Source organism: Eulemur rufifrons, chromosome 20 (assembly GCF_041146395.1).
Source record: "Eulemur rufifrons isolate Redbay chromosome 20, OSU_ERuf_1, whole genome shotgun sequence".
NCBI lineage: Eukaryota > Metazoa > Chordata > Mammalia > Primates > Lemuridae > Eulemur > Eulemur rufifrons.
Genome location: NC_091002.1, coordinates 18,405,670 through 18,549,848, shown reverse-complemented (window position 1 = coordinate 18,549,848; position 144,179 = coordinate 18,405,670).

Sequence of the window (144,179 nt, the reverse complement as noted above, 5' to 3'; positions counted from 1 at the left end):
CTCAGCCAAGCACGTCATTGACTCCCAGAGTCCTGGAACCCGAGATGTGCATGTGGGCTTGGAGGTCACCCAGTCCAGCCCCCTTATTTTACAGATGAGGAGGTTACATTCCAGAGAGGGGAGAGGGCTGGCCCAAGGTCACACGGTGGGTCAAGGGGCAAAATCAGGGTTGGAACTGGGTCTCTTGGTTCAGGACTCTTTCCAACATTGGGTACCCCGGCAGGCATATTCTATCGTTGGATGCTTTTTTGAGATCCAATAAAAGAACAGAGGGCCCATTGAAACACCGAGTACACAACATGCAACCCTGCACAGATCTGTTAAGTCATCACTCTGCGGAGGCAGGAGTCCTACCCGGGAGAGAGGCACACACCCGTCACCCTTCACCCCTGCAGCCTCAACTTACCATGAGTTCTAGCCCTCGCTCCCTCTCCCAGTTGCAGGCTGACCTTACTCTTAAGACTTCGTGCTAAGATGTGCTGATTTTCTGAATCCCTCTCTCTATTCCTATCAAAGTTTCTCTTCCAGACTGTTCTGCCTCAGGCCATGCTGGTAAATGTTTCTCAGTCTTCCCTCATCCTCAAAACCCTTACCTAGGGGGTTTGACCTCAGTTCTTTAACGGGAGCAGGATGGGAACAAAATTAAAGCTTTCAAAACACAACAATTTCGACTAAAACGTCACATCCTCAGAAATGCCTTCCCTGACCCCATCCATCGCCACGAAAGACCCTATCAGTTTCAAGCATCCTTTGCCAAGTAGCTCTTACAGTTGGTTTGTAAGGAGACCTGGGTGTGATTTCTGGATCAGCACGTGTCTCCCCGCTAGAGGGCGCTCTGAGAGGCCAGGGCGTGACTGCTCCTGTTTGCTACTGTTGCCAGCCCCCGGCGGGGCGCTGCCACAGGGCAGGTGCTCGGTAGTACCTACTCAATGACAGACGAATGCAGATGAGATTTATCCTCACCCACCCCTAAAAGAGTGAGCTTTTTGGTGTAATATGAGGAATTCCGGGGCCCTTGGGGCTGGGAGGGAGGTCCAAAGAGGATGTTCCTCTGTGCAAAGGGATGAGTCGATCTTTAGGGTGGGCTTGGACTGAGACGCTAAGCAAAGAAATAACACCCCATCCCCACTGCCCCCCAGCCCTGAGAATGTCTCCTGTTGCCCACATCTAAAAAAGTGCCCCTCGTGATACAGGGGGTTGGGGTGAGTGAGAGTGACCCAGGATGGAGGTGGCTACTCCAAGATGTCCCCTCGCGCCTGGCTTCCCAAAGTTGCTTCAGCTTTTGGGCTCACCTGCTTAGAACCTGGCAGCCCATCAAGGTGGAGAAGGTAGAAGGCAGAAGAGTAGCCTGGGTCCTGTGGGTTGGCCAGGGACAAGCGCAGGCACCATGGGGAGCAGGCAGAGAGGCTGCTAGATGCCCCAAGAGGCCTCTCGAGAGCCTGTCTTTGGGTCCAGAGGGAGCAGCCATGAGCCTGGGGACCTAGCACCACGGCTGTGTTGAGATGCCAGCGGTAGCAGATTAGCACAAACTGCCCAGAGTAGCCAAAGCAGCACGTGCAGCCACTGCTCTTCAGAAACAGCTGACCTGGGTCCCTGAGGACCCAATTTCCATCACATTCTGGTCATGAGAGGAATGGGTGGCTCATGCCTCCAAGACGCAGCAGTCCTCAGCAATAAGGACCTCTGGACAAATTTTGCTGGGGACCTGGGCACAATGTCATTTGAGGATGATGCTACAAGGTCTTTCCTTCTTTTGGACAGCACGATCCAAAAGAAGTAGATTGCAAGCTCTGTGTGTCATTTTAAATTTTCTAGTAACCACATTTTTAAGAAAAAAGTAAAAAGAAACAAGTGAAATTAGTTTTAGTAACATTTTATTTAACCCACTATATCCAAAATATTATCATGTCAACAATGTAATGAATATAAAAATATTGAGATATTTTAGATTCCTTTTTTGAAATGCAGTGAGTATGTTACACTTACAGTAAATAAATGTAAAATATTTGGAATAGCCACATCTGGCTAGTGACTACTGTATTGGACAGCACAGCTCTAGAAGGTCCAGTCAGCCTTCAGCTTGTCATTTCCACCTGGCAAATGAGCATATCTCAAAGTTCTCAGGTGTCTGAAGTCACCAAAGGTGACACACAGAGCCATAAGGGCAGAAATAAGGGGTTTCATAAGCCAGAGATTGCTCACTCAGCCCCACAATTCCCTGTCTACAAGACAGGCTTGTGCAGGGTTCCAGTGGAACTTCTGTGGCTGAGGAGACCCCGGAGGGCTGGCTCGGTGGCTGCCCCCTGCAAATGCTCTGCTGTGAGCCTGGGGAATGGAGCTGTTTGAAACGGTTCCAGGTTTTCAGCTGCCTGGTCCCCGCGCCCCATCTGCCAAGCACCAGGAGCGAGGCAGATGCTGGAAACACATCTGTCAACCTGCCCTGATGGTTTCTGGCATTTCCCCCAGCTTCTCGGAGCCTCTGCCCCCCACCCTGGAAGAATCCAGCACTCCCTGGGTTTTCCAGTTCCTGGTCCCCGCTGGCAGGCACCCTGGGGCGCCCCTGGAGGTGGCTGCCCCTGAAGGCAATGTCTCGTTCTCAGAGACTGACCTCTCCATCTGCTCTGCTGCCACCCAGCCCTCTGACAAAGTCCCCTGCTGAGATGGGAAGTGGGGCGCAGACCCCAGCAGTCCCCACGGACACAGTGAACAGTTCTTGGAGGGTCTGCATGGACTGAATTCAACCAAGTCACAGCATGGAGCAGGGCCAGTGCCTGCATGGCAAGCCACCAAATCCACTTCTCTTCCATTCTGCCTCTCTTCTACCGTGTGACTTGCTTTGAGGATGAGATGAGAATATGTAAATAAAGTTCCCAACGATCAGCACTGGGTAGCACGAGGAGGCGAGGAGGCAGAGAGCTAACAGGGAAAAGAGAAGATTCCTTAGCAGAGGTGAGGGCGGGGCTTGGCTCCTCCATCATGGGGGTTCCTAAGTGATTTCAACATTATGAAGTTTAAGGTGGAAAAGTCGGTCCATCTGGTTGTGCATGTACGGGTGGATTTTATGTGCCCAAAAAAAAAGTCAGAGGTTAGGAAAGTTTAGAGTGTCTGCTTCTCCTCGGCCATGCCAGCCCTAGGTTGGAGCCTGGACCCATAGGTGCTCAGTAAATGTGGTTAATCAAACAGGTGGAGGAAGGGAGGGGGGAAGGGAGGGAGGGAAGGGAAAAGTCAATAAAACTTAATGAAGGGATGAGGGGGGGCAGGTGAGCAACAAGGAGACAGAGCAGGAGGAAGAGGTGGAAGGAAGAGGTGGGCCAGGGCTGGAGCTCCCTGCTGCCCCCAGTCCTGGGGCCACACATCTGGCCCAGCCTCTTGCTCCCAAAGGCGCCTCTGTGGCACCGTGGGCTGGGCACCCTGGCTCGAGCTGCAAAGCCTTTTGCCAGCTCCCAGTTTTTCCTTTTAAACCGTCAAGGAGTCTAAACGTCAGCTAAACGAGGACCCCATATGAGGAAATATTCATTCTGATATTGATGTTTTCCTTATAAAAGCACATTGTTTTATGTCCGGGTGGAAGAACTCATTGTAAACTGTTAAATACGATGCAAATGCTAATTTCTCTGCATTGCCCTGTAAAGGAACTCCCTGGAAAGTGCGTCTCATGGAAGGCCATAAAAGAAAATGGTACAAATAAATTAGGGAGCCGTGCGGGTGGTAGCATACGGTGTCTGCCTTGCCAACGTGCAGCCGTGTGTCCCCTCTCCAAACTCTGGCCCCAACAGGAGGGGATTTGCATAACTGCAGTGACAGATGCCACCACTTCCCAGCGGCCACCCGGCCTTGACAACTTTCAGGAAACAGTCTGCCAGGGTTTGCTTCAAATGAAAACAATTTTATTAAATTGCCAAGCGTTTCTCCCTTTTGCAATTCTTAATAAAATTATGGTTTTTAGTGGTTCGGATTTCAATCCTGAAAAGGAGGGGTACAAATGATAGGATGGAGGTCTGCCTTAAAAACCTGGGTTTTGGGCTGCTCACCCGGGCTTGCGACAACAACCTTCTCTAAAAACCTCGAATGCATTTTGGCCGCATTCGAAAGAGTGAACGTGGCAGGTGTCTAGCGAACCCAAGCCTCCTTCTCTGGCAGTAACCTTGCCTGTCCTGGTACTCCGTTAACCAAACCCAGCTCTGGATTTTAACCACAGCCCAGAATTTGTCACACACAAAAGAATTAGAATCCAGGGTCACGCAGCTATTTGGGGAATGAATATTAGTATATTCTTTGCAAATGCATGATGTATGAACTGTATATATTTCTTTGATAAATTGTTTTTAAATATTTCCTCCTTTTTATTAATTGGAGAGGAGCCTCATGTATCAATGCCATTTTTTCCTGTTTTTCACATAAATTATTTTCTTGCAATGTTCGTTTGTATTATTATTGCCGATATTAAGGCAAAGACTTTTTTTGCCTTGTAAACAAGATTTTGCTTACAGCTAAATGAAAAGAAGTGAAGTTAATCACATTGAAATAATAGGTTTAAAAAGGTAATTCAGTGGTATTGGAATGAAGTTTAATCTTCGGCAATAGAAGCCGTGCTGAGAGAAATGGCAGAAAAGCTTGTTCTGTAATTAAATGGTATTTATCATTGGCAGCTCAGCTCTACTAGGTGAGAGCCTTCAGGACTCCACAGAGAAGGGAAAGGCTACTAGGGTAGACAAAAAAGGCCCAGAGCAGAGCCTGGGAATTCCAAGAGTGGGCTGGGAGGAAGAGTTGAGTGCAGTGACACCTCCTAGGACCGGGCTGTCCAACACTCCACGTGTATCTCAGCCCACAGCACTGAATCTGGCAAAAATGCCCAGACACCCACCACATCCCTCCACAAGGCACCCAATTCATGGCCTCCCCGGTCAGCATTAAACCATGAGCTTAGAATTTAGGCAGACCTGGGATCAAATCCTACAGCTGGTATTTTCACTCTCTTCGTCTGTATGATGGAAATAATGCACTAACCTCCTGGGTTTGTTGTGACCACTAGAGACACAGAATGTAATGTGCCATGTGCCATGCCTGGCACTGTTGCAATAATCAGTACTAATTGTAACCACACTAGTGAGCATTCAGACCTCAGGCAAAGCTGGGGCAGGTTAGGAAGGATCTCCAGCCTAAAGAAGAGAAAGCTGAGCTTCTCCAACAGATGGTTCTCAGGCAGCCTCCTGCAAATGTGGTCAAACTCACCAACCCTGGTGTAAGCCAAGGGCAGCGGCCTGCAGCAGAGAAGGCTGAGGGGTGATTTCAAGATGGTTCTCAAACGGCTCTCTGCAAACGTGGTCAACCCAAGAACAAAGCCAGTCATGAGTTGAGCCCCATCCCAGATTTCTCTTTCCAGAACTCTGAATTCCTCCTGGAGCTGGAGGACATGAAGCCCAGATGGCTTGGCGGGGCGAAAAGACCACACTGTCTATGCATGCCTATGATCTGAGTTCACATCCTGGGTCTGCCATGGTGTGATTTTACACATGAGCATCCGAAAATGGGAGAAAGTGGTAGTATAATACCTGGTGGAGAGGAGGATAAAGTTAGATAATTCAGGGTGAGTCCTTAATCTTGCAGAGGCTGAGCCTTTTCTCTCATCCTACAACTCCTTACTAGCTGGTGCCTCTATCTGAGAGGCTTTTGGCCCTTTGATTCAAACTCAAGCTCATCAATGAGATCCTCAGGCCGCTGCACTTTGGGGAAACAAAAAGACCCAGTGGGGGATTGTCTGGCTTTGGGAAGGACGCTCCTGTTTTGAACCCGGGCCTATCAGGGTATTTGCTGACAGGAAAATCAAGTATCCCCGAGGTCCTCTTCAGTGAATCCCATTTCAGTGGTGCCTGTTTGGCATTTGCAGGACTCTGGGGCTCACATGCTGTTAGACGATGCCTTAAAATCAACCTAGTCCTCAACTGGCCCATGGGCAGAAACATACCAGGGCATCCTTCAACGTCGGGGCAGCTGAGCCTGGCACCACTCCAGCTTCCCTCTCTGAGAAGCTCAAATTCAAGTCCCTTATTAGCTCTCCCATCTTTATTAGTGTTCCGGAGCAAAGTGTCTGCAGCTCAAGTTATTGAATTTTCACTAAAACCTCAATACATGCACGACCCTTTTGTACTTTCATGTTCAAAAAGGTACAGACTTCCAACTGCCATCTCCTGCCTCTGTCCGTATCTTTCCTCATTACCGGCTGCCGTCCAAAACCAATATGAATTAAATGAATACCCCACTGAGAGCCGCGCTCTGGAGAATTGTCTCATTGCCATACAGATGTGGGCTATCTCTAAACAGCACCAGCATCTTGTATTTTATTTTATATTTGAAAAAAAAAATTAAAATCCAAATAGTATCCAGGAAGGAAGTGTTTGCACGGGTGAATGTTTGATTTCATTTTTCTCCCAGCATGTCCTCCTCTTTCATCCCATAATGGCCCTTCTCGGCTAATCTATCTTGAAAACCTGCAGGTAGAGATGTTTATTGATACAAGATCGACGTGCAACATGGTTTACAGAGACCATTGAAAATGCATAAATAGTAAATTTCACTTGATGTCTACTTATTAATGCAATTCCACTGTGAACATTTCTACAGAAAGAGGTTTGGCCAGATGGGAGATAAGTCTTTTACGTTATGGATATACATGAAAGAAAACATTTGGTTTCCGTTCTAAATGACTGATACAGGCTGTCCCAATGATTGCATTTTTCAGAGCAAATCACCAAATTCAACATCAATTACTTTGTCTTTTTAGCAGTTTAAGGAAAAAAAGTTTGGCTTTTTTTTTTTTTTAAATCTCTGAAATCTCGTAGAAACATTTCAGCCCTCTGCTTCCTGAGTACAACACATTATTTTTATAATTTTACAAGAGCCACTTGCACCATGGTTCACACAGAATCATCCCGTGTCCTGAAACCACAAATGTGACTTCCCAGCAGCTGGTAAGTTTGAATCCCTAACGTATTACCCACAGACATTTGTTCCTTTAGACCCACCCAGGATCTGATGTTGCAGGACGGATAAGCAGAGTGGAGGAACTCACATTTCCTTTATGCAGACTGTAGAGAAATACAGCGTGGCGGACGTGCACTCTACAAGGCCTTTATGGTCCATCTGTGGAACTAGAATAGGAAATCAATGGCTGAGTCCAGACTGGGGCGCTGAATTCTTCCAAGTAATCATTTTTTCCTTCCTCTAGTCCCCGGCCCCTCCTCTGCTAAAGACTTAACATCGCCTTGCTCGTTTAGAGCATAATTGAGACTCCACTTTTATTTCATCATCCTTCCCCTTTCATTGATCATTGCTAATTTTCTGGCTCGATGCCATCCGGGGAATGGGTTTCCTAACCCCAGCAGAGGTGCAGTTGGAGTCGTTGGGATAAAAAATGGGTTTGTGCTTTGTCTCACGAACCCAGTCAGCCGGCCTGAGGAGCTGACCAGAGACTCAGGGATACCTTCTACCTACAACCCTGCCCCTCTTTGCCAGCCCACCAAGATCTAAGAAAATATCTGCCTTGCCCCCAGAAGCCTGTCTGGCATCTCCCAGCATGTGACCTAAGCATCTTTCCCCCATGCAGATAAAAATGCCAGCACAATAAGGAAACTGATTCCTTCCCCCACAGGTACAAAAATAGTGGGTGGCCAAATGCAGCTGTGCCTCCAAGTAGCCAGATGTGAGAACACACATCTGTCTGCAGTTTCTCTGTTCAAACTGAATCACTGATTCTTCACTCATGCCTGAGAACACGTGCCAAGGAGAGATTTAGAACCAGAGTTCCACCTCCCCTCCTGCAGACATACCAGCCTGGGGCCAGGGAAAATATATAAGGTTCATATGTCCGAGCCTTGAATGTAGGGAAATGGAAGCCCTGAAAGAAGAAGGTATCCTGACAGAATGGATCAGAGGGGAACAGTACCCAACACGATATCACAACATAATGTCATACCATCCCAGGAGGGGAAAAAAGTTGTAACTGTGAGAAATGCGATAGAACTGACAAAATTAAATGAAATCAGCTTCATAGATTGTGAACCACAAGTCACACTTTTATTTTCTCTATAACAGGATAAAAATTGCAACATTTTCATCAAGATATGAAACAGAAACAATGCTAGCATAGGAAAAGATCTATCCATGTGATAGTCAAGCTATCTGCATGCTCCCACCCACCATTTCTTTCATACTATACCCATGGTAGTGGAAACCTGCTACCAAAATTTAAGAATCCAAATCTAGCAAAGAATTTGAAGATTTGGATGCAGTGGTGTGCTGCAGTCCGCTTGTACCAGCTCAAAAGAAGCAATTGTTACATTTTCAGGAAATTTACAAGCTGCCTCATATCATGTTGGTAACTTAAAATTGGCCATCATAGAAACATTTACACCATGGAAATGGGCAAATGCTATAAATCAAGACTTTTATTTTTTTTCTCAGAGAGCAGATTGTTAACCATTTAACACCATTGGTGGGAGGGCTCTTCTTCTCGGATCAGTCAGCATGATGACTAGGTTTAGATTTAGCTCAATCAAGTTCTCTCTTAATGCCCTCAAACTGCTTAAGCTTCTGATTTTCTAACTGGCATCAGCATGTATCTTGCATTCCTAGAAGTGCCTAAGGATAGATGGGGAAAAGGGAAAAGGGGGAGAATGAGCTTTCCAGATCCACACCCCTGACTTAATAGATCATCTTGGCTTTGAGCTGTTAGGCTAGCTCTACATTGCAGGTTCCCTTTTGTCAAAGGGTTCTGCTTTCTAAAACCTTAGCTGAACACAGGGACTGCTTCTGTGGCCATGCGCCTGTTTCATTCTTCAGAGAGGGGTGACTTACACAAGGTCACGCAATGAGTCCAAGGCTGTGGGAGAAGGACCCTGGATCCTGAACCCAGTCTGCTGTGTCCTATTGTGTGGCCTTAGACAGGTCCATTTCTCCTTCTCTCTGGTGAAGAGGTAAACTTGATGGTCTATCTCTCTAAGGGCACTACTGGCTCTGAAATTCTGACATTGAACTCTCTGAGTCCTTAGTCTACATGGATTCTCAAGGGAATGTGGAGAATTTAAGAAACTGAAAGACAAGAAATGGGCAAATGCCACCCAATTTTCCAACAGAAAACATAGAACCATAATCCTGATCCTGGACTCCTGATAAGTCTGAAGATCTGCTTATTGTCTGGATGATGGATAAGCCCTGGGGAAGGAGCGCCAGGAGGAATCTACTTGGGTTCTGTAGGAACAATCAGACCAGACCGTAAGTTGGGGCCTCTAAGTCACACCGACCTGGATTCACATCCCAGCTCTCCCCGTACATGCTAAGTGACAATGGGAAATTAACGCAACCTTTCTGATCTTTTGTGTCCTCATCTATAAAATAGATCCTAATAACATCCACTACTTAAGACTTGTATAAGGATCAAACGAGATAAACCATGTAAAGCACTCAGCATCATACCAGCCCAGAGTAAGCACTCAATAGATAGAAGCTCTTCTATATTAATATTATTATTTTCTCAGGTGATGGGGCCAAATCGAGAGACCAGGGGAATGAAACAGACTTGGAATTTGCAATTTCAGCTTTGACCTGAGTTGAATCCACACTTGGGCCTGAGCTGGGCCTGGACTTCTTCAGGCAGACTGCTGAGTGGACTAAGCTCATAAGGCAAATTTTCGGGTAGACCAGCCAGGAGGGGATTTTGCACAAGTAAGTTTGGGTTGGAATCAGTCAAGTCTTTCTAGTTTGCAGTGAAAGGAGCAAAACATACACGCAAGAAGCCACATAGACTATTCACATCCCAGGTCTGGGCCAGGAATGCATGCCCAGCCTCTGGGACGGGGCTTCAGGAAGAGGCTGGTAAGGCTGAGCTCATAAGAGACTTGCTGGGACCTAGTGCACCAGCAGCCCACATGACAAAGTGTGAGGGCAAGAGAGGAAGGCTGACCGCCTCACTTCTGCACTAGACCAAAAGTAGGAGCTGGGTTAATCAATGGTAATGCCAAAGAATGGTACCAACATCTGGGATATTGCATGGGACATGGGCATTTGCATTTTTTACAGGGGGCACCAGCAGAGGTGAAAGCAGTTAGGTGCTCTACCATGGTTCATGGGCAGCAGGTGTCACCAAGAAAGGAGGAGCAGGAGAGAAAGAACTTAGCAAACTCCCTTATGTAGAGAATGAGACTTATTCCTAAACACATAAGGGCCTCCGCCAAAAAATTGGGAGGACTTTTCAGAGGCTCATAAATAGGGCCAGAGCCAGTAAAAAATTAGTGATTTTTGTTAAAGTGGTCCCAGGTTTAACCTCTACCTGGGGTGACATACATTTTGTATCTGGAATGAAGCAGGCATCCGTTCGACAGATCCTTGCGGACAGGTGGGAAAATATGAGTTTGTTGCCAGTGCTCTGGGTGGGTCCACGACTGGCTGAATGTACCTTAAAAGAAGGGGCTTCCCTCGGTGCAAAATTAGAATCACCTGGAGAAGTTTAATAACTGCCCTGATGCCACCCTGTGCCCACCCTTGATGATTGTTATCGAATAAATCTGGGATAAAGCCTGAGCACTGAGTGTGTTGCATGACCATCTCAGGTGACTCCCGTGAGCAGCCAGGGGTGAAAACCAATGCCTAAAGGAAAGTTCCCTGCAGAGGCCACAGGCTTCTGTCCTCGATTTTTTCTTGCTCAGTGTCAGGTCAGTGGCTTTGATGAGACTCTCAAAGTTGGAGATTTATATGTTAGGTGAGCTGAAGTCGAAGACATCCCCAGCACACTGGCTAATGGTATCCAGAACCAGCCAGATCTCAACACTCTGCCTTCCAAAGTCGTGGGTTTCCCATCACTGAATGTGTTCAACCAGAGAGCGGATGAGCTGTCCCTGTGCCGTCCCTCCTTACAAAGCCCTTATCACATCTCATCTGCACCTTAACGTGTGTACGCATGTACAGATTAGGCTCAAGGAAGGCACATGGCCCTCCTGAAGTCACCCAGACAGGCAGCACCCAAAATGCCAGCCCTCCCGGAAGTGGAAGGTCTTCAACCGCCCCCCCGACTCTCAGGGTGAGTCACAGGGTGCTCTAGAGCTGATACCTCGGGTGGAAAACAGGGCCACAGGACCCTGAATGTTGCTGCCAACTCCGAACACTTGTGCTGCTGCTGAGGCCGAGGCCGCCCCAGCGACCCGCCCTCCCCAGGCCTGGCTCCCGCCGAGGCACACCCACTTCCTGGGGCCTCCTCTCAGGAAGGAAATCCCAGTCATCATAAAAGGAAAATAAGGAAATAAAATCTTAATAGGATTTCATAGATGATATAAAATCTCTACAACTCTGGGTGACAGACACTAAAAAAGATCATTTAGAGGGAAAAAGCTTTCTAAGACTTCCTGTGGAATTGGTTGTCTGAACAAGCTCGGACGTTGCTCGTATATAATGCTGTCAACGGGAGTCCGTGCCAGAGGGCCCGGGCTGCATGGGGTGTGGGATCCAGGGAGAGGACCCGGGAGTCGTGAGATGGCACCAAGGCATAGAGTCCTGTCTGCCTTACGACCTCCTCCCCGTCCTTCAGATCTCAGCTCAGCCACCGCCTCTTCTGGAGGCTTCCCTGACCCCCCACAGGCTCTCCACGGCTTCCCCGGTGCTCCTAGGGCACACTTCCGTGACACAGCAGGATTTCTCAGAACGTGTCCACGGCACACCAGCACTCCTGACAACCGTGTGTGTCTTGTTGGAAACAGACTCCTGCACCCCACCCTTAGACCTGCCATTTTGGAATCTCTGGAGTGGAGCCAGCGCCTGCCTCTCTGACAACCTCTGCGAGGATAGGTGACGGCGGTTCCCCTGAGACCTGATGGCGAGAAGGAGCCCATCACGTGAAGATCTGGGAGCAGTGTGTTCTAGACAGAGAATGATGACAGATGCAAAGGTCCCGGGGTGGAAAAAGAGTTTGGAAAGGGTGTGGGACAGCCAAGAAGACAACGTGGCTGGAGAGAAATGGGTGAGGAGAAAGTGGTAGGAGTCGAGATTGTCGATGTATCAGAGACCAGATCCTGAGGGGGGAAGGTGGCGTTTAGACCTTGTTCTAAGTGTAATAGAAAGCCACAAAAGGCCTTTGTTGAAGACTGAATTAGTGGTCCCAATTCTTTATTCCACTAGAATGCATTATATATCCACACCTTTGCCACATGCTCACGATGGTGACGTGTACTCCTGTCTCCTTGATTTTTGACTTGGCTGCATGGCTTGCTTTGAGCAATGGGATGGTAGCGGATGTGTTGGGAGCTGAAGCTCGGAATGTTCTTGCACAGGTGGGCTTGCCCTCTAGTGCTCCTGTTTTTTCACCGTGAGAAGAACGTGTCCTGAGCAGCCACTGTTCCAAGGAGGATGAGAGAAGCACATGGAGTAGAACTGTAGGCTGAAGCCAAATCCCACCGAGACCGCCCCCCCAACCTCAGCCAACCTGTAGGCATGTGAGCAGGAAATAAATGCCAGTCGTTGTATAGCACTGAGTTTTAGGGTGACTGGTTATACAGAATTATTGTGAAAATAGCTGTCTGGTGAAGGCTTTAAGCAGGGATGTGATCTGATTGCTCTTTTGTGAAGACCACTCTGGCAGCTGCGAGGAGACTGGATGGTGAAAGACAGACGTGGAAACAGGCAAATGAGCTCATAGCCCCCTGCAGTTGTCTGGGCAGGATCCCACAGAGGGTTAGACCATACTGGCCGTGGAGGAGAGGGACAGAAGTGAGGGATTCTAGATGTATGTGGGACATAAGGGCTGACGGAAATTGCTGATAAACTGAATTTGAGGCTGTGAGGCTAGGACCACCACGTTGCCCAATTTCAGGAGGAAGCACACACAGGAAGTGGTGCAAGTTGGCACCACTGGATTCAGTGAGGAGGGAAATGGAGAAACCGAAGAGAAATAGATGTCTCTAGATTTTTGGCTTATGTGACTGAGTGGATGGTGGTGCCATTTGCCAAGAGAGACCCGATTGACATGTATAGGTGGAGGAAGCGAGAGGACCACATTTGAAGTGTCCATTAGACTCCCAAATGGAAATGTCAAGTGGGCAGGTGGATATGTGTGTTCAGAGCTCAGTGGAGCGATCGGGGCTGAAGTTATAAATGAATGAACCAACATTTGGCGGTACGTGGCACACTTTGCTCAGCCTATTCCCTCTGCCACAGCTTCACGGGCCACTTAGCTCGTATTTCTCCTTTAAGGCCCAGCTCAGATGTCACCTCCAGGCAGGGGAGTTAGTGGTTCTCACTTCTGTGTTCCAAGTTTATTGTAAATATTTCACGTGTTCCAAAATAGCCTGCCTCTCCCACTAGACGGCAAACTCTGAGCATCTGTGCATTCCCAGCACCTCACTGACTGCTTGGCACATGGAAGACGCTCAGTAACATCAGCCTCCTTCCTTCGAGTCACTGGGCTAGCGGTGGGTACATTGTCATTCCATTTTAAAGTTGATCAAACTGAGGCCCCGAGGGGTTAAGGTCCCGACCAAAGTTTCTACAAGTGGAAGCACCTGGATCTGTCTGATTTCACTGCCAGGGCTTTTTCCACGTTGCCTCTGCCCCATTCCTGCCTCCTCATCCCCTCCCTCCTCCCGCTCCCTTGCCGCCCTCCTCCTCCCTGGCAGGGCTCCCACGCTGCCCGCGCCTCCACACAGGATGTGCTTCCTGAAGTTCCTGGTCCAGATGGCCTGCGGAAGCTGCTCCTCATAAATCACCAGGCCTCGCAGAGCTGTGCTCAGCCACTTTCTCCTCTCCATCTCCCCAGGTCCCGGTGCGTGGGCCCCATCTGCCCAGTCAGCAGAACTGGCTTCTCCAGCCTGGGGAGCATGTCTGTGGTCCCCCTCCCCACCAGGGCCAGGAGCCACGAAGCAGATTCGGGGAGCAGATCAGGGGACTCACAAGCATCTATGTTAGGGACTTGAAGGTGACTCCATCGGACGGGCAGGGGACAGGAAGGGCAGTGCTGAAAGCTTTGCCCCAGGTAGAGATGCAGCTGCAAAGAGCTAGCCAATGCCCCTGGCAGCCAGGCCCCGTCACTGCTGCATCCCCAAACCCTCTGCTCCCTAAGACGCCATGCCACAGGGCACACGCATGCTTGCCACCACAGAGTCCCAAATGCATTTCCCAATACAGACCAGCAGCTTCAGTGACAAACCCACTCAACGCCCAACACACCTTGGACAAGTCACTTCCCTTCCCTGAACTTTAATTTTCTTATCTGTAAATTGCAGATAATAGTGCCTGCCTCACAGCATTGCTAAGGAGTCAATAGACGGTGTTTCAAAAAGACACACGACAAATCCTCAGTACATGGTAGGAATATAAATGCAAGACACCCCTGGGTATTGCACCATTCAAAACGGAGACAGAAGTGGGGACAACAGGGACCCGAGCCATTCCTTTCCATTCCACTACCACCATCTCCTTCATGTCCCAGAGCAAAGATTGATTTGACGTGTCACTCCCCTCCCTAGAAACCCTTCAGGGGTCCTGCCGTCACCTTTGACAATACTTCTCTACATTTCCTAATCTGTAACTTTAAAAGCTACAATTTGGGACAGCATATGTGGAGGGTGTTGCAAGTTGGTGGCTGCCCACCAAAGATGCACACTCCCAGTCCATAGTACAAGGTTGCACAGGCAGGACATTTTCCATGTGGTTCTAGATGGAACTACATGACTACTTCCCACCACTGGAACACGGATGAAAGTGATGTGCTGCTCCCTTTCAGGCAGAGGTGTGTAAGAAGCCGGTACCCTCGCTCCACCTTCTCTTTCTCTGTCTGCTACCTGGAAGAGGGAACTCTAAGATCCAAGGAGCCACAAAAGGGAACATGCTTTAATCAATCCCTGAATGACTCTGTGGAACAGAGCCACAGCACTGTCAATCAAGAACTCACACTCGACTTGGCTTGAAGGAAAATTGTTTTAAGACAATAATATTTTAAGAGTTTATCTGTTACAGCAGCTAGTTTTACCCTAACACAAAGTGGTTAAAAGACTCAAAATATGTGGAAACAACCCAAGTGCCCATAAATGCATGAGTGGATTAATAAAATGTGGTATATGTATACCGTGGACTACTACTCAGCCATAAAAATTGGAGAACTAATACCTCTTGTATTATCCTGGATGGAGCCAGAGCCCATTCTTCTAAGCGAAGTATCACAGGAATGGAAAAACAAGCACCACATGTACTCACCATTGCATTGGTTCTAATCGATCAACACTTACGTGCACATACAGAAGTAACATTTATCGGGGATCAGGCAGGTGTGAGGGGGAAGAGGGGATGGGTAAATTCACAGCTAATGGGTGAGGTACACCCTGTCTGGGGGATGGGCAAGCTTGTAGCTGTGACTGGGGTAGTACAAAGGCAATTTATGTGGCCAATGCATCTGTACCCCCATAACATTCTGAAATAAAATAAATAAATATATCAAGTACAAAAGAAATTTACATTTAGTCAATGATAATGTAAAATTCCCAAGCAAAAACAATATAACTAATTTAAAAAAATGATTTAAAAAACTCAAAATAGCATGAAACAATTCAATAATAATAACAGTACAATCATGACTGCAGTGTAACAATACCTCACGGAATCTATAAAGGCACACACCTGTATCTGACTATTTAATGGAGACCTTTCCATACCACATGTCAGTTTGAGTAAACTTAGCATTCTGGCCTTGCTCCCTTAAGTGCTTATGAAGTGACACTCTTGACTATTCCACTAAATGTTTCCCTTTGCATCTTGTCACATGACCCATCCACCCACTGGTAGCATCAGCCCTGTTTCCATCTTAGGCAACCTAATCCCCATTCTCAGTCCCTGGGTTCCAACAGGGCAGCCAATCAAAGTTCCACATCTACTGGTGGCAATGCCTGGCCTAGAAGTGGGCACATGACCTACACCCAGTGAGCCATCAACTGTGCAGTAAATAGCAAGGCTTTGTTCCGGGAAGCTGGAGGAAACACAATGATTCTTTTCTGCTAGATTCAACCCTAGAAAGATGACAACTGTCTTGCAACCACAAGGCAAGAGCCTAAGGAAGAATGTTGCCAACATGGCAGAAGACAAGACCGAGAGAGAGAGAGAGAGAGAGAGAGAATAAGTCCTGACTACATCAAACCGTGGTCTCTTGTTTTGTCTAAATTACATTCCCTTGTTTCCTAACTCCAACTCGGCATGGATTTTCTGACCCTTGCAACCAAAACAATCCCAAGCGGAACCTTCCTAAGGATGGGAAGCTGCCCGGCGGGAAAACCTCTGTCATACAGGATGCAATTTAGACTCAGAGTCCTGCACACCCTGCTCCCTTTCCAGCCCCTGCATGCTCTCCCCTGCACTCCCCTGCCCCCACTCCCCCTTCCTGGCCTCCACACTGACTGAATTCCCAGAGGGCAGTGAGCCTTCACCTGCCCTCGTCTCCCTGTTCCTATGTCTTCACCTGCCGTCTTTGCCCAACTCCCCATAACCATCTTTGCAGCCTCCCTCAAACCTCCCCTCCTCTGTGCACTCTTCTCTGAACAATGGTTTGTTTCTAATTAATCAAATTCTTTTTCTCTCCTTTTTGCTCAAATCTATGTTAGTTCTTTTCCAAAATAGATCTGGCCTTAAAAAAAAAAAAGTGCTCCGAGAGGCATTGGCCCGGTTTCAGCATGAGATCTCGCTGAAACCGCTTCAGGAAGGGTGACACCACCACAGACTTCCTGGGAAGAGGAGATTTAAACCCACCTCAGAAGACCGGGGCAGAGAAGAAAATGAGCATCACAGACTGGTTCCCAAGGTCTGGGCCTGAGAAACGCTGGGGAGAGCCAATTGCTGAAAAAATAATAATAATGATACCCACAGAGAGGAAGCCTGCTCCTCAGGAGGAAACTGACTCAGCCTCAGATACTCCTGTTCTCATCCTCACACCCTCCACCCAACTGCTCACCTCCATGCTTCTCCCAGAGCAAGCAGGCCCACCCCCACCTCCGCACCTGTATGGGTTATTTATTGCTGTGTAACAAATAACTCCAATTTGTAGCTGCTTAAAACAATAAACTTCTTAAAAAAATATTTCACAGAGTTCCTGTGGGTCAGGAATCTGGGAGCATCTCAGCTAGATAATTCTGGCCCAAAGTCTCTCATGAGATTGTGTCGATGTGGCTGCAGTCATCCGAAGGCTGGAAGTTCTGTTTCCAAGCTGGTCACTCACACATCCCACAGGTTAGTGCTGGCTGTTGGCAGGAGGCCCAGTTCTCCCCACGTGGCCCTGTCCACGGGACTGCGTGAGTGTCCCCAGCACGCGTGATCAGAGAGAAAGCAAGGCTGAAGCCATAATCTCTTTATGACCTAGCCGTGGAAGTCACGCTCCCACAAGAGCCTAAGGGTGGCTCGAAGGGTGTGAATTCCGGGGCCACTGGGACCCTCTGTGAGGCTGGCGACTGGGACTTTGCACTTACCGTTTCCTCTACCGCTCCTTCCCCACATCTTCCCGCGCCCTGCTCTTTTTCCTCCTCCAAATCTTTGTGCAAATGACACTTTTTCAAAAAGACCAGCCTTTTAAAAACTACAACCCTTCCCCTTGCCCCAGAGCATTAGCTAATCTCCTTCCTGATTTCCTTTCCTTCAGAGCATGTATCATCAAACATATGTGTGTATATACATTTATTATATACTCTGGGGGTTTTGTAGTTTTAATTTTAGATTTACAGAAAGGCAGCAAAGACAGTACAGAGAGTTCCCATATACACACCACCCAGTTTCCCCAGTGTTTGTTCTGGTTGGTTTTGTTACTGTCATTGTTACCGTTGTTGTTGCTGCTGTCATTGTGATGTTGTTGTTTTCCGTCTTCCCCCGTGAGCACGGTAGCTCCAGGAGGGCAGAGACTTCTGTCTATTTTGTTTGCTGATGTCCCTCCAGTGCCCCAAACATGGCCTCACTCACAGTGAACACTCAATACCTAGTGGCTGGATGAATGAAGAACTATTTAGCAGCTCAGAGAAAAGCCAGCACTGGCCTTTTGACCTTGATGTTCAGAACAGAACCGCAGAGGGTATTTAACGCAGGATGATCCATGAGATTTAGGTACAGTATTTAAAACTCAGCTGGGAAAAGTTTAGGTGAGAAAGTGAAATCCTAACTTGTTATAAAATGATGAAGTGAAATAAATAAGCCTCATTTATTCATTCATTCCCCCACCCCCACCCCCACCCCCTTGCTCTTTTTGGTATGGTTTGCTTTATTGTCAATAAAGCGAATTAGCCTCATGCTTGTGTCAATAAATCTATCTCTATTCGTCCATAACACTGACGCGGTATTCCCCTGGAAGAGGCCTGATTGCACTAAGCAGGGATGCTCGAGAAGAGGGGATAACTTCTGAAATGCTCATGAGAATCTGTCCCTGGTTCCCTACTGAGCCGTTCCTTGGAGGGCTTCCAATGTGGAAGATTCCTCCTCTCTTGTCCACTGGGAAAATTATCCCAACACAGCAATCACAGGATGCACGCCTCGCTCCCTTCTCTGGGGTCACCTCCCCCGGTGCCTGGCCTTGGTGAGCTCTCACGTGGGACTGATGTTCCCCTCTGGGCTCTGAGCCCCTCTAGGCCCTGCAAGCCCCATTCCCACATCAGATCCCTAGCAGCTCCCAACCCATCCAATGGGCCAGGGGTAGAGGAGTGAGTATTTATAAAGCACCTGCAACAAGCCCAGCACCGTGCTAGGTACTCTATAGAGACTTAACTCCACTGCGACTCAGTACCACACTTAGAAACAAGGGGATGGGAGTGGTCTCGGTGAGGCTTCCAGAGTTTGAAAATAATAGTTCCTACCTTGAGGACTGCTGTAAAGATCAAGCGAGGTGGTGCAAAGGGTTAGAAAACACTCTATCATGTTGTTTTAAAACATTTTACAGGTGGGAAAGGTGGAGCCTGGAAAGGTAAAGGAACATGACTGAAGTCCCAAAGCTGACGATGGAATTTAGGTCCAGGTCTGCCTAGTTCTAAGCCTTTGAAATAGCCACAATATTGGTATCACTCAATGAATGGTGTGTAGACATTTTCATCAGAATCACCCGGGCAGCTGGTCTAGGAAGCGGAATCCCAGACTCCAGGGCTGGGCCTCTGGGGGAGGTGAGGCTGATCGTTCATCAGCTCCCTTGTGGCCCAGGGTGCACAAGACCAGCTTGCCCCTCCTGCGTCCGACAGAACCTCGGGGTTTGTGCTTTTGCCCCTCCGTTAGATCCAATGCAAGTCATGGGCAGCATTCTCCGGGGCTTTCTGGAGCCTGGCGAAGGCTGTTCTCACCCTGGACCCACACACAGCCTGAAAAAGGTCAGTAAAGCTGAGTTTCTTTGCATTGGGACATCACCAAGGGCAGAAAATGGGTTTGGGGTCTCAAGGAAAACAGCCTCAGCTGGTGGAAGAGGATGAATCATAAAGAGAAAACTCCACCTAATTATCAGTGCAGGGCCAGCGTGCTGCTCAGAAGCGTCTAACTGTGCGCCCTGTGACGCCATGGGCCTCCGTGATGCAGAAACTATTTTCTCAAGGTGCTCTAGGACTTGAAAGAGACTTCTCTGAAGCTTCTGTCAACAGGATGCCAGGCAGAGCTGCGAGTGGGACACATGTCCATAAAACAGATGGGCCTTGGGACACACCTGGCGGAACATCTGGGGAACCTCCGCAGGGGCCCCTGGGATGGCAGGCCAGGAGGGGGCTGCCCACCTTCCCCGCACCGGTGGGCCACAGAGCCCCACCGGGACCTCGGCTCCCCTGCGAACCAAGGACCACCCTGGGCATTTCACGTACAAGGCCTCACCTGACCCACATCAATTCCGACGGACACCACAATGCCCGTTTGGCAGGTTGGGACTTTAAAGCTCAGAGAGATGAGGTCACCTGTTTAAAGTCACACAGTGGAGGTGGTGAAACTGGGATTCAAGTTCAGTCTTAAATGGCATCTTTTCTACACAAGCGAGGAAGGGAGAAGCTATTCTGGAACCCTCCGACATGCCCATCCCACAGGCTGGAAAGCTGCGACGTAGCCCAGTAGGCAGCTGCCAGCTTTGTCTCTGGACTCCAGGTTTGAACAGAGATGGGTTTGGGGCTCCCGGCATTGGCAGAAGCTGGGGTCCCATGCCCCATAAGGCACAATGGGACTGGAGAAAACTCACTCCTGACCCTTAAAACCTCGACCCTTTCAAGCGAGATCCCTACTGTGTTCGCTTTCTATGGCTGCTGTGACCAATTACCCCAAACTTAGTGGTTTAAAGCAACACGAGTTTATTATCTCACAATTCTGGAGGTCAGAGATCCAAAATGAGTCTCCTGTGGCTGAACGCAAGGTGTCAGCAGGGCTGATCCTTTTCGGAGGCTCTAGGGAAGAATTCACCTCCTCCCTTTTCCGGCTTCTCGAGGCTGACCACAGTCTGTAGCTCAAGATCCTCTTCCAGCATCAAAGCCAGAAACGGCAAGTTGTGTCCCTCTCACATCGAATCGCTCCAACCCTGACTTTCCCTCTTGTGAGGATTACATTGGACCCACCGGGCAACCCTGGACAGCCTCCTTATTTTAAGGTCAGTTGATTAGCAAACTTAATTCCATCTGCCACCTTAATTCCCCTCTGCCGTGTGGCCTACCACATTCTCAGGTTTGAGAGATCAGGGTGTAGACACCCGAGGAGAAAGGGCAGGGCTGTTCTGCCTACCACACCCACAAACCCCCATTCCCTCCCCGTTATGCTGGGGGGTGGGGAGCAGGGAATAGCCCAGCCAAAGTTCACAGCCCCACCTTCGGGGCCACTAGAAGAACCTCTGTCACCCCGTGCTTGACCCTGTGCCCCTGAAGGCTCACCGTTCAGGCTCAGCTCTGGGCTTCTGATTCACCCCAGAGTCCCCCTGTTGGGCCAGCCTCCCAAGCATCCTGACGCAGCCCTCTCAGCACTGGACTCAACAAGGTCCTTTAATAGGTTAATAAACTGAGTGGGAAGTACAGAGTTTCTATCCGCCCCCTGCCCCCTAACAAGCCCAATCTCCCCTACTTGACATCCTGCAACAGAGTGATGCATTTGTCACAATTGATGCACCTGCATTGACACATCGTCATCACCCAGAGTCCACAGCTTACATTAGGGCCCACTCTTGCAGTCACATATTCTTCGCGTTTTGACAAATGTGTAATGACATGGATCCACCATTGTAGTCTAGTACAGACTAGTTTCCCTGCCTATTCATTCCTTCCCCGCCACCCCCAACCCCTGGCAACCACTGATCTTTTTACTGTCCTCATAGTTTTTCCTATTCCAGGATATCACATGGTTGGAACCATACCGTACGTAGCATTTTCACATTGCCTTCTTTCACTTAGTAATATGCATTTAAGATTCCTCCATGTCTCTTCATGGCTCCATAGCTCATTTGTTTTAGGGCTGTATAATATTCCTTTGTCTGGCTGTGCCGCCTTTTATTTATCCATTCACCTGCTGAAGGACATGTGGGTTGCTTCCAAGTTTGGGTAATTATGAATAAAGCTGCTTTTCAGATTTTTAAAAAAACCTTTATAGCTGTTGTCATTGTAGGTCTTGCTGTTGTTAATGAAAGTTAACCATATAAATTTAAAAATTAAAAAAGTTCTTAATCTCTCCTACTCCAAGGATTGTTTTATCTTATATTTTTTATGAAAATGAGATCATACTTATAAACATTATTATCTCATTGTTTATTTTCCACTTAGCCTGTTGTGGAATATTTCATCTCCCTCCAAGACATGGTCTAACTCCCTCGTGGGGTTCCAGGATGGATGCACAACTTATTCAACCAGATCCTTTCTGATGGACATGCAGATTGTTCCAGATGACTTACACTTGCAGGTTCTCAAGGGGAGGAAAGTTCCCACACTCTCAACCCAGCCACCTGGGGCCCACGCAGCCCAGACTACTCCCCCCCCCAACCTTCTTCCCTTCTCACATGAAAAGTTGGGAAACGTTAAGGGAAGAAGAGGGGGTCTCCAGGAGCCGAGAGGTCGGCAGTGTCGATGCTGCTGGTGTCAAGTAAGATGCAGATTTGACACCACCAGTCAGATTTGGTGGCCCAGAGGTACTCCTCAATGCCATCACCTGACTTCAGGGGTGATCCCAGCCTCCTGAGGCAGCAACAGGAAAACCCAAGAGTCGTCTGAATCTCTACCTACCTGGCATCTATGCTTGTCCCGATGCCTCACGCCCATTCTCGGTTCCCCTGAAACAGACTCGCAAGCAGCTTCCGTTCATCCCATTTCACAGACAAGGAAACAGGCTCAGAGACCTCACCTGAAGTCATGTGGCTGAAAAGTCACAGAGCCAGGGCTCAAACCCAGTTGCTCAGGGCCCAAAGCTGGGTCAATTGCCCCCACTGGAAGGGTGGCCCAGCCAGCCCACCCCGTGGGCTACGTGACCCGACTGTTGTTTGAGAATCAGTGATTCCTGCCCCACCAGGGTTCTCAAAACCACAGCGGTTTCTGCACTGGTTGTTTTGCTGCCTTTTTCTTTTGATTAAAAAATAATACAGGTCCATAATTTAAAAACTATTTAAACTAGAGAGAAAAGAAGAAATCCCCAGACACACCTTCCAGAGGTAACATGCATGGCCAGTCTTGAGGGCCGTTATGCATATGTCCTGTGTGTTCCGTGTATGTGTCTGTGTATGCAGACACATACACTAACTGCTCGTCCCCCCCCTTTTATAGCTATCCTGTATGCAGCTGATGCTGTCAGGAACATATTTTTGTCTTCCTCAGTTCCCCAGGGACGCATTACCATCCCCACCTTACAGATGAGGAAACTGAGGCTCAGAGAGGCTGAGCCACTGCCCAGGCTCACACAGCTAGTGAAGGCAAGACTGGAATTCAGAGCCCATGGTTTTCACAGCACCCTCCTGCCTGCAAAGAGGGGTGGCTGAGAAAAACTGCTCCACATCCTGGAAACCAAAGGCCCGGGAGGCAGGGGTCAGGGCATCAGAAGCACCTGCTGAGCGCCAGGCGATGTGTCCCTTGGCACCTCAGGGCTCTGGTGGTAATGGTCCCAAGGAAGGTCACCCTAAGCAAGAGTCACCCCTGGAGCCTCCCCCTTGACCTGGAAGGGTGACTTGAATGGCGGTGACAGAGCCAGCGAGAGGGGAGGGAAATCGGTGTCAGCTCCAAGTAGGAATCTGCAGAGCTTCCTGGGAGGGGGCCAGGGATAAGACCCACGTGGTGCCCCCCCCCCGTCATTTCTTCCTTTCAAGCTCTCACCAAAGCACTCGTGGCAGATCTATGTGGGTCACAGGACCGAAATAAACATCATTTGAATAATCCCAGGCTGACAGCCTTGGAGGATGGACAGGAAAATTAGCCCCTGAGAATGGCAGATCTGAGCATGTCACCAGTCGCACCAGAGAGTGTGTTAGCCAGGCCCCTGGCTCAAAGCCCCGGAGAAGGAGACAGCAAGACACAGAGCCAGAGCAGTAGAGGCCCAGGCGACGTGACATGCCAGTAGCTTCACTTCTGCTATTGAAGAAGGCAGGATTCAAATCCAACCTCTCCCCTCCCTCCTCCTCTGAGGAGCCATCTGGAGTTGGGTGGCCATCTCAGAGGGAGCCGGATGCCTCATCTGGGGTCTCCATGGCAACCAGCGACTCCCACCTCCAGTGGCAGGATGGTCTCCCCGAGCCAGCCACACGCTGGCTGACCCCGCGCTCGCGCTCGGCTGGCACCAGAGTCGAGGTTACTTTCCAGGTAACAGGACACAGCCAGCGGCAGCCAGCGCAGAAACCACTGGTGGTTTTGAGAGCTGTGGTCACTGGGAATCAGCTGAGTCTCAAACAACAGGCGGGTCATTCAGCCTGCAGGGCGGGCTGGCCAGACCACCCAGGGTGGTGCCACAGAAAGGACGGACTCTGGACCGGACGTCTAGGTTGGAGCTCCAGCTCTGCCACGCGCTGGCCGGAGCTGTCATCCTGTCTATTACTACGCCCTGAGCACTGCCATCTCCAGGCCCCGCGCTTGGTGCCTCACATGTGACACTTCATCTTAACCCCTTGGATGAATAAGTCCTATTATTTTTTTCCCATTGTACAGATGAGGAAACTGAGGCTCAGAGAGATGAAGCAAATATCCTAAGGACACACAGCCAGTGAGAACAAAACCTTTGACTTAAACTTAGGTCTTTCTGTCTCGAAATCTCATGCCATATATACATAGATAAAACCACTAGATCGTGTTGCCGTCGGATAAACAACCCAGCGCCAGATAGCTGGAAACCCAAATCCAACGTCCAGCTCCGCCTATTACAGTGGCTGCCTGAGCAGATGATCATATGTCCCTGGGCCTCAGTTTCCTGGTGTATAAAATGGGTGAGAGGAATCCCTGCCTCGTGGGCTGCCACGAAGGTCAGATGAGATGTACCTAAATGGAAAAATCACTATAGGAACAGACCCCAAAAGCTGTCAGTCCAGGCCAGTGGGCCTCTGCCCTTCCTGGCTCCTCTCCTGTGTCCCATGCTGGCCGGCCTCAAGGTTGTGCTGGCCGAGCGCACCAGGCGCGGGCATCGTCCCCCGCTGCTGAGCACTGCGGCTCGCGCCAAGCATTCCCTCTCCTTTCGTGCATGTTTTTCATGACCCGCTGCCAACAGCTCTTTGCTGGGCGGCTGCCACCATTTACCCAGCACAAGAAAACTGCCTTTCTTCCCCCATTTAGGGTCTGGTTTTAATTTCTACAGTATTCTCTTTAATAACAATGCCTAATTAAAACATCTGTTAAAAAGTCTGTAACATTAACTTTACAGGGAGAATTTAATAGAATTATATTGGAATTGCAGGCATTTAACGGGCTTCCTAATTAGGCTTTTCTTTAAAAAAAAAAAAAAAAAAAGGAATAAGAAAGAAAGAAACATTCCACAAATTAAAATCCAGCTCTTTTTTTATGATAACAAAGGCTGACGGTCCAGTGGCTGGAGAGGGCAGGTGGGAACTGGCAGAGAGCGGGGAGCCAGGCCAGCCCGGGCCAGCCCAGGCTAGCAAGGTCTCTAGGATGGAGAAGGAAATGGAAGGGAAGCTACACTGAGTGGCAGGCATCGTACCAGACGCTCTCTCTCCTTTGTAATCTCAATTGTATTCTGACAACAGTCATAGAAAGTATTATTCGCCCCACTTGATGGATGAAGAAACGGAGGCAGAGAGGGAAGTAATTTGCTCAAAATCACACAGGCATGTAGCCAGAAAGTGGCAGAGCCTTAAAAGTATGCACTTTCCCCATTGCTCCCCACGGCCTTCCAGCTTTGCATTGGAAGAGTTTTCTAGAGCCCTGTGCAGGGCCCCTGTCTCTGATGTGGTCACTCCTCAGTGGTGAGCATCACGGCTGCTTTCTGTGACTGCCCGTGTCCTGCCCGGGGTTTCTTTCTGCAGAGGCCTTGTCAGCTCATGCCCCTGCCTGCTCCTCCCTGGCCCTGGCTGTCACACTGCATGCTGGGGCATGTGGTGGGTGGGGTGGGAGCACAGCCCAGTGCCAGCTGGGGAGCACCCCCACTCAAGGGAAGAGTCAAGAGAAAAATGTCCAAAGCAATCGTTCTCAAGGTCCGGTCCCCGGACCAGCAGTGCCAGCGTAACCTGGGAGCCTGTTAGAAATGCAAGTTCTCAGGCCCTCACCCAGACCTGCTGAATGAGCATCTCTGAGGGTGGGGCCCTGCAATCTCTGCTTTAATACGCCTTCCAGGCCACTAATGCCATTAGAGTTTCACAGCCACCAATCTGAAGACACAGGGGAGCGCTTTTGTCCTCTGACATGTACCCTTATCCGTCCAAGCTAGACCCCAGGGATTTGGCACTTTACCTGCCCTGGGGGGCAGCCTTGCCCCCTGCCATTGACCCTAGCTTGGTCCCCGCATAAGTGTCATAGGGGTAAACCCCAAGGAGAGCCTCTGACCCGAGGCTGGCCTGCTAGTTACAGGAAACAGGTGACATTACCATCTCCAAGCAATAGGAAAGACCAAACCCAATGACTTTCCTGCCACTTCCTAAAAAGAGCCTCCCGTTCCTTCCCAACCAAATTCGACCTCAGAAGCGGTCCCCAGAGGGAGGTGTGGGAAGTGGAGACCAGCCTAGGCCACTCAAGAGGGGGCCGAGTTCCCCCAGGAAGAATTTAAGCAGAAACTCCCAAGTTCAAGGAAAGGAGGGCAAATGGCATTTCCTTGTTGAGCCTCAATTTCCTCATCTGTAAATGTTCAAGACACAGAATCGGTGCCCAGAGTCATCTGGCTCTAAATCTACAAAGGAATCAGAACCTAGGAAGGTAGAGATGGTTTTCTGTCCTTGTTCCTCCCTGTAGGGCCCAGAGCACCTGCTGGCAGGATGGAGCAACAGTCCTCACGGATATCCCCAAGGGGATATGGCCTCTTCTGCTAAAACAAAACCCAAACTTTGCAGTTGGGGTTTGGGCACAGGGCCTCTGGGTGAGGGATGGCTCCTAGACACCCCATCCCTGACTCTGTCCCTGAGTCTCTCCCTCTCCTTGAGTATTTTGCTTGGGTTCCTGCTTCCACTTCCAGGCAGGCTTCCAGGCTCTGCTGCACCTCTCCTTTGTCACTGCAGCCTCGGAGTAGCCAGACCCCTTCCCACAGCTCCTGGGACATACTTAGGAAACCTTAGAAGGCTTCCCTAAACACCAAGGAGGAACACCACGAGAGACTAAGAAAGCAAGAAGAGGAATGCTGGAGTCAAACTGCTCTACTCCTTACTAGCTGTGTGACCTTGAGTCATTTAATTAACCTCTCTGAGCCTCAGTTTCCTCATCCATCAAATGGGAACAATAACAAGATGACTAATTCTGGCATTGCTATGAGATTTAAAGAAGTTAATATTTGCAATGGGCTTAGAAGAGTAGCCAGTGTACAGTAAACACTGCAGAAGTATTTGTTCAATAAATAATAAATGAAGGCACGAATTCAGTCCAGCTCACAACTCTGAAACATCAGAGCTTCCAGGGATTTGAAAGTGCTACCCCAGCCTTATCTCCATCCCTGGCCCTCATAGCGGGCACTGCACGGCTGACCCTGGCTCGAGGCACCTCTCCTCTCCCATCCATGCTCAGCCGGTCACACACACGGGCCACGGGAGGGGAGCAGGCAGCTCTGACCTGGGCCCCCTGTGACTGCTCCAGGAGGACTGGAATTCACAGTTCAGTGCTTAGGCAGATTCAATTGGACAATCTCCTGTGTGATGGCTTCCTCTGTTCAATTACTACTAAAATTCACCAAACGGAACTGAGAGGTTTCAACGCCAGTAATTGTGGTGCAAAATGCTCTGTAATTGGTCTCACAAATGAAAGTGGGGACAACGCTCTTGAAAATGAAGCTGCCTTGCCCTGAACAGTTCAAGAGTGATGGCTCAGACGTGCTCCCCAGAAATCAGCTGGCCCCACCCTCCCACGCCTGAGTTCCCGGCCCTTCGGACTCCCCCGATGGGGGCCTTGGGCTTCTCTCTGCCCGTCTGTGCTGAGAGTACACAGGCAGGCTCCTGCAGACCCCGTGCACCCCGGTCACCCTCGGAACCTCGGACTGCAGACACCGGGAAGCCTAGCAGGCCTCCTTGGGGCCTTTTTATTCCCCCTGCTTGGATGCAGATAACGTCACACTTCCAGGCCTTTGCTCTTGGCAGTTCCTCTGCCCGGACTCCGTTCCCCCACTTCCCACCCACATTCACTTCTCCATTAACCTGCAGCGTAGCCCTCATCGCCTTCCCCAGACAGAGAGAGCGATGTCTGCCTTCTGCTGTAGTCCTCTCTGTATAGCCCAGGCCCTGCAACTCATCCTACTGCTAGTAACAATGATAGTGGCTACTCTAGTAAGGAGGGAGAGAATTTTAGTTCCAAAGCCGGCAGCAGAATTCCAACAATTCTCCCGTCCATGCACACATCTCCTGTGCCTCCCGTCAAGAAGGGGAGTCTATTTTCCCTCCCCTTGACTCTGGGCTGCTCTTGGGATTTGTTTCAGTCAAAGAATGTGGTGGAAGTGACAACGTTCCCGTTCCAGGTTAGCCTTTAAGGTCCAGCAACTTTGGCCTTTGTTGTCTGGGAGGCCGGAAGCTGTGCTGTAAAGAAACTCGGGCTGGATGCTGGGGTGATGAGAGATCTCACGGAGAGGGCTTGGAGGATGAGGCCGTCTCACGTTCCAGCCCCAGCTAAGCTCCCTGCTGAATCTAGACTGTACCACCTGGAGAAGGAGAATTGCCCAACAGAGCCTGGTCAACAACCCACAGAATCATGAGAAATAATATATCGTGTTTGCTTTAAGCCACTCAGTTTGGGGTGATTTGTTACGCAGCAAAAGCTAACTGCTACATTTTATTGAAGAGAAAACTTTTTTTTGTTTAGCAAAATATTCTGATGAATGTTTTAGGTTATCTGAGATGAAAGGGAGGAGGAACGTAGCTGAGATGTGCTTGGTGTTCACGTTACCTGAGACGTTAGTAAGACATGGAGTTTCACAGACCTACTCCCCGAGAGTCCGATTCTGCAAGGTGGGGTCTGGGAATCTGCATATTTGGCAAACAGTGCTGATGACTGTCATGGGCACAGGAGTCTGAGAACCACTGGCTGGCAGAGAAAGGAACTGCTGCATGAGAAGAATTTTCAGATGTTGGGAGAAGGGGAAAGAGGTGGCTGGAGGGAGAGAAGGAAGGATGGGAAGAGAGAGCAGTTGGGAAGTCCCTGCACTGGGAAAGGCCTTGAGCTCTAAGAGCAGAGTGCTGCCAACTGGCCTGGGCTGACCCCGCCACATGACCTGCCACACTGTACCTGGATCTCAATCCAAAGTCTTCCCAAACTTTGGGAGGGGGGATGAGTAAGTTCTTTATCTTGATTGTGATGACAGTTTCATGAGTGAATACATGTCAAAACTTTTCAAAGTACACATCTTAAATATGTGCCATTTATTGTATGTTCATTATACCTCAATAAAGCTTTTAAAAAAAAATATAGTGTTCCAAACACAACTATCCATGAAAGGGGCTTTGATAAGGTGGCCTAACTAGGAAACTTCAGGGAGTGAAAGGTGAGATAACACAATGGGACAACATGCATAAGCCAGATTATGCCTGGCATATCTAGATTGGTCACCCTGTGCTTTGGGGACATCAAGGATTGGCCAGGACAAAAGGAAGGGGAGTAAGAGTAAGAAATCAGAGAAAGCAGGAAACAGGAGCCAGAGGTGACTAAGAGAAGAAAGGGTTGTAAGAAAATTTGTTACCAGGCACTCACTGGGAGTGCCCATCCTCACTCAGCCAGACCTCACAAAAGCCCACTTTGCAGGTGGGCAAACAAAGGTTCAGGGAAGTCACTTGCCAAAGGTCATCCAGTTAGTAAAAAGCAGACATTGGATTTTGAGCCCAGGAAGTCTGGCTCTAGGGCCTATGAACGTCACTTCCCTTGGGACTTCTGCTGCCTGTGAGTGGGAGGCTCAGCCTCTCTGACTTAAATGCCAGCAGAAATCCCAGGACCAGAACGCTGCGGTGATAGTGCGCAGCCACAGTCCCTCACTTTCACACTGACGGGTGCTTCCTGGGCTCGCAGTATCTGCTCTTGGGACACAGCACCTTATGTAATCATCATGATTGCCCCAGGGGATACATTTTTATTATTCTCCCCATTTTACAGATTAGGAAACTGAGACTCAGAAAGGGTTCATCAGTTTGTCTAAAAGCACCAAGCTGGTAAGCAGTGGAGCCAGGCTGACACTAGAACTAGAACCACCTACCCAGGCCAGTAGTTTAAGGTCATTTGGATCACCCAGGGACCTTGCTTACATGCAGATTCTTGTTTAGCAGGTCTGCAGTGAGCCCTGACATTCTGCAAGCTCCCAGACTTGTCAGAAACCTTTAGTACTTTTGCTGTTGTTGTTGTTGTTGTTGTTGTTGTGTTATACTGACTGAGACCTCCTCAAAGACAGGGTGTGTCTTACCTGTGTAGCACGTCCCCTGTGTGGCATGTGTTGGGGGAGGCCTAGGACCCTGGAGGTTCTCCAGAACAATTTGAGGGGAGAAGGGGGGCGGGAGAAAGGAAGGAGAAGAGTGAGATAAGAAATGGGGGGCAGCCCCTTCTCGTGCACCTACCTGGCACCATAGCTTACACCCTCACAGCACTCAAAGAAGACATTTCCAGTATCTTTACCACCACTGTTGTAGCTGAAGGCAGGAGCCTCCAAGAGGGAAGGTGACTGGCCAGGACACACAGCCAGGGCACCAACCCAACACCGAGTCCCGCTCACCCTGTCCCATGGAGGAAGCTCGGGCACACCGCTTCTCACCCTCCATCCTGGAGTCCTGGGCCAAGCCGGGAGCCCGGGAAAGGACGCCCCAGGAAACGTGTGGTTTCCGTCCGGCTGCACCCTCGTGGACCGCAGCTCTCCCTTCACTTGGTTCTCAGGTCCTGACTTCTCTGCACGTGGGCCGACCCAGGTGGTCTGCGGCTGGGGAGGCTGAGCCAGCAGAGAGGCCCATGCGAGGTGGGGGCTGTGTCCCCAGGGGCTGAGAACACACACACACACACACACACACACACACACAAGCTTTCCCATAGGAACATAGGAATCATGCCCAGCCACGGCCCAACTCACCCGCCAGGATCGCCCCCACGCCGACTTTCTCAGGAAACCTGGATGGGCTGAGGACTCGGGAACTGGTGGGGGAGGCGATTAGAGGCCCCGAGGGGGGAGAGAGGAACCACAGCGGGCGTTTTGTGGACACAGTGTGAGGCTTTTGCTGATCCCAGCAGACCATGCACTGCCTGTCCGTCCAGAGAACCCAGGGTGGGGAACTGCAGGCTCTGACGGCTGGGAAGAGAAGGCTAATGACCAAAGTCAGAGGGACAGAGACATGAGAGACTTCATAAAGGGAGAGACATTGAGGCCAAGTGAGACTCCATGGGAAAGAGAGATCAGAATGCAGAGTTATAGGCACGAGGGGGAGGGCAGGTGGGGGCAGAGGGACCCAATAGACTGGGCGTTCCAGTCCTGGCCACCCCCCACCCCGCTCAGCAAGTGCAGAAGTTTCGGCCTCCACACCCCGGGGTAATTAATACCGCCTGATGGCTCAAGCCAAACTGGCAGGAGGCTGGCGGATGAGCTATGTCAATTAAGTGATAGTATTGATAGAGCCTGTGACACGGTCCTGGCCCCTCCGGGCACCCAGTGCAGGCGAGCTGTGGCTCTCCTGCCCAGACAGGAGCAGGCCAGAGGTAGCCAGGAAGCAGCCAGCCCGGAAGGGAGGGGAACAGGCCTGGCCCTGCAACTGGAAAGGCGCCCTTCCCCCTCCCTCCAGGACCCACGCGCAGCCCCTTCCTTCTCCGAGACCGCTGTCTTGTCCACACAGCCCAGGCCTGGGAATCTGAGGGTCAGTCTCTGGCCAGAGGCGTAGCTGGGGGCACTTCCTCTGGAAATGAGCCCCCCTGGGACAGAGGGCACACGGTGGAGGCGGTGCCCGGTGGGGCCCAGAGGCTCTTCCTCTGCCACTTCGAACAGCTCGTCATCAGAAGTGTTCTGCACGCCTCCCCAGACATCAGCTCACATCTGCTCTTCATTGTCAAGCAGGCAGAAGAATTCTCGACTGAGCCCCAGTTCTTCCCATTTGGCTCTGCAATACCCCAGGTATCCCAGCGTGGCACCCGTGCTGAGGGCTTTGTGCCAGTTCTGAAAGGCGGTGACCCATCTGAGGGTGCTGGCACAGGTCAGAGCCTCAGCACTCACCACTGACCCACAGGAGAATTCGGGGAAAGCAGGCCCCCGGGGGTGTGGTCCTGCCCACATGCCCTCCGGCCGGGGCCCGCCTGGTATTGCCTCCCTATCCTGTGCGACAAGACATGGCACTCACTTCACAGGGAGCTGCCCACCGGGTCAGAGCTAGGTGAAGACTGAAGATCCAGGGAGGAGGTGTGGAAAGGTTAGGTGCACTTCACCATGAACGAGGACAGCTGGGTCTATACACCCTCCTCATACCACCACCGACATCACCACCGCCCACCACCACCATCAGCATCATTTCCTAAACATCACTGTGTGCCAGGAACTGTGTTAGGCACTTCATAGGAATTAGCTCAAGCTTTTTTATCCTCACAAATACCCTGTGAATTAGGGACTGTTATTATCCCTATTGTACAGATGGGAAACTAAGGCACAGAGAGGCTAAGTCACTTGCCCACGGTCACACAGCAGGCTAGTGGCGGAGCCAGGATTTGAATGCAGACGGTCTGACTGCAGAGCTCGCCTGTTCTACCTCATGACCATAATTACGCTCCCTCACATGTTCATCATCCTTTACAGTTTACATCCCTGACTCTGGGGGGTAGATGTGGGGTAACTCTGTCTTCACGGACAAACAAACTGAGTTGCAGGGGGGCAGTGGGCATTAGAGCCGGGAGCCTGCAGATCCCAGCGCCAGAGCTCAGGCCCTGGATCTCACTGCCCCATATCCCAGGGTGAGACGCAGTCTTGTGTTGAGTCCAGGAAGATCCCTAGTCTTTGAGGACACAGCAGCCACAGAGCCCAGCCCTGGCCTGATCTCTTAAGACTTAAGACACGGGTGCCAAGCCCCCACCACCCAGGCCTTCGATTTTTCCCCTGCCTGATGGCACCCAGCATACCGCATCCCTGGTCTCCCGGAGCGGGTTTCTGCCGGGTTCAGCACTCAGCGGATTAGAGGCAGGGCTGGGAGAACACTGCTCCCTGCACACAGTGCCTGAGGGTCTGCCACACTGGTGGGAGGGGCTGCAGGGGCAGGGCCAAGCCCACTGAGCTCCCACCTGAGGAGCAACATAGCAAAGGCCCCAAATATTACTGAAAGAGGGAGTACGGTGACCTCAGTGTGGCCTAGATCCAGGGTGCAGCACCTGGGAGGACAGTGGACACGGGAACAGGGCAGGGCAGGACTGGAGGTTGCAGTGAGGAGAGCAAGAGCCCGCTGTGGGATGAGACCGTGGCACGGCCTTCTGACTGTGGGGTGGCTTTGGGCTGAGTCCCCCCTGCCCCTCGCTGCCCACTGCTAATCACAGCAGGGACATTTGGGGAGTGTACGGACAAGGACAGGAGAAGGTGGAAACCAGGATCCCCTACGCTGACAACTGGACCCATTGCAGCTCCTCGCCAAGGTACCCTTATTTCAAAAGCGTTTATCTGTCAAAACCCTAAATATTGTAAGTATCAATTCAGTCACTTCCAGTTTCCAGTAGTCATCACCATCCAGAGTTTTCTGGCCAGCAGGGTGACCCCACCAAACCGGTATCATTTCTGCCTGGGGCAAGGCTCTGTGTTTTAGGTCACTTGGGTGGCCCGATGGCAGCTTGTTGAAACACTAAATATAGCTTGAGAACACTTCTTGGCCAGCCCGTGGCTGGATCTGCCCCGTTCAGGGCTATTTCCTCCAGGGAACCTGGCACACCGAAGGTCTCGATAAATAAACATTTGTAGAATGAATGAATGAATGATCCCCACGAGGAGGAAACTCCAGATTCTCTACTCCTGCCAATATGAGCTGTTTCCTACATCTAAGGGAATCCCCACCCTCACCCAGGAGTTCTCAGCAGAATCTCTCACCGGTTTGCAGTGTCATTAACTCTGCCATGGCCACAGAAAGGCACACGGGTGCACACACACACACACACACACACACACAGCATGGCAGGGTGAGCTTATGCAGGACACACACACACACCAGGAATGGCTCTGGGAGAGTAAGGGCTGCAAGAGCAATAGCTGCGTAGCCGTAGCCGTTGCTCCCAATTAAAATCAGAGTGTAAAAGGGAGGAGAATTTATCTGCAAAACCACAAGGCCACAGAGAGGTCACTGAAAAAGCCTCTAAGCTTGTTTACAAAAATATGCAATTATGCATTAACTGTTCTGAGATAATTGCACTTAGCACTTGTTCTTAATCTCCTGGCTGTTAACCATTTAGGGTGAGAAAGGATGCTGGCGGGGAGGAAAGAGAGGACAAAGTCACTGATTAGGTTCTTGCCTCTGAGCCCATTGCAGATGGTAGGATTGAGCCTCAGTCTCCTCCTCTGAAAAATGGGGCTAGGAATGCCCACTGCTCAGAAGGTAATGACAACACCTAAGCCAACACTTCTAGCTCAGTGCCAGGCATGGGGAAGCCCATAAGGGTTGGTAGTTCAGGTTCTAATCAGAATCATGAACACCTCTCCATGAACTGTCTGTCTCTAGATGCCTGGTGAAGGGACAGCTTGGCAGCAAGGCTCATACGACAAAGTATTCTTTGGGCAAACTGTGTGCTCATCTACCGACCTAAAGCCCCCAATGTCCCAAAAAAAAGAGGCTCCCAAAAGGTGCCAGGAGGAGGTGTCCCTGAGACAGAGCCCCTCCAAAATGACAGCTCTGGCAAACCCTGGGTCTGGCAGTGCATTAGATCTTTAAAAAGAAAAATAAATAAACTTCCTCCCTGAGATGAAGTTCTTTTATTTTTCTCCATTCCCATTTCCTGGCTCCTTTCCTGGTTCTGCCTGTTTGGAGGGTTCTTAGGAATTCCCAGCACATGGGCCAGGAAGAAACAAAACTTTTTTGAGTTTCTACTGTTTTCTGAGAATCATAATATATCATCTAAGATCATAGTTTCTAAGCCTCTGTTTTCTCCTCACCTCTAAAAAGAGAAGAATGAAAGTAACTTTCTCGTAGGGTAATTATGAGGGTTAAATGAAATCATGCACATAAAACCCTTAACACAGCACCTGACACTTAGTAATCACTCGGTAAATGTTTGCTGTAATTATTATTCACAATTCTCACAACAAAAATAATATATAAGTAAGGTCTCAGAGAGGTTAAGCAAGTTGCTCAAGGTCACACAGCTGGTAAGCAGCAAAGCTGGCATTGGAACCCAGGCAACCAGGGTGCCTCCACCCTGTGCTGCTTCTACCTGGTAAGTGTCAGCTTCTCGTTACACTCGGAGACCTGAGCCCAGGCAAGAGGACTTGGGATGGTGGCGTGGGGTTTTTCCATGGAGGATGACCAAGAGCATACAGATACTCACATCAGACACAGGAGGATCTTAGGGACCATGTTTTTCTGAGCTGAGACTTTCTGAAACCAAACGGTAAGTCTAGACTCAGACCCCCGTTTCCTTTCTCCTAAGCAAGTGCCTGCCTTCAAACCGCACTAACGAGGTCATTGTTGCCCCACCACGGTGTGGCAGAGCTCAGGTCACGAACTGCCATGCACTAGCTAAGTGACCTTGAGGGGCTTACTTAGCCTCTCTGTGCCTCAGTTTCCCCACCTGTCAAGTGGGGGTAAAAAGTGATTTACTAAGTTATTGTGAGAAATAATATATGTAAAAGTGCCAGCAACATCCTAGGAGCTCCATAAAGCTTAGTTCAATTTGGTTTAGGTTTAGGGGAATCAGTTATGTTTCATTTCCTTACCAGGCAGTAGAAAGCCACTCCAACGTGGCTGATCTGGGGCTTAAAATTGGTATCTTCCCTTTGCAGAGGGTTCACAGGCATTCAAGAGAGTGACTCGAGGCTGCGGCTGAGCCCTTCTCAGCCTGCCCTCTCCTCTTCTCCCTCTTCTCTTCCTCCTTCCCAGCCTGCCACCCCATTTTTCTCACCAGCAAAGACCTTTTCTCTCCAGGCCCACGGCACGAACCCCGCACTTCCGAAGGAAGCAAGCGCTGAATAGATTTAGCAGGTTCTGATAAATGTCACGTTTATTTTGGTGCCAATAGAGTCACTGCATTTTAATTAAGACCCCCCACCCCCACTCTGTCCCAGATGTTGGTGCTGGTGGGAACACCACACATTCCGCTGCACCTCGAAAATGAGGTTCCAACAAGCGGGCGCCGGAAGGTGACGTGGGGTTCGGCCCTTCCAGCTCCCTCCCTGGCAGGGAGACCCTGTTTCTGGGTGGCTAGTTCTGCCAGTCAGGGTTCTGTATGCCTCTTGTCTAACCTCAGTGTCCTCATCTGAAGCAAGTGGATCATACCCTGTCCGCCCTGTGAGACAGTGCATGCTGATGCTCCCCGGAGATGCTGAGTGCCTGTTCGTGGATTCTAATTGATTCCAAAGGTCCAGGCCCCGGGGAGCAGGCCGGGAGAGGCTGGCTGGGACAGCTGAGCCGGCTGCACGGCAGAAGCTGATGTGGGTGGCTGAGCAAGCAATTTTCCCATGCCAGAGAGTGAGAGCCACAGATTGGGCCCCTTGTCCCAAAGGCCCCACCCAGGAGGGGAACCCTGGCCTGGGAGGGAGGGGGGTGCAGAGAGGCCAGAGGCATAGACCTGCCTTTCATCCCAGCCTGAAGGGATTCGGGACATGACAAAGGACACACAGACCTGGCTGCCATCATCTCCCCGCCACCCTACCCCACCCTAACTGCAGCCAACTTCAAACGCCTCTGGGCTGGAGAACTAATGAGGTGATGGATTGGTGCAGCCTTTGAGAATCACTCCCACACACACTGTAAAATAAAATCCACCCTTTCTTTGCATTTTGCTGAGCCTAGGTGTTCTCCGGGTTCCTATTGTCTATGGGTTTTTTGCTCCAGAAGCTTTTTTTGTCGTAATTCGTGAACGAAAGCCTGCAGGAAAACACTGTGTAGTTAGAGAGGAGAGAGGAAGTGTGAGAGGGGCAGGAGACGTCGGAGGGAGGTGTTGGGGAAAATGCCTCCCGTTTCCATGGGAACCCGGGTGGCAGTGTTTGGGTCCCCCAGAAGCAGAACCTGAGAAAAGGATCGAGGGCAAGTAGTGTGTTTAGGATGTGGTCCTGGAAGCACCAGTAGGGGACTGGGAAAGTGAGACTGGGAGGACAAGAAAGCCAGTCAAGGATGCTCGGTCGACAAAGTGACCACTGTACCACCGTGGGCAAGTGGGACTCCATCCTGCTGGGAACTCCGAAGCCCGTGTCAGCGTGCACCACCAAGTTATTCCACCCGAGGGGAGAGGGAACTGGGGTGTTTATACACCCGCTCCCATCCGTCACTGGCTGAGGGTCCTTCCTAGAGCACTAACTCCACAGCACTCCTGATCCCCCATCTCTCCATCCTCAGGTGGAGAGTCTCACGTACCAGAACTGAAAGCACCAAGGGCAGGGTGTCAACAGCATCTTCTACACCAGGCAATCTGTAAAATGGCCCCGGGAGGTGGCCAGCACATGCGTCATGATATCTATCTTAGAAGTAAGGTCACTGAGGCTCAGAGGGGCAAAGAGCGTGGTCCCCTACCATATAGCTAGGGAGCTGCCAAAAACGTAAATCATCTCTCTTCCAAGCTCCAACTCAAACCGACCTTCTCCCTGAAACTGTGTACTGCTCATCCCATCCTAGTAGAACTACTGTTCCCAAGATATCTCGTCTAGACTGTAGTTAGGACGTTTGTCATGCTGCATCGTGATGATCCTTTCACCTGTCGGTCTCCTCGGACCAACTGAGAGCTGTTTGTAAAGTGCCAGCACATCTTGGGGACTTAGCAAATGCTCATCTCCTCTCCTTTGTGCTCCCCGCAACCTCCTGTCACCAAAAGCCAGCACAGTGCATGGGACATGTAAGTGCTCCACTGAGTTATACTGAAAGACAGAGTAACTCTATGTTCATTCAGAAATGAAATTGTCCTCCGTGTGTCCACACCACAGAGGAAGAAAGACTTAGTCTAGGTCTCGATGCAGGAGGAGGAGAGAGGTAGCAAGTCGATGTAGAAATGGCATTCCAGGCAGGGGAACTGGTTGTGCAAAGGCATGAAAGTAGATTTTGAGGGAGCCCCAAGGAACTGTGTGTGTGCAAGTGGGGGGTAGTGAAAGGTGAAGCTGGAGAGGTGAGCAGGAACCAGACCGTGAAGGTCTCCAGGCCAAGGAATGGCATTGCCATCATGCACAAAGGAAAGGACTTTTCCAAAACTTAATACACCCAGATGAGCCCTCGGGACTTTGGGTGGGAGAGGATGCTTCTGGCCAGAACAAAGTCACCAAAACTCAGAAGAGGAGACACAGTGCTGGAATACTGAGCAGAGAAAAGCCCAAGGCTGCAAGTTTCTGTGATCCCTGACAAGTGTGGGGCTCTCAGGTGACAAACCTCCCAGTGCACCACATTCTAGCAGGGGAGGGGAAGAATTAGAACCATCTCGTGGTCACTCAATGCTCAAAAAAGGATCGATGACACAGAACCTCTTCAAAGGGGGACTCAACACTCAGCAGCAGCCTGGGGAAAGCTTTAAGTCACTGAAAGTGATGGCAAAGGGCTCAAATCAGCGTTGTCCCCAAACTCTATAAATGGCAACATTGAACCAGAAGCGTGGACAGAAAACCATTTTTTAATAAAAATTTATTATATTTACTTTATTTTTCTGATAAATAAGTGATACATATCCATTGTAGAAGACATGAAATATACAGAAAAACACGTCAAAGAAAATAAAAACCGCAGATAATTCCACTAGTAGATTTTCTTCTATTCTTGTTTAATCATCATACGTATCATAGAACTTTTCCCTAAAATTGAGATTATGACATAACCACAGTTTTTGTTAGCTTCTTTTGTCATTTAACAATGTATCATAAGCATTTTCTCCATGTCATTAATTATTCATCTATACTAATAATTACATGTTTAATAGTTGCACTATTTCTGTCATATGGGTGCCATACTTGATTGCTCAAGCCCCTCTTGCTGAACACTTAGATTATTTCCAGTTTTTCACTAGTATCCATAACAGTGCAGTGAACACGCTTCTACACGCAACTTTTCCTTAGGACAAATTTCTGAAAACAAGCTTACTGAATCAAAGGGCATGAATATTTTTCAGGCTTATAAAATGTGCCTCTAAATGGCCTCTCAGAAGATCCCACCCTCATGGACTATCTTGCCCGGTGCCATTCAGCATGGCAACCATTGGCCATATGTGACTACTTATATTTAAATGAATTAAAATTAAATCCAATTAGAAACTCAGTTCCTTAGTCTCATGAGCCAAATTTCGAGTACTCAAGAGCCATATGTGCTAATGGTGACTATATTGAACAGTGCAGATTTAGAACCTTTCCATCATTGCAAAAGCTCTATTGGAGAAAGCTGCTTTAGACTGTACAGAGGACAAAAGGACAACCCACAAAATAAATCAGCAAATTGTACAGTATGTCAGAGGAAGACACATGCCATAGGAAAAGATAGAGTAAGGGAGTGGGGGGGTACCAGGGTGGGGAGAGTTTGCCATTTGGATAAGATAGCCAGGCAAGTTGTCTCTGATAGTGACATTTTGATAGTGACCCACAAGAGGAGAGGAAGCAAACCATGTAGATTATCTGAAGGAAGAGAGTTCCAGGCAAAGGGAACAGCAAGTGCAAAGGCCCTGAGGTAAGAGTGTGCCTGGCATGTTCAAGGAAGAGCAAGGAGATAAACGTGGCTGGAGTAGCGAGAGGGTTAGAAAAAGATAGGAGACGCAACCAGGCAGGTGACACTACGAGATCACGCAGGGCCTCATAAAGCCATTGCAAGGACTTTGGCGTTTACACTGAGTGAGATGCAGAACAATTGCAGAATTTTGAGTGGAAGAATGCTATGATCTGATTGACAGCTTACAAAGTACTTCGCTAAATTGAGGAGAGATGGTGGGAGGCAGGGGGACAAGGACAGAAGCTAGGAGACCAGCGAGGAGAGGGACGTGACAATCTAGGTGAGAGATGGTGGTGGCAGGAGCCCCGCTGGTGGTCATGGCAAAAAGCGATCAGATTCTGGCTACAGTTTGAAGGTGGAGCCCACAGGATTTGCAGTTATGGCTGCAAACAATTCTACACCCTACAAACAAAACGCACAGGGATACAGTGTATCACTGGTGAGCCTGGAGGGGCCGCCTCTCTACGGAAGCCACCTTCAAGCCAAGAGCGGAGATGTGAGTAGGAGCAAATTTGGTAAAGGTTTATACATTCCTTGCAGCATCATCTACAGCCTCCTGACAGCGAGAGGAGCCGAGGAAAGGAAATGGGGGTGGAAGAGGCTGTTTTTCTCTCAGGAAAGGAGGAAACTTCTCTACAAAGAGCTGGAAATAGCCCAAAGAGTCATGTTTTGTTAGGTATGTATCTGCAAACCAAACAGCTTCACCGTTACGGGCCTGTTTGTCATAGATCAGTTAGTGGGTAGATTGCTTCGGCTGAAAATGGAGATTTAGACAATGCCAGAGCGGGTAATGGTGCCCGAACGCTGTCAGGCGCTAATCAGGACTCGGCAATGACTCTGCTGTGCAGATTGAAGTGCGAGCATTTGGAGTTATTACTCAAGGCTTGTCTCTGCAATTAGATGATTGCATAACCTTAATATGATCAATCTTGCCGGATGTGAATTGTGCAGCTGTAACCACAAAATAAGGTGGCATTTCTGTTTTCTTGTTGAACACAAACATTATATATGCGCAAGTCATAATTTTATAACAGTCGCTTTTGGCAAGAAAGAGCTTTGTCAGTCAGAAGATGCAGTTGAGAAAAAAAAAAATATATATATATATATATATATATATGCGCAATGCAAGTGCTTAAAGAGACGGTCATAATGTCAGGCTTCGCCTTGGGAAACATTGCTTTGCGGGTTGTGCTGCTTCTCTTTTTTTCCTTTGTACACATCAATTTTGAGGCCAGGAAGTTGGGAAACTTGGAGCCTGTATTGAGCCCTCCCGGGACAACACAGCTTTGCACTCCCACATGCACCACGTTGAGAGTCAGAGGGAATCAGCTAGATATTCATCAGCAATTGCACAGCACACCCCGTTCATCAAGCCTCATTGTTCGGTGGGGACGTGAGCTACGACTCAGGCTCTTCAGATTCGAGATCCTTGCAGAAATCTTAGCCCGCCCCCCAAGGCCCGGCTTGAGGGACTACAGGGACACAGCCCTCAAATGCCCTCTGCACCTCGCAGGCTCAGGGTGTTTAGAAGGGGGTGAGACAACAAGGGGACCAATGCCGATGATGCCAAGATGTCTTCTCCTTCTTTGGCTCAATTTTCAAGGGGCACAGAACTCTGAGAAAGGAAAAAAAAAAAAAATCCTGGAGGTTAAGGGTTGTTTTGTTTTAGGTCAGAGCATATTCTCGTGAAAGGAAGGAGAGGCAGAAAAACAGAGGAGGGGTGGGAGGAAGAGAGCAAGGAGATACAGTTAAGAATAGCGCAGTGTGATGGGATGCTAGGAGGTGAAACCTGTGGACCGAATGAGTGAATGTCTAAGATTATGTCAGAGCGTGTGTGTGTGTGTGTGTGTGTGTGTACCACCAACAGCATCTGACCAGGGCTGTAATTTCATGTCTGCAACTAACGACAAAGCCAAATGTAGCAGGCTGGGTTCCCCAGGAGGCAGAGAGTGAGACGGAGATTTGGATGCAGGAGGTTTACCAGGGAGTGCTCTTGGGGTCCGTGCCTGTGGGGAAGAGAAGGCAGCAGGAGTGGGCAGAGGGAGAGCCAGGCTGCAACACGGTCACCACAACACAGTCTCAGCTGGCCAGAGTGGAGCCCTGAAGCTGGGACAACCCTGAACTTGGGGAAAGGAGACCAGGCCATCTATACCCCTGTATTGACCAGTCACTGGATGTGGGCTGCACCAGGAAGGGAGTGTGACCTTGAATGATGGACTCTCTTCAGCCAGGGGGATTTCTGGAGAGGGCTGACAGCCAAGAGCCAGCAGCTGACAATGTCCCCGGCAGCTGGGAGACTCAGGCCTTGGGCCCTGAATAAGGGGTCTAGGCAGTGAGACAGAGCATCGCCACTACCAAGTAAAGAATTTGAGGGCAGAGAGCACTCAAATTGGGTGGAAGCCATCTGAAGCGGGGAAGAATCAGGTGTGGGCTGAGAGGCTGGAGCTCCTGAAGGGTGAGTCAATGAGCTGCTGGTTTCCAAGCCGGAGGCAGACTCAGCTTGGGTCCCTCAATCCCAGACCCCTGTCCTCCCCCAACCAACCACCTGTCTCAGACCTTTGCCCAGTGGCCAAGCTGAGTGAAAACAAAAGTCTAGGAGGCAGGGTCTGAACAGGAGGGTACCCACAAACCAGCATCACCCTCTGACAGCTCACATTTGCACATCACCCGGTGTGCAGATCTCTGTGCTAAACACCGTAAGTGGCGATCACTATCGATCTTCAAGACAGGCTCACACTGGTCCATCAGAGAAGACTTACAAAGGTCCACTGGAGTCACAGGCATGGTCGGGGTCCCCAATAACCAGTGGGTCCCCAACCTCCACCTCCAGCAGCCCATGCTTCTCACCTGGGCTCCAGATCCACAAGTTCATTGCCCTGGTGGATGCTTCAGCTTGGACATCCATAGGACTTTCAAACTCACATGTCCTAAATTTCCCTCCTCATCTTCCACCCTCAAAGCTGGACATTCCATCTGTTCCATGTCTCAGTAAATGGCACCAGCATCACCCCAATTTACAGGACAGAACATGTCATCCTCCACTCCTGGCTCACACCCCCACATCCAACGAGTCCTTCTTAAGTCTAGAATCCATTCAGCTCTCTCCATGCCCATTAAGCCCCCCTTATCTCCCTGCCCCCCTTCATCCCTCCCTTCACCCTCCTGCCTGTGCACATACAGGAGCATTTACACTCTATCTTGATGCTGTCCAATGTGGTGCCCACAAGCCACATGTCGCTATTGGGCACTTTGAAATGTGCATTGACCAAATTAATCCATGCAGTAAGTGTAATACATACTGTGGAATTTGAACACTCAGAATGAATGGAAAGAATGTAAAATAGCTCACTGATAATTCTTTATCGGTTCCATGTTTAAATGATAACATTTTGGCTAATTCATATTCACATTTGGTCAATTAATTTTACCCTACTTGTTTTTGGATTTTTAATGTGGCCACCAGAAAATTTAAAATGATACGTGTGGCTGCGTTCTGTTGCTATTGGACACTGTGCTCCCGCCCACGGAGAGGGGAAGGACACCCTCCCATTCCGCCGATGCCTAGGGGCTTTCTCCATTCAGAGGCCAGGGAACTTGCCCTGCCTAAGAATTTCAACTGACCTAAAGTAAAGAAATTATATTTCGGAGCTTTAGGCTCCGTCCACGTGCAGTTGATAGGGAGCCACCAGTAGGGCCTGCATTTTCCGGGTCCTGGTGAGCCCTGGGCAGACTGAAAGCAGAAGGAACCAAGAAGGGCGGCAGAGTTCTGCAGAGAAACGCCCAGGACTGTCTCACGTGTGAGCCAGGGAGGCCGTGCAGCGCGTGCTGCCCTGAGGAAAGAAGTGGGGCAGCTCTGCCCCTGAGAATCATTATTTGTTCAGGTAGGGGAGTGTTATGTGGGTGTGGGTGGGAGAGGGGGTTGCCTGAATATGGGGAGTAGCCGATATTGAGCTCTAGAGAATTTTAAAGAGAATGGCCTTTTATCTTACAAAAAAGGAGGGAGAGGCCTTAAGAAAGGCAGCAAAGCTCAGAAACCCCTGCAAAGCTCCTTTCTTGATGGTACAGTCTTCTTTCTGGAACTCTCTGGAAAGGCACATTTTACAGAGTTTTAATCTCCTCCATTGTAATTTCTGTCGGATACCATCGATACTTGTATAAAGCTACCGCACTCCGATGGCCTTGTGTGGCGGGCTGGAAAGGGAGGGAGGTGTGGAGGCAGAGAAGGGCCGGAAGGTGTGGAGCAGCCCCACACTGATGCGGACAGACCTCCCAGACACAGGGGTCCAGGCGCAGCCGGGAGCAGCCAGGGGAGCACTGGGCAGGGAGCTGCAAACGGATGGAAGGCTCAGGAACAGCTGCCAGATGAATCTGACTTTCCCAGTTTCACCTGGAGGATGGTCCCGGAAGGCAGACCGGGTCGTACCGCATCCTGCTGCCTCTTTTGCCTGCACGGCCCTTCCCTTCCTGGCTACCACCTCTCTCACTTGTCTTCAGGACTGAGCTCCAACATCACCTCCTCCGGGAAGCCTTCCCAGATGCCCTAGTCTGGGTGAGGTGTCTTTCCTCCATGTTCCCATATTCCTGACTCTGTCCTGTCGACTCGCTTCCTCAGAAGTGGGCACCTCGAGGGCAGGAAGCAGATGGGATTTACCTTTGTCATCCCAGTGCCCAGCTCAGGTGCTAACACATAGTAGGTGCTCAGCAAACATCTGCTGAATAAATGAATGGTACCAGACAGATTCTGGGTACAAGAGGGACATCCTGGTCTTCAAGTCCCACCTGAGGTTCAACTCACTCCACCTCCAAGAAACTTCTGGTTTCTCGCTTGACCATCTCCAACTTTCAAGAAATAACTCCAGACCTCCTCAAAGCTCTAGGACAGGAGGAGGTGATGGGCGCATGTTCGGAGACCCCCTGATGAGAGAGTTTTTCCTAATGCTCCCATCATTTAAACAAACCGGGATCCTGATTGATAGGAGAGCCGTTTTTACAAAGACTGGGAAAAATGGCTTTTAATATCAGTTTTTAAGAAAGAAAGTATGGCCCCTATAAACTGTTAAACTTCACTTTATTGACCATAAATCTGTATTTTGCTCAATGCAAAAGTTTTTCATCTTGTACAGAAAAATGCTGAAACAGCGACAACTGCCGAAAACAAGAAGTTTTCTCTTACGAACAATTTATATGAAAAAGTTATTGGATTTCTGGTTAGGGAGGCCAGGCCAGGCATCTGGCGGCTCCCCCTCCCACCCCCAGGGCCAGGCCAGCGGGTGCCAGACGCGACCCATTGCTGATCAATGTCAAGAGAAAATTAACCAATTGTAAGTCTATTAAGTTGTGGGCCCCAGGGATTTCAGAGCCTGGAGCCAAGATGTGTTTCTCCCTGAGGACCTTAAACTGAGGCTTTCTTTGCTGAAAGTGCAGCCAGCCATTCTTCCAAAGAAAGGGAAGAAAGAGCTGCCTTTGGAGAGTATCTACGAGCTACTAGGTAATTGCACAATTATTGTCTCATTTAATTGCACGAGGTAGGCTATGTCAGCCCCATTTTACAAATGAGCAAATGAGAAATTAGAGAGGTTAAGAATTTATCCAGAGCCCCACAGCTTGGAGGCTCCCTAAGCCTCAGTTTCCCCATACATAAAATAAAGCTGGAAGTGCTTAGCCCAGGGCTGACACAGAGTAGCTACCCAGGAAATGTTTGCTTCCTTCCTAGAGTCAGGGAAGGGCAAAGTAGGGTTTTGAAGCCAAGTCTGGGTGACTTTAAGACCCATTCTTTTTCCCCTGCAGAAATTGCCTCCCATATCAGTCTCTCTGAAACCAGTTGCCTTAGGAACATGGGATAATTATACCTCCTGTGTATACCTGGGCCAAAGGAGCAATATTCTACACAGAGAAAGTCAACTCACCATAAACAACGTACATTTCTGACAAGGACACAGCAGGTTCATTCCAAGTACCTCCTCCTACAGCTTCAAGTGCCAGGAATGTCACCATTAGGTTATACACTCTTGAATTAAGGCATTAACTCATGTCAAAGTGAAAATATTCTTGGTTTGAGTTAACATATTTTTTAAAAATCATAATATCAGAGCTAGAAAGAATCCCCAGAAGTATCTAGTCCATGAAGAGCACACAGGGCATATCAGTGAGCCCAGTCCTACTGATTGGTTGCGCCTGCTGGAGGGCTGTGTTAAGAAAGATTCTGAGGTTAAAATCTAGGCTCGGTGGGAAAAAGTGTAGTATTCTATTGGTAAGGTCTGCTTTAGGCAGGAAAGCAACTTGGGAAGGTGCCCTCCTTTCTAACCATCTTTTGCCAGTAGTTGAATTAAAATGCCAAAAATGATGGTATTGGAAAGTGTGGGCTTTAAGCCCTAAAGAGGATGAGGAAAAAGATGAATAGGGCAAAGGGAATTAACCAAATGTGGGGCCACTCGCTCCTCTCTCAAGATGACAGAAAGAAAACAAGATGAAGAAAGAACTTTAGGTCTAGGTTTTAAGTTAGGAGTAAGTTCATAGGTATCCATTTTATCATTATATTTTATAACTTGGATATAATATCTATTCATTTGTATGTATCAAATATTATATTGAAAAAGGGAGAGAAAATAGCTCTTAAGGGGAGAAAGTGAAACTACTTCTGTGTGCTCAATATCTAATGAGCACATAAGATAGAAAGTGGAGTAAAAGTGTTGGCAGCTTTGAGTTGATGGACTGAGTCCTAGAAGGCAGGTCAGAACAAAGATTTAGGTCTGAATCCCTGGTTCATGTATTCCTTCAGTAAACATTGGCTCATGCATGCTCTGTGCTAGGTGCTGGGCTTGGAGCTGCCCTTGAAGAGCTCTTGGGCCAGAGGGGCAGGCAGAGCAGAAAACCATAACTGGGGGACATGTGGGTAAATGCTGATGAAAGCCTGTCCTAACCCAGGCAGGAGAACTTAGGGAATGTTTCCCAGAGCAGATGACAAAGGCACTGATCCTACAGAATAAACAGAAGTATTTCAAATGCACAGAGCAGTGATGAGCTGGTGCCGGCTGGTACCCGCCTAAGAGAGCCAATTATGCACATCTCTCCAACTCCAGTTTAGGAACATCAAGTTGTTAGCTTGAAACTGACCATGGTGGGAGCATTTACACCATGGAAATTGGCAAATGCTACTAATCAGGGAGGATTGATCGGTTGGTTGGTTGGTTGGTTGGTTGATTTGTTTGTTTGTTTTTTCCAGCACACCACTGGGGATGAGCATTAATAGTGCCAGGAAGACTTTTGATATGCATAATAAGGGGGCATTGAGGAAGGTGAAGACAAAGTCAAAGGCCATGAGAGTAAATTCCTGCACCAAGGGAGACCTTTTGGATAACAGGAAATCTGGAATCCAACAGATATGAGTTTGAATCCCAATTTTGCAGTTTTCTAGTGGATGATCTTGGCAAATCATTTCATCTCTTTCAGCCTCAGTTTTCAGGCAGGAGAAAGTCACATGATTGAACTTGAATTTTAGAAAAATTACTATAGCAGTGATGGATTTGGGGTGTGGGGATCTCAAGGCTGAAACAATAATCTAAGGAAGAGGTGATGGAGAAATAAATTAAAGCAGGGCCAGTAGGATGAATGACAAGTAACAGATTCAAGAGAGATTTAGTAAGCCCATGAGCCAAGCCTTGTGCCTGATTGGACTTGGAGAATGAAAGATAGGGAAGATGGAAAGACAGGATGTGAGGAGTGAAAGAACTCCTAGCTTAAGAGAATAAGTGGATGGTGGTGCCATTTGCTGAAATTGAACAGAGGAAGAGAAGCAAGCTTAGAGAGAAAGCTGGCACTGGTTTGTGCTGTGAGACACGCAAGGGGAGATGTCCTGTAGGGGTTGGATATAGGGTAAGAGCTCAGGAGAGAGGGTGGAACTGAAAGCACCTACCTAGGATCAGATCCCTGGGAACATTTGAGCAGTGCACTCCCGTGTCCCACTTTAAAGTGCCCCTCCATGAAATAACAAGCAGGACCCCAAGACCCTGCTCCCACTGCCACAAGTTTCATATCCTTCCAGGTGTCCAGTGGAGAATGGAGGGTATTCACTAAAGCCTCAGTGTTTTATAAAGAAATTTGAAGAAATCCAGAATTCTAGAGGCTTTATCTGTGGTGCTTTCATTTCTTTGCATTTTCACACACATTTCTAGTAATTTTTTAGTCAGAAGAAAAGAAGTCAAGGGGAATTAACATGGATTTAGCAATTATCATAGGCAGGGGACCCCCCCCCTCCCCGCCCAGGGCACTGTCCATGAGTTAACTTATTCAGTCCTGACAAGAGTCATTATTTCCCCATTTTGCAGATGAGAACTTTAAGGCTCAAAGAGGTCACTTGGCTTCTCTAAGGTCCCAAAGCAAATAAGTTGCCCAGGTATGTTTCAAACGCAGATCTACTTTACCCCAAAGCCTTAGCCATGACATCATGGCTACCAAATGACATTTCCACTGTTCCACAATAAAATGAGCCACATATTTTATACCCTTGCATGGTTGTTAACTGCCTTTTCTTGAGATGGACTGTCTTTGAAATCATGCCCTTCCTATGAGCAAGGGGTGTTCAAATGATTCTGCTACAATATGATTGTTTGATTTCTTTATTCTTTATGTCCTTTGCAAAATAAAAAGTTAGCAGCCTTATGTTGGTCCTCAAAATTTTCTTTTAACATTTCCTGGTCCATGAAATCCAAAATATTGGAAATGACTGTAGGACCCCATGCTGAAATTTCACCTTGATGTTTTAAAAGACAGAGGTAGAGATAATTCTGCCCTTCACCATGACTGTGCATGAGAGACACATGGGGATCCTTGCTCTCCCTGCAAGGGCCACTTCACACCTGCCATTCCAGGGCTCACACCAAGAATGAATAGGCCAAAGCCTTTAGATGCACCAGCGGCTTGCTCTGAACTCCTAACTGAGAGAGAGAAAAGTTGATCTTCCAAAGATCATTTTTAAAATTTCATTCCTGGTTGTTAAAACAAGATGGAGGGGATTAAGAGATGAATATGAACAGTGGAATCTCACAATATGCCTTTTATATCCTCTCTTCCCCAGACAAGTGCTCTACCCAGACCCCAGGGGAGAAGAGGTTTTCTCTAAAATCTTTGAGGTCAACAAATAGGACTATTTTGAGATTCCAGGACTGAAGGCTGCTTTTCTACTTCCCCAGCCCATTGGGCAGGAGCCCAGCGGTGCTGGTGTCTTCTCCTCTGTCTGGCTGTGGCTTTCTGTGCTCAGAAGGAGGTTTTCCCTCCCTCCCTGTGGAAAAAAAAAAAAAAACTATTGAGACTTACTATGTGCTAGGCACTGTGTTAGGCAATTTCAAGCATACCATTTCATTTCAGCTTTTTAATTTATTTTTATTGCTTTTCTGATTTCAAAAGTAATGCCTACTCACTGTAAAAAAAAAAAATTACATACAAGCTTAGACAAGTAGCATAACCTCTCTGAGCTTCAGTTTTCTTGACTATAAAATAGAGATAAGAACTAAACAATATTGTGGGTGAAAATGCCCCATTTCACCTTTAGAGACAATCATTATTAATACTTTGGTGTATATACCCCAGGCAGTTTTCTGTTAATACATATCAACATTTGTTATTAATAATAATTTTTGCACAAAAATGAAATCACATTACACAACTGCTCTGTGGCTTTTCAGGAAAATCTTTGCATGTTAAGTTATATATACCTAAGAATCGGGTTTTATAAACCAACAGGTAGATGAGGAAACAGAGGATCACGGAGGTTAAGCAACCCGCACTAAGTCCGGAGAGTCGGACAATGGAAGCAAAACTCAAATCTCATTTGTTTGCTTCAAAGCTCATGTTCTTACTGCTACACCTCAGTTTCTTAGACAACAAGCCACAGTGGGAAGAAGGTGCACCCCCAAATAAGGTGAGACTCTGAAGGCAAAAATCACACAGATTTCTGGTGGTGGTGCCATGTGGTGACAGTGGGATCTAGAAGGATGTCAGAACTGGAGTCAGAAAGCCTCGGTTTTAGCACTGACTTATAATAGTTTATGACATTGGACAGCTGAATAACCTCTCCAAGCCTCAGTTTACCCTCCTACAAAATGGTGATAAGAACAGTGCCAATTTCATAGCATTGCTGTAAGTGTTGAATAAGGCAAACACATGCAAATGGCCTGGCACATTCTGAAGCTCTTATCATGTACCAGGCATGGTGCTAGGCTCTGTGGATTCAAAGACAAGTGAGACATAGTCCCTGACCTCAAAGGATTGACAGAGGAATAGTTAATTAATTAAAAACAAAAACATTTTAAAAAAAGGATTAACAGAAGAGACACTAACGTGCCCCCAAAGTGTCACAAAGGTAGAGACAGACACCTAGAGGGAGGGTCTTCTGGGGGCACAAAGGAGGACAGGTGAGCACAGAGAGGGGGCAGGCTGGGCAGGTTTTAGCAGAATGTGTGGAGAAGCACAATCCAGCTAACAAATCTCTTTATCTGCTACAAGAAATGTTAATCCTTAGATATGCAATAGAAAAAAATATATAATATTTAGTACAACACCTGAATATGACCAGTAAGTATATTTTCTCACTAAACGTCAATATGCAACAACTGTTCTCAGCCAGTACTTAACTAAACAATTTCTCCAGATCCCAACTAACAATGGAAGGACAAAGGCAGCAGGTGAGGGCCTCAGCTCAGAGGAGGCCACAGACAATGGCCCCAGCTAAAGACAGGCACCTCTGACCACAGAACATCCTGCATCACTAAACTCCAGTAGGGAAACTCCAGGCCAGAGTGTTAGCAAAACACAGGTAAAGACAGAAATCTCTTGTCTCTATCACAGAAGTCCAGGTGGGTAACCCAGAGCTGGTTTGACACTTAACCAAGGCAGGGATGTAGCTCTCTCCTCCCTGTTGCTCTGCCATCATGGCCTCGTCCTTGTGGTCAAAGATGGGGCTCCAGGCATCAGGTTCATGAGGGTGAAGGAGGCAGGGAGAGAGGCTAAGAACATGGAGACTTTGTCTCTTAGGAAGGCTCTTAGAAGCTGCCCATTACTTTACCACCTACGTCTCATGGACCAAGCAAGCCACGCATCCACAACTAGCTTCAAGGAAGGCCAGGAAATGTAGTATTCCTTCAAGGCAGCCATGTGCCTAGTCAACAATCCCATGACTACAGAAAAGCGGAGAATGAACTGGGTGCAACTAGAGTCTCTGCCAGCCAGAGATTTCCCGGTCAGGCCAAAGCCAGATTTAAGATTCTAAACCCAGAAGGGCTTTGGCATCCAGGCATCTAGAGAATGGGACAGTCATAATTTCTAGAAATGACCCCCAAGACTCCATGCTCCCTAACCCCTAGAACTGTGAGTGGGAAGAGATATTACTTATTGTGTCGCATTTTATGGCACTGTTGACCTTAAAAGGGTTATTATCCAGGTAGCCTAGTCTAATCACATGATACCTTAAAAGCAGAGAATTTTCTCCAGCTGGTGGCAGAAAAGGAAGTCATATTTCAAGTTCCATTGCTGGCTTGCAAATGGAGGGGACCATGGGAGAAGGAATGTAGGAGGTCTTGGGAAATGGCAGCCAGCAGGCAAACGAAAACATCAGACTTACTGATATAACCATAAAGAACGGGATTCTGCCAACAACCTGCATGAGCTTGAAAACAGATTCTTTCCCAGAGCTTCCAGATTCTCACCTGGCCCAACCCAGCCCAGCCAACACCTTGTTTTCAGCTTCACGATACCCTGAACACAGAACCCCTTTGAGTCTGCCTGGACTTCTGACCTAGAGAAGGGTGGACTAATAATAAGTGGGTGTTGATTTAAGCCACTAAGTTTCCGGTGATTTGTTACACAGCAATAGACAGTATCATGTAAGATACCCTTGCTTCCCCCATGCGCCCTCTATGCCTGCTGCTTTGGCATATGATGCCTTCCCAGAAATGTGTATGAAGTTTGAATGAAAGGTAAACGGTAGACTTAAATGTTCTAAGTGAAGGGTCCCACTCCCAGAGAACTAAAGCTTTTATAAAACCCCAAATTACACCTTGCCATTAGACACGGTCCTTAGAAATACATCCATCCTACACGTAGTTCTTCAGTTTTGTTCTTTTCTTTCCCAAGTTCACCTCCCTAAGTCAAATGCACATTCAGGGAAGCTAAAGATTTTGGGTTGGGAGTGGTGGCTCATGCCTATAAGCCTAGCACTCTGGGAGGCCGAGGAGGGCGGATCGTTTGAGCTCAGGAGATCGAGACCAGCTTGAGCAAGAGCGAGACCCTGTCTCTACTAAAAAAAGAAAAAAATAATAATAGAAAGAAATTAGCCAAACAACTAAAAATATATAGAAAAAATTAGCCGGGCATGGTGGCACATGCCCGTAGTCCCAGCTACGTGGGAGGCTGAGGCAGAAGGATCGCTTGAGCCCAGGAGTTTGAGGTTGCTGTGAGCTACGCTGATGCCACAGCACTCTAGCCTGGGCAACAGAGAATGAGACTCTATCTCAAAAAAAAAAAAGATTTTACTATTTCAGCATACCTTGAATTCTACCTTTATTGCCACTGCATTGAATTTATGAGACTTATATGTTTTGTCATTAGTCTGAAACTCTCATTTTTCTGTGATTTCTAAAAAAATAATAAAGAGAAAATAATAATAATGCACAAATAATGCAATGAACACTGCTATACCAACAACGATGGCATAATTGCTGAAACTGGACTCTCGGGGGCCAGGCAGCACCAGCACGTGGTAGCTCCAAGGCTTCTTGGTTGGCCAATCTATGGAATTCCCACGTCAGCTGGCAGCAAGCCATTCACAGGTGCCTGTGGGATTCAGAGTGGTGTGGGCTGTGTGCCAGCCGCACTACAGAAGCTGAGGACCCCTGCTCCACGTGGCAGACCCTGTCCTGGTTCTGTCTTTGTCCCTTCCTTTGTCTCTCCAATTCTGACTCCTCTCCGTGTCCCCAGTGGGCTGTGTCAGCAGGGCCACATTTTGGTCACATCTGCTTAGAATTCTTCTCTCTGGCAGAATGTCCTCCAGGCTTAGATGCCATATGCAAGATTTTCATCAGCTACGTCATTTGTAGCACCAGGCACTGGTGTTCTCGACTCGCCAATGCACAGATGCGTACAATGCTGGAACTTAGGAGACTTCTTAACAGAAATTTATTTTTTCATCATTCTGGAGGCTGGAAGTCTAAGATCAAGGTGTGGGCAGGTTTGGTTCCCTCCGAGGCCTCTCTCCTTGGCTTCTAGAAGCCCGTCTTTTCCCTACCTCTTCACATCATCTTCCTTCTGTGTGTGTCTGTGTCCAAATTCCCTCTTCCTACAAGGACACCAGTCATGTTGGATTACAGCCCACCCTCAGGGCCTCATTTCAACTTCATTACCTCTGTAAAGACCTTGTCTCCAAATAGGGTCATGTTCTCAGGCACTGGGGGCAGGACTCTAGCTACAGATTTGGGGGCAGGGGTCACAACTGAGCCCATAACAAGGGTACACTTTGCCAAGGGCTTCCACTGCCAGTTTTCAGGAAGAGTTTGTTTTTCTGGTCAGTATTGTTGGCTTTCTCTCCACTGTGTATTTTCACCCTCCCTGCCCTCCTCTCCCAAATGAGGCAACAAACAAAACTTCTAGGGCTTTTAGTCTAAAGTAGAAGATATCAGGCTCTGACACAGTGGCTTTGTGGTGCTTCCTGGGTCTTCCTAGCACACCTATCACCCCTGGTAGCAGCTGCCCAGACACCCCCTGAGGACTCAGGACAAGACCCTCTGTGTGGCAGGGACGTGGACTTGGGGAAGGCGGCTTCAGCAGAGCAGAACAGAGCGCCATCAGGGAGAGGGCTCAAGAGCCCCAAAGTCAGATTTAGTAGCTGATGGCTATTTGTGTCACCCCTGCTGGTAGCGGGCTGTCCTGAGCCCACAGGTACAGGCCAAAGCCTACAGGCAAATCCCACCGGCCTGACCTAGTTAGGGTGACCACACAGAGGTGAGGAGCCAGTAGTAGGCTCCAAATCTTGTGCCTCCAGACCCAGGCACCCTGGGGACCGAAGGATAGGGGAGAGAGTGATTCACTCTGTGTCAGCACTTACCGTGGGCCAGCCTCTCTCCCGGGCCTCACCTCCATGACCGTACTACACCCCTTTTATAAAGACAGATTCAGAGACACCGAGGAGTCTACACCACGTCACAAAGCTGGGAAATTGATGGAGCAGTATTCAAACCCAAGTCTATTCTACCTTCAAAGTGTACGTGACTTATTTACTCTGCCTTCTTTGAAGAATCCCTATCCCGAATCTCCACAGAATGTAGGAGAACGGGAGAGGTTCCAGAAATCTGGAGCAGGAAAATCACTGATATATATACACTGTTTCCAGTATAGATCCTGGAAACAGTAGGTCAGAGAGTCAGTAACTGGGTTTTGAGCGAGTTCACTGAAATGTTTCTCTGTTTTCCAGCAGCTTCTCTGTTTCGCCCCAACCCACTCACCAGTCTCCCCTGAAACAAGAGCTCAAAGATTGGCATCACGCTTTGAATGGAGGAGAGGAAAATGCTGCTGTGTGAGCAAACACGCATGTGACAAGAGGCCTCCGAAGGGGTCCCCACCCCTCCCTCACTCCAGTGCTCCTTCCGCACAGCAGCCAACGGGTCTGGTAAACGTACAGCTCTGAGCATCTCGCTCTTCTGCCTAAACTTCCCATGGCATCGTACTGTCCTTCAGCATAAAATCCAAGCTCATCACCATGCCCGCCAAGGCCCCTCCCCATTTCCCCAAGACCCAGCCCTCGCCTCATCTCTCTCTGCACCTCCTTTTACAAACACTCGCTCCAGCCGCAGCTGAGGTCAGGGACCGCGCCCGCACCCCGGCCAGCCCTAGCAGAGAGAAGGCACTCGGCAAGGTCCATGAATGCGTGAATGAGAGAGCAAAGGAATGACTTGTAAGAGAGCCAAGTGGGTATCCCTGGCTCAACGGTTCTCCTGCAGGTGGTGGCTCCTGGCTGAGTCCTTCCACCTGTGTCTCCGGCCTCCCTAGCTCCTCACAGTCCTCTCCACCCAGCTGCAGATGAAGAAAGAGAGAGTGGAGCATTGTAGGGAAGGCCGTGGGGTCTGGAAGCCCACTGTCCCTCAGCCAGAAGCTGACAACGGCCCCACCTCACTGCAGGGAGAGCTGTGAGCCTAGGAGATGAAGGACGTGGACCTGGCCAGACACACAGCAGGCTCTGGCACGGCCCCAAAGCATTCTGCCCACATCTGACTCTCCAACATCCATCAAGTTCCCCAACACTTGGCCAGAGTGGACCCTTCTTCTCCCTTCTGCCCCCTTTTCCTCGGCCCTGTAGCCCATTTTCTTTGCATTTTGTCCTTTCCCAGTGCAAACCTGTTCTTACCTGTGTAATAAGAGATGGCAGGTGAGGCAGGGGGCAGTGGCATCATTTCCTTGGAGGACAAGGCAGGAACTGTGCCCCTCTGCCCCCACCCCATGCCCCCCAACACCTGTCTTAATCTGTTTGGGCTGCTGTAACAAAGTACCATAAACTGGGTGGCTTACAAACAACAGAAATTCATTTCTCACAGTTCTGGAGGCTGGGAAGTCCAAGATCACGACATCAACAAATTCAGCATCTGGAGAGGGCCTGTTCCTCATAGACGGCGCCTTGTCGCTGTGTCTTCCCATGGTAAGAGGGGCGAGGCAGCTCTCTGGCTCCCTTTATGAGGACACTGATTCCATTCATGAGAGCCCCACCCTCAGGACATACTCATTTCCCTAATGCCATCACTTTGGGGGTTAGGATTGCAAAACGTGAATTTGGGGGGATGCAAACATTCATACCATCACCACAGCCACGTGCAGGGCTGAGCACACAGAGGAGTTCTCTGCAGCTTCTTCACACCAAGGTCTAGATGTGTCTTAACCACATCACCAGATTGGCCGTGTCAGTGTAGACATGGGTTTTGCACAAGAATGTCCCTTTTCTGCCAAGAGGCCTGGGAGGTCGGCTGATGTCCTCTCCATGTGCCCAGCAGCCCAGCCAGTAAGGGGGGTGGAGGAACTGAAATTTCACTTTCTCAGAAACAGCAGATTCAGCAACTGTGGCTGCTACAGGAGACACAGATCTGCGCCGGCTTAATTTCTCTCAGCCTTTATCACCATACACAGAGCAAGAGCTATTATGCCCAGTCCGGCGGCCAAGGACTCACCTCGTCTGGCATTGGTGAAATGATATCCCGGCCTCCAGGGTCACCAGACACCTTCCCCCAACACCCGAGTGGCTGGGATCCTCCCCGGCCCGGGGAAAGCTGTTCCTAGCCAGGACAGACACTGTCCTCGCTGCCATCTGGGGTTCTTGGAGGACCAAGTCCCTTCCAGAAACAGAGCCAGGTTTGGGCCTTGCAGGGAAGACTGTACCAGGGCCAGCGTGTTCCCCACCTCCACATTCGCCTGAGCCGCAGGAAGTGGGAGGGGAGCCTTTCCCAGGACCCCTGGATCACTTGAGCAGCTGCAGAAAAGGAATAGCGACCTTAGGGAGGGAGGGAGGTCTCTAGACTTGGGATTATTGTGTCAATGTTAAAAAGCAAACTCTAATCAGAGCCCACCCAGAGCCACCCATGGCGAGGACCCTGAGGCTGAGCAAAAGAGGGTGGGGCAGGCAGGGAGACAGGCAGGAAGCAGGTGCTGCCGGCAGCATCTGTCCACAGCTGGTCTCCTGTCCCCAGGACCCATCTCAACCAGGGCTCTGATTCCTACTGCAAGGCCACGTTGGGGAGTCTGTACACTGTGTCCGGCTCACCTCTGCCCCAGCCCCTCCTCGCTCCCGTAACCTGCCCTCCACCCTGCCCCGGCGTCCCTCCCCTACAACCTGAGAAAGGATCCTCAGCTCACCTGGGCTGACACATCCTTCTTCTTATGGCCCCAGGCAGCGATCCCTACGGCCTGTCTGCTCAAACCCACTTACCAAGTCCCCTGGAAAGTCCTGGATGTTTTTTTTTTCCCTTCATTCCTTCAACAATCCCTCACCAAATCCCTAATTCGCATGCAGCCTCGTGCTCAGCTCTGAAGATAAAAACTGACCAGCACTTGTTCTCTGCCCCCTGCAAGCTCTTAAATTCAAAGAAAGGAGATAAGCACAAAAATGATGACGACAATGACAAGGTAGTGTTCAACACTTCTGAGCACCTACTACAAGCCAGACCCTATAAAATACACGCTACAACATAAAGACCACTGTCACCCAGTCCCTGGAAGAGAAAAAGAAACAGCAACACACAGTGTCTCTCTCTGCTGCAAGTTCACCCCAAGAAACTACCGAGAGCAAAGATTCTTGCTCCAAAACCGTGCAGGGGTTCGTCTGGCTGATGCATGGAGGACACGTTTCCTGCTGGTGGGGAGTTTTACAGCAGGTGTTGTCGGTGCTCCACTCACGCCAGTACACCTCACGGCTTCTCACTGCACGTGCTGGGCATGTTCCCCTGGAGCATCTCTGGCCCCAGGAAGGGCAGAGGCCAGAAGTACCGGGGAACCGGTGTCCCTCCCACCCCAGCACAGCCCTCGACCAGTGACGGAGGGGAGTTGGCGGGTACCTGCCCCAGCTGCCTCCCTCCCAGTGACAGCGGTGGCCGCATCTCTGAGGTGTGTTTCACGTGGTCCCCCAGCAAGATCCTGCCCTGGTTGCCCAAAGCAACAACCTGCTCATTAACTCACCCCTTATTGGCTTCCTTTCCTTCCCCAGCTCACTCACACCTCCCACCCACTGTCTCCTGGGATCACCTTCCAAATAAGCCACTTGCACCTGAATCCTTCTCTCAAAGGCTGCTTTGGGAGGAGCCCGGCCTAGAGCAGCATTTGAAGACTTCACGTCCTGGTCCCCACCCACATGTTCCTCTGTCCAGGCCAGTTCCTCTGTGTTCTCCTCCTCAAATACGCCAAGCCCACTGCCTCTGCTCGGCCTGTGTGTGGATCCAACCCGAACCTCCACCCAGCCCCGCCCCTCGCCACTCCCAAACACCCCCCAAACATTGCCCTCTGTGTCCTCCAAGGTCTGTCTCTGCCACAGAGCCACTCCAGCCACTCCTGTCCTGAAGCCGTCCTGTGCGTGTCTGTGTACACTCGTTTGTGTGGGTTCACCTCCTCTCCTCCGTCCCCACCTGCTGAGAACGCTGCCTGTGCCAGCGGGTCCCTAACCTTGTTGTGCGAATTGAGAAAAGACGCAGTGGGTGGGGGGAGCGAAACTGCTGAGAAACGTGTGATTTCTTCACTTCTGAAATCCTGTCCGGAGAAAGAGAAAAGAATAGATTTAGGAGCGGGAGAGAAGGGATCAGAGCCAGAAAGGGCTTAGAAAGAGAGAGAGAGAGAGAGAGAGAGATGGGGGAAGGAGGAGAATAAGTCAGGGACCACTCTCAGCCTGAAATGATTCCTTTTTTTTTTAAGTTTTAAGTTTTGCCTCCTGGGAAGCCAACCTCTCTTTGTTATTTTCTGAGCCTTCCATAAAAAGATTCATTTTATTTGTGGATATTGACAATGCCATGGTCACAAAACAGATCAGCTTTGTGCTGCCCACATCTTAAAATCTTAAAACAGAGGTTAAAATCTGGGTCCTTCCCCGGCTCCTAACGACCCAGCCATCCAACCGTCCTGCCTCCCACTCCCCAAGCGGCGGGAGCGAGGGGCAATGGGCACCCCCAGGCCGGAGCCGGTGATGCCCCCACCCTCCCAGACCCTGGTCCCAGCCCTCTCCCACCTCGCCCTGGGTCTGACAAGCCGCCCTAATGGATTGACCGTGGCCTCTGCTGGAGGGGCTAAATATAAAACTTTCCTGTGCTCCTCTTGTCAAAGTTAAAAGCTTTTCATGTCTGTGTTAATGTTTTTTTTTCTGTCTGCTGGCTCCAGTGACAGATGCGGCATCTTGTGCTGAGTAACTGGAGAGTGAATGGCTGGCAGGGGCCGGGGAGGTAGCGGTAATTTATCTCGAAGAGTTTAAGCAGGATGACATGGCTGGGAACAGAAGGGGGGTGAGGCTGTCACCTGATTACTAATTCCAAGATTTCTCCTCCGAGAGGGAAAAGGAGTGAGTGAGGATGAAGGGTACAAAAAGTAAATCAATAAACAGGTTAGCGTCCGCGTCATTATTAACTCTCGGCCTGTCAGCACCCCATTGAAGCGATCGCTCGAGGCGGCCTCGGATTTAATGGTCAGTGCAATAGATTTACTGTAAATGTTATCGGAGGCAGGGGCGGGGGCAGGGGGCGCGAGGAGGCCTCCATTGACAAATCATTGGATTGCGCCTGGATGCATGAAGCCATTTCTGAACATGCATAAATAACCCCGAGCTCAGGTCCTGGGTGGCATTTCCTCCCTCTGATTTAAATGCTGCCGCCTCCTTTCCCTGCATCCTTCACTTCCGGAAGGTTCCAGCACCCAGGTTTCCCCTAAATCTTTCCAAGGGCCTCCTACTCTGGCTCTCATCAAACCTGCAAAAGGTCGGGCAGCAGGTCTGCACCAGGAGCCTCTGGGATCCAGAGAGAGCGAGAGAGCCAGGAAGGAGCCCAGACGTAAGAAAGGCGGCCAGGAGTCTGAAGCTTCACTGCAGCAGGTAAGATGCCCCTGAAAGGTCAGCCCTAAAGGAAGCATGCCGTGAGCTCAGGGTCTAGGGACTGGGGGTGGCTTCTTGAGGTCCCTCCTGATCACTCTCCAGTGCCCACTTCCTCTGAGCATCTCACCTCCAGTGCTTACTAACAGCAAATGCTGGTGGGAGGACTTTTGACTTGAGTCCATTCGTCAGAATGTAGTTTGCTGTCCTACCCTCATACTAGGAGCCATCGCAGAGCAAGAATCCAGGAGCAGGTGGAGACAGTAGCCAGAAAGCACACAATAAGGTAGCCTGCTGTTTTCAAGAGCAGGGTCTCTGTGTACAGTTGTTCAGGCTGTATACTACACAAGTCTAGGGGATGTCATTCACATAATCTAGGTGAGCCCACTCTCTGGAGTTGTGCAGCATGAGAACGTCACAGCCACATTTGGCAGTCAGTCCCAACAAAGAAGCAGTGCCAGGTGGATGATGGAGAAAAGCAGCCAACTATAGAAGTGAACGCTGAGAACCTTTCCAGTAGATTCCAACTGGAATCAGAGGGGATGGCTGTGAAGCCAGGCGTGGGTTGTCTAAACAGCTGAGAGGGTTTTAACAGCCCCTAGGAGCCTGGACCATTGAAAACTGTTTCTGCTGACACTCAGATGAGTAAAAGCCCGTGGCAACGTCAGGGAATGCAGATTTTGTCTTAGCTATGCTGACCGTAATCTTTCAAACCAAGCATGCAGACTCAAGGTCTAGCAAAGCATTTTTGTTCTACTGGTGGTGATGAAAAGCTTGGATACAAAAAGACTCTGCTCTCTCAGGCATTGAGATTGTTCCTAGGGTGAGAAGCAGAACACAGCATCCAAGCTCTCAAAAGTGACACCACAAGATGGAGTCCAGCAAGCACAAGCTCAAGACCCCCTCCCTAAAGCTGCCCCCAGGACAAAAGTCACCTATAGTGCTAGACCCATGAAAGCCACCCAGGGATGGCAGGCCTAGGAGTGGCAGCCTCACATTCCCTGTCGGGTGTCTCAGCTCTTACCTCAGTGGTACCAATTCCCTATTTAAATTCCCTAGAAGGGTTTTGAACCAGAGTGTTTGAAATACCTAGATTGTTTCTGTTCTCCTGCCTGGGCCCTGGCTGATCCACGGCACTGTCTCCACATTACCCCTCCCCGATATTTTATATGCCCTTCCTGCTTAGCACTGGTCATCATCCCACATACTATGTATTTCACCAATTCTCACACTTATTTTCTGTCTCTCTCACTAAAACAAGCCTAGGGCTTACCTGTTTGTTCACTTCCTTATCCCTAGAGCCGCAAACAGTCCCTGGCACACTGGTGTTCAAAAAATACTTGTCAGATAATGAAATGCAGAACGTGCTGGCCACCCCATTTTGGACCCAGCCTGGTGCCCAGGGTCTCCGTGGGGATTCCCACTGCGGACGCACTGCCAAGCCCAGCTCACCACACCCATCTCCAGCCTGAACCCACCAATCATCTCCTGACACAGCCAATCTTCGTGGCAGTGCAGTCACAAACCAGGTACTCATAGGGGACACAAAGGGGACTCACTGGGTGACATTGCTCCGGCCCCTGAGGGGCCTGGTGTTTACACGTGTGTGTGCACGTCCACACACCTGCACACAAACCTACTGGGACAAAATTCATGTCAGAACTTAAACCCCCAGGTGATGGTAGTAAGAGGTGGGGCCTTTGGGGCAGTGATTAAGTCGTGAGGGCTCTGCCCTCCTGCGTGGGACCAGTGTCCTCGTGAAAGATGCTGCAGAGAGCCCCCTGGTGCCCATCTCTTCTGCCATGTGAGCGCACCAGGAGGGTGCTGTCTTTGAGGAACTAGCCCTCACCAGACAACAAATCCGCCGCCACCTTGGTCTTGGACCTCCCAGCCTCCAGAACTGTGAAAAATAAATCACTGTTGTTTATAAATTACCCAGTCCAAAGTATTTTGTTATAGTGGTGGGAACCAGTTAAGACACCCACACACGTGCACGCACACACATATACACATACTTACACATGTGTGGGCACATACACACATGCACACATATGCACACATGCATATGTGCATGCATACATATACATGTGCTCATACCTACATATGTGCCTGCCCACATGAACAGGTGCACACATACATACCACACATTGTGCGCACATGCATGTATGCACACAGGTACCTACACATGTGTGCATGTGCACACATGTGCATATACCCACACAGGTGCACTATACACATGCATGCACACATACACATGTGCACACATGTCATGGGTTGCATGGGAAGGGAATGAAGAAAAAGAACTAACCCCTCTACACAGTCCTGTGACTCAGAGCTCCTGGAGGCAGGTGAGCAAACCCCTTCCTCCTTACAGATTTCAGTTTCCAACTCTGAGGATTCACACAGACCCGGGGTGGTGGGAGAAGGCAGCATTGGTGAGGGTGGCATACGGTGTTTGTGGGGATGGGGTGTGTTTAGGTGATAGGTATGTGATATATGTGTTTACGTGTGTGATATGTCTGTGTGTATATGGTATATACATCTAGCGTGGGGGTGTATTGTAATGCATGTAGTGTGTTGACATATGTGTCCATGTGTGTCTATGTGTGTGTGTTTGGTGGTTGTGTGGTGTGTGTATGTGTGTTTAGTCTCACACACAGAAGTCCCTGCAGCTCATGAAGAAAATCACAAAGGGACTCCACTAGGACAGCCAGGCTCCTCAGAAGAACCGAGAACAGAACTGGGGCCCCAAAGCACCCCCAATTGTTCAGTGAGAACTGGAGCATCCACTGTTGGCAGAAGCCCCCAGGGGAGCTCGTCCCTTACTCAGACTGGAGGAAATACACTCCAGGGAAGGGGGATGGGCCTCCAGCCAGGACAGGGCTGGGGGTCCCTGGAAGGCGGGTGAGAAGTCACATTGGGGGTCTTAAGAAACTGCTCTCTGGAGGAGAGGGCCAGTCCAAGGGGCCCACGAGGGCCTCCACGCAAAGACACTTCCCCAGGGCTTTTCTCAGGGTGTGGGACAGAGTGGCCCTTGCTTACCCACCTATGTAGCCCCTTCTCGCCAAAATTCCTCTAAGGAGCATGGCCCTGCCGCACAGGAAGTGGGCGACACCACTGGGTCTGCTCTAGGGGGTAAGGTGTGGGGAGTTGGAAACAGGGAAGTGGGGCCCACCACAGCCCCCCTGCTGGCACCTTGGCCAGGGCATCCCTCGGAGGGGACGGTGTCCAGGGGCTGCTGTATCACCCAGATGAAGGGGCCATCCCAGAGCTGGGCAGGGCAGGGCAGGGAATGAGCCGGACCTGCAGATGACTCGGGTGGGAGGACCCTGTGACCCAAAGTCTTGGCGGGCACGTGGAGGCAAGGAGTGCCCTGCCAGCGGACAGCGAGCCAGACGGGAGTGCCAGAAGTGTCAGGCAAGGTGACCTCTCCACCTGGCACTGGGCTCCTTACCAGCCCGGAACGCCCCCCACCTCCCCTCCTGAGTGGGGCAGCGGCTGAGCCAGGCCATCCACGGGGGATGTGCCAAACAATTACTTTCCTTATTGAATATCTGATTAATTATTCAGGAGCCAAATCAATTATTCATATCTCATTTAAGCGAGGGGGGAAAAGCCACTGCCCCTTGACAGAAGCTTCTCAGCGCCTCCCAAGGCCCCAGGGACAGAGTCATCAGCGGGAGAAATTGTCACAGCAGGAATGCGGCACTGCCAGGGCTGCTGCAGCCGCCACAGCCCTCCGACAGCACACGCCGTCACTTGTGCGTGCACAGACCCCGCTCACACTTTCCCACGCACGTGCACACACACCGAGCACCCACCAGGTGCCCGCCAGGCCCAGTGGTAGCAGAGACTGTCACATACATACCCAGATGCGTAAAAGGAAAGAAGTGCTCGATCACACAGAGGAGGAAGCCAGTCCCTCAGTCTGTCAGGGAAGGTCCCTGTAGGAAATGACAGTTGAGTTAGGATTTGTCAGAGGAAAAGGCAGAGAAGGTGGGGAAGGGCAGTCCAGATGGCGGGACTGCAGGAGCAAAGAGCGCAGGTGCCCCTGAGCACAGGACAGGAGCGGGTGGCAGAGAACGGATGACCTGGAGCCTTGGGCTTACCCAGTGGGGCGCCGGGGAAAGTGTGGGGGTGCCCCGCGGGACACCATGGCTGAAATGGCATCATGCAGTGTGCAGGGCTTGGAGGCCGCTGGAGGCCAGGGGATCCCTTTCCAGATGCTGGTTGGCAACCTCCGCCGGGCTCTGTCCAGGGTGCCCCTCGGCAAGAGGTGCTCTCGGGGACCATCTCAGCGGGACTCATGAACCAGCAGGCTTTTGTAAGTGGCAAGAGCTTTGTCACTTGCCTCTGCAGGGCTTCCCAGCAGAAATGGAGGGAGAGAGGGCGGGGGTGCTCCCAAGCACTCTGGACTTCAATTCAGGAAGCGAAACTTACTGACCACTTTTTACAGATGGAGAAACCGAGGCCCAGAGAGGGGAGCTGGCTGGCCCTCGGTCACTGGGACCCAGGACCAGGGATCGGGCCTGCAGCCCCCAGGCTCAGTGGTACACACAGGCTGTGGGCGGGGGCAGGGGGCAGGAACCGGTGAGTGGCTGCCCTTCCCACCTCAATCCAGGTGCTTCCTGAGCCCTTGGGTGGGGCCCCGCCCAGGGGCTTCTGCAAAGAGGTCTGAGCAGGGGGTGAGGTGCTGACTGCTCCCACGCTGCCCTGGCTACAGCTCATTGACTCGCTGTGTGTGAGTGTGTGTGTCTGTCTGTCTGTCTCTCTCCCTCTTCCTGCCTCCACTTCTCCCATCTCACTGTCTCTGACTGTCTCCCACCTGTCTTTGTCTCTCTCCCCCTTCCTCGCTCTCTATTTTTATGTCTATCTGCTACCCATCTTCGCCTTTCTGTCTTTCTGCCTTTGTCCCCCTCCCACTCTCTGTTGGTCTCTCTCCCTCCCTTTTCTCTCTTCTCACTTCCCTCTTTCTCCTCCTTTCTCTCCATCCCAAGGCCATCCCCAGCTGGGACGTGGTCCCTACCTCCCCCAGCCCCTCCGCCTGACCAAACCCAGGCACCCCACACCCACTAATCAAATCTGTGACCTGATTCAATTACACCCAGCAAAAATGCAGACGTGTAACCTTGTTAATACCACGTTTATTAGAGGGAGGGGAGGAGAAAATTAAGATAGACTTCGTGTTGCTGCTAATTAGAAAAATTGAGACTTTACATCTGCGTAGCGCTGAGCAACATGTGGTGGTAACAGATGTGGGCGCATTACACAGCTGCACGGGGCGGGGGTGGCGGGGGCGGCGGGGGCGGCGGGGGCGGCGGGTGGGGGTGGTGTGGAAAACGTTCCCAAGCCAGCCTAGTGCCCGAGCCGAGCCGCAGCCCCTCCACGCAGGCAGCGACCCAGGCCCGATGACACCCTCAGGAGCAGGAAGGCCAGGACCTGGGAGGGGACGCAGGCCATGGAGTCACACCTGAACTGAAGCCCCGGCTCTACCTCAGATGGCTGTGTGACTTGGGCCAGCCCCTCGCCATTCTGTGCCTTAATTTTCTCAGTTACAAAAAGATGCTGTCGGCACTGGCCTCACGGGGCTGTGCTGTGGGGGGACAAATGAAACACAGCAAGCCCAGCGCGGAGCACAGGGTCTGTGCCTGCTCAGTGCTGACCCTGGGTCCGCGGTGCCGGCTGCAGGGTGGGAGTGGCGGTGCTGTCACAGCCCTTGTCCGCCCCGCCCCCCACACCTCCCCACCCCAGCCCCGACAAGGCCAACAGGAGCCAGGGCTCGACCGGTCAGCCTCGGGGCCTTCGTGGGTCCCCAATGGCTCCATTTCAGAGCTCGTGGGGCCTGGATCCTGGGCTTCACTTGGGAGGGAACCACAGAGGAGAAACCCCCACTTCCGGGGCCAGGACAGAGGGAAGGTATAGGCCAGAGATGGTGGTGCAGACAGGGTTGCCAGATTCAGCAAAAAAAAAAAAAAAAAAAAAAAAAAACAGGACACCCAGTTAAATTTGGAGTTCAGGAAAATGACAAATCGCTGTTCAGCATGTGCCCATGCAATCTTTGGGACATACTTATGCTAAACCGTGATTTGTTCTTTATTTGAAATCCACATTTACCAGGCATCCTGTATTTTATCTAGCACACCTAGGGGGAGCGTCAGGACACTGGAGCGGGTGGTGTCAGGGCTCCCTTGAGCCCCAGGACGCAGGCAGCCAGCCTCGGGTGGGGGGCGGGGGGAGAGTAACCTGCCTGCACCTTCCCAGCCCCAGGAGCTCAGCCCAGGCCCACCCCCCAACCCACAAAGCCTCTGTCACAGCCAAGTGGAAAAGGGCTCCGGTCCAGCTCACTGCACCCCCCGATGCCTCCAGTGGGTGAGTCCTGAGACGGGGAGGAGCCCACCTTCCACCTGCAGGGCGACGCGGCCCTCAGAGCCGTGATGGAGGAAGCTGGACGTTCATGAAATGTGGCCTCCTTGTCCTGCTCTGCCTCTCCCCCCTTCTAAGGCCATCCCCTCTGGCCCCAGGCTCCTAGACAGAGCACGCCTGAAGGCAGCTAGGAGCACAGGCCCCCCGGGAGCCCCTCTGCGGCTCAGCACCCCATGTATCTACAAGGCTGCAGGGAAGCGACCCACAAAATCAAAGGAAAAGCCCTTCAGTGCACCATGAAAAACTTCAGTGCTGAGGGCACCCTGAGAGCAGGACAGAGGCTGGACCCAGCTTCCCACCTGCAGGGCTTTCTAGGTCTCCCGGCCCCTGGTCCGTGGCCGGGGCACAGCCTAAGGCCATGAGATGTGGAGCCAGGGGTGGCCAGGGAGCCGGAGCAGGGCAGAGGATGCAACGGGAGAAGCCAGCTGGCTGTGCCAGGCCAGGGTGGGGAAGCCCAGGGTGAGCTTCTCCTGGCTGTGTCTGTGAGGTGGGCGTGGGGGTGGGGGCCGGCCTGGGCGAAGGTCTCCAGGTAGGCCCACACCACAGCCAGCCCAGGCTAGTCTTCCGCAGCTCCAGCAGGAAGAGCCTGCAACCTCCCAGCAGGGGAGTCCCGCTCTGGGGCCAGCAGGGGCTGCAGAGGTTTATTTACCGTGTCTTGTACCGCCCACCCCCCAGAGTCCAGCACAGGGTTTCATGTACCCAGCACTTACTACATGCTGGGCACTGTTTTCAGTATTTGACAAAGGTCCACTCATTCATGGTCCTGACAGCTGTGCTGGTTGCCCCCACCTGCCCCGCCCCAGCCCTGCCCACAGCTACTCTCCAACCCCCTCTGACACTTTCAGCGCCCCGGGCTGACCTGCTCATCACCTGGCCTCCTGGCCCCCTGGCCCTCCAGCTGCAGGCAGGGCTCTGGCCACGGGAAGCACCTGTGAAAAACAAGAGCCCGCTGTGATGGCAGCCCTGGCCGCGTTCCTCTTGGCTACAGCTCTGGACAGGCCAGGAGGAGGCTTCCAAGGCTCCGACCCTCAAAGGCCACCAGAAGCACCTTTCCTCCCTGCCCCTTCAAGCTGCTGGGGAGGAGGGCAACTGATTCCTGCCTTTGCTAGGCCAGCATTCCCCAGCCCCATGCCTCTCTATTTCCTTAACCCTGCCCTCACCGTGTGAACAGTCCCTTCGGAATGTCCTTTGCAGAGAAATCCTTCAGTGTGTGCCATTTATATCCTGCCAGGATCCTGACAGATCTAAGAATCCATTGAGGTAGGGTACCATTACCACCCCTGCGAGAAGATGAGAAAACTGAGATACAAAGAGTTAGTAACTTGCCCAAAGGCACACTGAGAGACACCACTCTCGGTCACCGAAGGCCAAGTTCCTTCTCCCTGCACCCCCTTGGGACCATCCACATACAAGCCTTGTTCCTGGCCCCCCTGGGGTTCCTCTCTCACTCCGAAGATCTGGGCTTCCAGCTGTCAGGTTGAGACCTTACCTGATGGTTGAATAAATAAGAGCATAATCGCTGGAGCAGGAGAGGCTTAGGGGGTAGGATGCCACCGCCTCGTGACGCTGGGATGGCATGGGCCAGGCTCCCAGCCACAGAATGGGAATCACAAGGCCACGTCCAAGTCAGATCACCAAGAGAGTCCTGTGAACTCCCCGGCCAGGCACATGGGATTCTCAATCCTCATTTGAAACCAGCGGTTTTCAACGAGGGCAATTTTGACCCCTAGGAGACGTTTGGCAAGGTCTAGAGGCATTTTTGATTAACAAAACTGGGGAGAGAAGGTGCTACTGGCATTCGGTGGACGGTGGCCGGGGATGCTGCTACACACCCTACCATACACAGGGCATCCGCCCTCCACAACACAGAGTCACCCAGCCTAAAACTCCATAGTGCTGAGGCTGAGAACCCCAGGTTTCCTCACTCAGAGGACCACAGAATCTCAGAACTCTTAGAGGACATTGATCCTATCACAGATGAAGGTATCGAGGGCCCAAGAAGACATCAAGCAACTGCCGAGTTAGAAGTAGCCAATATCCAAGTCCAAGTCAACATTCACCTCCAGAATCTGGTCCGGCACAGGGTGGCTGCCTACTGACTTGCCCTGGCATCTGGCTGCTCCTAGGGGGCCCTCGGCTTGTCCTCAGCTGCCTCCCCCAATGAGGATGAGGTAAGACCTGGGATGATAGATCCTGGGGACCTCCTTCCCCTGGAAGATCTGCATGAGTCCAGAGAGTTTGCCTGCGGTGAGTTCTCCCCTCTCCACAAGGGCTCTGGTCAAGGACACACACACTTTCCTGCATAGCCTGAGCTGTATGGAGTAGTTTCTGGGGAAAAGAAATAAAAATATCTCCCTTTCACCTGGGCCCCTCTGTCTGGGTGTGATCAGGAAAGAAACACCAGCCAGGAGGCACTCCACACCAGTCCCAGTGGGACGCAGTTACCACCCTCAGGGCTCTGCAGAGGGAGGGTCCCGCATGACAGAGTCCTGCAGGGCCAACGACTACTGGAGCTAGGAAGGGCATGGGAAGAAAGACCTCATCCTCCCTCTGCTTCCACCTCTGGTCTTCTGCCAATTCCTCCGCTGGGCAAACTCAGTGGGAAGCCAGAGGGCAAGTCCAGGGCTCAGCCTTCTGAGGTCAGAGAAGGGCAGAGGAAGGAGCTGGGAGAAAGGGGAGGGAGAATGTAGAGTAACCAGCACATCTGTCCTCTCTGGCTGAGAGATGGGTACTCACCCCGAACTAGGCTCATCAGACCTTGCTCTCCCACAACTTCTAATCCCAACCAGAACGACAGAAGAACGGGGGCTGGGAGGGATCCACTCATTCCCATAGCGGTGCCCACACTACGATCACACCCAGCCAGAGGGGCCGGCAGTGAAGGGGTGTCAGCCAAAAACCCTCCTCCTGTCCCATCACCTTCAGGACCAGGTGGAGCTCGCCTTGAATGAAGGATGTCTTGGAGCAGCTCCCACTGATGGCTTTATAACGGGGTCACCTGGACACCTTCAATCACACTAATAAACCATGAGAACCCCCCGTGTGGGGTGTTGGCAGGAGACCACGCCATCGCAATGGCCAGAGGGGAGACCTTTTTATTTCTTTTCCCCAGAAACTACTCGATAAATGCTTTTAGCATCTTTTTTAAATAAAAGGGGAATGAAATGTAAGGGGCATATTAGCATCGCTCCCATTTTCAATTAGTCCAAATGATCGTGTTAAAAGCTATTAATAAACCACCGAGGGTGGAGGTCAGCGGGAGAGGAGTTCATCAGGGAGGAATCGGCAGCCCAGGAGGAGCCTGGTGCCGCTGCGAGGGCTTCCTCCCTCTCCTCGCCTCCCAGGCCTCGCCACGGGGACCCGCCACATTCCCACCATGTCAGGAAGGGCAGGACGACAGAGCGGAAGCATCTGCTAGGACCTGAGAACAAGCAAGGCCCCTGACTCCGCCACGCCTGCTCAAACCTGGGAAGAGACGAGACCCTGGTTTGGAGTTAAACAAGTCATTGGCTGGTTCTATCAGTTCTGTCAGGAAAAACAGCCACATGGGCCAAGCTCAGATCATCCCCGGTGGCCGTGCACAGCCTGTGCTGGACAGGAGCCTAGGGGTTTTTGTCCCTCACTGGGAAGAGTGGCCTGATTGATTAATGATGCTGCCAGGGCGATGCCTTAGAGTGTGGTGGCGTGCCTGTCCTGTATCCACCATCCCTGCCCTCATCCTGTTGGGAGAGTGACTGTTCCCTTTGGTGCATTCCCTGGCTGGAGGTGCTGCCATTCCAACTACGCCCAAGTGAGCCAACCCCTTCCTCCCCGCCTCCTTTTATCCGGGGCAGGCGGGTCCCGCAGGACAGGTCTGGACCAAGCCTTCCTTCTCAGTGCACACATGAGCACAAGGACCTGCTGTTATTGTCCCAGCCATGCCAGAACTAAGAGAAGAGATGGGACCTTTTTATCTCTTGTCCCAGAGACTTTCAGGCCAGGATTGGGACTCAGTCTTCCCTGCCCACCCTGGACTCACACAGAGGCTTCCCTGTGTTTCTCTGCCTCCCACCTCACACCCCCGAGAGCTCCCCTCCCACTGTCTCAGAATGACCCACAGAACACAACGCTGACTGTGCACCTCTCCTGCTGAAAATCGCTCCGTGGCTCCCTATTGCCTCCACATAAAGCTCCTTCCCGGCCTCATCTCGGGTGTCTCCCTGCACTCACCATCCCTCCCAGGCTCGCTCTGTGCTTGGAACACCCCTTTCCCCTGAACCCTGCCAGATGGCTCCTGCTTGTCCTGGAAGGTCCAGACATCACCTGCTGCCCAGTGCCCACTGTGATGCCCCAAGTCTGCGCCTCCAAAGCACCTGGTACCTGGATCGTCACTGTCTATTTGCACGTCTATCTCCTCCACGTGACTGTGGCCAATGCCACAAAGCACCGTCCAATACAAAAAGGACAGTAAATGCCCCCTTTGGACCCTGGAGGCGAGGCCTGCACAGACCCTCACGCCTGCTGCCTCAGGGTCTGTCTGTCCCAGACTACCACTCCCACCCAGGTGTGGCCCCAACAAGAAGAGATGCCAAAGGAACCTAAATAGTCCAAAGGGAGGTTTCGGGGGTCTCCCTGAGCAGGACCACAGGGGCATTTCGCCTGTTGTCCTTTGGCTACCTGCCCCCCCCAAAAAGAAGAAAGCAGACCTGTGGTCTGGACTCAGCCCCTGCATTCCCCCACCCCTTCTCCATTCCTCATGCTACCCCGCAGACCAGAAAGCTGATTCCAAAGCCGAACGAGGAGCCGCCCGTGGGCCGAGGCCTGGGGACTAGGAAGGCAGTAGCTGCCCAATCTGTGTGGCCTCCAGAGGGACCCAACCTGGGCCAGACCAGAGCCCCACCCCTGGCTCCCCGCAACCCCACCCGTGATGGATGGTCAGCAGATGCCTCGTGCCCCCTCCCTTCTTCTCCAGTTGAGAGTTTTGGTTTTTTTTTTGTTAGGTTTTGCTAAAGCAACCTGCAAATTAATTTAATATCCTCCTTTGGTTGGGAGCTATGAAGCCGGGCTCGAGGCTGATGATGCATGAACCATTGGTGGCAAGTATTTAATCTCTGGACAATGGATAGAGATGTTAGTGCACGCCACACTAAATTCTATTTACGCTGCCTATTAAGGGCAGTCAAGCTGAAGGGAATCGGTGCACATTACAGGCCCTAATGGGAGAGGAAGCTCCACAACAGTACATTAAAGGCGGAAAATGAATTAGGAGGGGATGGTGGAGGAGAAGGCAGGCAGGCCGAGGGGCTGTCTGGAGATAACTCTTCCTGACAGCCCGGCACACACGCCCAGGCCCACTGGTCAGATACCCCAACGGCCCTCCTGAAGACCTTAGCCGTGGGGACCACCTGCCCAGGGGCTGGGGACATACATGGGGGCGCCTGTCCTGCGGGTGAAGAAAGAAAAGGGGTGGAAATTATCTCAGGCCACCAACCCAACCTCCCTGCCCACTCCAGGTGGGTCCACCTGAAGGCTTGGGACATTCTTCGTCCCTGTAGGCTGTAGAGAGTGGATCTGCGGGCTGTTGTTGCTGCTGCTCTAACATTATTGGACAGAACTTGGGGACAGTGGGCGTAGTGCAGGAGAACAGAGCTACAGGGGCTTTTGCGTAAGACATGTAACCTCTCTAAGCCCCCATTTCCTCAGCTTCTCCAGTGTCATGGGGGCTTAAGTCTTCCTAGGCTCACGCAGACCCTCAGTCCTCCTGTTTTCTGTCTCTCTGTTTGCCCTACTATGTCTTGTCCCTCCAGAGCCCAGCATAGGGTTGTGCACAGAGAAGCCACCAGCCAATGCTTGCTTGTTAAAGAAAGAATTTGCCCAAGGTCACCCAGCAGGTAAGCGCCTCTGCCGGGATTAGCACCAAAGCTGTCTGTCTTCCATCACACCTTCCTCCAACACCTTTCTTGTAAGCAGGGGATTCCTGGGGTGCCTGGGAAAATCTGTGCAGGCATCCTCCCCTTGAAGCCAGGCGGCAGAGTCTGGGTCTGCAGGGGCTCTCCAGCCTTCTGCCTCCTGCAAAGTAGAGAGTATGGTGTGCAATTGACCAGGCTCAGGTGTGGGGGCTCAGGAAGAGATGATGCCAGTCGAAGGATGGCATTGCTAGGCTATCTAGCTAGGAAGGGAAAGCAGGTCAAGGTGCTGCAGGCTTCCTCAGATAGGAAGCAATGTCAGGACAGCACTGTCATGAGATCTCCACAGTGAGCCAAGCCCTATGCCCCAGGCAGCTGCAAGGTCTCCAGGAGGACCTGGGGGACTGGGGAGAGGGCTAGTGACAGAACTGCGGAGCTGCCTGAACTTCCAGAAGTGGATGGGGAAGCCATGGCCTTCAGAACAAGTCCCAGCTCTTTAGTACACCTGCAGTCCCGACAGTGCCAACATAACACTGAACTACTCGGAGCTTCTAGAATACAGTCTGACACTTCACACCACGCTACTTCACTCACTGTCCCCTCTATTTGAAACACCCTTCCCCACACCTCCTGGCCTATTCCTACTTGGCCACTAGGGCTCCACCATCTCCTCCTCCAAGTCTTCCATGAACCCCAGAGGCTGAGATAGGGGCCCATCACTTATTCTGACACAGCACCCCCTGCTACCTTCCTCATAGCACTTAGTGTACTATATTATTATGGTCAGGGTACATCTCTCTGATTCATTCTATATTTCCAGTTCCTAACATAAGACAGGCACCTGGGAAGGCCCAGTGAATATTTGTTAAACTGAAATGAATTGACCCATTGGTTCTGGTCAGCCAGGATAGCCCCTGTCATGAACATTACATTTATACAACACCATAATCAGATATAAAAGCTTTGGATTATGTAGGCTATTAACATACCACTGTCACTAAGCAGCTATATTTGTTACAAAATGAAAGGCTTACATATTAACCATGGTTAACATGATGGTGAAGCCAAAGCAGTACTCAGAGGGAAATGTGTATTCTTGAATGCATCTATTAAAGAATAAGAAGAACTAAAAATAACAATCTTGAAGGATTTCTGGGTAAAAATGACAGATCAAAAATATATATCTAGCTTCCAAAATTTTGTTGCTATTGTCCTTCCTATTCTCTCCATCCTTGTGGTCTATGCCTTTTAAGAAGATACCTTTGCTGTTGTTTCACTGGAGGTTAGAGAGGGAATTAGCACACCAGATGTGGCTATGTGGAAGCCACAAAAATGTGCCTTTCAGATCTCCCACTTCAGTGTAACTGGTCAACTGCCCCAGGCAGGCACTGGGCTCTGACCCCGTCACCAATTCCCTCCCAGGCTCTGTGTATCTGAGTGTATCTGAGTGTATCTGAGCAGAGCAGATACACTAAGGCCTGTCCACTCTTGGGAGACACGAGACTCCTTCAACAGATGATTTTGGTTTGAGAACTCCCCATCAGTTTTGCTGAAACTTTCTTGGAACTACACAGCATTTTACTACTTTTTTCTTCCCTCTCTCCCCCAAAGTGGTTGGACATGCATCATGGTCGGACAGCTCCCCCAGCCTCCTCTAGCTTTCTCTCCATTTTTCCTTCACAGGTGGTTTCCCCAATAAAGCTCTTGCACATCTAATCCCATGTGATGTCTACTTCTTGAAGTACCCAGTCTAATACACCTGAGAAAACTGGATCCTAATCCGGCAGTGGGAAAAGCTGAGAACCAACCTGACTCCCTGGAATTTCCAAAAGGCACTGAGTACCGCTGTAAATGGAGGGTGCAAGAAGATCTCAAAGAAGGAGAATCAATCAACAGTTCAAAAAAGTACTTGGCACATAGTAGTGGTTATATAAATGTTTGAGGAAAAAATATAAATGAAATTGGTTTAAAATATTCTGAAGAAGCAGTCAGATCCCTAGATCTTCTCCCCTACTCTTTCATGGAGAAGCAATTGTCCCTGCCCCAGCTTGGCAGAGGAGCGGAGAACTTTTATCCAAAATCTTAAGACAAAGGATCTCTAGAATAAGGACAGCAGGCACTGCTGAGAGTAGGGTTCTTACAGAAAACAGGGAATCTAGTAAACGTTCACACTTTAAATGTCGACATCTCCTTGTGCTCTCCTCTCACTTGGCTCTCAGAATGTTGACAGCCAAAACTTTACCTCCAGGTAAGAGACTGAAAGAATCTTCTCAAGGAATCTCGCCATCCCAAAGAGAGAGACTTGATGGCTTTGGAGGTTGCTCTGCCAAATAAGCCTCCGGTCACCCTATGGGGAAGCTCAGAGTCGACAAGCCCCACCCAAGCCAACCCGCTGGTTTGTTCCTCCTTCTTCAATGAGAATCCACATCCCAGGATCACTCGACATCTGACTTGGAAGACAGAGACCAAAGCAAATGACTGCAAGGCAAAGAGCAACTAGGAAAGAACAGAAACTATATTACTCAAGAAATGTTATTCCATGTATATGAAATGTCTACAAAAGGCAAATATGATACATAAAAACAAGAAGTAGAACAGTGGTTGCCTATGGCTGGCATAAGGATAAGGGAATTAAGAAGTGATAGCTACAGGGTATGGAGCTCCTTTTGGGGGTGATAAAAATATTCTGAAATTGATTGTGATGATGATTGTACAACTCTATGATTATACTAAAAATAATTATATTGTATTCTTACATGAGTGAATTGCATGTTGTGTGAATTATATCTCAATAAAGCTGTTACAAATATATGTACATGTACATGTCTTCAGAGAGATAAGAGGGTACATGAAACAAATGTAAAATAATATAAAAAGGAACATTCAGAACATATAAAAAAGGGGTCTTAGAAATTTAAAATGCAGCAGAGTTTATAAGAAACTCAAAAGAAGGATCCAAATATAAATATATTCCCCCAGAAAACAGAGCAAAAAGACAAAGAAGTGGAAAACAGGAGTGAAAAGATGAGAAAATCAGTCAAGGATATGCAGCATCCAAATGATGGGAGTTCTAGAAAGAGAAAGCAGAGACAATGGCAAGAGAAAGTCATCAAAATTACTCAAGACAATTTCTCAGAACTGAAGAATATGAATTTCCACTGAAATAGTTTAATAGAGAAGATGAAAATAGTCTCACACCAGGCATAGTATAATAAAATGTTAGGAAAATGTTCAGACTCTGGATTAAAAAGATCCTAAAAGCTTCTAGAGAGAAAAAAAACAAGAGATCAAATATTAATAAAGGGTCAGAAATGAGAAATGCTTCAGACTTTTCAATACCTAGAAGACAACAGTGTAGCATGTATTAATTATCTATTGCTGCATAACAAATGAACCCAAAACTTAGCAACTTAAAGGAATAATAAACATTTATGTTATACACTTTCCATGGATCAGGAATTCAGGAGTGGATTAGGTGGGTGGTTCTGGCTCAGCATCTTTCATGACGTTATAATCAAAATGTCAGCCAGGGCTGTAGTCTCATCTGAGGTTTGACTGGGGCCGGTGGATCCACTTCCAGTATACCTCACCCACATGGCTGGCAAGTTGATACTGGCTTTTGGCAGGAGGCCTCAGTTTCTCACCATGTGAACCTCTCCAAAAAGCTTCTTTGGTGTCCCCATTACATGGCAGCAGGCTTCCCCCAGAAATAGTGATCCTAAGAGAGCAAGTCGGAAGCCACAATGTCTTTTATGGTCATTATTTCTGTAATAGTCTTTTGGTAATACAGGTCATCCCTATTAAATGCAGGAGGGGACTCTACTGGGCATGCATTCTAAGAGGCAAGAATTATTGGGGGCTATTTTGTAAGCTGGTTACCAAAGAGTGTCTTCAAAATTATGAAGGAAAATGAACTGTAAATACCAAGTCTACTGCCAGCCAAATAGTCATCAAGTGTGAGAGTAGAATAAGGATATATTCAGACATGAGAAGTCTTTAGATGTTTTACCTCTCAGGTACCTCTTGTTAGACACAATTAGAGAAGGTGTGCCACCAAAATGAGTTTGTAAACCAAGAACAAGGAAGATGAGATTCAGAAAACAGAAAATCTAACTCAGGAGTGAGTGACAGAGAATCCCCAGTAATGTGGGGGAAGGAGTGACCAGGACAACAGCTGTGTGTCAGGCTGAGAGTGCAGATGGTGCAAACTGGAGCAAGTCATAGCCACTGGAGCAAGTCATAGCCACTGCTTGTGTGTCTGGGTAGGTGATTAAGCAACTGGTGAGGAGTTTGGGGCTGAACTAATGGTAAACAATAGCAAACCAAGCTTCAAAAACCAAAAAGACAAATATGTCAGGGAAATTAAAAGTTGTTTGGGAAAAGAAAAGTAATAAGAGTTTACTACCTGGCTCTGTTATAAAGAGTGTTTACACCATCATAACAATACAAATGTTAAGAATTGGTCTGAACCAATTACGATAGAAAATTATGATGTAACTATGCTGGGAGGATGGGGGTAGGTGAGAAAGATGTAGGAATGTGGTAGGGACAGGTAGACGAAAGAAAGCTAAATCCTCATCTCCCATGGTGAGAAATCAAGACATAATGCCTAGACCTGAAAAAAACAACCAGTACTAACACAAACGTGTGTTGTTGAAACACAGAAGTAAATACCAAAATCTGCTAGAAGAGGGGAAAGTGGTTGCCTCTAGGGAGGAGAAATCAGGGAGAAACTGCAGGATTTGTAACAAATCCTATAGAGGTTCTGATAATTTAAGTGTAATATAAAACTTTAAACAAGAAAAACTGAAACTAAAGAGAAAGCTGATATTGCCATCAGAAAAATTACAATAAACCATATTGCAAAAAATTGACAAAAATAAAATTTAGTCATAAACACATCCTCTCCTTATAACTCCCCCTACCCCAGTTGTTCCTCATTTTCTCATTTTCTCTGCCATCAACCAGGCTTTGGAGTAAGACAGACTGAGATTCATCACATGTCTTGGCCACTGACTAGCTTTGTATTCATGGTTTTGGGCGGTCCTACTTTCTTAGCTTTAGTTACTTCATATAGTGAGAAAGAGAGAGAGAGAGAGAGGGAGAGAGAGACATACAAATGTCTATGTGAAAAGAATCAAATGAGATAATACTTATGAAAGTGCCCAGCATACAATATGTTCTCAATAAATGCTAGTTTCCTTTCTTTTCCCTAATGTATTTGGGAGAAATGATGATGATGATGATGATGATGGTGATGGGGCTGAAGGTGAAGATGGGAGTGATAATGCGACAAGCTAAGATTTTTTATCATATTATCTCATTTAATCCTACAGAGCCCTCATGAAGCAGGTACTATTATTACACCCATTTTAGAGATGAGGAAACAGAGACATAGGGAGGTTAAAGGAGCCATCCAAGGACACAAAGGCATTCACAGAACCAAGATTGAACCCAAACAAACTTTGGATCCAAGGATATAATCACTTTTTAATACTCACAGATTGGCGGCAGCGTATTACCTTAGGTATATGTTGCTGTTGATGCTGCCGGCTCCTGAAAGACAAATGGCCACCAGGGTAATAATTAAATAATTGACTGGGCAATAAGCTGGCAAAACAAGCAAACAGATCCATAGAGACTCCAGTTATGGTGCATCCCAGCAACCAACTTGCTACAGACTAAATTGTGCACCCCCACCCCCAAATTCATATGTTGGAGCTCTAACGCCCAATGTAACTATATTGGAGACAGGACCCTTTAGAAAGTACTTAAGGTTAAATGAGGCCATAAGAGTGGGGCCCTGAATTGACAGGACTATTGTTCTTATAAAAAGAGACACCAGAGAGCTGGCTCTGTCTCTGAGCACACACAGAAGGGAAAGACCAAGTGAGGACACAGCAAGAAGGCGGCCATCTGCAAGCCAGGAAGAGAGAGCGCTCACCAGAACCAAACCACCCTGATCTCAGACTTTCAGACTCAAGAACTAAGAGAAAATAAATTTCTGTTGTTTAAATCACCCAGTGTACGGTCTTTTGTTAGAGCAGCCCAATCTGCCTAATACACAGGCAACAGTCTTGTTGAGCTGATTCACAGCAACTAGTCACCAGCGAGGCAGTATGGTACAGTAGAAAGAATACCAAACTTCGTGGGAAGATACCAGGTTCCAGTCCTAGTTTTGAGACTTACTAGTTGTGTAGGCTGATAAAAATCTATTGATGTGTCTGGGCCACCATTGCCTCTATAAAAAAGGAGATCCTAGAGAGATCTGGAGTCATCTACTCCCACATGTGAAATATAAGGAAGCAGGGGTCATGTGAACACGCGCTCAGACTTTATTCTGTGCACTTTGCATATATTCCCTCACTTAATGCTCACCAAGACCATACGAGAGAGCCACTCTCATTATTCCCATTTCACAGATAAGGAACTGAGGCTGCAGAAGAGATCAAGTAACTTGCCTAAAGCCATACAGTGAGTTGGTGGCAGGGAGATAACTAATGAAAATTACAACATGGTAAGAGTGTGAACCCTCACTACCTCAAAACCTCAGTGCTGGAGGCCATGTGTACATGCTCTGGATGACAGTCCCACGGGAGCCCAGCCTCTAGCCAGCCCAGCCCAGGCACCAGGTACAAGAAGCCATTCTGCAAGTGGATCCCCCAGCCCCCGGCCATTGAAGTCATCCCAGCTGAGGCCTCGGACAGGACAGAGCAGAGAAGAGCCATCCAAGTTATGCCCCTTCTTAATTCCTGACCCACAAAATCTGTGCACAGAATAAAATGGTGGTTGTTTTACACCAGTACCTGTTGGGGTAGGACACAGCAATAGAGGGCCGGAACAGTACCTAGGAGGAAGGCCCAGCTAAGGCCAGAAGAAAATGTGTGAGATCCTCTGAGGTCTCCCTGGCTGTAAGCATACCCGATCGGTCTGCTGTACAAAATCACTTAACCGACTATAACACCAGGGCTGCAGAAATGTGAGAGACCACGGAGCCCCATGTTGTACCTCTGTCCTCACCGAGGGCAGGGCAAGCTGTCTCAAGCAAAGCCAGCACTGTCTTAGAAACCAGCTCAAAGAAGTGAACTCAGGCTCCCTTCAGTGTAGACAACCTAGAGCATCCCTCAAGCAGTGGCCCAGGTGAGGGCAGCAGGCCTCCTGAGATTAAGCCATGGCGGGGGGACAGGGCACAGCAGCTCTCCGAGGCCTGCCATCTCTGGCTTCCAGGTCCCGGATAACCCTCAGAGGGTCCCTCCCCACTCCGGCCACACCACCCTAGTCTGTCCCTGCTGACCTTTTTGCCTTCTGCTCCTCTCCAAATCCCCTCACTCCGCTGAGGAATTGGCATTCCAGAAGTACCCTTGCCATGTGCACCCAGCCACGCCTGCTGCTGTTTCCTTCAAGCCTCAGCTCCAAGTCTCCTCCTCTCTGAAGCCCTCCCTGACAGCCCCTCACCCTCGCCCCGTGGAAACACCTAGTCTCTACCTCGGCACCGTACTGCGCTCTGTCCATCCTAGCACCTAGTTAATGCAATTCGACAGCGTGTACTGAGTATCAGCTATGCGGCAGGCACTGTGCTGGCGCATAGAAGTGAGTCGGGCAGTTGAGGTCCCTGTCCCCGTAAGGAGAGGAGTGTGACCGTAACCACATTATTATCACACGCAGCGTGAGCACTCAGATGTGGGTAAGTCCTCCGTGCAGTCAGCGACCAGAGGGGCCCGACACTGGCTGCAGGGCCCGGGGGCCCCCAGCAACCTGATGAAGGGGCTTCTGAGACCTACGTAGTAAGGAGTCCGCCAAGCAGAGGCGTTGGGGGATGGGCAGGGGGAGCAGAGAAAGTGTTCCTGGTGGGAGGGACATCTCGTTCAGACACCTAAAGGTTTTAAAAAATATATATGATTGGTCCCAAAAACTACAATGAAGAAGAAAGAACTTGGTCCCAATGTGTGCAACTGAGATGGGGCCACAGGGGTCAGCAGGGTCTCAGAGCCGTTGGGAAGGACCTTTGCTGTCACCTAAAGGAAAGTGAAAGCCCCCGGAGGGTCTGAAGCAGGGAGTGGCATGGTAGGACTGCACAGGGTGCTGTGTGGAGAAAGAGCTACGGGGCCAAGAGCGGCAACAAGGAACCCCAAGAGGTGGTTCTCCAAGTCCTCTGGGGGAGAGAGGGTGGGGGTCACGGGGCTGCTGGGGGAGATGGAGCGACAAGGGCAAAGTCGAGAGGTAGAACGCTTCGGAGACAAACCCTCCAGGCCTCAGCGATGGAGGAGAGGGTGGCAGTGAGGTCCGGGGGGAGATGACATCGAGGAAGACAGAAAACAATGATGCAAGTTTTCGGCTTGGGGCTCTGGGGGGACCGGGATCATCTCCCAGAAACTCCCTTCAAATAACATAGGGTCATGATCTTTTCACCAAACTGGGATATTCCTGTGGGCAGGGCCTGGCCTAGAGAGGCAGCAAAGGGACAAAGAGAGAAGGAAGAAAAGAGTGTGCCCCAGGGCAAGGTTCCTGCCTTTGAACCCCTTTCTTCCCTTTCAGCCTTCCCACTGTCTGTCCACGTCCTCCGTGGCCTGTTCCTTCAAGGACAGCCCCTGTCACAGCTGCCGGCAGCTCCCGCCCACCAGCTGCAGCCCCACTGCTGGAAATTAAGCCATAGTGTTTACAGGACTTAATTAACAAAATCACTCATCATCCCAGGAGCTCGGTGACGATCCGGACATGACACCATTTGAAACAAATTAGCCCAGTGCCCAGTGAGGTCATCCTCACTCCAGTCTGGGGTCCTAGCTTGCCCCAGACCCCCTGGCCCACCTCTGGGGCCTCCTCCCGTCCCCAGAAGCCCTTGCAATTAATAGCTAATTAACAAACAAAACAAACCTTCCAGGTAGAACAGCAGAAAGACATCCTCAGCCCACAAAAGCAAGTAATTATTCGGTGTGGGCAGGTCCGGAAAAAATCACTTAGGAGATAAATCAATGGCTCTCCCCCATCCTGAGCGTCCGTTAGGATGGAGAAAAGCTCCTCAATATCAGAAAATTGATTTAAAGGAAAAATGAAGCCTGGCCCATTTCCTCTAGAGCTAATCACAGACCAGGACATTCCAAAGTCTTCATTTTTCCAGGCTCGCTGTCGTCACCTGGGAGATGGTGGTAAAGTATTCGTTTAAAAAATACTTACTGTGCACCCACCACAAATCCAGGGAAAGAGAACTGAGCCAGACTGACACGTCTCCTGCTCTCGAGGGTCTTTATGTTCTAGTGGTTCCGAGACGGACAATAAACAAGACAACAAACCAGACGTGTCAGGTGGTGGTTAGGGCTGAGACAATTGGGCTGAGGCTGCTTTCCAGGCAGGAGGGTCAGGGACAGTTCTCCGAAGAGATGATGACATTTAAGCCAAGTCCTGCAGAGAGCCGAGGGCACAACGCACACACGCAGGGGGAACGGCTGGTGCAAACGCCCTGAGATGGGAAAGGTGCCAGTGACTCAAGGGACAGAGAGAAGGCCAGTGTGGCTGGAACACAGAGAGTGAAGAGGAAAGTGGGACGTAAGTGAGCTTCCAAGCAGGCAGACATGGCATCAGGCTGGCCTCATAGGCCACCATAATAGTTTTATTCTAAGTGAATATTTTTATTCTAAGTGAACTGGGAAACTGTCGGGGGGGGGGGGGCGGTGAGGTTAACCAGGAGCGACATGGTAGAAATCTAAGCAGACAGGCAGCTGATGCTCAGGGCCCTTCACGTCCCTCCATGTGAACTCCTGCCCTACCCTCAGAGTCCTAGCGCACCCCAGGCACTGGCCTTTGTGAACCCTGGCAGAGCTCTCATTTCCAAAATGCATCACTATCACTTATCTACTCAAACTATACTTATTTGACAAATGGAGAAACTGAGGCAGGCCTCCTAGTGAGTACCCACCCAGGATGAACTAGGGCTTTACATGCATCGTTTTGTAGAAATCTCAACAACCCCATGAAGTGAGTAGTATTATCCCGATTTAACACATGAGGAAACTGAGGCACAGAGAAGTTAACTAAGTTGCCTAAGTTCACCCAGTTAATGAGTACCAGATCTGGGAGACACACACAGGTCATCTGATGCCAGAATCTAGTTCTTCACTCTACACCTTACAGCCTTCATGTGCAAACTATTTCTGTGAGATCTCACAGCCCGCTCAGGCCTGGAACTCACGTCTGTTTATGGTCACTTGCACACCCTTGGAAATGAGGTTCCCATGTGTCTGGAACTCCCCTCTGAATGTCATAAGGTGGCTGTCACAGAGTTAAGAAGCACCATATGCAAAGTCCCCAGCACATGGTATCTACCATGATGCCTCGCACTTAGCAGGAACTCTAAATAGATTTTTTAAAAAGAAAAAAAGGCCAGGCATTTAACCCGAGCCAGTCATGCCTGTAATCCCAGCACTTTGGGAGGCTAAGGCCGGAGGATCGTTTGAGTCTGGGAGTTGGAGGTTGCAGTGAGCTGTGATTGTGCCACTGCACTCCAGCCTGGGTGAGAGAGAGAGACCATGTCTCAAAAAAGAAAAAAGGAAAGAAAACCACACTTCGATTCATGTTAGAGTGAAGCCCCGTTCTCGCTGAAGGGAGGTGGGAGGGCACCGTAAGGGCAGGAGGGAGCCATTCCCCACTGGGACGAGCAGAACACACCCTCTGTAAAAAATGGACCTTATTTTTCATAAAAATTTTTAAGAAATTATTTGACTTGATTTTTTTTTAAATGTTAATTTCATCTAAATGTGGATCAGATAAAAACTGATATTTAAAAAAATACCTTTCAACAGGTGCCCCTGTAGTGTCTTAGAACTCCAATGGGTCAAGCACCAGGGTGCAGCCAAGTGGCTGCCTGCTAGGGTCAAACCCCGGGCACCCAGAGCAGGGCCCTGGGAGGAGAGTGAGTGTCCTTCCCATTCCCATCTAGATGGACCAGGCATGGCTGGTCCACAGCCTTTAGGAGGCAGAAAGCAGCCCTTAGGCAGCAGAGACAGTGGCCTCCCACTATGCCAAATGTGTCCTGGCTGAGACCCCAATGGCTTGGTGAAACTCATGCCACCTAAGTGGTCTTCTATGGCCAAGAGTCAAAGAGAAAGAGGAGAGGCCAGGCCTCCGGGGTTCACTCCTGAGACCAGGGCAAAGTCCAGGTGCGAGATGGGTCCCATATGCCGGATCACTGACTTGCAGAAAAGCAAGAATCTTCCCTGTCACCCTGGCAAGATGAAGAGGTCCGTTTCCTCCCATCTGAAGGCTCGTGATCACATGATGAGATCTCAATCAAATTGGCACATCCCCAGCCTTCCTCCTCCCTCCCTACCTCCTCCTCCTTCTCTTACCCCGTCTCTGGGCCCCCCTCCCTTCCAGGCCTTTCTATCCTGCCTCTACCTCAATGTCTCCTTAAAAGATCTTCCAGGGGCTGAAGCAGCGGTGCCCAGGTCAGAGGCAGGAGACACAAGAGGCCACCAACCCAAGTCCCCTATCTAGAGGACACTCGGGGACTGTCCCAGTATGCAAAACAGCAGGCGCCTGAATTCATAATTGGACGTTCCAAAATGTAATTATGAAAGATGAAATGCTCCTCTCAATGAGAAGGCTGTAAATAGAATAATTAATTTTGTGTTTGCTTGAACAATTCTGTATTATGGACCTTACAGTGGAACTGAAATTAATTAAGTGCACCAGGATTTATGGAGGAGGTGAAGAGAGAGGGAAAAAAAGAATTAATCCGAAGTAAAAGATAGATGAGTTTGGGAATGTAATGATGTGTTAGCCTGGGGTATTCTCTAACAAATTTACCAGGCATGTTCTGGTTACAAAAGGCATGCGTTGACAGAATTATCTCAACTAATACAGCTGCTGGTCAAAACGCGCATGTGCCTGAGACGGAGGTGGACGGACCCAGCCTGGGAGGCCCCCAGGGAGCTGGGGGGGGGGGGGGGCGCTATTTTTGAGCTGGCCAGGAGGGGGGGCTACCAAGCAGGGAAGAGTTGAAAGGTCCTGGGGGTTGCAGAAGGTAAATCAGGAGGGCTCACCAAGGTAGAAGGTCCTCAGCCTTCCTGGGGCCCCCAAGTGTGTTCATTCCAGCCCCAGCAATAATTCCAGCCCCATGCGCTCATCCAGTTTATTTCCTCTCCCCTTGAACCTGGACAGGAAGTGATGCTGTGTGACTTCCAAGGCCGGGTCCTAAAAACCAATATGGCTTCTGCTGTGCCATTGGAACCCAACCGCCATGCTGTGAGGAAGCCCAAACGAGCTCACACAGAGGGACTCCGTGGGGAGGACCTGAGGCCCCCAGCCCACCCTCTGCCAGACCTGCAAGTGAACAACCCTTCAGATTCCAGCCCCAGCCTCCAAGCCTCCTGACAGACGTCAAGGAGCAGAGGCAACCTGTCCCCACTATGCCCCATCCGAATTCCTGATTCAAAAATTGCGAGAGATCATAAACAACTGTTGTGTTTTAGGCTGCTCTGTTTGGGGACGATTTACTATAAGGCAGCAGATAATCAGAGCAGGTCCCCACTTAACCGGAGCAGGGCTCTCTTTCATCTGTTCTGTATATCAGAATCCCACAGCAGATTTCTTTTTTTTAGAAGGAAGGTTTATGGCTGAAAAGGTTTGAACACACACTATTCTGGCAGGAAAAAATAATAATAACAACACAGGTTTGGAGTCACACAGACCTGGGTTGGAGCCCAGCTCTGAGCTGCCCGGCCCTGTGACCTTACACTGCTCATGTCTCCTCTCTGAACTTCCTTCTCTTCATAGATAAAATGAGGGGAGCACCACTGATTCAGAGTCACTGGGAGGACTGCAGGAGAGCCGTGAAAGCATCTACTTAGCCTGCGAAGCCAGCAAAGCGTGACAGTGAAGAGTGAGGCTTAGTGTCAGACGAACCTGGGTTCAGATTCCAGCTCTGTGCTTTCTGGCTGTGTAATCGTGCACAGCTCACTTCTCTCGACCTCAGTCTTGTCACCTGCACAATGGGGATAGTAACTGCGCTGGGATCCTGATGAAGTGCAGGCCAAGTGCATGTAGTAAGTGCTCAGTAAACAAGAGGCTGCAGTTTGACTGATGCTCCCCAACCTGAGTTCCTTCACCTTCTCTCCAGGAGCCCAAACTTGTGAAACTCCCAAAGGCATCAAAGCTACCACTATAGCTTCCCAGACACCTGTCTCTGAGCAGCCAGACACGTGTGTTTAGTGGCGCTCCTATGAAGCCCGCACGTCCCTGACCCTATGTCAGACGCAGATGCATAGGATGGAGCAGTGTGGGCAGCTCTGGGCAGCAGACACCTGTTTCCACTCCAACCTCCGTCCTCTGCAAGCAGTAAAATGGCAAACAGGTTCTTCAGTGTGTCTCCTCCAAGCGTGCATTGAGGCTGTTTGTCGGACCATGGCCTCACCACCTGGGTGTCCTCATGGAGGCCCACGCCAGCAGGTGGAGGGAGACCCTGGGCTGGGTTTGCACCTGGACTGCAGTAAGGCTCCAAACCACCAGCCAGCTCCTCCCATCCCAGCACCCTGGCCCCAGCGAGCAGCCCCGATGCAGATTCCCACTCCCCAGGGTGGTATTAAGCAGGCATTTAGATACCTGGCGTGGAGAAGGGTGATGGATGGCTTTATTAACCCACCGAGGCGAAGCCGCTGACAGTGAAGGACTCCCCTGTCAGGGGAAGCGTCCCTTGCCCGCAGGCCCCCTCACCAGCCTGCCTGACAGTTTGAGTCCCTGACAGATGGGTAGCTCCCTGGAGAACGGGAGGACAGTGTGGGGATGGGGAAGCAGCCTCCAAATGCCAAACCTGCTTCCAGGCTCTACCTCCATGAAGCAGAGTGCCACCAGGCCCCCTGGCCCTAATGGCCAACAGTGGCCATTGTCTCCCATCACAAAGAAGCATGCACCCTGGACTCCATGCAAAAGATGTCCCCTAGTGCTGCACAATGCAGCAGCCCTGCTGCCATCTCTAGGTGACACCCACAGGCCTAAGCACAGGCTCAGCATTCCACATACACTATCCATTGTCCTCTCCCCACAACCTTGAAAAAAGGTAAATTCTACTTTAAAGACTCATTTTGTAGAGAAGGAAACTCAGGTTCAGAGGGGTGAATGGACTGGCCCAGCATCACACAGCAAGATTTGAGCCAAGGTCCCCTCAATGCCTCCAGCCCTTGCCTGGCCCTGATGTCATGCAGAAAGGACCCTCTTTGGGGTGGCTTCCATGGGTTCCCCAGCTTCCTCCCCACTCTAGTCCTCCCATTACCTCCTTCTCACTCTCACACTGCCGTGGACTGGACTAGGAAGCCCTCGCCGGTCGGCTCTCTGAGGCTGAGACCAGGGAGGAGAGAGACCAAGAATGAGAAAGATTCTGCCCACTCCCATTTCTCCAGAGCCCCCTGGGGACCCCCGTAGCCTCCACGACACCCTCCACCACCCCAGACACAACCTCCTCTGCGACTCCCTCCGGGTCCTCCCTCCGTGACCTGCACTCTCACACCACTGCTGCTGCTAGGTCCTTTCCACACTTTCCGGATCCCCCACCCCAACCACCTCTGCACACATGACCAGGGTGGTCCTTCCACAAAACCCAAACCCCATCCTGCCCCACCTGCAGGGGCTCCCTCGCCCTCAGCCTCAGCTCCTGCCCTGACTCCCCTCTGCATTCCAGCCACACAGATCCTCAGGTGGCCTCATGCACAGGCCTGGGTCCCCCAAGTCCTTTGCTCCACACAGAAGGCCCTCTTTTCTCAGCATCTGGCACAGCTGTTCATCTTCCTGACCAAACTCCCCTCCCCTGGCCCCCGCCCCACTCGCCCTGCAGAACCCCACATGGTGCTTTGCACTTACTCTGTCACACTGTGCAGAGCATGGGGTCACTCACTCATGTCACCTCCTGCTTTCCCGCTTCTCTGAGTCCACACCCCTCACAGTAGATGCTCCATAAATTAGAGCCCTTGTGAATCTGAGCCCGATATGATTCCTGTGTCCAATACAGCCTCTGTGCCAGCAGGGCTCGCCTCAGAGCAAGCATGGGCTGGCCTCCACCATCCCTCAACCCAAACCTGTCCCTCCCGTCCCAGCCACGCTGCCCTGCTTTCAGTTTCTTGACTCTATCCAGTTCACTCCCACCTCAGAGTTCAGAGAACACAGAATGTTCAGCCTGGAATGTTCCTCTTTCTTCACTTGTCTGATCCCTACTTACCCTGCATAGCTCAGCTGAAATGTCACATCCTCAGAGAGGCCTCCTGTGACCACTGGTTTTAAATCACGTACCCGATTATACATGGTCAGGATATGCTGCAATAGACTGATTGCATCAGTGAGTGCCCCAACGCCCCAGTGGCCTCCCACCCTGTCTGTATTCTTTGCCTTGTGACTTTATAGTGCTGCTCACTAAAGAGGTAGAGTCCATCTCCCCACCACTGACATCCAGATTCACCTCAGTTCTTACTTTGGCCAACAGAATAAAGCAGAAATAAGGGTGTGTTTGTACCAATGGTGTATTTGTGTTAGACCTCAAGAAGCAACAATGTTTCTTCACTTACCTCCTGCTCATCTGCCTTCCCCATGAGAGCATACCCAGGCTGGAGAATGAGACGTGAACAGAGAGGAGTTGCCCCAGTCATCCCATCCAGATCGGCCAACCCACAGTCAGTCACCAGATATACGAATGACCCAGCCAAGACCAGAAGAACCGCCACACTGAGCTCAGCCTAAAGGGCTGACTTGCAGACTCATGAATTAAATAAATGCTCGGTGTTTTAAGACACTAAGTTTTCAGGTAGTTGGCTGTGTAGCATTTTGTGACAATTAAGAACTGATACATACCTAAAATCTCCCTTATTAATAGGTCACAACTGTGATTATATACTTATTTGTGCATTTATCTTATGAATGTTTTCTCTCCATTAGACTATAAACTTCATGTTGTAGATATCATGCCTATCTTTTACATTACCTAATTCCTTGACCTGACACAGTGCTTGGGATGTGGGAGATGCTCAAAATACTTCATTGAGTAAATTAATTAATTGAGTGGTTGAATGGTGAGTGTGGCTCTTATCCTCACATCACGCTCCCTCCTCGACATCTTATGAAGTGAATCAAATAATCAGAATTGGAATCTTCTTTCTTCTACAAAGATGTGAGAACTTAGTTCCAAAAGGAATGTGTTGGCAATAATAGAAGCAATTGCTCTTAAGAGTTCAAGGAACACTCCATGCCCTTCCCCATCACCCAGCCAAAGCCTCCTCTGTGCAGCTTCCCTTCCCCCACAATATATAGTCCCCAGGCATGGCCAACGCTAGACCCCTTGCCAAGTATCCCCCTTCAAGTAGCCAGGGCGTATCTTCTACATGACACCTGCCTATGTCTTTAGGGCAGGTGAGTTTTCTTCGTGCAATAATTCTTGCCATAAGGAAAGCACGATTAAAACATCTTTTTACAAAATGCATTAATTCCTAGGCAAAGATAAAAATTCCATTTGACACAAATAGATTTTCCATGGTGAGTTAGCGCTGCATTGAGGGTAATGGATGGGGGAGGAGTGGGCATCCAGCCCATAAATCAGCAATGGGTGGGAAAGGGGAAAGGCGTTGATGGAGGGGAGGAAGGGGCACCAGTGAAATTTCAACCTGTGAGAGTGATGCTCCTCCCTTCCCCCAGTTCTTAATGATCTCATCAGGGGTCCAAGATCGATTCCCAGCCATGTTCATCTATCCCCTTCTGCATTCATTATTTTAATAGCATCCACACAGGACCATTTGACATTTGCATCAGACAAGCATTAATGGGAAGTTTGTTTGGGAAGCTTAGGAATTAAGGAGAGGCAGGCACCCATGGCTGTTGGCCAGGGCAGTCTAAATGGGTGCAAATGTGGAGACTGGGGAAATATGGGAGGAGGAAAACGACAACCAGTGGTTCTGTCCAAATCAGACCAATGTGACTGAGTTTCCCCTTCTCTTTACAGGGCCCCTCCAGCCCCTAGACTTCTTAGCAAACCAATGAGTAGAAAACCTAGGCATGCAAGTTTGAATGAAAGGAATCTAAATGTTTGAACTGGACCAAAAAGATTGTCGTTCTAATTCACCCCATAAACATTTCCCAGGTGCTCATCTGAGCTAAACGCTGTGCTAGGCTTGACGGTTATAGCATGAGTGAGACCCAGGCCTGCCCTCATGGAGCTCTAGTCTAGACAAATAAAGAAGCAGTTTCAGCTCAGGGCTATCAATGTCATGTTAGAAATAAGCAAGGGACAAGGACACAGTCAAGGTCTTCCAAGAGGCAGGGATGCTGGAGATGAAACTTGAAGGCAAATAGGAATTTTCCAAGCCCACTGGGTAGATGTACTTTCCCAACAGAGGGAACGGCACGTGGAAAGGCATCGAGCATGAGACAGGCTGGTGTGTTTGGGATCGGCAAGAACTTGGAAGTCTTAGAGGGCACAGAACCAGCAAAGAGGTGGGAGAGTCTAAAGAAGTTGGCCAGAACATGGTGTGCCGGGCTGCAGAACAAGGCTTCATCCTGCAAGTCGAAAAGTATTTCAAACAGATTAGAAACATAAAAATAGAATTGCCTGTTGAGACACCTAGTACGAAATAGATTGAAGTGGAGAGATTCGGGGTAGGAGGCAGTGAGGACACTGTTTCGTCAGTCCTCTTGGGAGAACAGAGGCCTGAGAGAGGGCAGTGGTCGCAGGTTAGAGAAAAGGGTGAAGCTCAGCAGTATTTTGGAGGGAGATCCCAGCATAGGGCCCCACCTGGGTGTGACACCCTTCTCTTCCACCAGGCATCCGGAGAGTGAGGGCAAACAGAAGAAAGGAGGGTCTGAGGAGCAGTCAATGAGCCCAGGGCAGGAACAGTGGTTGAAGAATCAAAGGACATAGTAGATATTTTCAAAGCTCCGGTGGGCTGTTGTCTTAGTTTGGGTTTCCCCCAAAGCAGAATCTAAGACAAGAACTTAGATGCAAGTAGTTTACTCAGGAGGTGAGCCCTGTAGTAAAAATGGGGACAATAAGACATGAAAGGATAGAAAGCCAACACTCGGTGGGTTTGATCAAGCTGGTTACCACTGCGGGCAGTTGGAGCTCACTCCCACAGGGGACTCTCTGGCGAACTGTGAGAATGGACTCAGACTTGTCCCTGCAGAGGTCGGGCGGCTGGGCATTTCCCCAAGGACTCCTGAATGTTGTCCCCTAGGGGTGTTTTCTCTCCCCCACTTCCAGGCTGCACTGGGCAGGGCATGAGGCAGCTCCCTCAAGCCTTGGAGAAAGACCTGAAACAGGAGAGTGCTTAACATGGGACCTTGTCAGCGTGCCTGGGAACCCCCCACCACAGGCACAGCTGGAGCTGATACCAGAGAGGGGATTAACGGATGTGTCGTGGGGCACCAATGGCACCTGCCACAGCTGTCTGCAGACAGAGGGAGCAGAAAAATCAGGAGTAGACCCAGAGGTAGAACCAAGTGCCTTATTCACCATCACGTCCCTGGAGCAGGCAGAGGCAGCGTTGGGTGCCACCATTGTAATACATGGCACTCCACAACAAGGCTTCCTAGACCACCACCAACAAGGGCTGTAACTGATTGCATGTTTATTGGCTGCTGGGTGCAGGAGTAAGCATTTGCATGCATTATCTTATTTAATTCTAAAACAGCCTTGTGAAAAAGGTCTTATTATCACTTCCATTCTACAGAGGAAGAACCAAGGCTTGGGTGACACATTTATCCAAAGTCCCCAGGCTAAAGAGAGAAGAAGGCAGGATCAGAACCAGTTCTCCTTAACCCCAGCCTGAGCCTGGCACTGCTCCTTCAAGGGCACTTGATCCACAATGGTGTGACAATTGGCGAGATTAGGACAGGTCTGTAGATTAGATAATGGTACTGTATAAATGCTAATGTCCTGATTTTGAAAATTCTGCTGTGATTTTGGTTCTGTAAAAGAATGTCTTTGTTTTTAGGAAATGCACACTGGTATTTAGACACAGGGGGCATTATGTCCACAACTTACTGTCAAACAGTTCATAAAAATATATGTTATACGTATGTATGCACGTGCGGGTGCTCGCGCTCTCACACACACACACACACACACACACAGAAAATGACACAATAAATGTGGTAAAATGTTAACTTTGAGGGACTCCAGGTAAAGAGTACACAGTAAATCTTTTCATTATTTTTATGACTTTCCTGTAAATTTAAGATAATTTCAAAAATTTTAAGGTTTTTAAAAGTGGCCTAATCCTGTTGGAACTTATCTGCCTCATTTTTCAAAAGAGGAATAAAAACTTTCAGTCCACTGCAAACAGCAACAAAAAAAGGGCCACTGCTAGCACAGGAAATGCCTTTGGGGAGCTCATCTGGAAAGAGTCTTGGCCCTGAAGGGTTTCCTGGATGTTTTCTCCTCTTCAAGATCTTGAATCCCTTTGGGAGCTGAGCCTTGGGAATCAACGCCTGACATCATGTCGCTGCAGGGGCAGGAAATGGGGCTTCCAGGCATGCCAGCCTCACCAGGCCAGCCAAGCATTCACCCCACCCCTTCCTGCCTGCCTCAGGCGTGGACAATGCAACCCTTGGGATCTCATCTCCTGTGTATCTCAAGGCTGAGTTTGGCCTTCAGGTTCCCCAGGCTTGGTTCAAGAGGATGAGATTGCTGAACATTGGTGGAATGTCAAGGGTTTGGACAAGGGGCAGGAAGGAGTTCTTCCTAGAGGGCATCGGGGTTCCAGTCCTGACTCCGCCACTTGGACAAAGGCGTTCCTGATGCAATTAGAGATGCTTTGCCCCTTCTCTCCTCCTTCCTCATTCCTTCTCACTTTGGCCCAAGGCGGGTACCTATTCAACTGAGGGGCAAGACCTCCTCCCCCTCTGTCCCAGCACACTTCCAGGCCCTGCACACACAAGGGCTGTGTCAGAATTCACAGACAAAAAGGAGAAACTCCCTTTCCAGATGGTTGTAAGATGGAGCCAGTTCCCAGTGGGAACACTGGGGAGGGCGCCAAGCAAACTGCCTTTTTCAGCGTCCCTCCCACTCCACAGCCCAGGAAGCCTCTCGGAAAGGCCCTTCAAAGGGACTGGCGGGAGTTGGTGGATAAGTACCCCAGCTCCCTCGCCCCCCAGGTGGAATAACTCTGAGATGAATTCTACACTGCCTCTCAGAAGGCCCCAGTGGGGCTGAGCCCCAGGTGCCCTGCTGGTTAACACTTGCTATGTTAATTTCCTTCCCATCCCTGTTTCCTGGGATCGCCTCCCAAATACACAATTTGCATCCAGAATCTTGTCTCAGAGTCTGCCTAGGAGGAAGCCAGCATAAGACATTGCTCAATGATTATTTAGTCATCTAAACGGAGTTGTGAGCTACTAAACTCATGAGCTTCTCAAAGCCTGGAGCCCCAACATCTCACAGAGCCTGGGACAGAGAAGATGCTCCATAAATATTAATATTGATTGAATGAGAGATTGACCTCACAGAAGTAGGTAAGTCCCCCCAAGGGCAGACACTGGAGGACAGCTCTGGGGGAGGTTTGGACCCTGGGCTTCAGACACGTGGCCTCTGAACCAATGAGGTTCCACTAAGGCAGCCAGGAAAGGAGTGTTGCCAACAATCGGGGGAGTAAGGTGGGCAGGCGGAACAGGGCTCGCCGGGCTGGTGCAGCCCCCACTCTGTGCTGCCCAGCAGAGGAGCCAGGCTCCGCTGGGCACAGCTCACCACGGTGAGTGTGCAAACAGCCACAACGCAGGGGCCATTTCAGTTAGTTCAGGAAAGGTACAAGAGCATGACAAATATATGTAATTTGTAAATTGGCCAGTCTTTTGCAATAATTTAGAGGCGCTAGTTAGGAGCAATAGAAACCCCCCAATTACTGATGTTTAAGGCTGGCACTGTTGCTGGCTGAATATTTCATGCATAAATGAACTTCCACTAGGGCCACCCGCTGCGTCTGATGAGACTCTTGCGGGCTTTATTGCCCAGAGCCCAGCAGGGTCCCGCCAATGGGCCCCATGACGGATGATGCATCGTTCTGCGGCTTAAATAATGCAGCACGGGACAGGCTCGGTGCTGGTGCACTTTATTTACATATCAATTGAGTGGCCACTCTGAATATGAAGAAATATGAGAGGGGAAGTTGCTGGCACTGAATATTTCATGGCCGTGAGCCCCGCAGGAAGCGAATGTCCCCAGCCCAGAGCTAGCGCTGGCCATGTGTGCTGGGGAGAACTGGCATTAATAGTACAGGAGATGAGGCCGGAACAATCTCCCGAGCCAGGAGGGGAGCCGCTAACTGGAATTGATGAACCCCTATCATCTGGACACAGCCTGCCGTTGCCTTTTCAAGTCAGCAAAATCTCTGCTTCCTGCCTCTACCTTCTGGTTCCCAGAAACGTCTGCAGAGAAGGGAGTGTGTTCAAGCCACTGCACGCTGACTTCCCAAGCCGTGCGGATGGAACAGAAGTTAGCAGGGAAAATGGCGTGTCCACTGCGAGAGGACCTCATCCCTTCTGAGGATTTGCTGGAAGATGAAACAGGAGTCCCAGCCCAGTCCCTTCCCCACTGGAAGGCTCTGGGAATGCCCATCCCTGGAGTCATTCACTCCCTAATTATCTATCTTCTGATTTTCTGCCATGTGCTGGGCTCCTTGCTGAGTGATGAGGATATAACCATGAAAAACACACCGTCTCCACCTCATGGAGCTCTCCGTTGAGTCGGGGGGAAACAAAAAAGAAAATGGGAAATCATATTGGTTGGATGTAGTACATGTCTACTGCTTAACAAATTACCCCAAAACTTAGTAGCTTAAAACAATAAACACTTATTCTCAAACACAGTCCCAGTGAGTTAGGAATTTAGCTGGGTTTAGCTGGGTGGTTTTTGCTTAGGATTTCTAATAAGGTTGTAGTCAAGATATCGGCTGGGGCTGCCATCTTCTGAAGGATAGACTGGGACCAGAGGGTCCGATTCCAATGCAGCACACACACGTGTGGAAAGATGATGGTGCTGGCTGGTGGCAGGAGGCCTCGGTTCCTTGCCATACTGACCTCCCCATAGAGCTGCTTGAGTGTCCTCACAATATGGCGGCTGGCTTTTCCCAAGCGAGTGATCCAAGAGAACAAGATGGAAGCAGCAATGTTTTTTATGACCTACCCACAGAAGTCACAAATCATCATTTCAGTCGTTTTTATCTGTCACATGCTTAAACTCTGATACAATATGGGAGGGCACTACAAAGACATGAATACCAGGAAGCAAGAATTGTTGGGGGCCCTCTTGGACCGCATGGGGCAAGTCGAAGATGAGGAGGGGCATCTGGTCTGGTAGAAGGGAGCCTAGTAGGGCTTCCTAGAGGAAATGATATCCGATTAGAGACTGAAAAGGTAAAGCTATCTCAGCAAAGAGGAAGAGGGAAGAGAGTTCAGCCCAGGGAACAACCTATGCAATGGCCCAGAGGCTGGTGCATGGGGGATCCAAAGAGTTCAGTTTTGCTGGAGCTTAGAGGGGGCTTTGACTGTCAGGCTTTATCCTGAGGTCCCTGGGGAGCCTTTGAAGTGTTCAAGCAGAAGACTGCCCTGTGGGTATTGTGGGCCCCCGAGTCTGCTACATCCCAGCAATGGTGGGTGGGTCTGGGTGGATTTGAAAACACACTCTGGAGAGATGGAGACAGAACCCCAAGTCAGCCCTGGGATCTGCCATACTTAGAGGAGATTCAGTTCAGGATTAGAGTTAAGGCAATGTTAGAGTTAGAACTAGAAGACTAGAGAGAGGTCACCAGAGCCAATGGATCTGTCTCAAATGCCAGCACTCTACTCACTTGCTGGCTATGTGATCTTGGGCAAGTCACTTAGCCTCAGTTAGCCTCAGTTTTCCCACCTGTAAAGTGGGAATCATTGTAGGACTGGCCTCATGAGGTGGTTGTGGGTGTTGCCTGAGAAAAGGCATCTGGCACATGCACCCACATAGTAAGTTCTTGCGGAGTGAATGAGGCCTTCATCTGTGTCAACCTGGAATTGATGAACCACCTATCATCTGGACACAGTCTGCTGCTGCTCTTTCAACTCAGCAAAATATCTGCTTCTCAGAAACTTCTGCAGAGAAGGGCGTTTGTTTAAGCCACTGCACGCTGACTTCCCAAGCCATGTGGATGGAACAGAAGTTAGCAGGGAAAATGGCATGTCCACTGAGGGAGGACCTCATCCTTTCCAAGGGTTTGCTGGAAGACGAAACAGGAGTCCCAGCAAGTCTAATCTGGGACCTCAATGCCCCCTCTCCCCACCACTAACCTCTCCCCAGCTTTTGGGCACGACCTGAGATTCTGCTCCTGAGAGGCTTACTCCAGCCTCCCCCACCAGATTGGAAGAGCCCCCAAGAGTGGGCAAAGCCAGGCTGATCCCCCCGCTTTTGGATTGCCAGCCCCTCCCTCTGACAACACAGTGCTCGGCTGGGCAGATTTTCTGACTCCGCCGTTCCCATTGCCGTCGCACTGTCATTTTTGTTCATAGCAAGTATCACACTTGGGCATTTTTTTTAATTTGTTGTGTATTTGTATGGGTTCTGTAGTTATTTTGTATTGTTTTATATTTTGTCCTTGCTCTTTGTCTATCCCCCAGAATGAACGCTCCAGGGAGTTAGGGACTGTCTGCCTTCCTGTTTCCGTAGCCCCAGTACCAGCACAGCGCTTGACAGTAAAACCTAGCAGACTGGCCGGGTGCAGTGGCTCATGCCTGTAATCCCAGTACTTTTGCAGGCCGAAGCAGGAGGGTCACTTGAGCCCAGGAGTTCAAGTCCAGTCTGGACAACATAGTGAGACCCCTTCTCTACAAAAAATGAAAATAAAGAAACCTAGCAGGTAAAGGTAGAGAGTCTGGGCCAAACCCCTTGGTCCCACCCCTGCTCCCCGGGGTTTGAATCTCAGAGCTGGTATTCTCTAGCTGCATAGAGACAATTTGGACAATACAGGTCTCAGTATCCCCCTCTGTAAAATGGGGCCAATAATAGTACCTATCTCATTAGAAGGATTATATGATACTATATGTGAATTACTCAAAAACAGTGCTGGAACCTACTAAATGCTATATAAGGGTTTGTTTTATAGAGAGATATAAGAACATGTAGATATAGAGAAATATAATAATAGATGCTCAATAAGTATTTGCTATATTAATAATATGCTGAGTCTAAGAAAGGGACAAAGTCCTAACTGGGGCAGAGCCTCAGATAGGGACAAAGACCCTCACTGGGGCAAGTTCCTTGGTCTGAAAAATGAAGAACCTTGTACTTGGAAACCTTGGAAGCTGGAGGCAGCAGGGAAGGGCAGCTATAAGCACAGGCCAGGTGGGATGGGGCAGGGGCCGAAGAGACCCCCTGTGGAGCCCCCACCTGGGCTCGCAGGCCAGCGTACTAACACACACTGAACAGCTAAATCATACATTATTGATTTGTCAAACGTATTTGCATATAAATAAGCGTGATCATTCATGGAGGCCCAAACAGCACCGCCTCCCCTCCGCGCCATGATTACAGATGGATGGCCCTAGTTAGACACGAACCAGGGACGCGGCTACCCCTGCCGCAAAGTCAGCGGCTGATTTAAAACTACATTTATTGGAGCATGTAAGTGTGACAGCCTAGTGGTGAGTTTGGGATAATTAGTCTAAAAGACAAGATAAACGACTCCTAAAACTGGTATTGTGACGAAGCTCCCACCCCTCTCTCCCCCCACCCGCCAGCTCAGTCCTGATGCCAAAAATACAGCCGATGATAATTAACTAGGAAACGTTAACAGGCAGGATTATGTTCCAATTGCATTTTCCAAAGGACTTTAGAATTTTACACCCAAGTTGATTGTGTTCCCCTCCCCCTGGTGATTAGGCTAGAAGCAGAAGCTTGGAGGGAGGGATGGGCAGACAGGCCCAGACGAGGTTTCTGAGGCCAGGCAAGCAGGTGGCTTCAGTCAGCCTTCCCCGAGCCTGAACCGAGATGGATCCGCGGGGCGAAGCACGTTGACCCAGGGAAATTATATCTGCCATGTTAATTTGGTCCACGTGGGAGATCAGCCGTGAGCTTGGAGGCTGGCATCGGCCGCCTCTGATGGATCAAGGGACCCAGCTGCTCAGCTAGACACAATGCTAGAGACTCGTCATGGCCGGGGAAATGCATGGCTTGCTAACACTTTATTTTAATTGTCCTAAATTACACGTGAAGACTTACAGCCCAGCAGGCCAGCCAGCGCATATCAAACATTACCTTGCAGATCATCTTGGCCTCGAGAGGAACCTGCAGACCCAGGGCTGGGGCCTCAGCACTTTGCTGATGCAGAAGAGAGAGAGTCACTGCCTTTTGGTCTCGCCACCTGCCTCTCTGTTCCCCAGGACGGGTGGGGAATGCCCTGGCACCTCTGACCCATCCTATCAGTAGGTTTGAGAGTTTCCTCTCCTCTCTGAGATTTAAGTCATACAGACCCAGGTCGGAGGGTGGGGGGCGGGTGGTTGGATTTGTCTGAGGTCCTCAAAGAAGAATCCAGAAAGGTGGCAACACAGCAGAGGAGTCTGCAGTAGGCAAAATAGTAGACCCTGCAAAGATGTCCACATCCCAATCCCCAAACCTTACATGACAGAAGGGACTTTGCAGATTTGATTAAGGATCTTGAGACGGGAAGAGGATCCTGCATCATCCAGGTGGTTCCAATGTAATCACAAGGTCCTTGTAAGAGGGAAGTAGGAGGAGGAGGAAGAGAGAGAGGGGACGATGCCATGCTGCTGCCGGCTAGGAAAGTGGAGAAAGTGACTGTGGACCAAGGGGCGCAGGTGAGCTCTAGAAGCCACAAAAGGCAAGGAAACAGGTTTTCCCTTTGCACTTCCAGAAGGAATGCAGCCCAGCTGGCACCGTCATAGCAGCCCAGTGAGACCCCTTGCTGACTGCTGACCCCCAGAACTGTAAAATAATAAATAAACCTGTGCTGTTTTAATCCGCTAAGTAATTTGTTCCAGCAGCAATAGGACACTGATACAGAGTCCCAAGTGTTCTCAGCCTGGCCTCGCCACACCCTGCCTGTGCGACTGAACTTCCCTCAGCTTCAGTGTCCTTGTCTCTGAAATGGGGACAATAGAACCTACCTCATGAGGCTGCTGTGAATATGAAGTGAGCTGCTGCCTGAACAGTGCTGAGCTCCGTGCTCAGCACAGAGTAAGAGCATGAGAAATAGCACTTACTGTTGTGGCTGTAGTTGCCATTATTGTGCCTCGCTGCTCTTCCTGAGACCTTGTCAGTGAGGATAAAATTATTAATAATAAGTATCAGTAAACTAAAAATGTGTTTATTCATCAAATATGCATTGATCGTCTTCTGTATGCAAACAACTATGTCAGGTATTAGAAATAAAATTGTGAACAAAAAGAGACCTAGCCCCTACCCTCATGTACTTTACAACATGGTAGGTGAGATGGACCATATTATATCATTATATTATGTATTATAGTATTGTATGTTATATTATATTTATATTAAATGATCTCCCAAACGAGAGCTAAGATTGAGATGTGCTAAAGAAATACATATGGAGAGATGTGTTCCATTAGGGAATTCAGGGAAGACTTCCTGGAGGAAGCTGATCTACAAAGTTTGAACAGATTTTGTCCTTTGGAAAGACAAGAGCATGGAAACTTCTGAGCTATGGGAGGAAGGACTCTGCCTACACCTCTGGGGCCACGCTCAGGCTTCTGGGTTATCTGGGAGGAGCTTAGTCAAGGCGGAAGGCCTGCAGATACCCAATATGGTGAGTCCTGGGAAGGTAGAAAGGCCCCCAGCCACAGGTAGCCCAAACAGAGCAGCATGATCAAGTATGGCCTTGAGCTGTGGGAGGTGAGTCTGTCCTTTGGATACTGGATCCTTATTTGACGTGAAATACCAGGCTGGGAGTATCATTTTGTACCTTGTGCTTGGGCCCTGACCCTGAACGCAGAGGCATCTTCTGCCCTTCATGAGTGCAAAGCAAGGCACGTGGCAAAGTCTAATTCTTCTCCCATGGATGTGGGAAGGAGGAAGGGAAGGAGGAAACATTTTCCTGACCACTGTGTGATCTATCACATACCTTGAAATTCTGTCTGGGGATAGTGGAATATTCCTGTCTCCTTGGGAGAGAGAGGAAGGTCTAGGGACCTCCCTCAGCCCATGAACAGCATTCTAGGCCTCGGACCTCCACTCTGTGTATATATCAGCCTTTCTACACACCCCCTAACTTCCAATGATGACTCAGAGTTGGCCACGTCTCAAAGCCCCTGGTCAGTGCTTGTTTCTAGGTTTAGTCACCACCTAAAATCCCAGGCCTAAGCTACACCGCCAGGCACACAGCAGATGTGCAAGAATCATCGGCTGAATTAATGAATGAATGCATGGACATCATTCATTGGCCTTATGGATGCCTTCTGCCCAGGTTCAATCCCACCTGCATCCCTGCTGCGCACGTGACTTAGACAGGGATATCGTAGCACACTCCAGAACTCACCCACCCAGACAATGACTGCGCGAGCTCCAGACCTTCTCTCTCTCTCGGCTTTCACAATGCTGGCCATGCTGTTGGCAGGAATTCCAAAACAGCCTCCAAAATGTGGATGTGGGAGACCATATCCCCGGAATGTTTTGCAAAAAGCAAATATTGTGACAAACAATCGGAAACGTGGTACATTTATCTGCACTTTCAGTAGCTGATCATATGTTCACATTAAAACCGTTGAAAATGTATAATTAAAAATCTGTTTTGAAATGCAAAGAACATGTAAAAATAATTTATCCATTCAAAATGAAAAACAAAAACAAATAAGTATGAGCCATGGGGGAAAAAAATAAGAGAAAGCAAACTCCGACAGGATGGAGACCCTGATGAGTGGTGGCTGGGACTAGTCTCACAGCACACATACGTCCTACCTTCCCCAGTACAGATCCAGAGGGTCTGAGCTGAACCCGCACCCTTTTCAATCCACCCAATTTGATGCTTCAGTGTCTCTGAATGAGAGGAGCTGTGGGAACAAACATTGAGTGACTATTGGGTGAAATGTCTGCTGTACAGGGCTCAATACTCAGATGAATGAGATGCAGGCGTGTGTCTATATCTAGCAGTAGATGCAGACCTGTGTCTGTATCTAGCAGTAGATGCAGACAAGCAGTGTGGGGGAAAGAGATGTTACATTATACAAGTTTACAACCTCTCCGTGTCCCCAACTGCTAAATCTAAGCTTATCTTTGGCCATTCTGATCCTCTTTCTCCTCTGCCAGGAAGATTCTGAGCCTGCCTATAATTTCCCTGGGAATTTTTTTACTTACATCTGGGGAGGAGGGAAAAAAGGACTTAGGAGAAAAGAAGGACCTTAAGAGAGAAAGAGGAGCAAAAAGACAGCCAAGAGCCATGAGTGGTTTGGTCTTGAGAGAATTTTCATTGGGAGTTAATTATGGGGAGGAAAAAAAGAAAGCGTAGCCTCTGGGCAGCTACGAAGGGAGGGAGAAGTGAAAAGCCAGAGGATTGAGGAAAGAAAATCTTAACAAGTGTTGCTGTGAATTATGATTTAGATCCTCTTTGATATTCTTCAAGGTATAGCAATAAAAGATTTAAATTGTTTTACATCCCTTTGATTACTGTATGTGATTCTTTGAATGCGACACCATGCTGAGACTGGGTCACATGGGGCCTTGGTTTTATTTGGGTTATATGAGTAAACATGGATTTAATCCACCCTGTGAAACATGCTCCAATAGAGGTATGGGCACAGTGCTTTGAGAATATAGAGGAATCCCAGAAGAGAAAAGATGTTTTCCAGAGGAAGTAATGTTTGAGTTGAATTCAGGAGAATATGTTCATCTTATTGCATGAATTGCAAGGGCATTTCTGGTAGAAGAAATACTATCTGCAAAGATATAGGGTATTCAGGGGAAAGTAAACAGTCCGGTGGGGGGAAGAAGAAACCAGAAAGCTCAGTGGGTAGACAGAAGCCATAGAGTGAAAAGTCTCAAATGCCGGTAAGATGCACTTGGCCTTTACTCTGCAGTCCCGACAGCATGGGAGTGATGTGCCCACGGTTGTACATCCATTCAACCCTCTTGCCAGGGAGGCTTCAGCCTCCTAAAGCAAACTGCCCTCTTCCGAATTCCGTCCCAGGAGAGGGACCAGGAGAAACAGAATCAGGCCTGGAGCTGACTCCAGAGGTTACAAAGGCACTTGTAAGAAGTTCACAGTTCCCAATGAAGAGAAAAACACACTCAGGATAATAAAAAAAAAAAAATGCCATTTGTCATCATCTGAATTCATGTGCAGGGAACACATTTGTTTCCAATGAGCATGTTTCACAAACTTGTTTAAATGAAAATGGACTTGATTTCAATGGCAATGCAGTCTTGGTGGCAATACGATGTTTTATTTTATTGTTTTCAATTAGTGACAAGTGAGGAAAATATCCAAATCACTCCCCATCACACGGGGCGTGTGTTATCCAAGTGCTCAGCTCTGATGAGAGGATGGGGGTTGGGGATACAGCCATGAAGCACTTGAACCCCCGGAGAGGATACTGAAGTATACACGGAGTGTTCAGGCTCCTAACCAGGGTAGAGGCATTATTTAAAGCCAGGAAGTACAGCTGACTATTGGGGTGTAGAGAAAACCAGCAAAGGAAATTTTTCCCAAAGACAGGACAAGCCGGGTGTCGAGGGAACCCAGGCCAGCCGCTACGCAGGAGCGGCTCTGGGAGAAATTTCCTGTAACTCACAAGAGAGAGGCCTCTGACTTCTCCACGCACCAGCTCCAAGTGGTAAGAAGGCCAGTGGCCACCGTCCCACATGGCCTAGGGCAGAGTTTCTCACCCTCAACACTATTGACGTTTTGGGTTGAATAATTCTTTTGGGGGGTTGCTATACTGTGCATTGAAGGATTTTCATCAGAGGATATTTTGACCTCTACCCGCTAGATGCCAGCAACACTCCCCTCCAGTTTTAACAATCAAGCATGTCTCCAGACTCTGCCCAATGTTCCCATGGGGACAAATCGCCCCCAGGTGAGGATCCCTGCTTGACTTCAATTACCAGTTCTGAATCTTGGTTGAGTTGGAAAAGGAGTCCAGGATTTTCAAGAGAAAGGTTTGTCCAGCTAGAAATGGCCCATTCTGAAGAATCTGAAAAATCCTCAGCCCACCTCGACAAAGCCCATTGCTGCCCTCCGTCATGGACCTGGGGAGCAGGGGACACAGAGTCCCTTAGTTTTGATCTGCCTGGGACTTCAAGAAAGACTAAGGCGTGGGGCAATGGAATGAGCCCGGACTTAGCATTTTGTAGACCTAGATGTGAGCCCACGCTCCTCACTTTGTCACAGGTGCTCTGTCTGTTGCTGACCTGAAGACTTCCTTTCTTCCCATGCTCCTACCACACTGGTCTGCTAACAGCTCTGCATACATCTCCCACTCAACCTCAGGGCCTTTGCACATGCTGTTACCTCTGCTTACAACACTTCCCCCATACACACACACACACACACACACACACGCACGCACACACAGCCAGTTCATTCACTCTGCTCATTCTTCAGGTCTCAGACTAAATGTTGCCTCCTCACAGAAGCTTTCCCTGATGCCCTGGACTATTTGGCACCCACAGTACACACTGTACAGCACCCTGTTCTATTCACAATCAAATAACTATGGGAGGAGTGTTGAGGGAATTATGGGGAAAGAGAAAAAGAAGTAAGCCGGGGAGAACCTGCCCAAGGAAGAAAGAAACAAGGAGACAGACAGGGAAGGAAAGAACTCCATGGTAAATTTTAAAAACCATACAGATTAAAAGGCAGCTTAGTGACAATGGCAAGATGTTTCCTCACCCTCTGACATTTGTGCACGTTCACGACTGCTTTCCTTCTGGTGTGGGGCTAGACCTGCAGCCCCTTCCAGATGTAACGGAGGGATAGCATCTGCAAATCTTATTTCACGCTGTATCAACCCCAGGTGATAAGGGGCAACTTATTCCCATTTTACAAGTGGAGAAACTGAGGCCTCAGGCTGTACCCTCATTCCGAATGTATATAATTTTCCCAGAACCATACCACTAGTGAGCCAGAATTCGGTTCCAGAGCCTGTGCCCCTGGCCACTCGTGGCATGAACTGAATGCACTTGGCAACCAGGAGGGAGTTGGCCTGATGCTGGGCTGGAGCGCAACCTGACCTCCAGTAAATATTTACTGAATGAGCAGGGCGGAGGTGGGACTCACTTCGGGGAAACTTGAATGCAGCGAGCTCACTGCCCCCCCCACCCCATCCCACCACCCCGCCCCGCTCACTTATCACCGTGTAATTGAAATAATGCCTATCGACAGAGACTCACAAACAACTGCTCAATTTTCCTCAAAATTCAATTAAACTTCGTTTATTCTGGGGATCGATCCAATTAAAAGAAGGAAAATTTCAGATGGTCTGAGCAACACCATCCATCTTCAAACACAGTGTCTACCCCAGTGATGTAATAATTTGCCCAATCAATGCTTTAAAAGCATTTAGCAGTCTTGATAATGAACTTTTGTCAAAACAGCCTTGCAGAGCAATAAGTGCCTGCAGATTAATATGAAGTCATAGAGGGCTAATGCCTTGGGGGGGAGGCGACGTGAATCAGTGAGAGCCGCGGGCTGGGCGTCATCCTTCTGCACCTCCTCAGGATTAGGTATGGGCAGGATTGGCAGGACCCAAAAAATGCCAAATGCACTTCGCCATTTCTGCTCTGTCTTGCAGGTTCTTCTCCCTTCCACAGTGTCAGGGGCCCCAACTCCACCAGCCAGGACCTGTGATGCTCCCAACCCTGATCACCCTCAGGGCACTTGGGCAGCCCGCCCTAGCGGAGAAAATGTCCAAAAGGAGGAGACATTGCTTGAAAGAAGGGCTTCCACTTGGCCATCTCCAAAAGTTCTGGCTTCAGAAAGGGTCGTTGAGCTGCAAGAACCTCCTTTCCTTCTACAGAGCTACGCTTTCTCTTGCGGTATTCCACTTGCTAGCTATGTGGCCTTGAGCGAGTTACTTAAGGTCTCTGAGCTTTAGTTTCTTCATCTACAAAATGGGGATGATAGAATTTGTTAAAACTCGGAGGAAGGAGGCTGGGTTGGATTTCTGGGTGACAAGGATACACAGATTAATAAGACCCAGGCTTTGTCTGTAAGACCTCAGAGGCAGCAGCAGAAGACAGGTGCAAACAGCTACAACACAAGAAGCTAAGGCTGGTAGAGACGGCCGAACCGGCGCTGGAAACACAGTGCCTGAGGGATCAGAGAGGGCTTCATCGAGGCATTGAGCTTTGAACAGGGTCTCGACCAAAGAGCAGATATTTGCCAAGTAGGGAAGAGCAGGGAGGAGGGTCTAGGCTGAGAGCACTGAAGTGCAGAGGCATGGAGTTGTGACAAGGACGCCACATGCGAGGGGCACAGCATGCCTGAGTCAGAGTCAGGAAATGCACCGGGGCAGGTGGGCTAAGCCACATCTTCAGAAGTCTCACCTGCCAAGCTGAGGAGATTGTCCTTTAGTCTAAGGAAAATGGGGAGCCACGGAAGGTCTTAAGCAAGGGACAGATGCAAGGAGAACTTTTCCAATCAGGCAAGCCAAGAGACAGCTGGGTTGATAGGGATGAGACAGTGGGAGTGATTTAGGTGAGACATCATGTAGCCAGGGAGGTCTAACCACTCAGCCCCATACCCCCAGGAATCCCCCAAGCACCCTCTCCCCACACTAAACACACCCACCCCACCCTCCCTGTTTCCAGCATGTCCCCATGCCCTCAGGCAGAACACCACACCTTCCTTTTCCATTCCCCACAATCCCTGTGATTCCCTCAGAAACCATGTGGAGGAACATGGTTTCCCATCCCAAAAAGTGAAGCTCCCTTTAGTCCAACAAGGCCCCCTTAACGCTCTCAGGGGGAGACCAGAGCAAAAAGTCTCCTGCAACCAGACGTGGGCATGCCCAGAGCTGTCTGCGGTACTGGCTGTGTTGGGCTGGGCAGGAGAAGGAAGAGAGATGCTCCCCGAAGCAGGTCAGAAACCCCTGTGTGGAGTGTGGGGGGTTCCCCTCCAAAATCAGGGCTTCGCAAGTCACTTGCTGGGGAGCTGGGATGACCAAGATGGGCTGAGCTGGGCAAGTCCCTGAGCCCTGAGGTGGTCCACGCTACATCAGGGGCTCTTTCTCCGTCTCTCGCTCCAGTCCTCTAGGCAGGGAGGACTAACAATTCCTCCAGCATCTCCTCTCCAGGCCTGAACGATCCCTTTGAAAACCAGAAGAAAATCTCAGGGGCTGGCTGGTGCTTTAAAAGCTGGGGGTCTGGATGGCCGAAGGAATGAAACTCTCGCTCCCCTCGCTGGAAGTCACTGCTCCCCTATGGGACGCCAGGCCCTGACCTGCCACCACGGAGGGCCAGGATTTGGAAAGAGGGGGATTAGAAATTGAAGGCGGGGAGGGAAGGGAACCGGTGCTGCTAGATCAGTGCGCGTATTAAATGATCTCAAGTCCAGAAATGCCTTTTCAAAGACTTCTGCCATTAGGACTTAATATTAAATTTACTCTTTCTGCGCCTTAAAAAATAGCTAATTTTTTTTTTCAAAAGGTGCTTTTGATGCCAAAGGTATGGCTTAGGCTGAAAGGCACTGGCACATCAAACATCATTTGGGGGATTTCAAAGGGCTGTTTCAGCAGGATCCTGTTCTCCTCGTCCCCCTCCTCGGCTGATGAAGTTTCTGAGCCCCCTGAAGTCGGATCTTGTGTTCTTGGCTATCAAAGGCCCCAGCAACATCGCGTCTGTCTGTCTGTCCCAGTGAAACTTTTGCAAAGAAAGCCTCCCTTTTTACACAGAGATCTGAGGGGAGAATAAAAAGGATGCTGATTTGCGAGGAAACAGGAGGGAAGCCCTGCTGGGCCGATAGGAATCTTTTGACTTAACCGAGGCCAGATTTGAATACATTTGGCCCAGACAAGGGGGTGGAGGGGGGAAAATCCATTACTTTGGAGAAAAGCTTCACAGGGTTTCAAAAGGAAATATGTTAATGTCGGGAGAAATCATTTGTGTGGGTTTGTGTGCGAGTGTTTCAGGCACCCCCAAGTTTAACATCATCAAGCAGGAGCCAAAAGCCAAAGCAGTGGGATTAAGCCACCGCTGATCCGCGGCGGCATGAGGGAGCCGGAGGGCTGGGTGGGCTCCTCAACCAGCTGGGTCCGGGGTCTGAGACCAAGACCCCTAGGGAGCCCCCAGCCCGAGGCACAGCGCTCGAAGGGCCTTCCTTTCCTTACGGCCCCACTCAGGAGTCTCCGGGCTCGTGCTCAGAGATCCCCAGACAGTTCCCAGCATCCACATGGGAAGACTGAGGCCTGGGAGGGGAAGGGCTGTGCTGGCCCCGGCCTGCACGGCTTCTCCCCACAGCCCGTGCACACAAGCACTGGTCTGCTCTCTGAGGATGTCACCTGGGTGACAGTTTCTACCTCTCCCCATGGCACCCTGAAAATGAGGGCCCTGTCATCCCCAGCTCTGAGGACAGACATCCTGTGGCCTGCCCTCGTCCTAGGCCCCATTGGAACAGAATAATTACTTCCAGATAATTAGATAGAAATTTCCCCCTGTGGCTTCAAGAAGCAGTACGACTGGATTCAGGCTCAGTTTGGTCTCTCTCTGGGCCTCACTTCCGTCCTCCGTAAAGTGAGGACAACTCCATCAGCCCTGTCTCTACTTCACAGGACAGCGCCAAAACTCCACTTTGGTCAGGAATAAAGGCTGTGGGCAGGGAGTTGCAGGACAGGGCAACAGGAGGTATTCTCACCCTCCGGCAAGTTCAGGCACAAGCAGGAAGAAGGAAGTAGGATGTCATAAAGGCTGCCCTGTGTGGTTGTAGCAAATGCCCCCGAGTCTCTAGCAGGCTTTGCACGCCCACATCGGCACAGGACTTTCACCACAGTTTTGGAGCTCTCTTCTTCATTAGGAAAATAGTTGGTAGAACTCAAAGAAAAGAACCCTGGGGACTTGTTTGCTGGGGTGGAGATGAGAGATGGGGTGGAAGTTAGGAGCTAGAGCTGCCTGGTTCAGACTTCCTTCCCAAGCTTATTACCCAAGGAACTGGGAGCCGCCAAACTCAGCACTTGAATCTGAGCATTGTCCTCCTGCTGCAAGAGGGAAGAGAGAAGAGAGAGGCGATAGCTCATCATTAGTGGGCTTGCATTAATATAAATTAGTGGAGCCCACCCTGCCTGCCCCTAGGCAGGCAGAGCACGGGGCTGCTGGGAGGAGCATGAAGGTTCCTCTCCTCACAGTTCGGGGCCATCCATAAAGTGCTGCTGACCACGCAGTCTTCCCTCCCCCGGCGGCTCCCCCTCCCCGTCCCCACCAGCAGCTCCAGGCTCTGGAGGTGTCAAATAGGATGGTGATGGGACCACTGGGACGAGGGGCAGCCCCCCAGAGCTGTGACCTTTGGAACGACCTTTGGAACACTGCCGTCCAGAGAGTCACCGTTGTTAGGAGCAGTGGCGGCGCGTCCTGAGCTCAGCCGCAGGCTGGACCCCCACCTCTCCCTTTCTACCCTCTTGTCCCGGGCCAGAGAGGCAGCAGACATGCGTGTCCATGCCCAGAGCCAAGCTCGCAGACCAGAAGGACGCCTGGCAACACGGGATCCGAGCACAGCAGCCCTGGGCTGCTTGGGACCGTGGGCTGCCCGGGGCTCCGGCATGTTCGTTTGAACACACGGGACTGTGGCTTCTCTGCCAGCAAGGAAGTCAGGCTGTGCCTTCCCTGACCACATTGGCTCAGTTATAATTCAAGCAGTGAAAACCGCCCATCAGGCAGCACAGGGCAATTTAATACCAGCAAAGGGGCACAGGGCCGAGAATCTGCTGGAAACCACGGGTCTCCTGACTCAGGATGGCCCACGTACGCAGGTGGGACTGACACACAGAGACACACTGAGCTCCCCGACTTGGGATTGTCACAGTGAGCATGCCACGACTTCCTGACTCAGGCCTGGCCCACCAGGTCACCCCAGGACCCCTTAACCTCAGGCCTGGCCCACCACAGCTCACCGGGACTTCCCCAGGGCCAGGCAGAACAGAGGTCAAGGGCACTCCCTGGGAGTATCCCTGCAAGACAGGACTTTTAGCTCCGTAGACCGAGAAGGAAACTGACACCCGGCGAGGTCAAGCAGCTTGCTATGGAGACAGACGGTCAGCAGATGCAGTTCAAGTGGTGACAAGAGCTAACCTTTACCAATGTGGTGATTAAAGCTTTACATGCAATTCCTCATCTGGTTCTCACAACTTCCATGAGACAGGACTGGTATCGTCCCAGTTTTGTACACATAGCAACGGAAGCTCAGAGAAGGTGAGCCACACTGCCCCGTCACACAGCTGGAGCTGGGACCACAGCCCACAGCTCCGGAGCCCCAGCTGCAGGGCACTGCGGCTGACAGCAGGGACTCCGGAGCCAGCCTGCCTGTCTTCAGGTCCCATCTTTTCCATTTACCAGCAAAGTGGCCTTGCATGAGTTCTTCAGCAGATTGTGTCCCCACCTACAAAATGGAAATAATAATTGTGATGTAGCGACAGTCAGGAGCGTATCATTGACATTCCTGGGACACTTACAACAGGGCCTGCCAGGTACCAAGTGCTGTGAATCTGTTAGACGAATCTTTCTTCCGGCTCAATCGCAATTCCATACTTAGTAGGTAAAACCCGGCAAACCGGAGGGCCCGCCTCTCCAGCCTGTCCCCTGCCCTCTCGGTCTAAGGCTCGGCAGAGGCACACTCCCCAAATGCGCCCCAGACCAAGCATCCGTAATGCTTCTGTCAGAGCAAACGAGGCCATTAACTGACGAGCTCCGTGATGGAATTGTCCCGTGCGGTATTTATTATAGGGCCCTTTCCCTGACACCTCCCAGGGAGAGAATATTAAATATTTAATGCACGCGAGGCTGCTCGTTTTTCATCCCCACTTCAGCACTCAAGGCGGCTCCAGTCTGGGGGAGAGCCGAAGTCCGCCAGCCTGGTCCCCGCGAGCCTTCCCTCCTCCCTCTGCAGCCCTCTCTCCAGGGCGCGAGGCCAGACGCAGCCAGGGACGGGAACGCGACAGGCCCCACCCCAGGGACGTGGAGCTGAGGCCCAAGCAAACCCTGGGAAGGGCTCCTCCACCAGCCGCCCTTGGCTGGGGGCCCGCGACTGTCGGGCGGAAGCAGCGCACCTCATCTGCAGAGCCACAAGGCCTTGGCCCTGGAGCCTGGGAGCCTCCCCGCACACTTCTGACTCCTCAACCCACCTGCGGCTTCTCGCTCCCCATCTGCACCTCTGCCGACGGCTGCTTCCACTCGCAGGAGCCTTCTCAGCCAGTGCGCGTGAGCCCTGGGTGCAAACCTCAACCCGTGGTGGACAATGAGGTGGTGTATGGGAACCCCAGCTTCTGTGCTCCACATGCACGGGGTACATGCTCAGGGGTGCGTGTTCTCTGCTGTGTCCCTGAGGTCCCCAGCAGGACTGCACTCCTGCTGCCCACAGCGGTACCCTGCTCCTCCACATGCCCTGAGTGGCTTCCTTTTCCTCTCTGCCCTCACTTCCCTTCTCTCCTACACGTGCACCCCAGGGTTCCTCCCAGATAAACTTCTGCACTAAAATCCTTGTCTCAGGGGCTGCTTCTACAGGAATCCAAGCTAAGACAGTGCCTTGGTCAAGTGGGGGACTTACTAGAGAACACAGGAGGGTAAGTCCCAGGCACTTCTTTATTCTTTCGCTGAGCACCAACCTGCTCATGGTCAGACCCCGTGCTGGGGTTGGGGTCCCAGCAGGGACTCAAATCTGGCTCCTGGACCTCCCAGTGCTCCCAAGCTGACTGGGGACACAGTCACGAGACACTAACCACAGTGCAATGTGATCAGAGCCCCCAGCTCAGCGAACCAGCCCAAGCGACGCCACCCTGAAGATTAAAGTCGTGCTTTCATCTCAGCTCATCCCTTAATACAACAAATGCGTGCATTGGCCACCACGGGCCGAGCACGGGAAGGGATCGCATCAGCCGTGTTCCGTGTTAACTGTCCAGCTTCCCTTCGTCCTCTCTTTCTTGTCCTGGTGACTTCCAGCCATCTGTGCTGCACGTGGGTGCTGGCGGTTAGAACAATGTGATCTCAGGTGAGAGGAAAGGCATTTTACAAGCATTGAGGCATGCGGTTGGGGTCGGCGAAGTGGATTTTCCATCCCCAGAAAACTGCCCAAAGGCGAGCTCGCAGAAGTCAGAACTTCTGCCTCCATGTTCATTCTGGGCAGGGTGGCTGAGGGGGTCCCAGGGCCTGAGGGGAAGGGGAAGACCTAGTGGCCAGAAGGAGGTAGGAAGTTATCCTGATTGAGAGTCCACTAAACACCAGGCTCAGCATTTCACCTCCATGATCTCCTTTAATCCTCACAACAGCCTTGTGCGTTTTCTTCCATTTTACAGATGACGAAACTGAGTCCCAAAGGCTTGCCCAAGGCTACTCAGCTAGGTTTGACTTGGGAGCCTGTCACGTACCTTCTTCCCACCTCTGCAGGCTGGAGAAGAGGGAGAAGTCAGTCTTGGATTTTGTCCTGAGGGCGATGAGGAGCCATGGATGAGAAGTAAGCAAGGGAGGGATAAGGTCAGAGTTGTATTTTGGAGCCATCGTGATTTATTCAGCTCACCACTGCCAATGTTGCCAGGCTCGGGGTCTATACAGACCACCCACCCCTCGCCCCTGCCCTGGCCAGGACAGGCTCTGGGCTGAGAGGTCGGGGCCCACGGGAGTCACCGCTAGGAAGGACATCGCTGCCCCACTTCATTCTCGCTGCAGGGCTTTATTCTTGCTGGGACTCCTGCCTGGAGCACAGTTCCTCACCCCCAACCTCTTTCCCTGCAGCGGCTCACTCTCAAGTTCCGCTGTCAGCTGAACTCGTCTCCTCAGAGAGTGCTTCTCTCACCCCTGGCATGGGTTAAAGTATGTCCCCGAAAAAGGTATGTTCAAGTCCTCTCCCCAGGTCCTGTGAATGTGACCTAATTTGGAAATAGGGTCTTTGCAGATGTCAGATGGGATTAGGGCGAACTCTCATGCAACGACTGGTATCCTTATTAGAGGGGGGAAATTTGGACGCAGGGACACAGAGAGGAGAGCACCATGTGAAGACGGAGGCAGAGATTGGAGCGATGATGCCACAGCCAAGGAACACCTGGGGCCCCCAGCAGCAAGGAGGAGTCTTCCCCAGAGCCTTCGGGGGAAGCACGCCGACACCTCGATTTCAGACTCTCAGCCTCCAGAGCCCTGAGAGGAGACATTTCTGTTGTTTAAAGCCACGCAGCTTGCGGTACTTGGTTATAACAGCCTCAGGAACCTGATACGGCCCCTAACTAAGGCCAGTCTCCTTCATATTCCCTGTCCCACATCTTCCTTTCTTCCTCCTTCACCCCACAATAACCACCTGCAATTACCTTTATTTACATGTTATGTTGATTGTCCCTCCCACTCACTAGACTGGGAGCCCCAGGGGGGAAGAGGCCTTGCCTGTCTTGTTCTGTGAAATATTCCTAGTGCCTGTGGTGCCTGGTATATAGTAGGTGCTAAATAAGTGTTCTCTTCTTAACTAAGATTTAATGAATGTCTACCATGTGCTAGGACTGTTCTAGGTGAACAAAACGAAGCATCCTCTCTTGGAACTCACACACCACATTCGACAAGGAATATGACCAGTAAGTGAACATATCAGGCTGTTAGAAGGTGACTAAGGACCACGGAGCAGAGGAAAAGTTCAGCGGGCAAGGGAGCTGGAGTGCTGGGGTGGAAGAGCACAGACCACAAAATTAAACCATGTGGTCTAGAAGGCGGCACTCAAGCAACGTTTGAAGGAGGTGAGGGAGTTGGCCATGTGAGGTTCCAAAGGAAGAACATTCCAGGCAGAGGGCACAGCCACTGCCAAAGCCCTCAGGCTATCGGAATATGTTTGGCCGTTCAAGAGGCAGAGAAAATGTCAGCTCAGGTGGAACAGAGAGAGGAGAAGGGAGCGTAGCAGGAGAGGAGACCAAATGTCTGCTGGATGGAGGAAGGGAGGGAGGGTTATATTAGGTTGGTGCAAAAGTAATTGCACTTTCAGACCGTGAATTTTAAATCACTATAACTAGGTTCAAACACATCTTTATTAATCAAAATAGGAACCATTACAATCTACACATTTTTGCCAACGAGAAATAAGTTTGTTTATTCCTGTAGTGTGAAAATCCATGCTTTGGGATTCAGTGAACTCTTGGAAAGCATTTTCTGCATCCTGCTGGTTATGGAAGCATTTTCCCTGCTCAAAGTTGTCAAGATGCTTGAGGAAGTGGTAGTCGGTCAGGTGATATGACCCCCCAATATGGCAGATGAGACAAAACTCCGTAGTCCAATTCGTTCAACTTTTGAAGCCTTGGTTGTGCGACACGTGGTCGGGCATTGTCGTGGAGAAGAACTGGGCCCTTTCTGTTGAGCAATGCCGGCTGCAGGCATCGCAGTTTTCGGTGCACCTCATCGATTTGCTGAGCACACTTCTCAGATGGAATGGTCTCACCAGGATTCGGAAATCTGTAGTGGACCAGACCGGCAGCAGACCACCAAACAGTGACCATGACCTTTTTTTGGTGCAAGTTTGGCTTTGGGAAGTGCTTTGGAGCTGGTTCTTAGTCCAACCACTGAGCTGGTCCTTGCTGGTTGTCATATATTAATAGATGGATAGAGGGAAGGAAGGAGGGAACAAGGGGGGAATGGTTCATACCTGGGAATTAAAGGTAGGTGCTAACTCCATCCTCTGGCCATATGTTAGGTCAATAATTGAGAATAAACAGGGCCTTACCTAAGAAAAGCAGCCAATCGCAGGCCAAATGGAGCCCGTTCTCCATCCCCTTTACATCCATAACACAGCATCACAAAACAGAGGTGAGGATGCCTAAGAAAGTAGGTTCGAGCTTCTTGGGTACCCAGGGTCCCAAGGGAGGGCTCCTCCAGAACCTGGGAGCTCACCTACCCAGCTGGCAGGAGCCCCTGCATACAAGGCCTCAGGCCCCAACTTAGAGCCACATGAGGCTGGGCAAGTCCATCCAGCCTCTTGATAACTAAAGTGGATCCGTTCCAGATGAGCTGCTCCTGAGGCACTTTCTGATACAGAGACCCCAAAGGGCACCCATAAAATTCATTAGAAACCACTGGGAAATGAAATGAAATCAAGTTAGTTTCTTAAAATTAGGAATTTCCTCTTTCTCCGCCAGCTCCAGCTGGATCAGGTCATTGTCCCCACAGGGCCGGCAGAGGAGGAGCCCATTGCTGAGAAACTCCGGGCTGAGGGTGTGACCCAGAGCCGCAGAGGCAGGGGGAGTGCTTTGTCCCTGCAATCTGCTCCTCGTCTCCCTCCGTCCATTCCCATCCGGGCTGCGCTGCGAAACCTTCCCAGCCCTGCAGACAGGACACATTGAACGTACATGGACTTCAGCGTTCATGGTTGTTTCCCTACCTGCGCTGTGTGTCCCTCCCTATGGGACACTCTGGCTCTCTCACGTGCCTGTCGGCAAAACGCAACCCAGCTGGCCACTTGGCCTTGCAGCCTCTTCTTTTCTTGCTTTCCGTGACATCACGCTGGCCTGGTCCTCCTCCCGTCTCTCCGGCTGCTCCTCCTCTGTCTTTGTAAGCTCCTTCTCTTCCACTCCACACCTTCCCAGTGTTGGAGTGCCCCAGGGCTTCACCCGGGCTGGCTCTCACTCTCTCCCCTGAAATTATCTTGTCCATTCCCAAAGTTGAAACATCATCAGTAAACTGACAACTTCTAACTTTTTTCACCAGCAGCTCCAGTCTCTCCCATGAACTCCAAAATTCCATCTTTATGTAGACTCCCAAAAGCCATCTTGAACTTAATGTGGCCAAAACGAAGCCTTGATCATCTCTGTATTTCCCAATCTCAGGGAATGCCCCCCCCCCCCATCCACCCGGTTGCTCAAATCAAACACCAAGGAATCCTCCTCCATTTCCCTCCCTCCTTGACCCTCACCCCTCACATCTGCAGGTCCTCTCTGCTCTTGTTCTAGCACCTTCCTTGAACCTGGCTTCTGCTAGTCCACTGCTTCTGTCCTAGGCCAGACCTCCATACTCTTTTGTCATCCTCCTTCCACTCCAGCCGCCTCCAGTCCTTTCTCCACCCACCAGCCGGAGTGGTCACCTAACAATGTGGGCTCGGCTGCTGGCGGATGAAACAGCAGCAACTGTGCCCACGCACAGAGCCCTGGTGGCCTGCAGGGAAAGGCCAGGTGCAGGCACTCCGGGAGGAGAGCATGCAGCAGTCTGGAGCCAGCCTGCCCCCTCCGCACCCTCCACCTGCTGAGAGGAGGGGCCCGCACTGCCCAGAGCCCAGCACATCCTAACCGCTGATTACAGATTACAGCCGGAGTATCCCGTATCCAAAAACCCAAAATCCAAAGTGCTCCAAAATCCAAAACTTTTTGAGTGCTGACATGATACTCGAAGGAAATGCTCACTGGAGCATTTCAGATTTCAAATTTTAAGATTAGGGGTGCTGAACCGGTAAGTATACTGCAAATATTCCAAAATCCAAAAAGAATCCAAACCCAAAACGCTTCTTCTGCTCCCAAGTATTTCAGATAAGTGATACTCAATCTGTGGCTTCATTTTCACTGATGACAATTACAATATGACACTTTGCCTTTGCGGCTCCCTCTGCAGTTTGCAAAGAGTTTCCGGGGCATCGATATCAGGACTCCTTCAGCAGCCCCTTGGGATCATTGTGATGCCCCCCAGTCACAGGTGGGGGACCCACAGTGGCAGAACAAGGACTCCAATCCAAGGTCTTGGGAACACAATTAAAACTACAGCTTCCAGATCCACCCCCCACCCACCCAACCATGGTGTCTACTTGAAATAAGCATTTCCATTCTCTCCCTAAAACAGCTCAGAAATTCCACTATTCTGGCACCCAAGTGACGGCTTCCAGTTCACTCCAGGAACATGGGCACAAATCCTTTGCCAGCCACTGGGTCCCAGTTTGAGTTTAGGAAAGTCCTTAGCACCCATCATTCTGCCCAGTGGCCCTACACGCTGTCACTCTGTTCTAGAAGAGTCTTGTCTAAGCCAAAGCTTCATTTTGGGTGTCCCAGCAGAGCCTCTATTTCACTTCCTCATTCTTGTCACTCTTAGCCCTGCTACAGAATCTACTGGAGAGACCGTGCCAGGAGGCTGAGTCTGCTGGTCCATGGTGGGGCCAGGCTTTGATATTTCTAAGTCCCCCAGAGGGTCCTAAAAGACAGCCACAGTTGAACACCACCAACAGTCGATCCACAAACACATACGGAACAGGTTGCACACTAGGCACTGGGTGAACAGAGATGCCTTCCAGAAGCTTCTACCTAATATGGGAACCATAAAGGTAGATGATTAAAATGAGCTATTTTCCAATTATTTGGTTTTGTTAATTTTCTAATTTAACAAACATTTATATCACTTAAAACTTGCTAGGCAATGTTCTAGGCACTTCACAAATTAACAAATTTAACCAGTTTAGGCACTTCACAAATTAACAAATTTAACCAGTTTAGACCTCTTGACCTTAGAACAGTGAGGAATCTACTATTATTATTCTCATCCTTCAGATGAAGAAACTGAGACACAGCTTAAGTGACTTGTGTGAAGTCACGACATCTAGTAAGTGGCCATGCTAGGATTCAAACCCAGAGAATTAAACTTTATGCTTCTAATTACTATTTTTCAAGGGTAGTGGCTCCCAAACCTTGTGGGATTTGTAGAGAACACAGGTTCTCGGGCCCATTCCCCTCCCCTCCTTCCCTTCACCCTTAGATTTTGGTTCAACCCGCTGAAGTGAGACATGGAAGCACATGAACGTTTATATCTGTCCCAGATGATTCAGACGCAGGTGCCCTGAGGACTGTCCTCTAAGGAGCTCTCTGATTGAATAAGTTGTGGTGGTTTTCAGTTGTGTCCACAAATGCTGTGACACTCCTCCCTCTAAGAGGTGGGCCCTAATTCCCCTCCCCTTGAGAATGGGCTGGACTTAGTGACTTGCTTCCAACAAACAGAATATAGCAGGAAGATGGTATGTGGTGTGTGGCTTCCAAGAGGAAGGACAGGACAAGGGCTGGCCCTTGAGCCAGGTGAGATATGAGAAGCACCAAGAAGCACCATGCAGGGCACAGAGGTGCTGCAGCTTCCTCACTGCCCTCTCTCAGACCACTCATTCTGGGGGAAGCCAGCTGCCATGCTGTGAGGACACTCAAGTAGCCCCACGAAGGAGCTCACATGGAGAGAAACTAGGCCCCTGCCAACAGCTAGCACCATCTCGGCACCCATGCAAGTGCGCCATCTTGAAATCGGCCCCTCCAGCCCCAGTTCAGCCTTCATATAGAGTGACCATACATCCCACTTTGCCTAGGACAGTCCTGGCTTATGCCTGTTGACTATGCATCCCATGCGATTTACTATTTGTCCTGGCTAAGACAATCCCAGTTTAACCAATGAGTTATCTAGTTACCCTGTTGATGAGCCCAGAGTGCAGGCTAAGGCATTTGGACTTTACCCTGGAGGCAGTGGAGAGTGATCTGATTCAAATTGTGTTTTAGAAAGATCCATTTGCAGGGCACGCACCAGCGTGCGGTATAAGCTGGTGTGGAGGGTGGCCTGGTTTGGAGAATGGCTGTGGAGGCTTGACTGGGGGAGAACAAGATGAGAAGCCAGGGAGGGAAGGAGCACAGTCCCCCAGCCAGAGCGCTCAGTGACTGTGACAGCTGCATAAAGGCTGGAGCAGCAGAGATGGGGTCACGGGCAGTTTAGGAAAATGTAGGAGATATTAAGCAAACTTGGCTGCAGTAAGAAACGGAGAAGCAGCAGCCAGGGGTGATTCCGAGGCTATTAGTGGGGAGAAGGGGGGTGTGGCCCCCACATTTCAGGGCCCGGAGCTCTGTCTAAAAATAGCTCTCAAATGAGTCACCTCAATTGCAGCCAACAAGGAATTGGCTGGTCTGTTACTGAATTGCAGGAGTTTTGGCCAAACGGACTGAAACCACGTGTAGTCTTGGCTCGAGAAGGTCCCATTGGACCCAGTCTCCTGCTAGGGGCAGTGCCACAGCCCTGATGCATGTATAATCTCATTTTCCTCCCACAACAAGACAGCAAGAACGCTCTAATTATTTCTTTTATCAGGCCTGAGAGAAGCTGCCAAATGTTCCTAAGATATAGGAAGCCCAGCCAGAATTCAAACTCCAATCTCCCCAGATATTTGGTATCAGCTAGAAAGAGGTTTTGGGGTAAAATCCCTAGAAACACTCTCTTGCCTCCTCCCAGCTGGGGGATACCTTGGCTGAACTCGAGTCACCCTCCTAATAAAAATTCCATGTTCCATCAGCAGAATGCTTCCATCCCAATTAGATCAATTTTCTCTAAGTAGCAATAAATGTGTTTTTCTTTCAGAGGCCAGCCCGGCACATTAAGCAGGCTTGGGGCAGCCATTCCCCAGGCCTCTGGCTCCGAGTGCGTGGGGTCAGGGGTCACAGTGCCGCCGCCTCCAGCTCATTAGTGGGGCCCATTCATCTTTGCTGGGACACCAGCACTCAACATGGTGGCAGGGCTCAGGGTGGGGGTGTGCGTGCAATTCATCAGGGACTCTGGTTCACCGGAGACAAGAGCAGAAAAGCAGGCCTGCTCACAGGCTGGCAGGAGCCCTAGGCCTGGGAGCTGAGAACCGGAGCTCCCTGGTTAAAGGTTAACCTGGTCCAGTATGTCTGTCTGTGGGGGCTCGAAGCCACCTTGCAGGAAATGAAGGGCCCAGGGCAAGCCCTTTTGAGATGCACCTGGCTCCAGACTGCTAACAGAGCTTCCCTTCAGGCCACCTCCCCAAACCAACCCCCCCCCCGAAATCCATCTAAGCAAGGCCTACAGGGACCTCAAAAAGGATGCTGTCACTCAGGCCTCCTGTGGCCCAGGGACCCGCCTGGAATAGGCCCTTTGATTTGCAAATCCATACTCTGGGGATGGTAGCCTAGGACGGCCCCCTACTCCCAGCCTGCCCTGCCCTGCCTGGGACACCAGGCCTAGCAGAAGCTGGGACAAAGGAAAGAGACCTCTCAGCTTCCCCGAAACTGGGGCTCAGCCTCCACCTACCTGTGGGCCCACACATACAGCCGCGCAACGCTGTGCTATGCACAACCACAACCCCGCAGGTGGCATGTTCAGAGGGGCCCTGCATTAGCTTGCTGGGGCTGCTGTAAGGAAGTACCTTAAACTAAGGGGCTTAACCAAGATACTTTCCCTCACAGTCTGGAGGCCGGAAGTCAAGATGCCGACAGAACCAAGCTCCCTCTGAAGCAGCCAGGGAAGGATCTGCTCCGGGCCCCTCTCCTGGCTCCTGGGAGCTCCTTGGCTTGTGGCGGCATCACTCCAACCTTCACATGGTGTTCTGCGTGGGTGCACATGTGTGCATGTGTGTGTGCGTGTGTGCGCATGTCCAGATTTTCCCTTTTTATAAGCACACCAGTCATATTGGATTAGGGGCCCAGCCTACTTCTGTCTAACCTCATCTTAACTAATTATATCGGTAAGGACCCTTTTTCCAAATACGGTCACATTCCAGATATGGTACTAGGGGCTAGGACTTCAACATACGAATTTGGGGGGACGCAAAAGAACCCTCAACACTCCCCTTTTAGGCCACATGAGAGGTGAGTTCCAGAGATCCCAATTCATATGGCGAATGTGTTTCGAGCACCCACCAGGCCCAGTGCAAGGTTCTAGGGGTACAATGATGAGCTGGTGAGTTGACAGGTAGCAGGGGAGACGGGCACTGATCAATCACACAAGCAAATGTATAGTTACAAACTGCAGTGGGTGCGCTGAAGCAGAAGTGTGAGCAGCTACAAACGTGCAGAACCAGGTCCCACTCCAGGTAAGAAGTCGAGCTGGGACTGGCACAACAATGGTGCAACCAATCCCAGCTTCTCTGGGCTGTTCTGCAGCACAGTTGACCCTGTCCTCACTCACCTCCTGTTCTGGGTGTCCCTCCCCTTGCTGTCCCCAGCCCCCACCCAGTTGGTGCCTTTCCTGGAAGCCAGATTAATGACATCTGAGCAACCCGGCCAGGAACCACAGCTCGGGGTAACCTTTCCGCAGAGCCCAGGGGCCTGGCTGAGGTCTCTATGATCCACATCGACTCTCGGCCACTGCTGGGGCTCCTCCTGCAGCCCTCCAGGCACTCACAGCTCCAGCTGCGGCTCAGGTCACCCCTGGGACTCCAGGGCAGAATCCACGTCCAGACAATGACCAGCAGGCCTTGGGCCCAAATGTCACCTCCTTGGGGAACCTTTGCTGACTTGACTTGTGCAGCTTCCCCCACCCCCAAACAACTCTCAGCACCCCAACCACAGTTGAAACTAAATAATGGATTGCAGAATTAACTGTTTCATGTCTGTCTCCCCTGGAGGCTGTAAGTTTTATGAAAACTAAGGCAACTTTCTCTTCTACCTCTGTATGCCCAAAATCCACCCTGTGCCTGTGATGTAGTCATGTTCTGTAAACGTGAGCTGGGTAAATAAACAAAATAATTATTTAATCAACCTCCTACTTCTACCAGAACCACAAATTGACCCACGGGCTTGCTGCAAGTCCTGAGGGTACCAGGAGAGTAAAGATGAGAAACGAGAAGAAACGAGAAGGGTTTGGGCAAAGACAAGAGAGGGAGGAAATGCAAGCTGCGTTTGGAGAGCAGTGAGTATTTAGGTTTGGCCAGAGCAAGGCCCAACCTTGCAGGTCCTTGAATGCTGGATTTAGGTGATGGTCACAGGATGCCACTGAAGGTTTTTGAGAGGTGGCATGGTCAGAGCTGGGCCGTGCTTACAGGGAGAGCAGGTAGGTCTACAAGGTGGTACAAAATGTGGTACCGGAGCTCAGAAGAGAGGTTTGAGCTAAAGAAAAGGTTCAAGGGCTGTCACCCAGGGAGGGCAATTGAGGCCATTGAGGGAGAGCAGAAAGAGGGGGACATTGTACAGACTCTGGGGACAACTGTAGCACACAGAGGAGGGGTTCAGGAGAGGCAACTTGATCAGGAAAGCAGAGAAAGGATGATCAGAGAGGGAGGAAGAGAGCCAGGCAAGCCAAGAGTGCTTGGAGGGAGGCACCACGTCTACTCATGTCCTTCTTCTGTCTGCCCACTGCATGGGGCGGGGAGACCTGGTTTCAAAGCCTGACCCCATCGGGGACCAGCCGGTAACACCTGGGCAATTGCATGCACCTCAACTAGTCTGTTTTCTCAGCTGCAAAGTGGAGCTGGAAAAACTCAACCAAAGGAATAAGGAATGGGATACACTGAGACATCTAGCATCAGTTCCAGCACACAGCTGCCCCCTGTGTGTTCCAGCCACTCAGTCCTGGTGTAAACCAGCATTTTGCAGCCTCAGCACTGCATGAGTCTTTAATCCCACCTGTATTGTAGGATGTTTAGAAGCACCTCTGGAAGCCAAAAATGTCTCTAGTCCTTGCCATGTCTCTGTCCCTCAAGGGGCAAAATTGCCCCCGGTTGAGAACCACTGGTGTAAACCATGAAAGCTGTGCACGAGTGTCTCCTACTGCCTCTGTCTCCCAGATGAGGTCCGGTGCACCCATGCCCTCACACAATCAACAAACATTCTTTGAACACCTATTCTACGCCGGACTTGTGCTGGGTCCTGAAGAGAGCACTGAACAGAACAGTAGTCTTGCTCTCAGGGATTTTACAGTTAGTGGAGGAAACAATTTTGATGCAATGAAATCATATGGTGTAGTGTAAGCAAGATAATGGTTCCCAAAGATGTCCACGACCTCATCCCCCAAACCAGTGAATATGTTACTTCACATAGCATAAAGCACTTTACAGGTGTGAACAAATTAAGGATCTCAAGATGGGGAGATCAGCCTGGATTATCCAAGTGGGCCCGATATAATCACAAGGGTCCTCATAAGGGAAAGAGGGAGGAAAAAACAGACAGTCAGAGAAAGAGATGTGGTGATGGAAGCAGCGGACGGAGTCAGGGAGATGAAGATGCTACACCACTGGCTTCGAAGATAGAGGAGGGCGCCATGAGCCAAGGAATGCAGGCCCCTCTAGAAGCTGGAAAAGGCCAGGAAACAGATTTTCCCTCATTTCTCCAGAAGGAAAGCAACCCTGCCAACACCTTGATTTTAGCCCAGTGAGATGCATTTCAAACTTCTGACCTCCAGAACTGCAGTTTATGGTATTATTAATTTATTACAGCAGCAATAGGAAACTAATACAAACACGAGTCCCACAGTTAAGCACAGGAAGCTGCAGGATCTCAGAGAAAAAGAGCAGGGCTGTCATGTGTGATTGTCCAGTTTGTACACTGCCCAAAAATAACCAGCCAAGGAGGTGAATGGGGCTGAAATTTATCCCACACTCTGCTTACCAAACCATGAGCCCTTATAATGACTGTGTTTCTAGGATAAAAAAAAGAGGGGGGCACTTTTTTCTAATGTACACACAGGCACTTTAAGATGTGATCACCCAGGTCGGGGGAGAAGGCTTTTCTTAATTTGCGCAAAGGGGCTACATAGGTATCTGTGGTCCTGGCAGGAGACCTTGATTCTTCGTGGAGTAGTCAGGGAGGCCTTCACAGAGGAGGTGACATCTGAGCTAGATCTTAAATAACAAATGTGGAAAGAATTCCAAGGAAGGAAAGAGGATAGGACAGACATCTGTAAGTGCCTGATGCACTTGGAGGAAAAAGAAGTAGCTCCACCTGGCTGGGGCAGTGGGTATGTGGAGGAGACGGATTCAGAGCTGCAGAGTTTGGCTTGGGACGTGCAGAGTCTGAGGGGCCTGGTGGACATTCATGGGGAGGCATCTAGGAGGTGGCCAAATGCCCATGTCTGGAGCTCTGGCAAGAGGACTGAGCTGCTCCACACCATCCTGCTGATGCTGCTCTAGGGGACTCAGCTTGGACCAGGCTCAGGCCCCCCTCCCAGAGACTTTTCTCCGTGGCTCTGAGGGATGCCTGGCTGCGACTTGCATTTGGGCTCTAGTAGTGTTGCCCTTGCAGTGGCTCCACTTCCCAGCACTTAACTCCAAGACAGGTATTGATGGTGCCTTGACCTCCCCTAATATATTGCCACAAGGTGACGCGGGCCAGTCCTGCAGTCCCAGTCAGGCCATGGCCCCTCCCTGAGCCTGAGCAAAGAACAAGAAAAAACCATCAAGCTGGGCACGAGGTTTGTGATACAAATGGCAGTAAGCTGTTTGCAGGAGGCAAGAGGGCCCCACAGACTAATGGCTGTCCACGGCTTCCTCCCCTCCGTCCCTAAGTGTCCCCCCTCCAGAGCTGCCCCAGCTGGAGAGCTGCAGTTGCTCCAGCCACCCCCTCCCCAGCCCTTTTGCTGACAGTATAACCTTCAGGAACCTGAAATTCCTGAGTGGTCCCCAGAGCTCAATGCATCTTGAAAGAAAATTTGTGTAATGTCATTTCAGGCTGTCCCTAATCCAGAATTATTGAGGGGGGGCTGGGACCTGGGAATTGCCTCTGACACTTGACAAATACTTGGCTTTGTGCAAATGGACAGGCTCCTGAAATAACTGCCTTTGGATGTCACATGAAGAGAAATTAATTCTTTATTAACTTCCGCAATGATAATCTAATAAACCCATCGGGCCTCCAGGCCCCAGCATTTAAAGAGCTTGGTGGTTTGGATGCAAATGTCTCCCGACCCCATTTTGTCGGGAATATGCTCTTGGAGAGAAGGAATAATCAGCTCTAGAGGTCAGATGTCAGCTCGGGGTCAAAATGGGTGACTTTCATGGCTCCACACAGACCTGGGATTCAGGAGGCTCAGCCCTCTCTGCGGCCACCAGCTGTTCTGGATTTTCTGGGATGTCCCTTAATTTCAGATATCCTGTCCCTTTGTTCCCCAAAGAGCATTTGTCCTGGTCAGATGACAGTCTCTGGTTTTCACTCAGATTGTGAGTCACTCTAGCCCTCACTCACGCACCAGGGCCAAAGGACCATTTGTCCATTCTTTCTTTTAACTCCTAGGTGCCGCCGTGGGCCAGCCATGGGAACACAAGGCCTCTCTCCTTGGGGCTTACGGTCTGGTGCGGAGGCAAACGACAGAATTTGTTGTAATTGTAAATTGGGGAAAATGCTACGAGGACAAAGAAGATCTGGGAAAGTGGACAGAGACCAGCCCAGATCTCAGTTCTCAGGTGGGTCCGTGGTGTGAGAAAACAGTCCAGCCACAAGGCCCCGGGGAAGTCCAGGCTCCTCCCCTACCAGTGATACTGACAAAGAGAGGAATCCGCAAGTCCCTGCTGGAGGCAGGAGGAGCAGGAGATGGAGATGACAGGTGCTACAGAGGCCTTCCAGGTAGGGAAATCCAAAACCCCCAGAATGCCAGGGGCAGATGGTCCCAGCCTGCTCTGGTGGCCGACCAGGCTCTGCTCACACACCTCCCACAGTGGGGTACTCACTACCACTCAAGGAGGCCCCCAAGAAACCAGTGACTGCACAAATTCTTCTTGAAAAGACCAACATGTATATGCATATATATCTCATAGATACACATACATATACTTATATGTAATTAGAGCATAATAAAGACACACCATAAACTAATGAAGAAATGAAGAATTATTCAATCTGCGATACTGGATCAATGGTCTAACTATGTGGGATCCCACATGAATTTTAAAACTCAGCAAAAATCAAACAAGAAAACTAGAAAAAAATGTGGGTGAATGGCATTTGAGAGTAAAGAAAGGATTTTCAAAGCATGAAAACAATGGAAGAACTCACAAAGGAAAAGATAATGAATGTGACTACATAAAAATTTTAAATTTCTCTGTTCTAAACTCGAGCAAGATAATCAATACGACTTCTTAAAAGGGGCAAAGGTCGAAGCAGATAATTCACAAAAGAAGAAATACAAACAGCTACTATGCATATGGAAAAAATGTTCAATCACACTTATAATCATGGAAATGCAAGTTAACGCAGCAATAAGATGCCATCACTCACCTATCAGATTGATTTTTTAAAGTTGTAGGGGTATCCAGTGCTGAGGATGACTGAGAGGTGCACGCTCTCACGCTGCTGGCGGAGGTGCAGACTGTTACAACATACTGGAAATCTGCTTTCTAATCTGTATCGAGAACTGTAAAATTCTTTATACTAGATTCTTCAAGAAGAACTTGGTTTCAAAAGGTAGGGAGACATGGCATGGACTAAGAGAGGTCTACAAGACATATTTACCAAATGCAAAGCGTCAACTTTTGTTTGCATCACGTTGGTTCCAAGAAGACATTTTCTGAGATAATTGAATATGGCCACATATTAAATGGTATTTAGGAATTATTGTCCATTTTTGTAGGGTGTGCTAATGGCATCCTGGTTATGTTTTTAATAAGTTATTTTACCTATTTGAGAAGTAAAACAACTTTTGCAGGGAAAATGATGCAACATCTGGGACTTGTTTTAAAATATTCTAACAAAAAAATGAGAGTGTGAAGGGGACAGCTAAAATGATTGTCAGAATGCTAGTAATAGTTGGAGCTGGCTCGTCATACGTGGGGTCCATTATACTATCCTCTCTTGTGTAGATTCTAAATTTTTACATAATAAAAAGTGTTTTTAGTATAACAATTGAACCAGTCATTCTTCTTTGAGATTCTATCGTGAGGAAATTATCAGAGATGTGCACAGAGATGTGCAAAGATTTATATACAAAAGTATCAGTGAGAAAACTGATCATGAAAGCAAAAAAACAACAACAACAACAACAACAAAAAATCAGTTATAAGCAAAATATCCCATAACAAGTTATGGTGTAGCCAAAGAACTAAATATCAGGCCACTATTGTAAAAAGATATTTTTAAAACATATATTCGGCCGGGCGCGGTGGCTCACGCCTGTAATCCTAGCACTCTGGGAGGCCGAGGTGGGCGGATCGTTTGAGCTCAGGAGTTCGAGACCAGCCTGAGCAAGAGCGAGACCCCACCTCTACTAAAAATAGAAAGAAATTATATGGACAGCTAAAAATATATATAGAAAAAATTAGCCGGGCATGGTGGCGCATGCCTGTAGTCCCAGCTACTCGGGAGGCTGAGACAGGAGGATCGCTTGAGCTCAGGAGTTTGAGGTTGCTGTGAGCTAGGCTGACGCCACGGCACTCACTCTAGCCTGGGCAACAGAGTGAGACTCTGTCTCAAAAAAAAAAAAAAAAAACATATATTGGCCTTGGAAAATGTTCATGTGTTAAGTGGGCAGGGGTGGGGAAAGCAAGATACAAAATGGTATGTTCACTATGATCCCAATTATCTTAAAAATGAATATATTTGTGCATTTTTTAAAAGGCCAAAATGTTAACTGTGGTCATCTTTGGGATATATAATTACAAATGATTTTTATTTGCTTCTTTAAACTTTTCTGTATGCAATAAGGTGGAAAAATGTAATTATCTTAAGAGCTGGTGCCAAAATGCCTCTAAGGGAAGAAACCAGTTTTGGAGAAATACCTTGATAAGCACGTGGGCTAGAAGCTGAGTCCTTGAGGGCCTGGCCCAAGGGGGAAACTGATGCCAGGCCTAGCTCTGTCTCAGGGCAATATGGGCAGGGGTCCAGGAAGTGGGGGAGGCCTGGAACACATAAACCACCAGGAAATGCACAGAACTCCCGGCAAGCCCGCTGAGTGCCCTGTACTTATGGAACAGCGGGTCCAGTTCATGTCATTTCACTGGGATTCTGAGAGGTAATGTGTCTTTCCCCGCACCTCAGCTGACATCTCAGTGACCTGGATGTTCCAAGTTCTCTACAATAAGCAGGTATCACTTCTACCAATCGGCAGAAAGAAATGTTGTATTTTTCTTTTTTAAGGAAAACAAAGCCTTCTTATTCCAAGCTGGGACCTACCTTTCTAGAGCCACCCCCTATTGTTACACACCTGGAACCATCCAGACCACGTTGGATCTGTCCCTCACCTGCAGCCTCAGTCGTGTGAAGGTGACATTCACTTCCTCTCTTTACTGTAGCTCCTCTTGATTTATTGTGGGTCTGAATCTTCTCCCCAGGTGGAGCTACCTTCTCTAGGTGGGCTCCAGGGGCTCTAAATCCTGCTTAAATTATAGTCCACACCTGGCGGGGCGGGGTGGCTCATGCCTGTAATCCTAGCACTCTGGGAGGCTGAGGCAGGTGGATCACTCGAGGTCAGGAGTCCGATACCACCCTGAGCAAGAGTGAGACCTCCCCACCCCCGCGCCCTCCCCCCCACGTCTCTACTAAAAATAGAAAGAAATTATATGGACAGCTAAAGATATATATAGAAATAATTAGCCGGGCATGGTGGCGCATGCCTATAGTCCCAGCTACTCGGGAGGCTGAGGCAGGAGGATCACTTGAACCCAGGAGTTTGAGGTTGCTGTGAGCTAGGCTGACGCCACGGCACTCTAGCCCGGGCAACAGAGTGAGACTCTGTCTCACAAAAAAAAAAAAAAAGAATTATAGTCCACACCTGAACACGATAGACCTGACCAGTGCAAGGTAAAAAGTAACTATCACCTCCTTCAAATAAAGCTCTATACTTCTAATAATGCAGCCTATAGCTACTTTACATTTTTATTGACTCATAATGTGTCAGTTATTAACCCTCCCTTCAGTACTCTGCTTTTTGGTGCTGGAGCTGGGACTCTATAAACCACATTTCTTCTTGGCCAGAAGGCTTCATGTTAGGCTTTGCCCATAGGGGCCCTCGAGGGAGATTTGAAGCCTGGAGCAGGAAGAGGCACATTCCTTTATTTATGTTCCTTCTCTGTTCCTGTTTTAGTTCTTGTTCCAGGCAGCATTGCCCCAGCATGCTACCCCATCTCAGCAGTGGCATTTCACCCCAGCAACAGAAACTGAGTCCAGTTATCAGTTGTTTCCAACACTGGCAGAACCAAGCTCATCACGTCTCCTCAGAGACACCAGCACTTGCCAGCTGGCATTTCCTCCTCAGAGGTCCGAGTCCCAGCTCCTTGGGGATCCTCCTCCCAGCTCCTAACTTTTCAGAGTCCCAACCTCTTCCCTTCGTTCCCTCTGCCCTAGATGGCTGCTTCCTGCAGTCGCCCCCTACATGGTACCTTCAGTGTTCACTTTTGGACTTTCCAGTTTTCTGATGACTGTTCTTTACACAAAATTCTTTCTGTTAAAACACCTGGTGTTGTTTCTGTCTCCTGATTGGATACTGTTGCTGAGTCTCATCTTTCCCCACTGTATCTGATTTTTTAGATGCAACTGTTAGATTTTTCTCCTGTTATGTCTGAAAATAGCTCTAACCTGTCAAGAGATCGTCAGATCTTTTTCACATGTTTTGAGGGGGTTCTTTTGTTTGTTTTTGAGACAGGGTCTTGCTCTGTCGTCCAGGCTGGAGTGCAGTGGTGTCATCAGAGCTCACTGCAGCCTCAAACTCGTGGGCTTAAGAGATTCTCTTGCCTCAGCCTCCCAAGTAGCTGGGACTACAGTCATGTGCCACCACACTAGGCTAATCTTTTTTCTTTCTTTCTTTCTTTCTTTCTTTTTTTTTTTAGAGGCAGGGTCTAGTTAGGTCACCCAGGCTGGTCTCAGACTCCTGGCCTCAAGCAATTCTCCCCTTTCAGCCTCCCAAAGTGTTGGGCTTACAGGCATGAGCCACCATGCCTGGAGATTGTCAGATCTTAACCTTGTCTTCCAACATGTTGACTATCTTTTCCAGTTTCATGGCATCTACCAGTGTGATCAACCTTTGCTAGAGCCCTGATCTAAGTCACTAATCCAAACACCACCCAGGACAGAGGCCTCTGTGAACCACTGACACCTCCCTCCCGTTTCCCTAAAGCACCCCCTAAGAGGCTTTCCTCATACCTGGGTTCTTGTAAACCACATCAGAGCTGAGACATTAGAAAGCCATGTGTGAACTGTCCTGACACTGCAAGAGGGAGTAGGGCCTGGCCGATGTCAGCTGGCGTTGCCTGGGCTGTCCGTGGGGAGGATGGGCCTCCATGATTAGGACCTGGTGTATCACCTAGACAGCCACACCTGAGATCTGGAATCACTGGGCCGCCTTCCCTTGGAGCACACTGACCCAGGTCCAGTGTTCATGCTGTTTACTAATTTCACTGCAAAGCAGCCTGCAAATAATAGCAAAGGTCTGTTTTGTAAATTGCATGTCAATTACATAATTTTCCCAGGAATGATTTTTACATCTAATTAGCACAAACTGTCTTACCAAAAAAAAAAAAAAAAAAGAAAAGGAAGTTGCATCCAAAAATAGCACGTGGGTTTTGGTTACCTTAATTAGAAATGCTTCCTTTAAAATGGAAATAAGAAATCTTACAAATCAAAGAGGCTCCAAGGTCAGACTTGGGGACCCCAGCTTCTCTTGGGGAATCCAGGAGGTACTTAGAGGACAGATCTCTTTGGAAAGAGGTTTCTTATTTAAGAAAGGGGAGGTCACTCTAGGTGGTCTCATTTCTGGGGTTGGGGAGTGGGACCCAAAAGGAGAAGAGACATAAATAGTGTGCAAGCATGCCCTGTCCGCCAAGCACCATGCACGGGGCTGGACCCCTCCACATGGCTGCTATAGCCCACACAAAGACCTTGCATGCTTTTAAAATGAGGCAGCTGAGCTCCATGAGGTTGCCTAACACCGCAAAGGCAGGAGGCATCAAGGCCTAGAGCCCAACCCAGCTTTCCCCACTCCTTCCTCTCTAAACTGCTGTGACAATCCCAGAATGTCAGTGACGTAACACAGTGACCTTTATCTTTCTCTCAGCAACAGACTCCCAGGGCTCTAGCTGGCTGGGCAGCTCTCCAGGGCAGTTACCCCCACGCAGGGACTCCGGGACCCAGGTGCCTTTTGTGTCCAGGCTCCATCGTCCAAGTCCCGTCTACTCAGCCAGCAGACAGGAAAGGAGATTTTGGGAGAAAGCTTGCTCCCTCCTAACCACCTTGGCCCAGGGGCAGCTCCCACCTCTTCTCCTTACAGCCCATCAGCAAGAACTTGTCAGATGCAAGGGGCACTGGGAACAAAGCTAGACTCATTCCCAGGGGTCCCTGAAACTGAGCATGGTGGTCTGACTAGTTCTTGCCAGTGGAACATGAGCAGAAGAGATGAATACTAGTGAGCCCCAGAGGTCTCTGCTCTGAAGCCCACCACACTACCCAGGTCTTATCAGTCCTTCCACCTAACACTGGAGTCTGCTCCCTCTCCATTCAGGCCCAAAGATAACCCATGCCTGGGAAGGCATGTCATCTCTGCTTAGGGACTCTGGCTGCCATGAGACCCCATTCACCCATCAACAAAGGTGGCTGCCAGTGTGGCCCAGACCAGGCCTGCCACCATCCCCCTGGACACTGGCAGGGCCATGCTCCTGGTCACCACCCGGTACCTCTTCACTCCCTCTGCCCTGCCTCCGTCCACCATGGAGTTCAGAATCTGTTCCTAGGGCTGCTGTAACAAAGCACCACACACTGAGTGGCTTAACAACAAAAATTCATTGTCTCACAGTTCTGGATGACAGAAAATCGTGATCTAGGTGTCGGCAGGGTTGGTCCCCTCTGAGGATGGTGAGGGAGGATCCGTTCCATGCTTCTCCCTAGCTTCTGCTTTGTTGGCAATCTTTGGCATTCCTTGGCTGTAGGTGCATCACTCTGATCTCTGACTTCAACTTCACACGGTGTTCTCCCTGTGTCTCTGTCTCTGTGTCCAATTTCCCCTTTTATAAGGGCACCAGCTATATTGGATTAGGGCCCACCGTAATGACTAATGATAATAATTTTAACTTTATTATTTGCAAGAACTCTATTTCCAAATAAGTTCACGTTCACAGGTACTTGGGGTCAGGACTGACTTCAACATCTTTTGGGAGGTACAATCCAACCCATAACAAGGTCCCAGTGTGTGTTAGGTCCCAGTGTGTGTCAGGGTCTTGTCTGAAAACGCCTTGACAGCCTTGGGCAACCCCCCTCAGCCCCCCCTGCCACCTAATAGCCTGGCAGGAGGAAGAAGGGCTCCTCTGACAGCAACACCCCCTCCCCCCATCCCTGGCCCAGCATGCAGACAGCAGGCATGTGAGAAGAGGAATGGAACCAGCCAAACTCAGAGCCCTGCAACATCAGTAGCCTCATGATGGTTAATAATTATTAATAAGTTATTAATAAAGATTAATCGAGACCCTTCCCAAGAGCTACAGAGGAAGCTGCCTAACACCACAAAATAAATGCATGAAAACAACTCAGAGAAAACCTGAGTTTTCGCCAGCCCAGGGACCAGGGGGGTCACTCTCACCCCCTGGAGCATGTGGGCTCAGAAGCAGACCTGGGTGTGAATCCTGTTCTGCCACTTTTTGGCTGAAACACCTTGGACAGGCCCATCCGCTCCTCCCAGGGCTGGGTGGACATTGCATAAGAAGCATTTGCAAAGTGTCCATGTAGAATGGGTGCTCTCTGAGCATGTGTCGCATCTTGCAGGCAAGGCCAGAGCCTGAAGCCACCCCAGGCCCAACTAGCTGAGCAGAGGAAGTGAAAGGCAGAGGGAGAGGGCAGCCTTGGAGAATCTGATGACGCTGACAGACCCAAAGGGTCAGCAAATAGCAGTGACAGTGATGGCTCATCCCATGTTCCAGGAACTTCCTGTATGCCGGGCACTGTAGGAGAAACTACTAATACCACGCCCACAGTACAGAGGAGGAGACTGAGGCTCAAGGAGGTTACAAGCCACAGCTCAGATCACACAGCTGGGGAATGGGAGCCTCTGGGTATAAGTTGGTGCAGAGGCTGGACAGGACTTCTTCCTGTTGGCTCCTGGCTGCAAGGCCTTAGCCAGCAACACCTAAAGTGGACACAGAACAGCAGTGGAGCTGATGACACATAGACAGACAGACACACTGCCTGGGATTCAGAACACATTTAGGGCCTAGGACCAGCGTTCCCACTATGCCCGGTTTCACTTTTCTCCTGATGCCCCCAGAACCTCCCCTTTTGAGGTCCTCAGCAAGTTTATATTTGGGAATAATTGTAACGTAATTTGATACATAATCAGGGCAGAATAGAAGACTGCGTTTTTAACTACCCATACATCCCCATCTCATTTAAATAATTCCTAATATATCCTAGCAGGCTGCCTCGTGCGGCACTGATGTGTATTGAACTGAGGATAATGAAATAAGGGATGGGAGAGGGAAAATGCTATTTCAGAGTCTGAAGATCACCAATTAATGACATGAAAAACCGAGAGGGACTCTGTTCACATAACGTCCCCTGTGCAGGACACAAATGCAGGCCGCCTGTTCAGTGCCTCCCAGGCACTTAGGACAAGCCACAGGGACCAGGGGAGGGTGGCAGGGTGGCAGTAGCAGCTCCACGGGGGCCGAATGGGTACAGGGGCTGACCCTCTGTGGTCCCCAGATAGTACCAGTGATATTTACACCCCACGACCCCTCAGCTCTGACCCAGCTCCCCCCTGCAATGCCTGCACTCGTGTTCCAACACATGTTTATTGGGCACTTTCTGTTTTATGCTAACGCTGAGATGTAGTAACAGACTCACAGGCCTTGTCCTAGTAAAACGATCCATCCACTCACCCATCATGGCGTTCAGGGCCCTAAAGCGGCGGTCTCCACCTGCACTTTCTTCTCAGGCCACGTGCTGCTCACTCACTCTTTCCTCACGAGCCGTCTTTGGCTTTTCACTCTTCAAACGCTGCAAGCTCCAGGGCTTTGCAGGTGCTGGTCCCCTCATCCAGACACTGCCCCAGCTCTTCCCTGGAGGCTCCTGTCCGTCCTTCGGGCTCCACTCTCATGTCACCTCCCCAAAGAGGCCTTTTCAGAACCCCTGTCATTCCCTAACTCAGGATCCGTTTATCCGCTTTATGATACTGACCACAATGTGTAACTGACCTGAGCCTTGTTCCACGAAGCCGGTGCCATGCCATAGTTTCTGCTGTATTCCCCGAGCCCAACACAGGGTGGGCACACAGTGGTGATGTGTTTGGCATGTGTTGAGTGGGTGGCTCTACTGGGAAGAGAAGCGGTGACAGCGCTGGCCCCAGGGTCCCACCTGACCCCTCCCCCTCCAGCCTCCTCCATCCACCTGCTTCTCAGAATCCCCATCACCTGGTCCTTGAGGAGGTTCACACCTCCTACAGGTGGCCTCTCTCTGTGTCACATAAGACCTCTGTGTTCCCACTCATACCCCATCAGCCAGCTCTGGGATGGCACAGTGTGGCTCCTCAAGTCTCCCAATGTGGTCACCAAACCCAGCAGGGTCCCACTGTCGTGAAGAGGGGCAGGGGTCTGGGCTGAGACTGGAATGGCCCAAAGAAGCAGGGCTTCTAGCAGGAGCGGAGATGGGATCACAGGAGACAAGTCACAGCTTGAGACGGAAGCCCTGGCCAGCCAAGCCTCAGTATCTGAGAAGGGGTAAGGCCAGCAAAGACCCTGCTAATTGTTCCATGCTCCCAGCTGGGCTGTGCTCCTGCCAGAAATGAGAGGCCTTCCGGCCCCCTCCTACACACACACACACACACACACACACACCCTCCTCTTGTTTTCCCATCACTGGGACCTTGGCCCACGTGCTGGTATCCAGAAAATGCTTTGCACCAAAAGGCTCCATCAGCACAGCCCACGGGAGAGAGATTTCAAGTTCAGGTTTTCTCCCAAATGACCTCTGAAGAGCAGACCTGACTCACAGGATCAGCTTCCTCTCTCTGGAGGGATCCCGGCTCAGGGACAACTGGGTCATGCCACAGCCCAGGACGGCAAACAGGCCAAGTGGTTCCTGCCCAGGAACACAACCTCAAGCCCTGTCCCAACTCGCCTGCCTTCACCCAGGTGCCTGCTCATGGCTGGGGTGCAGGCCTCTTTGCAAAGCATCCCAGGCTGCTCCCCCTTCCCCCAGCTCTCCGAACGCTGCTGAGGTTTGGAGTCCCAATGCAACTGTCCTTCTTGACCTTCCCCTCTGCTCCTCATTGGCCTGGGAGTTTTGGCAAGGACCTCAGGGGTAGTTAACTATGCTCCTGGACAAGCATCGGGGCCCGCGCACACTCAAGATGTCCTGCACATCTTGAGGACAGACCGGCTCCTCCATTGCTGGCCCCTCTGTAGACCAGGGAGACTGAGGAGTTGGCAACAGGCCCCACCTCAAACACTGAGTCCTAAAGACCAACGAACACATCAGACCTCATCATCTCTGTTCTTGGTTCAAAAATTCTTCTCATCACACTGGTGTTTCCTCCAGGTTTCCAGGCAGCAAAGTGGAGGGTTGGGAGTTCAGACTTCGAAATCAGACCATGTGACTTCAGACCCAGGCTGTCCTGATCACTAACATTGTGACCTCCGGCAAATGACTTTACTCCTGGTGCCCGTTTCCTCGTTTGTAAGTGGGGGCAAATGGCAGGGCCTCGTTCCAAGAGTTGTTGCGAGATTAAATGAATTCACATCAAGGTGGCCAGCTGTCCTGTGTTGCCCGGGACTGGCCTAGATTTAGCTCTTGAATCCCAGGGAGCCCCTAAGTTCCCAGGCAACAAGGACGGCCATCCCGAGATAGATAGATAGACGATGGATGTAGAGATACATACAGTGCCTTACACAGGGTAAGTACTAAATAATATTTTTTAAAAATTTGAGCTGAATGCCAATGACACTACTTGACAAAATGTGCCCTCACTTGCCCTATCCCAAGCCCCCCTCGCCAGGAGGCTCACAAGATTGACTTGGGGACAGGCTCCTACTCCCAGTGCCTGGAGCAGACTTTCCCAGGACCCTGCGTGAGACAGACCCCTTCCCCGCTGGCCTGGGATGCCTGGAGGGGTCCAGGCACCCAGAAGCATCCTGTCCCGGGGCTCCCCTCCCCTGGTACCAGAGTCTTTCTGATCCCAACAGATGGGCCCCCACGGGGCCGCCCTCGCAGCCTCGGACGGAAGGGCCGCTGTTTGCCGCGGCCCCAGCCCCTTTCACACTCAGGTAAAACTTTAACCAGAGGCCTTTGGCGGCAGCACCCGGCCCTGCGCTCCCATTCAGGGCATGATAAATGACTGCTGTCACCGCGACATGAATGCTCATATTGAAAAGCTCTGCTTTCTGTCTTCCTCCCTTTCAGGCCGCCAACTACTTCTCTCTTAAGTCACCGGGCGTCACTCACGTGTCACCCTGTCCTGAATGCCCCCAGTCAGGGCCCCGATCCCTCTGCCCCTCACCTCCCACCTTCCCCACCCCTCCCCCCCCCCGGCTCCCCTCCTCCATCCCCTTCTTCCTCCTCCTCAAATTCTCTCTCTTCCTGCCCCATCTCCTCCTGCTCCAGCCCTGCTTTGCCCCGTCCCAGTCTCTAGACCAGGGAAGCTCGTATTCTTGTCCCCATCACCCGTGCTGTCACTACCCTACAGGGGATCCCCGACACACGAGCCCCATCACTGTGTCTCATCACCACTCTTCATGCTGGAGTTGCCTGGGCACTGGTACCATGGATGCCATCCTAAAGGAGACTGCACAGGGGCCCCTAAAAGTAAATGAAAGAGCAGGCTCAACAGGGCCTTCATACAGGAGTTTTTACCCCAGACGCCAGGGGCATTGTGTCTGTGAGTCTGTGTCATGTTTCTCTGGAGAGCGGAACCAAAGATTCCATCAGATCCCCCAAAAGGGACCCAGAATCCCTGCTCGGAGGCTCTGCTCATCCCTAGAAGGCCTGGTGAACACTCAGCAGCAAACTGACTCCACGCGGCAGGATCAAAGCCGCGCTGCCGGCACGGGGGACGCCCCAGGTCAGAAGGCTCAGCCCCATGGGCTTCCTCCCTCACCAACAGGTCCAGCTGCCGTAAGAAAGGGCCACACGGCCGGGCACGGTGGCTCACGCCTGTAATCCTAGCACTCTGGGAGGCCGAGGCGAGTGGATCTCTCGAGGTCAGGAGTTCGAGACCAGCCTGAGCAAGAGTGAGACCCTGTCTCTACTAAAAATAGAAAGAAATTATATGGCCAACTAAAATATATATATATATACAAAAAATTAGCCGGGCATGGTGGCGCATGCCTGTAGTCCCAGCTACTCGGGAGGCTGAGGCAGTAGGATCGCTTAAGCCCAGGAGTTTGAGGTTGCTGTGAGCTAGACTGACGCCATGGCACTCACTCTAGCCCGGGCAACAGAGTGAGACTCTGTCTCAAAAAAAAAAAAAAAAAAGAAAGGGCCACACCAGGACAGCCAAAGATGGCTGGGACCAAAACCCTCCGCAGGAAGAAACACTGGGTCACGTTGTTGAAGCCAGGAACAGTTGCTGTTTTCTTTGTGGGTGGAAACCTGAAATCTGGGCGTGGGAAGCGGCTGAAGCCAGTCCCCTCTTTGTCGGTGTCCTTTTTGGCTCTGGCATCCAGCGGACTGGCAGCCGAGGAAGCTAAAGACGGTCTGGTCTGCCTGGCAGTCTGCTCTAAAGTCACCGCGTTTGGCATGTTAACTATAAAGGTGCCTTTTATTCAGAAAATTGCTGCTCATTTAGTCATGGAGGGACGGCTTTTGAGCAGTTTTCGTTTTGGTAACAAATGGGGCTGCGAGGCACTGGGTCTGAGAAGCGTGTGGTGGCCTCGAATGTGCAGGGTCCCCCAGAACCGCCCTCCAGGGGCATTTCCACACCCATGCTGGGGGCCGAATGCCCGGGGCTGTCTGGAGACTATTTGTGTGTTGTGGTGGGAAGTGTGTGGGCATGCGGAGGCCACTGCTGACTCTTCTGCTCCCCAGAATGCAGGGAGAGTAGGGGGCTCCACTCAGCATAGGCTCTTCCCTCTACCTCGGATGGGAGAGCCCACCCTCAAGGTCAAGGAAGTCCCAGCTGTGGACCTACACGGGACATGGGTGGGCACAGCTGGCTTCCCAAATACGTAGCCGAGGCAATAGACACAGTCCCATGATACGCCCTCCAAAAGAGCATGGTGTGGTGAGACGTATCAAGGAAGCACAGCTCGCTCATGTGTCTTCTTAGAGGGTTGCAATGAACATTATTGTTTGGAGCTTGTTTAGAGTTCTGAGGGATCCTGCAGTACACAAACCTGGTTAACCCAGGGTTTCCCACACTTGACAGCTGAATCCTTTTTTGTGCAGAATGACATCAACATTCCTAGAAATGCTGTCTTCTCCAAGGCACATTGCCTATGTGACCTCACTCCATACTGATAACAACTCTGGGGGTGGGTGTAACTTTATCCCATCAGATGGATGGAGGCAGTGAGGCTCCAGAAGGTTCAGTAGCTCATGTAAGGTTCCACGGCCAATACGTATCAGAGCTGGGATTTTTCTGGCTGCTAAACTGGTCACCTGACCATCTGATTCCTGAGGCATGTGAGGGCAAATTTATGAAAAACAGGCTGGGCGTGGAGGTTCACTCCTGTAATCCTAGCACTTCAGAAGGCCAAGGCAGAAGGATCACTTAAGGCCAGGAGTTTGAGGTTACAGTGAGCTATGGTTATGTCACTGCACTCTAGCCTGGGTGACAATGTGAGATCCTGTCTCTAAAAAAATAAAATAAAATAAAAAAATTTGTGAAAAGCAGACACCATTCCAAATTAGAAGCAAGGAAAGGAAGTAGCATTTTCTTGACTTGGTGGTCTCCACTGTGTAAGACAGACATAGAATGTGCTTGGTATGAGAAAAGGAGAGAAGATAAAAGAGGAGAAGGCTCCACCAGTGGATCCTGAATACTACCATAATCTCCCCAAAAGATTTCTGATTGTAATTGTCCCTATCGACAGTTTCTGCTTCTGAGCGTCCTCCCAGATTGCTGGAACCTGGAGGTTTGCATGGATTATGATATATTTCGTGCATTGGCTTATTTTACTTCCTGATCAGGTGTGAGGCTGTCCAAACACGGACCAGTGCAAAAGAAGCAGCAGAGGAGATATGAGGAGGTCAAAATCAGAAGGCGCTAGAGCCAATCACCAGAGGAGGGATGGGTTGGTCCCAATCTCGGAGACACTACAGCAGTCAACTCTCAGCGTTTCCAAACGTTGCAAGCTCCAGAAAGAGAAGCTGAGTAGCCTGGGCCAGCCAACATGTAACATTCCATCCGTGTTTTAAAACCACCACCTCTCTCTCCCCTTTGATGGCACCACTCAATCTCAGAGATGGCATCTAGCCCCTTTAGGCTTTTTGTTCCTTGACATGTTAATTTCCCCATTGAATAAGCCAGTTTGAATGTGATTATTTGTTACTTGCCGCCCAAGGCATTCTGGCAGACACAGATTTTTAAACAGATTGTGATGACACAATGTGGCAAGTGCCATCATCAAAGTATTCACACAGTTTTCCGCTGAGACAGCAGAAAAACAGAAAATCAGCTAAGTTGGTTTGGGGAGGACCAAGACAGGCCATCCCTGAACAGAATCTCCAAAGAAGGTTTCTTCACCAGGCGAAGCAGAGAGGCGTGAACTAAGAAGGGGGCAAAGCATTGTTGAGCACCTACAATGCGAGCCCATCACGTACATTCTGCCACTGGGGAAACGGAGAGGTTATGCAACTGGCCCAGGAGGGCATCACTGTTAATCAGCTGAGTCAGAATCTGAACCCAGGTGTGTTTGATTTGGGGTCCTATTCCTACCAGAATGGCATGCTGCCTCACTGCCACCAACCAACAACAAAATGGCCATTCGCTGCTCCTATGAATGGGCCATTTAATAAAGAGAACCTAACTCTGGTGGCACAGAGGCTGTGGCTGCCGGAGGAAAGGTCCTTAGAATCTTCTGGAAGTGCTGCAATTGAGCCTAGAAGGTGTTTTCTACAAGCACAAATTCCCTGCGCTTCTACGGACTTCGAGATGTTCGATTCCAACTGTTACTTTAAAAGCTCCCGTGATTTTTATTACATTCTCACTGCCTAGTGTCCTACAGAATTTTATGCAGAATTTCAGTGTCTTCGGTGAACTCTTGGTGCTAGAATAAACAGGAACTCTGGGGAAAACAGACTCGTGTTGCAATTCTGCCCCACCCCCTGACAGCCGGGGTAACCCCTTGAGAGTGGACAGCCTCCCTCAGGCCCAGCGATGTGGTCGCTTGATTCAGCTTAAATTATTTTAACAGATTTTGGTTTCACCAGCTGGGAAATGAGAATAAAATTCCAATCTTGTAGGATTTGGAGGATTCAATGAGATAATGACTGGTCCATAGAAGTTTCTAGATACAGGTTAGTTTCCATCCTCAATCTGTTCTGTCTTTTCTTCTTACTCCTGAAGAATGTGTCAAATCAAAGGCGAAGGATCTACCCAACTTGACTCATCAGGAAATTCCCAGGCGAGGGCGATATTTAAAATATTTAACAACCAATACTCCCCAAGCATCCATCAATCTTACCGTACACTGTTGGTACAAGACCAATCATTAGAAAGCACTGCTTAAATAGTTTCCCTTTTCCTGAGGAAGAAAGGGAATTCTCCCTCCTAATTACACATTTTCCACCTGGAAATGAAACCTGGCCACCCCAGCGTTACTGATAAGGCTAACGTCCTGATTACATATTCGAGATGGAGCTCAAGCCAAATAATTACCATAGCCAGCATTCCTGCGATACTTGCCACATGCCAGGCACCGTGCTAAGCACTTTACATGCATCTTCTTTCTTCATCCTCACAACCATCCCATGGAGTGGCTATTACCATTGTCACTACTTGGCAGATAGGAAAACTCAGGCCCGGCGAGGTTAAGCAAACTGTCCAAGGCCACTGAAAGCATGTAAGTGACCGGTCTGTATGGCACTAAAGCCCCAACTCACAACCATGAGGTGGTATTGTCTAAATTCTCCATAATTGGAAGCCCAGCCCTTCAATTTCCCCACCCTTTGCCCCACAGCTGGACATAGGATTCTCAAGTAACACGAACTCTCCACAGAGGCAGCTAATCTGTTGAGGTTCATGTCGTAGGTCAGGTTCTGCACACGCAGACCCTAAGACAAGGATTTGGGTGCGAGTGATTTATTAGAGAAGTGCTCCCCAGAGAAACTGAGAGGAACAGGACAGGGAAAGGGAAGAAACCAAGCAAGGTGTGGTTCCAGACAAAAGTTCCACCGAGGCTGGCTTCAGCCTATTGTTCAGGGACGCTGGGGAGCGTGGGTTACACAGAGCCGCCCTGCCCCAAGGCAAGAGAGCTCCCACGGGAGAATGGGTGGAAATGAGGGTTAGGATAGAGGCTGTATTTCTAGGAATGTTCTGGTTCTCTGTTCACTTGGACAAGTGACTCTGGTAGCCTAAGGCAACTTTCCAAAGAAAAGAAACACAAGGGTTGTCCATCGAAAACACCCCCAAAGTCAGGGCAGGAGGTGGGAACAAGCACTGACACAGTAAACTGATGGTCAGCATTGGGGCAGTTGAGTTTCTCACTGATACACACTGCTGTGCTGAAGGCTGTCAGCCATCGTGACCTCATCAGCCCTGAGCTGAGCAGACAACCATGAGCTGGAGCATGGGCTCAGCTCTCAGTCACCAGGGAGAGTGGGTGCTTGCTGGGACAGGCTAGAACTTTTCCTCCTCCAGGGTCAGGACAGCAAACACGTCTTCTCAAACGGTGACTTGATGCTGAAGGGTGATCCAATGCCTCCTCTGATCACTGGGGGTAATTTCATAGCCATCCCAAGACCCCCTGCAACCGAAGTCGTGATTGCAGTGCTGTTACGGCTGATTATTTACTTTATTTTATAAGAATTAACTTGTTTCCAAACTACAGCCTCAAAATATTCAAGCAAAACATTCATTCAAGCATCTTTCTTGATGAGTAGTTCTAGGTTTCTATTACAAAAACAAATCTTGCCTCATTTAAAAAAAAAAACAAGCGGATAATCCTACCCTATGTTTTCAACGCCATGTTTCTGTGCATTTGGGATATCAACTCGTAAGAAAATCAAATGCAAAAAGGGGGAAAACTTTGCAAACATGAACCTAAAATGAGAATTGCTTCGTTACTATTAGTGAATAATCACCATCACATTAGCGAATTAACTTTAAAATATCAGGTTAACTACCAATTAACCTTCAATTGATGCTTTAAATAAATTTTATTATAGCTACTTTCCAAAGTGAAAATATAATTAATAACAATATATTCAATGTTATATATCTTTCATATAATGTGATGAATAATAAGTATTTTTTAATTATCCAAACTTGCTATTTTTAAAATGGCAATCAAGGATTAAGAGGTGGAGGGCATCAAACAGGCAACAGATTATGAACGTCCAGGTCACCCCAAGCCCGGGCAATGTCCTAAGGGCTGAGCCCAGTAAGTGGCAGCTATCCTGTCCAAAAAAAAAAAAAATTATCTGGGATGTGTTAGGTTTAAGGCTCAAATAAGCATCCCTGAGTTCTTCCTGTTCTATGACGCAGCTGGCCACATGGAAATAAATAGCCATAGCCCCAAATCCAGACCAAATGGAACCAGGCACTCAGCTCACGTCCTGGCTAGCAAGAGCCCTGAGCAGCCCAGCTCCTGTCCTCCAGGGCCTTCTGCCAAGATGTGCAATCCCACATCCCAGCCCCTTAGAACATCCCTGAGGCCCAGAGAGCTGTGCACAGTATTATGGACAAGTTACCATATACCAGATCCTCTAAAAAAAAAAATTTCCAGGCTTTATTTTATTAATCCTCACGATGACCCCAAGAGGTAGGTCTGGCAGGGACAGTCAGTGCAGCCACACTGCACCTGCTCCTCCACGCTTCCCAGCCTCCCCTGCAAACCAGTTTGGGGTCACGAGACTGGGTTGTAGCAGTGACGGCAGTGGAAGCGGTGACCACTCTCCTGACCACTCGCAGGCCTGACCCCTAGAATAGAGGTCAGCCCATGTTTTCTGGAAAGGGCCAGGTAGGAAATACTAGAGGCTTTGCGGACATGAGCTCTGTCACAACGACTCTATTCTGCCACTGTAGTACAAAAGCAGCCATAGACCACAAGTAAACAAATCAGTGTGCCCGTGTACCAATAAAACTTTATTTACAAAAACCAACTGGAGGCTGAATTTGGCTCGTGGGTATAGTTTGTCAACGCTGCCCTGAAACATCCTACTAAATCTTCACTCCTGGGTGACCACAGAGGACACAGCAGAAAACCCTGGGGAGGCCCCCGGGGAAGACAGAGCCACACAATGGAAGGGCCTGGCTCCCTGAGCCACCTGATGCCAATTGTATGGGGACAGAAGAAAGAAATAACCTCTATGGTGTTAGGCTGTGGAGATGTGGGGATTTTTGTCACAGCAGCTTTGTTGATGAACCTAACAAACTAGGTCTAATTGCTCCTTTCTGGCAGCTGTGGGAAGTAAGTTCCAGAGAAGGAAGAGATCCAGCCAAGTTTGCAAAAAGAAATAGCAGAGCCAGGACTTGGGACGTCCAGCTCGCTCTGGTGAGCTGGCACTTTCCTGGTGGTAGCACTGAAAGTCCACAATCTGGGCAACAGCAACAGCCAGTCGCCGAGCCAGAACTCAAACCCAGCCCTGTCTGGTGCCAAGGCCCATACTCATAGCCCGAGAGCAGGGCTGCTTCCTGAGAGGAGGTCGACTGAGGGTCAGCGTGGCTAGGCCCGATCACGGTTGGGAGGCCTCCCACTCCAGGTGTGCTAGACCTGGGGGTGAGCATGGAGCCTGTCATCTCCTCCCCCCAGGCCTTAGGCCTTCTCCCCAAAGGCAGTGAGTCAGGCATGAATTTTAAATATACACCAGCTTGAGTGTAGAAGTCAGCCCTGACATCTATAAAATGGCACTAAATTCTGCTTTTATGAGCTCTTGCTACATTCTGCTGAGTGTTTTATCACACTCACTGGAAGTTTACTGAGAGGAGTTAATAACCCAAAAATACTAGGGCCTTCCTGGCTCTGGACTGAGGAGTGGAACCCCCAACCAATGATTCTGGAGATGTTAGCGCTTGGGTTCAAGATGTCAGCACCTGCAGACAGCTCCCCTGCCCCAGGTCCCGCCCACTCCTCCATCCATCCATCCATCCATCCACCATTCCTGCCGGCTACCCACTGCCCAACCCCAGGAAGGTGCTCAGTGGTCAGGGCAGGACTCTCTGAGAGGGTAGCCTTTGGGCTGAAACCTGAAGGTAGAAGAGAAGCTGGTCATGCCAGACATGAAGGGGAGAGTGTCTCAGAGAGAGGGAACAGCATAAGCTAAGACCTGGAGCCCCACAACACCTAACCCAGACAGAGAAGGCTTTCCAGGGGAGGCCTGCAGAGCACCAGAGACAAATCCCTGAACACGCACAGCCTATAAAGGACGTCCAAAAAGGAGACAGAGGCAGAACAGTCAGAGAAGGGGGAGGGAAAATCAGGCAGCAGGGAGCCCCAGGTGCTAAGGGAAGGAGCATCTGAAGGAGACAGAGTTCAGTGGCATCAGATGCTACCGAAAAGCTAAGTAATAAAGCAAAGAAATGGGTCCCTTGGCTTTGGCAACATCCAAGTCACCAATATTTACTGAGTGCCTTCTGTGTGCCAGGCTCTGTGCCCAGCTCCAGGGAAGCAAAGATAAAATAAAACACGGGGCCTTGGGGGCAGGGAGAGGAGGACAGACAAATACACAATTACAGTGACATCTCTCAGTGCTGTGAGATCCCAGAAGAGGGGCAGACTAAGTCTGCCTAGAAGTTGAGGGCACTTCTGAGAAGAAGGTGTGTCTGAGTTGGGTTGCGAAGGGTGAATAGGAGTTTACAAGTTAAGTGGGGAGACAGAGGAAACATCACAGGCAAAGGCATCAGAGAGAGATGTTCAGGAATGCAAGGAGGTCCCTTAGCCTGGAAGAGCTGGGGAGATGAGGCTGAAGTGAAGGGGAGGAGGTAAACAACCTCCCAGCCCTGCCAAGGACTTGGGGTTTTTTCTCTAGGCAACGGGGAGGCATGGAAGGAGACACCATAAGATTCACACTTGAGAAAACAGTTTCTGAAGTTGGGTGCGGTAGTCCCAGCTACTTGGGAGGCTGAAGCAAGAAGATCACTGGAGCCCAGGAGTTTGAGTCTAGCCTGGACAACATAGTAAGACACCATCTCTAAAAAAAAGTAGGTTCTGGCTTTGAGTTCCATCCCCAGCTCTGACACTAACCTGCTAAGTGACTGTGGACACATCCCTTCCATGCTCTGGGCCTCAGTTTTACCCCCTTAGTAGTGGGAAGATGAGACTATCCCTTCTTACAATCTCATGGTTTTGTGGTCCTTCCCTGACCACCTGAGCACCCATATGAGTTGGCTGTTCTGAGAGCACCTTTTGTTTGTATCCATCTACACAAATAAATTCATCAAGTAGGTTCCAATTTTCAAAATCATAATTTGCCCCGGACTTTTGAGAAAGGCTAAACAACTCTCAGGGTCAACCATGCCACGAGCATGTCTAAGAAGCTTCTTCCCAATTCCCTGGTGAGAATGAGAAACGAGGACTCCATCGTGGCCCAGGGGAAGGGCTGACATTTGGTGAGATGTCTGTATTTAACTCCCACCACTTGACATCTGTTTCCAATTAATCTGCCTGTGTTAAGCGAGATGCTGCCCGGAGCATGTGATTCAACCTCAGTTCTGGAGAGGCAAAGAGAGGCAGGCATCCACGAAGAGTTAAAGCAGACCCTGGTCCATAGGAGCTCCCTGGCCTACATGGCACCTGGGGACCTTCTCCAGTCCCCCGCTTCACCATTTACACCTCAGCAATACCAGGCATGACATGTTTGAGGAACTAAAAGAAAGCCAAGCGAAGGTTGCTGGCTGCACTGACAGAGTGGCACGAGGTGGTCGGATGAAGTAGGCAGGGACCAGATCACGCCAAGGCCCTGTAGACTACCGGAAGGAGTTTCTGTCTTTAGCCTGGGTCTGACCGGAAATGGCATGGTCTAATTTGCATATTTAATATATCTCTGGCTGCTGTGTGGAGAATGGGTTGAAAAGAGGCAAGATGGGGAGAGGAGATGGTTTTGAACCGCACTGTCTAATACAGCAGCTGCCAGCCATGGGTGAGCAACCGAAATGTGGCTCGTGCGACCAGGGAACTGAATATTTTATTTTATTTAAATAAAATCAAATACTTGATTCAGCTTTTTAAAAACGTTACGGTATGTTTGGAGCAACTCAGGGTATGTGATTCTACTTTTTCCGACCGTAAATTTTATGAAATCTAAATACAGATCAAGTGTTTCCCATGAAAATTTAGCATCCAAATTGAAATGTGCTGTAAACGTCAAATGCGCACTGGATTTTGGAGATTTAGGACAAAAAGAAAAGAATGTAAAGCATCTCGATAATGGTTTATGTTTATTATGTTAAAATGAAAACAGTTTGAATGTATTAGGTTAAATAAAATAGATTATTAAAATTAAATTCATTTGTTTCTTTTTACTTTTTCAGTGTAGCCACAAGAAAATGTAAACCGCCAGGTGTGGCTCTCATTCCACTGAGTTGGAAGGAATGACGGTCATTTAGACTAGGGTAGTGGTATGAGACGCAAAAAGGAGAGGACAGACCTGAGATGTGTTTCGGAGGTAGCACTGGCAGATCTTGCTGATGAACTGGATGTCAAGAATGGGTGAAGCAAAGGCAAATATCAGAGATGATGCCTATGGTTCTAGCACAAGCATCTGGATAGATAATGGTGTCATTGCCTTGAATGAGGAAGCCTTAGGGGAGGCAAACGTGGCGGGCGGTGGGGACTCTGGGTGCCTTTGGGACATAGCGAGTTTGAGATGCCCATAAGATGCCAAGTGGAGGTGTGAAGCAGACAGTTGCATATAGGGGCCGGTATTCAAAAGCAAAGGCTGGGGAGAAGATCTAAATTTGGAAGCAACCACTTGGAACAACTAGGTGCCTCTTCTGGGTATGCATCTCACCACAGACAGACAGACGGACAGACAGACGGGCAGAGATGTTAAT